The 143,144-nt window shown below is 49.1% G+C and overlaps 1 protein-coding gene and 3 long non-coding RNA genes across 4 annotated transcripts; 1 reads left to right on the forward strand and 3 right to left on the reverse strand.

The window, feature by feature from the left end:
• Positions 1-56,691: 56,691 nt before the first annotated feature.
• On the reverse strand, positions 56,692-62,190 carry LOC125174611 (uncharacterized). Its single transcript, XR_007155474.1, has 3 exons — positions 61,742-62,190; positions 59,228-59,298; positions 56,692-56,970 (listed from the first exon to the last, which is right to left on the reverse strand). It is a non-coding gene; the product is annotated as an uncharacterized LOC125174611 (long non-coding RNA).
• Positions 62,191-62,322: 132 nt separating this feature from the next.
• LOC125174610 (uncharacterized) lies at positions 62,323-68,822 on the reverse strand. The gene is made up of 3 exons (XR_007155473.1): positions 68,591-68,822; positions 65,439-65,575; positions 62,323-62,494 (listed from the first exon to the last, which is right to left on the reverse strand). It is a non-coding gene; the product is annotated as an uncharacterized LOC125174610 (long non-coding RNA).
• Positions 68,823-95,289: 26,467 nt separating this feature from the next.
• Positions 95,290-100,123, reverse strand: LOC125175687 (uncharacterized). The gene is made up of 3 exons (XR_007155929.1): positions 100,061-100,123; positions 96,224-96,289; positions 95,290-95,643 (listed from the first exon to the last, which is right to left on the reverse strand). It is a non-coding gene; the product is annotated as an uncharacterized LOC125175687 (long non-coding RNA).
• A 1,088-nt stretch (positions 100,124-101,211) lies between these two features.
• On the forward strand, positions 101,212-103,780 carry HES1 (hes family bHLH transcription factor 1). The gene is made up of 4 exons (XM_047876466.1): positions 101,212-101,605; positions 101,742-101,837; positions 102,105-102,192; positions 102,862-103,780. The coding sequence occupies exons 1-4, from the start codon at positions 101,498-101,500 to the stop codon at positions 103,410-103,412; spliced, it is 843 nt and encodes a 280-aa protein (XP_047732422.1). The 5' UTR covers positions 101,212-101,497; the 3' UTR covers positions 103,413-103,780.
• Positions 103,781-143,144: the final 39,364 nt, after the last annotated feature.

A 143,144-nucleotide genomic window follows, 5' to 3' on the forward strand; every position in this document is an offset into this window, starting at 1 on the left:
GGGCACTAATCCCCTACCTGGGGCTCCATCGTCCTGACCGAATCACCTCCCAAAGGCCCCACCTTCCGACACCATCGCATTTGGGTGACGATTTCAACCTATGCGTCTGGGGGGACACAAACCTTCAGACCATGAAGTCACACTGGATTAGAGCGGGCCCTCAATCCAACTACTGATGTCTTTGAAGAAGAGGAGACCCAGAGAGGAAAACACCATGTGAGGAGAGACACATAGGAAAGAAGACAAGGAATGACACAGAGGCAGAGAATGGAGGAGGCCGGTGGCCACCCCCAGGAGCTGCAAAAGGCAGGGAAGGATTCTCCTCCAGAGCCTTCAGAGGGAGCGGGCCCTGCCAACACCTTGCGCTCAGACTTCTTTCTGGCCTCCAGAACTGGGAAAGAATAGATCCCTGTTGTTTGAAGCCACCCAGATTGTGGCCATGTGGTGTGGCAGCCCTAGGAAATTGCTCAGCAGGCCCCTTTCTTGGTGATAGAAAATTCATACTCTCCCTAGCCTTCAGATTGATCCGTTCAGCGTGAGAACCCTGGGGGGATGAGCTCAGATCATGGAAAACGGTAACAAACAGCTTTATTTTTGAATCAGATTTCCCTCGGCAGAGCCCATGAGGGGTGCAGTGACAGTGCCCTGCAGGAAGGAAGCCCTTCCCCTGACAGGCGTCCAGTTTCCCAGAGGGGTCTGTCCTCTTCCCACCTTGCATACAGTTCTGCCGAGGCTGACGGAATCCTTGAAGCGGTCTACTAAGGAGGTGCCACATGACCCACGCGGTGCCACCCGGACTGTCTTCTAGGAGTTTTGTCCCAAGCATGGCGATGCTGGAAGGAAGAGTGGCGTCGTTCATCCACTGCTGAGCCCCAAAGGGACTGTCCACCAGGACCTGTGCCTGGACGCCAGGAAGTAATGCAGAGGAGCTCTATTATTCTGTCCTCCGAAGGCTGGCTCTTCTGTTGAGTTGGCCGGAAGCCAGCTTTTATTGCATGCTCCCCAAAACTGCAGTGCAGACGCTAGCCTGCATCCAGCCACCCTAAGCCCCCCTGTCCTCAAAGGGAGAGAGGGCACAGAAAGGAATTCCTGGGAGCGGCTGAGGAAAGGTCACAATTGCCCCCACACACATACACACACTGCTGCAGCTCTTGCAAAAAAGCAGCTAAAAATATAGTCATCATGTTTTTCAAAATGCCTTGGGTACAGATTTTTGACATAAATTTATTTCAGAAATCAATACAGTGCTAGATAGAGGTCTTCTCATCTGAACGACTGCCATGTCTTTCTACCGGATAAAGCACATCACACAACTTGCTGTGTTTCCCTTCTGTCTCCCTGTGCCTTTTGCGTCAGAGTTAAAGCTACTACCCCCATCATAAACACTATGCTAGTGTGTGACTTGATGCATATCCCTTCCCCTTGTCCTTTGTTATTGATCTTCAAAGACTTGTTATAATATCCCTAAACTCTCTCATGGAAATAGATGATACGGAAAAATAAACAAGCACATAGACAAATCAAATGATCTCCACAAATCTCATCAAGTGAGATTCATAAGTGATCTAAATTTAGCTTCCAGAAGCGTTTAACTTATCCTCCAGCCACAGTTTCATTAGGACTGAGGAGAAGACAGATTGGATCGCCAAATAAAATACTCCCCACCCCATCTTCCTGGATGTTGCTGAAGTTTTCGTGTTATCCCCCAACTCTGACACCATTACTTTCAAACACCTGCCTTAGACCCCTGAAATACGTCCTGCCAAGTGTTCAACAGCATTCGCGAGATGAACCAGACAAATTCCTGAACCACCGGTCAGAGATCCCAGAGGCAAAGGGCCATGCCACACCCTCACCTTTCACAGAAACCTGTGGAAAGTATAGGCCATACTGGTCTTGTTTTGTTTTGTTTTCATATTTTTTGACTGCATTGGTTGTGCTCACCTGAAAGAGCTCGCCCGTCAGGAAGGGATTTCGCAGGGTGACCATTTGGCCAGAGAAAAGCCATCTTTGTTTTCCAATCCCCTCTCCTATCCCCAGGGCCTGAAAATAACACCAACACCAACTTCTCTCAAATCTGAGGAGCTATTGTGCGAACCTGAATAAGTCAGTTACTCTTTCTTTGCCTGGGGGAGGAGGAAAAACAAAACAAAACAAAACAAAACAAAACAAAACAAGACACAGACGGGACTCCTCGCATAAACCAGACCGTTGCACTGAAGAGATTAATATTTTCCACAGTCAGATGAAAGATGGTATATAAATGCAAAATGGGTCACTGTACATTATTACATTTCTATTACCCTTGAATTAGTTATAAAGTGACATTTTGACTGTTTCCTCCATGTAATTCTCATAACTCCACCTGTCTGACATTTCCTTCCTCTCCGGGGCCCGTGTAGAACAGGTCCCACTTTGTGGGAGCGAGGCCACCCTGCAGAATTTCAAGAACACATTCCAGGGAAGTCTGTTGCCGAGGCACACACAGGAAATTTCAAACACTCACAGACATCAAGAGGTTAATCGCCCCAGGACTTGATCATTCAAGAACTACCCAAGGAGGAACAGAGAAAGTTCTTCATAAAAAAGAAAAAAAACTCCCAAATCCTTTCACCTCCTTCTAGCCCTCAGGGACAAAAACTCATTGAGTAACCAAATAGACACTTCCCCTCCCCCCACCTGAGTGGGCACTCAGAGAAAAATCGCAAAGATTAAAGGTTTAGCACCCATTGTCCAGAAGAAATGCAGAGAGCAGTGAGAGTACTGGGAGAGGGGAAATACCATGCCAAGAACTGAGATTTATGAACAAGAAAAGAGAGAGAAAGAAAAGACAAAGGTAATGACCTCAAACAAACATAACCTTTACTGCACTGAGGCGAATGGCAGGCAGAATGTTTATGAGGTGGCCGTGCCCGATCCCCGCGCCTGCTTTTTCCTTGGGTCACAGCCAGTAGTTCAAATGGCATCGCATATGAGATCCGACGTATTCTGGCACCTACCTCACTTTAAGATAACTAGTTCAAGCACAGATTTCACTCTATTGCATATTCTTTTGTCTTGGATAAATCCAAGGGGCATTGCCTGACCAAAGTCCTGGAAGGCTCCTGCTATAATAGAGGTGGGGGCCTTGCCCCCTCACCTGGCTCCATGGTATGATGGTTTCATAACAGTGGTGTTAGCGTCCAGCCCTGAAGACAGGCATTAATGGCCTGCCATTTGAAGCCACCGCCTCTCATTTCTCCCTGAAGTATTTCAAATACAAGAGGAAAATGAAAGCATACTCTGAGAGGCTTGCCGCCAAGGCCCTGCGTAAAGTTTTGTACACTTACCCCCCAACCTCCTTCCCACTTACATTCAAGCCCAAACTTTCCCTAAAGCCCTGTGGTTAAACTTAGAAAGTCATGCAGGATTTGTCTCCTACTATTTTATGATATGTCTTTTGTTTTACTCTAAAAACATTTCAAATTTCTTACCACTCAGTGAATTTATATCCCATGAAGATGTACCAGGTCTATTCTTTGGATTAATATATTTCTCTGGATCATCACCCCAAAATGAGAGTGTGTACCCCAGTTGGAGGGGCATGGTCTTAAACAATTGCTTCTGTTAGAGAAGCAGAGGTCCGGACAGTCGTTCTGGAGACACATTTGGGCCAGCTGCCCTATTTTATTTTCAGTTGCCACCAAGAAAGGTCTCTGGTAGATGAGCAATATTCCTCTAACTCAGTGCAAAGGGGGAAGCTTCTCCACTGTGGTGCGCCTGGCTCTCTCTCTGAGTCTCGTGATCATCCCTGGGGAAGCTGGGGAAACATGGTCTGCCCTTGCTCCATCTCTCACACTTTTAAATAAGATAAAAACAGGGGCGCCTGGGTGGTGCAGTCGGTTAAGCGTCCGACTTCAGCCAGGTCACGATCTCGCGGTCCGTGAGTTCGAGCCCCGCGTCGGGCTCTGGGCTGATGGCTCAGAGCCTGGAGCCTGTTTCCGATTCTGTGTCTCCCTCTCTCTCTGCCCCTCCCCCGTTCATGCTCTGTCTCTCTCTGTCCCAAAAAATAAATAAACGTTGAAAAAAAATTTTTTTTAAATAAATAAGATAAAAACAGAGAGGGAGACAAACCATAAGAGACTCTTAACTATGGAGAACAAACGGAGGGTTGCTGGAGGGGAGGTGGGTGGAAGGATGGGCTAAACAGAGGGCACTTGTTGGGGTATTATATGTGAGTGACGAATCACTAAATTCTGCTCCTGAAACCATTATTACCCTATACGTTAACTAACTTGAATTTAAATTTTTTTTTGTTTTTAATGGACTTCTAGGTTCCGCATGGTCTGGTCTCTCCCCAACTCTCAATGCTATCTTCCTCTCGATCGCTACATTCTCTCTTATGTCCTAATGGGCCTGCATTCTAAAAGTAGTACCAGCCATGTTGCCAATTCCCCTACTTCGGTAAGAAGGAAATGGTTCCCTTCTTGTCCATATGAGTCTGAGGCTCTTCTCTAATAATTTGTCCAGGATCCCAACTCATCTAGGACTTGCTGTCCCCGGGGGCCTTCCTGCCACCAGTCCTTACTCTCCTGAGCGGTATGGTGGACCTCCCCAACACCCACTTGACCCTTCCCCCACTTGGTAACAGACATTCAGTCTTGTACAACTCCACTCCTCTCAACCTAACTCTAAGATCTAAATCAATCCTGGTAATCGTCTTCCTCTTGCCACAGTTCAGGAGTGGGCGTATGACTTTGGACCATCCAATCAGACAAAAGCCCAGGACTTTGTCTGATGGTTCGAGGAGAAACAGTCCGCGCTTCCTTTCTTTCTCTGTGGATGGACAAGAAAGCAGGTATCCTGGGGGCTCGTAACAGACACTGTGTAACCAAAAGAGGAGCCCATTTTAGGACGAAGGCACAAAAAGAGAAAGCAAAAGGAACTGGGCTCTTGGTTATATCCCTGAGCCACTGTATTAAAGCAATGTTGAGGCCTACCCTCTAGAATGTTTATCTCCAAGAGCCAGTACGAATCTCCATTATTTAAGGCAGTTTGATTTGGGATACAATATATGAGTTTCCTACCCTCAGGGAGTTTACAGTAGAGTCAAAGAAAGAGAAAATACATCACATAATGAATACTAATGTGGAGGAAGTAGAGTGTTCTGAGAGGCATAGACTTGGGCCGCCTAATCCCAACTTGGAATCCACACTTGGCAGAAGTGACCGTGATCTGATGGGGGGGGGGGGGGGGATACACATTAGGCAGCCAGTGTGAGGGGGGAGAAGAAAGAGAAGACGAAGAATGTGGAGCTCCACACAGAGAGAACCACCTATACAGAGACTCAACGTCAGAAAAACAGTGTTTCCATGCAACCAAAAATGGCCCCATGGTTTGGTCCTGTCTTCAAATCAGCCACCAAGAGAGAGAAAGTAGATGCTTGGAGTAGATCCCGCCATCCCTTTTAAATGACGGGGCCTGATGGCCAGACCCCGGTGCCATCTTCAGCCCAAAGGCATTCTTGCACTGGCGGTTGCAAGTGGGGGCAGCAGGTACCGACCCACAGGGTCTTTGGGAGCCACACACATGGTCTCTCCACACGGCACCACAGACACTGCCAGCATCAGCCCGAAACTTCCCACTGTCACCCTCGTCGTCTACCACCAGCCAGGACCTGCTCATCAAGATACCAGATCAGAAGAAGACTGCTGATATCTGGGAATAGTATATCCTTGTCCTTTGTGGATTCACCTATTTTTAACCCCCGAGTCAGTACTTGTGGTGCTCTGGCAGTCATTTGTGGACACTTGCAGATGGATGAAAAATCTGAGTCCCCTGACACACGTTTCCAGCTTCAGTCCATGCTGGGCCTTCTTGTTTCAGCTCTCCTACTGTAAAGTGCCCTTTTCACAATCTATTTTAGTGCCAGGGTGTGGGTTTTTGTGGGGGGTGGGGGGGTGGGTTGGTTTTTTGGGTTTTTTTTTTTGTTTTTGCATTTTTGTGCCTTTTTTTTCTTCTTCAGTAACTTCACTGTTTAAAATGAACCCTAAGGATAGTGCTGATGTGCTGTCTAGTGTTCCTTTGTGAAAGAAGGCTGTGATGTACCTTGTGGAGCAAACACTATGCAAAATGTTGGAGAGGTTTCACGCAGGCATGAGTTATCGTGCTGTTGGCCATGAGTTCATTGTTAATCAATCAATAATATATTTAAATAAGCTTTATGTTTAAATAATATTTTTTTATTTTGAATATTTTTAAATATTTTAACTAATATATTTAAGTAAGCTTTAAACAGAAACACACATAAAACAAGATTATGTATTGATCAAAATGTCGTGACCAGTGGCTCACAGAAAGCTAACCCTGAATTTCTCCTAGGAGCAGTGGCTCAGTATTTGCTAATTCAGTGTTCACGGCAACTTTTTAGAACATAACTACCACAAATAATGAAAAGAGACTGTATAGGTTTATAGATTGCAAGGACTAGTGGATGTCCCTCTAGCTCAAGCGTTTGTTCCTATAGGAGTTAGTATAACTCCTATTTGCTCTAGCAAATAGACTTCAAATTCCGTAAGGGTTCAAATACAATAGAAGTCTGTTTCTTGTTCATGTATCAGTTTTGAGCTGATGAATGAGTCAATCCAGTGACCCTCCTCCGCTTGAGTCTGCAGAAATCCAGGCTGGATGGACACCACCATTATAATACGGGGCACTCAAGGGGACCTGAGCATTATCCTCATTTGGCCCAAAGGGGAAAAGAACATGTAGGAGGGCTCCTGTAGTGTTTTAATGGGCAGGACCTAAGTGGCACTCATCGTTCCTGCTCACATTCCATTGGCTAGACATCAGTCACATGACCATGCTTGGCTGCAAGGGAGGCTGGGAAATGTAGTCTGGCTGATGACCAGGAAGAAGAAAGCAAAATTTCCTTGACTGCAAGCCAGCTCGGCCAGTTTGTTTTAAGGAGCCGTATGAAGTCATGTTCATACCAAGACTTGTGACTGCCCCAGGAAGATTAATAATTTGCTCTCTCCCCTATAATTCTTCTTTAAATATTTGCTCAAAGTTTATTTTGAGGTGAAGCTACAATCTGTGTGAAGGGAGGGAGGCAGAGAGCTGCACCTTGACCTGAGGAAATCTTGCCCAAATTCTTGCTCTGGTTCCCAAGCCGCCTCCAGATGTGTGGAAGATTCCCGGCCCCTCCTTAGGGCTGCGTGAAAGTGCAGCATTTTCCTAATCCTTGTGGCAGACAGAGCCCTTGGGTGTAATGCAGCCCAAAGGCTGAGGGAAGGCCCTCAGGCCTCTGTGAACAGACACCTCTGGGAGGAGCAAACCCACGCCCTCAGACAGAGGGAGGCCACAGAGGTGCCGGGCTTCCTGGGGAGTGCCCAGACTGGCAGCTCCCAGAGGCAAGTGGTAGGTGAGGCCTGAGCCAGACCCAACTTTACTGTCTGAACCCCTTCCCACCCTGTGAGACCAACTGTGAGGAACCCGAACAAAATGTATGAGAGGCTTTTCAGTAAAGGTGGCCTGGGCGAGATCAGGGAATAGAGGGACCTCACCTCCAGCCCATGTCCTAACAAGGAGGCAGCCTCTCTTCGTGCCTTGGAAGCATTTGTAAGAGATCATGTAGCCACAGGCCACCTATAAGGCCTCCTCACCTTACAGCTCCATACTCTAGCTGAAGTGAAAAGCAACACAGACAGGTGATGGCCCACGAAAAAGCACTACAGACATTGTTTTCCCTCTATTGTATCTCTTCCTGGTTGCCGAAAGAAAGACTCCTGTCCTGTAACAAGCAGCTTCATGGGGTCTGGAAAGAATCCCTAAAAGAAAAACATAACAACAACAACAACAACAACAACAACAACAACAATAATGGTATATTGAATGCCAGACCCTGGTAAACATTTGACACGTGTTGCTGTACTGAATTCTCACAAGGACCTGAGAGGTAGGTGTTCTAATCCACATCCTAATAATGAGGAAACTAAGGCTCTAACGAGCTGAGTAAGTTGCCCATGCATGTGCAGCTAGAGAAAGGTTGAGTCAGGACCTTTTGTCTGATTGCTAAGCCTGTATTCTCTTTTTTTTATATATATAATTTATTTTTTTTAAATTTACATCCAAATTAGTTAGCATATAGTGCAACAATGATTTCAGGAGTAGATTCCTTAGTGCCCCTTACCCATTTAGCCCATCCCCCCACCACAGCCCTTCCAGTAACCCTCCGTTTGTTCTCCGTATTTAAGAGTCTCTTATGTTTTGTCCCCCTCCTTATTTTTATTATTTTTGCTTCCCTTCCCTTATGTTCATCTGTTTTGTATCGTAAAATCCTCACATGAGTGAAGTCATATGATATTTGTCTTTCTCCAACTGGCTAGTTTCGACTAGGCCTGTATTCTTTTTTTTTTTTTTTTTTTTTTTAATTTTTTTTTTTTCAACGTTTATTTATTTTTGGGACAGAGAGAGACAGAGCATGAACGGGCGAGGGGCAGAGAGAGACGGAGACACAGAATCGGAAACAGGCTCCAGGCTCCGAGCCATCAGCCCAGAGCCCGACGCGGGGCTCGAACTCCCAGACCGCGAGATCGTGACCTGGCTGAAGTCGGACGCTTAACCGACTGCGCCACCCAGGCGCCCCTAGGCCTGTATTCTTAACCTCCAAGCTCCATGGATGACAACATTAGTTAGATGGTGGGTGGGGCCAGGAGAATCCCTACCTGCCTACCTTCTTGCACCTGCACCCTTCTCCTCCACAGCTGAGGCCTGTCTCCCTAGAATCAGCCCCATGCTGTCCCCCCTCCCTCCTGTAGAGTTTCCCCATCACCTCTACACATTTAGGCCCCGCCCCCAGCATGAATCCCATCCTGGGGCACCTGGCAGTTCCTGGGCACCCTGTCGGAGTCCACTCACCAGGTGCCTGACCTCCATTGTTGAAAGGGGGTGTCTCCGGAATGCTAGAGGGAGCCTCGGGTGGCAGAGCTGACCATACGAACGTTCTCTTCTCCTTGCTCACTTCCCTTCAGGTGGCTTTTGGAGAGTCTTGGAATTGCACCCATATCTCAGGAAGTACGCCTTCCTCTAACCTCCCCACAGGAGCTCAAGAGGTAGTGTGATCCATCAAATAAACAAAGAAGTTTGTTATTAGGCCAGTGTCAGGCCAGGAGTCTGGCCCATGCTTTTGTCTGGCAGGTTGCCATGAGTGGCTGCTTGAGCAACACAGAGATGTGGCCTTGGCCTTCACCTGTACAAACAGCCCATGTGATAGAGCTGAGTTCTAGACAGGCAGTAAAGAGCTGGGGTTTCTCTTGACCCTACCGTGATCACCCTGCTGTTTGACTTTGGACAACATCCCTCCCTTCTCTGAACCTAGGCTGTCCCCTTTTGCGGGTGGGATAGACCCGAGGGGTTTCCCAGTTTGTAAATTCTCTAAAAGAGCATTTTAATCTGTGGGTCCCTCAGTGACTTTCCATGGGCAGCCATAAATGATGCAGTTGGTAGTTGTCTTGGCCTGTTCTCTCTTTGGGGCAGCCACCATGTGGCCTCATTTCAACTTTTTCCTCCTGTTTGTTTTTTCCGAAAGAAATCCTGTAGATTAGAATGGGCAGGAAGCTAGGAAGATCTTGTCAAGGCTCATCATTTAGAACATGTCCTCTTTACATTCTTTCTAGGTTTTGGGGAGGGGGTGGTTTGCATTGGCCAAGCCTTTTTCCAGGTGTTGCTAAGCCAAGTAAACACTCCTCAGCCTTTCTCCCCAACCAGTTCTTCTTCCAAAGCAGTGGTAGATTTGGCAGAGAAGGGTCAACTGGGTGCCACAGCTGGTTTTCCAGGAGTCTGGGTCATGCCTGGCTTCCCACCTGGGTTGGACTGAGTGACAACGTGGTCAAGATATTTGCCAAAGATCACAGAGCTGGGAGGGATGGCCCTCCCAGAGTGCAGGGATACTAAGAGCAGGACAAAGGGTACTGAGGGGAGTCCTGAGGCAGAAAGCATCCACAAAACCAAGGAGAATGCTTGGGGCTGAGCTTATAGAGTTTCCTCTGAGCCTGACTCTGCCAACAGCTCCCTGGAGAACCTGTCACCACACATCCCACAGTTTCAGTCTCCTCATCTGGGAAACCAGTAAGTCTGGCCATCTGAGGTTGATGGATACTAAATTGACCTAAGTTCCTTTCCAACTGTGGGATTCTCTGCCTACTTTACAATTTAAGGGTCCCAAAATACCTCCATGTCTTTTCCCATTTGCATGCAGTATGGGGGGCACATCGAACCTCAAATGCAGCACCCAGAAATCCCTCCCCTCCCATCCCCACCCCAGCCATGCCTTGAAAAGGAGATAAGGACCTTATGATCCACTTACCTCAAAGGCAACCAAACAATGGCTTCGCAAAGGGAATCCAATGCCTCTAAAGCCACGATATGAGCCTCGCATGGGTGACTTTTATGACTTCTCTTCCTCCTTGGGACCAGAAATCTTTACCTGACCAACATTCAAGCGCCCAAATTTCCAATCTGCCTGGAACAACCCCGGGGAGTCTTAACCTTGGAGAACTACACCCCCCCCCCCCACACACACACACACTCCAGCCTTTACCAGACGGTTCACGGGGAAGGCGGTGGGGTGCAGACATGTTACAGCCTCTACCCTGTGACTTCCTCATCCCCTCTACAGGGAAAGTCATCCCTGCCAGTGTCTAGAAGTCAAAACAAAGCTCCTTTCCATGCGTATTTTCTTCTCAATGGCTTAGACTGTAAAGTCATCAGGAAGCATGGTCTGGTGCTCCAAGCTCCAGACAGACAGCCTGACCTCTGTCCTGGCTCCCTGGTCTGGCCTGGGCCAGACACCGCACCCCCACCACTGTTTTCTCATCTGCAAAACAACCCGGGCCTCCCTAAGCCGGCAATGTCTGTCACTGCAAAACACCGCCCCTCCCTCCTCCAGCAGCAGCCTGTCTCCAGGAGAGGGAATCCATCGTTTCAGAGAAAGGTGTGGAAGAAGAACATAGCAGAGACTAAGAAAAGGGTTCATTGCACGTGGGGGGGCGGGGGACGGGGAGAAGATTTCAGGGACTATCTCTCTATCTTAATCTTCTCCACTCTGCTGGCCCTGGGGTGGAGGGTCTCCCCTCTGGGCTACCCTGCTCTTGGTCTGGTTCCCTTCCTAAAGGAACAGCCTGATGTGCAGATAAACAGAGGGGCCCATTGTAGATGGCTGCTGGGTGTCTCTAGGGATCAGTAACACCTTCCTCAGAAAGGCACTTATGTAGCATTGGCTTCCCTTCCAGCCCCCACCCCTTACCTAACCAGGCTGTTTCCTCTGCCCCCACCCCCACCCTCTCACTGCTGGTCATTCTGCCTCCCTCTCTACTGCTGTCGTGCAGCCTGTCTTCTGCTACTTAGGAGTTCTCTTCTTACACTTGCCTTTAAATAAAACCCTGACCTGACCGTGAAGGAAAACCTGTCTCCCCATCTGTGGCTGGTATGACAAGTTTTTTGGAGCTGAGAAGCATGAGGTCGGGCCTCAGGGTTGCTGCATAATGGACCCCCTCAGTGACCCTCTGCCAGGCCTCCGGTGAGGATTTTCATCTGGTCCTTAATCCACCTCCTGCTGAGACAGCCACACCCCCAACAAGGATGCCTGTGGTAGGTTCGGAATACCTCTGGCTCTCCTACTATCAGATAAGGAAATTTCCCCTGCCCTTCATCACTGAAGCCAGGCAAGGGAGTTCATCCTTAGGGGGAGGAAAGGTGAATAGGAGCCAGGGCAGAGAAGTCCAAGTTTTTGAAAGGGCAGACATCTTTTCTCCCCAAAGTAAACCACTGGACACAGTTTCTATGGGTCCTTGGGTAAAGTCTATGAGAGTGGATCTCAACGCTGGCTGCACATTAGGGTCCAGATGATTAAAGGGGAATCTCTAGGGGTGGGAACCAGACATCGGCTAACTTTGAGAGCCACTGATCTAAAACAGTGCCTCATCTGGTAGCTTGGGAAACACAAGTCAAGAAAGGGGAAGTGACTCGCCCAAAGTTAAATGGCCAGTTGGGACAGAGCCCTGACCTGAGTCAACCTGGGGCTCTTAACTTTAAATTCATATGTCTTCCCAGCATGGTTTTCCCTCTGGTTGCTTTATGAGAAAGGAACTTAATTTCAGGTACACATTAAAATTATCTGGGGAACTTTAAAAATAGATGATAATAGGCCTCCTCCTGAAGTTCTACTTTAATTGCTCTGGAGTATGGCCTGCGTATACATATTTTTTGAGGTTCCTTGAATGGATTTGAATATGTAGTCATGATTAAGAGAAGTCCTGCGTTAAAGGCAAAACTCAGAAAAAGAAAAAGAAAAGAGGAGGGAGAGAGAGAAGGGAAGAAAGTAATGCCACAGAGGTCAAAGAAGGCAAAATGTTCCTCTAGGATAAATCTTGCAATCTGTCCACATAAATGAGGGCTCTCGAAGGAGAAATAGATGTAGATACTTACAAGTGGTACAAATGCTTTCCAAGGGAGGGAACAGTATGAGCAGGGCTGGGACCGGAGACCTCGCTTTTCTAGCAAGTTCCCAAGTGCTGCTGCTGCTGCTGCTGGTCCCTGGGAGACACCTTAAGAACCACTGTGCTAGGGCAAGGCCCAGAGCTAATGCAGGGGCTTCCAGCAAAAGTAGCATGAGACTGTGAGGAGTCCTTGGGCAGTGGGACTGGGGAGGAAAGGGAGGGCAGTTTAGGGAATGATCCGCGGATGAGTGCACTGAACGGGGTGACCAACTGAATGCGGAGAAAATAGAAGCAGAGACCAGGGCGAGTGGATTTTGGAGTCTAAACAACCAAGACAATGATGGTTCGATCCCTGGAGCAGAGGAGACAGGAAGAGGGGGCAGGTGTATGGAGGCCGAGGGGGTGCGGCTGGAAATTCGAACACCGAACCTCTGATTCGAGCGCCCTGCAAGTCCATGACCTCTGATTCAGGGCTAGGGCTTGCCCTGCTCCCCTAAAAGTGAGGGGAGCTTCTGCCCTAAAACTAAAACTCTTCTGCTCCTAGAGGGTGGGGGTTGGGCTGAGCCAGAGAGACCCTCACCCACCCACCCAGAGTTTTGGGCCCCCCTCCCCTTTGGGGGGCTGGAGGAGGGGAAGGCAGGGTTGTATCTCCTCAGGCCAAATCTGGGAGGCAGAGTCATCAAGCTTGTTATGTTACTCACACTAAAACTCATTTTGCTCCAACCCTCACTCTTCCTTTTCCTCTGCCTTCGCCTTCCACAGAATGCGTTCCCTGAAGCCGGGGTCCTAGGTCTTGGCCACACATTAGATTCATCTGGGGAGCTGTAAAATGTCCTTACACCAAGGCTACCTCCCACACCAACTGAAACCGAATCTCTCTCGGGACGCCTGGGTGGCTCAGTCGGTTGAGCATCCGACTTCGGCTCAGGTCATGATCTCACGGTTCATGAGTTCAAGCCCCGCGTCGGGCTCTGTGCTGACAGCTCAGAGCTCAGAGCCGGAAGCCTGCTTCAGATTCTGTCTCTGTCTCTGTCTGCCCCTCCCTTGCTCACGCTCTGTCTCTCTCTCACTCTCAGAAATAAATAAAACGTTAAAAAAAATTAAAATTAAAAAAAAAAATCCCTGGAGTAGGCCCCAGGCATCAGCTCCCTGAGTGATTGAGAAGGGCAACCAGGACTGAGAACTGGGCCCAGCAGGGTGTGCATAGGTAGCCTTCAAATAGCCTATTTATGTAAATGCCATTTCCTCCCTAAGGAAATGGTTTGAATGTGTTGAATATCACCCCTCTTCTCACACATGGAAACTGGTCAAAGGACCGGCTGGCCTTTCTGACCCACAGACTTACAGTGCAAGTTCGGGGCAGAAGCTGTTTACCGTAGCTGTGGTTTATGGAGCTGGAGGCCGTGCCCTTGGAAGGGAGAGGCTTGAACGCCCAAAGTCCAAGCAGGCCTTCACGCGAGGAGGCTGGCCCAAAGCGGAGTGTGGTAGGGAGATGCGTGGGGAGGGATGTGGCAGGGTTCAGAGCCACACTAACAGGGTGGCTCTAAGGACCTGACAAACCCCTGGGGAGGAAGAGTGGGTGAGGGTGATGGGAGGTGTTCTGTATGGATCTGGGCGACCCCCTACAGCTGCCCTCCAGGCACAGGTGATGGTGGGGAAGCCAGGAGGGGGCAGTGTGCCAGGGTCGTCCTTCCTGACTCAGAGTCCCAGAGGCAGACAAGACAAGGAAGCTTGCTGGGGAAGGATTAAGGCTAGGAGCCACTGGGATTTGGGAGTCCTTGAAGCTTGTGCAATTTGGGGTGGGGGAGTGGGGGGAGGCATCTTTAAGAAAAAGAATACCAAATGGAAGGAGCTGGGGCACATGAAGGCCCTGTCAGGGAGCTCTCTAAGGTCCCTGTATGTCCACTCTGGTTCAAATGCTGACATTTTGTGATAGGACATTAACTAAGGGTTTCCTTTCCAAATCTTGTCACGCCTCTCCAAGTTGTGCCTGTGTGGTCATCGGTACTGTGATCTTTGGGACTCCCTAAGACCAGGGAGGCCAGTCATCCATTCTATTTCTCAGGAAACAAAGACATAGAGAGGTATCAGAGGTCATTCACACAACACATCCATGACTGTGCCCCCTACAAGCCAGCTCTGCATGCCATTAACTCCTTCCACAGACTCATACTAAGACCATGACAGGGCATGGTGCTGGGCATGGTAGGCACCACAGTGACCCAGACATGGCCCTGGCTCTAGAAAATGGCAAAACCTTGCCCTCGAGCAGCTCGGTGAGGAGGCCTACTGAGGCAGATCATTACAGCGTGAGGAGCACAGGAGAGAGGGCAAGAGGCACTCGCCTCAGGCAATGAGGGTAGGCTTTCCAGAAGGGCCACAGGAGAAGGGAACTGAGAGAACATGCCAGGGAAATTTCCAGTCAGGGAGAGTCGTTCCTGCACTGTGAACAGTGACAACATTGACTAAGCACCTACTGTGTCCCAGCACTTGGGCTCATCATTACATGTTTTAGGCCAATGAGTCTACACAGCAACCTCACAAGATGGGTCCTATTATCATCCCCATTTTACAGACAATGAAGCTGAGGCCCAGTGAAGTTAGGAGCTTGCTCTCAATTCACAGCTACTTAAGTGGTGGGTCTGAGCTGCAGGGCCAATGTAAGCACAGAACAGTGAGGGGAGAGTTTGGGACATTTGGGGAACTGCAAGAAACTCGGTGTCTCAGGCACAGGAGGCCCAAGGGAAGTCGGCAAGGAAGAAGACTGGGGAGGCCCAAAGGGCAGGATGGGTCCAGAAGGACAGAGAAGAACAAGTAAAGGAGTTTGGGCTGGGCCTAAAGAGGCAGGCTAGATACTGAAGGTCTGTAAGCAAGGGTACAACACGATCAGTCCTAGGCTCTAGAAAGGTTCCTCTGAGTAAGATATGCTTATGGAAGATGGCTTAGAAGCCATTTGATAGGAGCAAGGGATCTCCAATGATGCTACTGCAGAGTCCTGGCAAGTTCATGCAGCATCAGCCAAGGCCGAGGGTTGAGCTCAAAGCTCATTGGGCTCCAAGGACCAGCTTTACCAGCCTGAGGGTGTGGGGCTGGGGAAGAGAGGGAGAGCAGCATTATGCCACAGAAAGTGCTCTGGACTTGGAACCAAGGAGCCACATTCCCACTGGCCACCTTCGTGGACTCAGTCAAATACGTTGACCTCCGTGGGTCACAATTTCCTCATCTGGAAAGCAGGTATAATCACTCTTGCTCTGTCTGATTCACCCTATTTTCGTGAAATTCAAACAACATATGGCATGTGAGAAAATGGTCCAAGTGTCATTGACAGTATGATGAAAGTCTTGAAACGTCTGCACAATTAATTTGACAGCCCAGAAACCAAGGGCTGCACACTTCTGGCCTAAAGTGGTTTCCTTTGCATTTCAACAGGCCTCACAACTCACGTGTGGCCCTTCTTCCTATTTGCACAGGACCCACCAAATCCTCCCCCTTCTTCATAGCATGGCCCGAGCACCACCTCCTCCATGAAGCTTCTCCAAGGCTTTCTTCAGACCCCAAGCTGGAAATACACTCTCTTCCCCTGAAGGAACGCTACTCTGAGTCTTCCAGAGTCTCACTTCTTTCTATGTTTGATTTAGCTGCAGTTGGTTATACAGCTCACCCACCACCCCCAGACTCCCCCCGCCCCAACACCAGCCACTGCAACTTTGTTGAATGATGGACCTACGGGGGACTGTGGCTCCACGCAGAAGTCTGGGAAGGCAGCAGCCTGGACCCACTGAAGCGGCAAGAGGGCCTATGTGGCAGCGTGAGAAGGTCAGAGGGATGGAAGGCTGAAACAGCCTTTTGGATTCGACTCTTCTCCAGGGACAAATAGAAGAGATGGCAGTGAGAATAACCATATTCACCAACAATTGGGAATACTTATTCCCCGACAACTTACTACGTGTTTTACTGAATCGTCTCCTTCAGTCCCCACGGCAAATCCATCCAGCACTAGCACAGGGCCTAGGACGGAGACGGTGCCCAGGAGATGTATGAAAAGACATGACAGCTGAGGAAACTGGACACGGGGAGGTGAAGTGACTTGCCTAAGGTCACACACTTGACAGGCAGCAGAGAGGAGATTCAGGTCCGTCTGGCCTCAAAGAAAAGATGCCAGGCTGTGGGCACTGTGAGGGAAAAGCAGGCGTGCTGAGGGAAGGTGCTCTGCTCTGCATTGGCAGGAGGGGGGTGCAGCCCGAGAATCCAGGAGAGCGCCACCCCCGGCATCGGTCCTGCCTGGCCAGCCTTCCCCAGCCTGAAAAGAGTCAAGTACACGAGTCATGGGTCCCCCCAGAGGAGGGGGGATGGTTTCAGACTCCAAGACCAGCAGAGTCCTACACACAAGGAGTAATGGAGCTTTACTTGCTGTTCCAGACATTTCCTCATCAGCCTTTCTTCTGGAAGGATCTGGGCACTCAGCTATGTTTACACGTGCCCAGCCTGACAGAAGCCCTGTTTATTAAAAAGGATGGAGTGGACTTGGGTGTTCTGGGGTCTGTCCTCGTCTCCCTTGGCTCGGCCGGTTGAGAGAAGATGGGACACGAGACAGAGAGGCCAGGAATGTGCAGCAGAAAACCCACAGCCTTTGCCTGGGAGAGCAGGAGCGAAGCGGATCCTGTCTGACAGATCCCAGACCCCTCCACTGCCCCTGCTGACATTTGATAAATGCTTCCTGTGAAAATGTTTACCCAGGAGGAAATGGATCATGCTTCCCCTTCCTACCACGAGGGTGGGAAGAGGGGCCACACAGGTCCCATAAATTCCACCAGCTGTCCGTGCTCACTGCCTCACCTCCCTGGGTGCCCCGGAGGGGGTGAGACAAAGGTGCCAGACACAGACAGAGCTAAACAGGAGGCAGGTATGCAGCCAGGCGACCACGTCTATGGAAACACATCTATGTCCATTTGTCACTTTTATCTCCTATTTTTCCCTCCATTTCTTTTAAATTAAGTCGCCATCTGTCCTTGTTTCATCCAGAAAGTCCTAAAGGAACCATCAGGAGTTGGCCCCTTTTCATTTTTCCCTGCTTGGAAGGTGATGTGATGGGTGGATCTAGCAACCTGTCACGACGGATCTTAAATCTTGGGAGCAGAGGTGTCCACGGGTCTGGAAAAACCATTTGCTTCCCCAGCAATCAGGGTCCCTTGGTTCCGGTCTCCGTTGTGCCGCTGTCTCTTTGAGAGGCAGCTGGAGGTATTGAGAAGAGGGTGAGATCAGGAGCCGGAGCAGCCCGGTAGGGCCCTGATGTCATCACTTATTCACTCTGTGACCTGGAGCGGCTCCCATGACCCCTGCAAGCCTGGATCCCCTCCCCAGTGACATAGAGATAATGTTACTACCTACAACACAGTTTCCTGGGAAGGTCAAGTAAGGAGACATGTACAAATGCTTTGAAATGGTAGAATAATGCACGGTTATGGGGCTCTTTTAAGCCAAGGGATTTGGCCAAACTGTCCTTCTACAAAATGGGTACAATATGTTGCATTAAATAATAAAAGAAAATTTGGTAATGTATTGAACATACTCAGAACCTCCTTAAGAAATGCAGATTAAGGACCCTAGAATTAAAGGAAGGCAACATTCATATTTTTTCTCCTTTTCCATTGTTATTTTTTCCTCAGTTGCTTTACTGATATCTATGAGGGAATAAAAGAGACATATATTTGAAGAATCTGGTATTAGAATGCTTGTGAGTACTCCGTTCAACACATGCATATAATTTATTGAGTATAAATAAAATATTATGCTTTGGGGGCACCTAGGTGGCTCAGTCAGCTGAACATCCAACTCTCGATTTCAGCTCAGGTCATGATCTCGTGGTTCATGAGTTCGAGCCCCGCGTGGGGCTCTGTGCTGACAGCTCAGAGCCTGCTTGGGATTCACTCCTCTCTCTGCCCCTACTCCACTCATTCTCCCTCCCTCCCTCCCTCCCTCCCTCCCTCTCTCAATAAATAAACATTTAAAAAAACAGATTCTTACAGTGTATTGAATCAGAAACTCTGGGGGACTGGACCCAGAAACCACATGATTTTAACATGTGCCCTAGGTTCTTCAGCATGCTGAAGTTTGAAAGCCATTAATCTGGAAGCCCCATAATGTGCTTACAGAAGAGTCATGCAAACCTTCTCTCTATGTCCTTTAGCAGCCAATCCCTGGAGCCCCCCGAAAGAGGAGGCTTGGCACACAGAAATCTATTAAAGCCCGGGGCACCTGGGTGGCTCAGTCGGTTAGGCGTCCGACTTTGGCACAGATCATGATCTCACAGTTTGTGAGTTCGAGCCCCGCGTCGGGCTCTGTGCTGACAGCTCAGAGCCTGGAGCCTGCTTCAGATTCTGTGTCTCCCTCTCTCTCTCTCTGCCCCTCCCCTGCTCGTGCTCTCTCTCTCTTTCAAAAATAAATAAACATTAAAATATTTTTTAAAAAAAAGAAAGAAATCTATTGGAGCCCAAGTCATGACGCCCCAACTTCCAAGGTTTCACATCTATAGACCTGATTCTGGAAAAGGCAGGTGGGAGATACCAGGTCCAGGGCCAAGTCTTGACATTGAGTTGAGACCACAGCAGAGGTCAGCACCAGCAAGCATGGCTGATGTATGACACTAAAGTAATAAAAAAAAGGCCACCGTGCCCTGAATGGAGGGGGAAGGGGAGAGGCTGCAGGTGACATCAGAGGCCAGGTTTCTAGGCAGCGGACCCGGGCCACAGGAGCAAGGTAGGAGAGAGGCAGTGGAAGGAAGCAAGCAGGTCATTACAGAGTCTTGGGCTGTAAGAGTTCCGATGCCTTGGATATTTCCTTTTCATCAGGATATCGTTTCCTCTGGGTTTCTGGGGACAAATCTTGTGCCTTGGAGACCTTCTGAAAGGATGGATGTGTTCTCAGGTTCCAGGGCAGTCGTGCCTTGTCTATCAGTTAACAGGATCCCATGACTCTCCTACAAGGTACTACAGTCGTGTGAAGAGATGTTGGGTATTCCCACGGGGCTGACCTCCCACTTACTCATCAAGATGACCTAAACGTACAGTATTCCATGGTGACTGTGGCTCTGAGGCACCCTGCAGGGATGTGCTGAGTGTCCGCAAATACATAATCGTTCCAATTCCATTATGTCGTCTGATTCCAGCCTCAGGCCCTGTGAGCAAGACAGGACGGGCTATCATTTCTCAGGTGAGTAAACTGAGGCTCAGAGAGGTTCCAGTAATTTCCAAAGCCACACCGTGTAGAGTTCATAAATGGGACTCTGGGCCTCCTGGCTCAAATTTCCCTCCACTGCAACTTCCTCTGCAAGTTTCCAAGAAACTTGACTTTGGAGACACATCTAGAAACTTTCTCCTCCGCACCTTGAAGATCTATGGAGCTCTTCCTTCTCGTTTTCTGGTTACAAACAACATCCGTATTTAATACTTTGGCAGATGAGTGAGGGTGACCAACCATCTCGATTTCCCCAGGCCTCTTCCAGCAGTGTCTCTGGGGGATTAAGCTGCAGGTGCCCACAGTGATAGCTGGCTGAATGACAGGCGCTTTACTGGTTGCCTTCCTTCCTCTGTGGCCCTGTCCATACCTCCACCTGTGCTCCCTCCTCCTCCCCAATAGGCCGTTTGTTGTCCCAGGGTCTGCTTCTGGCAAAATCCAAACTAAGAGCCTCTTATTTCCTGTGAAATTGGTTAAAATTGTATCCTTTTTAATTTTTTTTTTTTTAAGAGAGAGAGAGAGTGTGCTGGCAAAGGAGGGGCGGGCGGTGGGGGGAGGGAGAGAAAGAGTGAGTCTGAAGCAGGCTTCACGCTCAGCACAGAGCCAGCACAGGGCTCCATGGATCCCACAACCGTGAGATCATGACCTGAGCCGAAATGAAGAGTCAGATGCTTAACCCAATGAGCCACCCCCACCCAGGCACCCCTAAAACTGTATCCTTTTGACTAATGCGAAAACTAAGACGCAAAGAGATTAAATAACTCATCTAAGGTCACATAGCAAGCGAGCGTATGATATATCCCAGGCCTGAGCCCACACACTTTTGACTGTAAGTTCACGCCGGTCCCATCCGGATCCTGGGAGAAGAACAACACAAGCACGCCACTTGATCACGGGGACATGGCACACCCCTACCCCTACACTCACCCCACTCAGGAAACGGGGAACTTTCTCCAAATCAAGGCTGACAAATGGGCCAATGATTTGGTCCCCCTCAGTTCTCACCAGCTTCCTATTCATTTTAAAATGTCCCTCTTCTGGCTCTCCTTGTGAACTAAGGACAGAAATGACAGTGACCAGCCGTGTGAAAATCCCATACTCCACACGTGAAGGTAGGTGCAGACCAACAAATAGGAAGATACCCTTTCTGAATGTAGAGATGCTAGTCGAATGTTGTCTCCACATCGCTTATGCGGATCCACAAAAAAAAAAAAAAAAATGGCTTTTGCAGCCACACTTGCAATTGGTGACAAGTTTTGCACATCATTAGGATGAGGGGAGCATATGCAGCCATTTGTTGGCATAAGCGGGGGTGTGTGGCTGGATGCGGGCGCTTACTGACAACCAAACCAGACCCCGGAAGCTTGCAAGTTCTGCTGTGCCTCGGAGCCGTCCACGAACCCAGGTGAGGTTTTGGCTCCGTGAAGAGGTAACTCGATCCACGTTTTAAGCAAAAGGGAATTCTCATGGTCAGGAGCAGATGGATGAGGTAAATCACATGAAATCGGCCTAAATTTGTCAACAGCCATCAGCAACATTTCTGCCATCGACGTCCAGGATTCTGGTTGTCTATTGCTGTATGTCAAACCATCCTAAAATTCAGTAGATTAAAACTACCATTTCATGAGATCTCATGAGTCATGATTTTTATGGGTCGGGAATTCAGGCGGGGCTTGGCCAAGCCGCTCTGTTCCACATGGCACCAGCCGCAGCTACTCGGAGGCATTCAGCCGGCAGGCGGGCTGCTCTGAAGGGTGTGAGTTAGGTTGACTCGCATGGCAGGCTCGTGGGTGGGTCAGAAGGCTGGGCTCAGCGGGGACTGTGGATCAGAGAGCGAAGTCTCCAGCGCATACGGCGGAAGCTACATGGCTTTTTTATGACCCAGTTTGGGAATCTAGGGGTCACTTCTGCCATCCTCCTTGTCAAAGCAGCCACAGCAGATCGAGGGGAAAGGACTTAGACCCAGCCCGCTCAACGGTCGGTGTGTAAAAGTGCAACATCCAGTTTAGGTTGGAAGCAAAGAAAGGAAGTCAGAGCCTGCAGGCTTTCTCTGACTCCGAGAGTGTAGCTGCAGTCACTTTGCCAGAGGATATGTGACCTGAGTCACAGACAGAGAGGAGACTGGGAAAGGGGAGAACTGGCATGGCTGAAATCTCAGCTCTCCTGATGGTGCTCCCCGCTCTCCTCATCGTGCTCCTGCCAAAATCCCTGCTCTCCTGACAGTGCTCCCTCCTTCTGGCTTTACCCAGCCAGCAAACAGCTCTGCCCCTGGCGCTGCAGTCATGACTAAAGAGCTGAGTGAGGGGTCTCACCTGCTCCAGGACACTGGTCCTCTGGAGCTGAGAAAAAGGCCAGTGGAGAGGATTTGACTGATTTGAGCGAGGTGCAAATCAAGCAGGAGACCGAGGAAGAGGGCCTGGTGTTGCTCACACACGAAGGATCTGTAGCTGAGGTGAGGCTCCATGGGGCCCCGTCAGCAGGGCCGGATGCCTCCCCCCAGGCAAGGCCACCCTGTGGGCTTCGATCCCGGTGCTCCTGTCCAGTCCTGGAGAAGAGAATTGGCACGATCTCTTACACATCTGTGGATCCATGCCTGGCAGGGGTGTGTCCTCAGAAGACGCCAACAGAAAATAACTCATCAATTTAATGCTCGTTTTCCTTCTTCCTTTCTTTGCTTCCTCCCTTCCTTCCTTCCTGCCTGTCTTCCTGCCTTTCTTTCTTTTTGACTTTCTTTCTGTCATTTTCTACCTTAGAGACCTAGAAGTAGACTGCCTGGGGCGGGGGGAGGGAGGGTGGTAATGAAAGGAAGGGAAAGAAAGGGACCTGATGCTGCCAGAAACAAGTTTCGGGCCTTGAACTGTGGCCCAGCCCAGTGACCAGGAGTGGGCTGACCCCACAGAGACACCTCAGCCGTCATCTCTTCACCCGAAATGAATTTGAAATGTTTGACACGGTCCTGAAGGGACTAATTATTTCCTTCCAAATTTGCATGGATTTGAATAAATAGCTGGATGGATGAAATTAACATTACCTGGGAACCCCGTGCTAACACATCCTAGGCGCTTTCATATATACCAATCCACCAGTCCCTACAAAAGCTCCAGGGGACAGGTGCACTCATCCTTCTATTGCCATAGAAGAAATTCTGAATGAGTTTAATGAACACTGAGATTTGACGACTTTGAACCACTGCTGAGGCTTGGGGGGCAGTGCAGGGGGTGCTCTGCAATCCCCATGCTCTCCCTTACGTGGCGTGGACACACAGAAGCAATGCAGGCTCCTCTCTCACCTCCGGTCCGTCAGCAGACAGGTCCCAACTATTCTTTATTCTCAGAGTCCTTCCATCACTCGTCCTGTGTCAGGGTCTTCCTTGTTTTGTCGTTCATCCTTTGTCACCTGGACTATTGTGTCAGTGTCCTGGCCAGTCCCGTCTCAACGCCCTCCAGTCCCTCCTCCATGCCATAACCAGAGAAAGCTGAAACACAGAGCTGAACAGATAAGTCTTTTGCCCGTGAGGTTTCAATCACTCTCACAACTTACAGAATAATTTCCAATCCTGAAGCCAGGTATTCAAAGTGGCTAGAATCTCCTCCTAATCAGCATGTCCTATATTACCTACCACTCTGCCCTTTCACCACTGGTTTGCAAACCAGAGGCTACAAAACTCTGAGCATTGTTTTGGGAGAAGAGAAGAGTTCTAAGTAATATTTTGAAATTTTCTGTCTTTGTGTCAGAGGTGATCTTTTTTTTTTTTTAATGTTTTATTTATTTTTAAGACAGAGAGACCATGAGTGGGGATGGGGCAGAGAGAGAGGGAGACACAGAATCTGAACAGGCTCCAGGCTCTGAGCTGTCAGCACAGAGCCCGATGCGGGGCTCGAACTCATGAACTGTGAGATCATGACCTGAGCCTAAGTCAGACGCTCAACTGACTGAGCCACCCAGGGGCCCCAAGAGGTGATCTTAAGGAAAGAGCGAGAATATCCACCTTCTGATCAATCCTACCTCTCTTTTTTTAATCTCTGCATTATTTACACTTGTGTTGGCAATCTCTGATGTTGGATGGACAAGCCAAGTGACACTTTTCAACTTTTAATGCAGAGTTTCTCAAACAGGGGTCCCAGGGCGCTTGCTCACGGGTCCTCACATTCCTCTCTACATCCCAGCTGTGGATCAGATCACAAATTCCATTTTAGCCATACCCCTATTTCATCACCTCGATTCTCGTTCCCCCTTTGGTTTAGAATGCCTTTCCACATCGTCCACACTCAGCTCCTGCCCACCACTACCCCTAAGCCACATCATGTGTATGACTAGGGACAGCACGGCATAGAGCTCCAGATATAAAGACTCTCCAAGCTAGAATGCACATTGTAGACCACCCAGTTTATTGCACTTCACTTATAGATAGGAAAATCAGGGCCCAGGAAAGAGAAGTAACAAGTCTAGGTCTAGGATGCAGGCCTCCTGACACCATATATGGTGCTCTTTTTTTCACATCTGGCAACATCCTGATCACTTTCTGTAAAGTTTTCTCATCCATTTCTGCATTGAGTCTCTAGAATGGCTGAATGAAGAGCAAATCCTTAGTTGCCCTATAACCACGGTTGATGGAGCCATAAAGCTACAGTAATTACCTAACATGTTCATATGTCTGAAGCACTACAACGGCATATCTCAAGGGAGCTACATGCTGGAAGCATTTAAAGTGTCCAAAGCAGTTTGCATTAGACAATGGAGGCTCCAGTTAACGCCATTCAGATCCATCCACTCTTGAGAAGCCCACAATCATACGCTGATTTACTGAATCTACTATAAAGGCCCCAAATCAATGTTTAAACATTTCTGCAAACCAGGACATTATATAGAGGCAATAAAGCAGTTAGTTCAGCGCTCTGAACTTAGTAAATATTCAATAAATGATCTGAATGAATGGATGCCCCATGGACTCGAACCTAGGACACCTGAGTTCCAGTCTTTCTTCTACTAACGGGTCATAAGGTCTTGGGAAAATCACTTCTCCTCACTAAACCGCTATCTGTTCATCTGTAAAATGGGACATTTGGACCAACTCATCTTCTCTGCAGCAAATCCCTTGCAGCTCTAGAATTCTACAATTTCATGAAAACGCTAAATCCACTTATACTATTGATGTCAAAGAAAAAAGAAGGTGAAACTAGTATTGGTTAAGTGTTCTTATTTTATGCTTCATTGCTTATTTTATGCATTATTATATATGCTTTCCGATCTCTTACATATTTTAATTATCATAACTAACTTTCGAAGCAAATATCAGCATGTTCTGTTTCTACACTTCAGGGAAACTGCAGTTTTATTAACTTGAGAAGACATCAACTTCTAGTCTTGATAGAATTACAACCACTTTAAGACACTGGGAAATAAGCAGTGTAAAACTGTAATTCCCAAGAGAAAAGATCAATGGGCTGAGCCTTAAAGTAACTGGATTTATGCTGGGAGGCAATTTCCATCTGGAAATCACAAGCGTAGTCCAGCAGCCTTGCTAAGCAGGGGAGACAGAGTCCAGAGACTGGAGAAGACTGAGGTGGCTAGGAGTTGAGGATATCAATTCCAGAAAGGAGAAGAGATACACAGAAAAGAACATCATAAATCTGCGGAGATATCCTCTTGAGTCTGCTGCGTATTAGGTCATGGGTGTATAAAGTGAAATTCAAGAAGACCAGGTAAAAGAAATGACCAGAAAATAGTGGTAAGCTGAACAACCCAAAGCTCTCTCAAGGTGTGGAAATGGTTGTGTACCAACCAAAGTGGAGAGTCTGTGGCAACACCTGGGGCATTCAATGGAGAGCCTAGAGGAGTTACACCTGAGTAAAGTGGCTGAACTATTCTTGGAGTGACGGTTACTCTGGACCCTCCATAACAAAGCTTAAAGACAGGGCTCAAAGGGATCAAACTATTTCCTGAATAAATTAACTGCCTGCCAAAACAAAGTCTAACACCTTTAAAAGAAGACAGCAAAGTCCAATGCTTAACAACATAGCTACACAATGTCTACCACATAATAAAAAATTATTAGACATATAAAGAAGCAAGAAAATGTTCACCCATAACCAAGAGAAAAAATAAGTCAATAAAAACAGACCAGTAACTGACAAAGATGATGTATAAGTATTTAAGTGACTAGATAAGACCCAACAAAGAGTGAGTAGAGAATCCAAACTCAAACCCAGGTCTCCTGACACTTTTGCATAGTACTCTTTCCATGCATGTGTTCACCGGTCTCTCTGCATCTGTGGCAATTCCTAAGGTTTTACCATGACAATCCCAAAGCAATTTTCCTATACTTCTGGTCTTCACTCTGGTTAGAACGTCTCAGAAGCTTGCAAAGATAAACACAGATATGAAATCTGTGACGGCCAATCTCTGATCAGGGACCAGCACAGGCCATCCTCATGGACAGATTTCAACAACACTGCAACAGGGCTCTCTTGTCTCTCTCCAGACAATCCTATGACACTCACATTGGAATTCCCCATAGCCACTCCTAGGTCATATCTCTGGCTAAAGGAACTCTACAGTAGGGGCTGTGTGGCTCAAGAGAACGTTGGAAACAGTGTGTGAATGGCGGGAGCCCATACCAGGGAATGAGGCCTCAACTTCACCTCTGAGTTGGCCAAAACTTAAACCAGGAGTAAAGGGGAACACAGAAAGTGTCACAGGCTGCTGTCAGCCTTCAGAAAGGTGCAAGGCCCCCTCACCCCGATGCTGGGATTGCACTCATGGGTGTACTGCCTACGAGTGTTTGTGAGACAATGGTTTGGGGAATACAGACACAGGGTCACCTCCCAGGTTGGGGGTGCAGTTTTCCTCCCTGCAATTTACTACATAGGTTGTTACCAAAGCAAATATCAAAGCCCTGCAATTTGCTAATTACAGGCGGGATCCTGGGCTTGTGGGCCCAATTAACCACTTGTTCCTCATTTTCTCTGTGTGACCCGCCGGCTGCACCCACAATTACCCACTTGTCTTTTAACTCCCCTGAGAGCTGGCTGACTCACCTCCAATTCACTCCCACTATCACCTCCAGATGGCCTTTGGTATCTTTTTGCTTTCCAGGTTCCCCCCACTCACCTATTATCTCTCTCTGCATCAAAGGCAGACGTCTGGTCTCCCCGTGTTGGGACTCTTACGTGATTTCCTGAGCTTGCTCCTTGCCTAGACTTGAGCCTACGAGGCAGGAAGAACTCCTGTTGGTCTGGGCATCTTGCCTAGCTCACCCAAGGAAGCTCAGGACGACGCTTTGGCCACATCCAGCCTCTGCCCCCAGACACAGAAGGAGTAAAGAAAGTTACAGCTTCTCTGGAACCTGCCCACTGCCAAAGCCCTTGCCCACACTCTCCATCAAGGCATCCCTGGATCCCTACCTCATTCGGGGCTGGATCCAGGGACACTCAGTGCCAGTCCTAGGGAAGGAGGTCCCAGTAGCTACCGGCAGTAGTTCTCCAGGGAGACGCAAGTCAGAGAAGGAGAATGACTTTCTCATGACCTTCTGCTTCATTAGGCAGTCTACCTGGCAAGCAAAAATTTCCAGTAAACTTGTTGATGATTTACTATGTCAGTGGTTCCTATCCTTTTTTGTGTGTCACAGGCATTTTTGAAAATCTGATGAAAGTTCTGACCCCTCTCCAGGAAGACAGTTTATATTCATTCATTCATTCATTCATTCATTCAATCATCCACCAAATATGGGGCGCCTACGTGCTGGGTACTGTTGCAGGGATTAAGGAAACATCAGTGAGCAAAAATAGACAAAAATTCTACCCTCATGGAGCTTACATTCTAGCAGGAAAAGATAGGGAATACATAATAAATGCAATAAGTAAGTATACAATTTGCCAGCAAGTGAGTGCTATGGACAAAGAGAAATTCCAACAGGGTAAGAGAGGTATCGGCAGGGAAGAGGTTGCGTTTTTATTATGTTTATGATTTTCTTAAAATGTTTGTTTATTTATTTATTTTGAAAGCAAGAGAAAGCATGTGTGGGAGGGGCAGAGAGAGAGGGAGAGAGAGAATCCCAAGCAGTCTCCTTGGGCACAGAGCCCCGACCTGGGGCTGAAACTCACAAACCGTGAGGTCACGACCTGAGCCGAAATCAAGAGTCAGACATTTAACCGAGTGAGCCCCCCAGGCGCCCCATTGGTTGCATTTTTAACTAGGGTGTTTCAGGTTGTCCTCCTTTAGGAAGTGAAATGTTAGCAAAGAACTGAAGAACCTGAGAGGTTCCACCAGGTGGGTATCTGGAAAAAGAGCGTAGTGGCCAGAGAGAATGCAGGGCAAGGCCAGGTTGGTGCATCTGAGGGAAAGTGAGCCACACAGCATGGCTGGACCAGAGAGAGGGAGAGGGAAGCAGGCGCAGTGGAGGTGAGGTCAGAGAGGCGGGGGAGTGGGGGCAGATATCACATAGGGGGCCTTGTGGGCCCCGAGGACTTCGACTTTTACTCTGAGTTACATCAGGAGCCATTAGTGGGATTTGAGCAAAGGGGTAACATGATCCCACTAAGACTCTAAAATGTCTAGGGCTGTCGTGGGGAACAAATGGTCCAGGTGCGAGATAACGATGGCTTGGACCCATGGTGGCAGTGGAGACCGGGGGAAGGCGGGGTCAAGAGGATTTCCTGGGTATCGGTAGTGTGTGCAAGGAAGGCATGCAGATAGGAGTTCACGTTTTACATACTACAATTCAGCAGTTTACTGGTCCCCTAAATCCATCGGCAGAGGCAGGTGAAGGGCCTCTTATGAAATGATGAAGGGCAGTGGCGACCCCAAGGAGGGAGGGAAAATGGCGACCGAGTGGAGGAGGGCCTTGGCTATCTCCAAAAGTTTCACTTCTTTTAAAGCATGTGTAAGAACATGTTTAAGGCAAACGCGGTGACACATTAACATCTGGCAATCTGAGGGGTGGATACATGAGTGCCCATTATCTTTTCTGCATGTTTAAAATAATGCATAATTTTTAAAAGAACTGCCCATCTCAGGGTTTTCCAGAAAACCTCCTGCTGTCTTTGTCAATGCTGCCAGGGGAAAACAGCACAAGTCATTGTGCTAGTAAATCTGGCTGTGACATCTGGCTGGGCGTCCTTCTCGTCGCCAGCTCACTTTCCTCCCCTTCCTTCTACCAGAGTCAGGGACGAACACAAAAGCCACACCACACCGAATAGAGTCTAGAAGGGGAAGAGGGCAACAGTGACTGGACAGACTGTGGAAGGCTTCCCGGCAGAGGCGGCCTTTCAGGAGAATCCAAGAGAAAGGGTGGCTTGGGACTTGCAGAGAGGAGGGCGTCTTTCCAGCAAGGGGCGGGGGCTGCTTCAGGAAGAGAGGCACAGTGCAGGGCAAATGTAGGACCCAGGCGCCTACTCTCCTATGACCCATTTGAAGGAGAGTAGGCAGATTTCTTCATCCGTGTACCGAGTTAGAGAGAAAAGGTCAAACAGAAGGTGCTTTCAAGAGCCCTGAGGTCACCCCAGTGGAGCCAAGGGGACCCATGGTAGAAGACCTTGGATCCCGGTCTGTGGCAAGCTGAAACGTGCAGATAAGGTGGCTTCAGCCCCCACCCCCACCCCCCCGCCCTCCGCCACCCTGGGGTGTAACACGACTGAGCTGGGCAGTCTGCTTGCTGACCTGGGGGAGCAGGAGACCGGGAAGCCGGCTCTGCGTCAGCCACCTCAGGCCATGGCCCTCAGACAGCAAATTCCTCACAATCTGCAGACCTGTCACTGAGCCTGCGGGAAGGTCCCCTGCTGCCCACATTTTGCAGAAACTTGCCATGTCACAAGTCCTGATGAGGTGCCAAGAGAACAATTTCCCAGGCCACAGTTTTAACAAGACCAGGCTTCTTAATGACTAGTTTTCTCCTAATTAAATAAAAAGAGGGGAGAGAAACCCGTGATTACTCCACCTTAGAACACCACCTTCCATTTATGTGCGTCTCTCTTCAGAGGAGCTCAAAGTGCTTTGTATATTATTGTGTATTTTCCCCTTGTAATATCCTTGAGATTCCTAGGGGGTGGTTATTATCATACTATTTTACAGCTGGGAAAAGGGACGTGGCTGAGGTTAAGCAAAGTGTCCAAGCACCCTCGCCGGCTATGGTCACTAGTTTGAAGCTCTTATGAGAAACTTCTTCATAGTTGAAAATCAAGCCATCCCCTGGCCGATAAACTAGGCTAAAGCAGCACATAAAGAATAGTCATCTACTGCAAACTTTACAATAGTAATTAACACTGTTTAATTCTCACAACAATCCAATAAAACAGATAGTATTATACCAGTCTTACACATGAGGACAATGAGATCCAGAGAGGTCAAGCCAGCTGCCTAGAGCTGCATGAGAATCAGAGTTGCAGTCAAAGCAGAAGCCCATATTTATTAAGCACTTAACCATGTGCCAGACATTTCGCATGCATGAACTCACTTTAATTCTTATAACAACCTTCTGAAGTGGTTATTAGCATATCACCATTTTGCTGATGACAAGACGAAAGCACAGGAAAGTTAAGTGACTTGACCAAGGTCACACAGCAAGTCAGCGGCGGAGCCACAAAGGAACACACAAAAGCGATGCATGTCCCACCACGCTGGCTTGTCCGTCTGAAGAAGTACTGTACTCTGTGGGTTGGCCTGGGAAGGCCCAGGTACAGTCCAGGGGACCCAGGTATAGCCCCAGGACTGCTCTGTGCCCTTATCAAGGTCCTTTGATGGTGGGTGGGGAGGCACCTCCTGTGAGTTGCCCAGTGTCAGGCCCCTCGTTGTATCGATAGGTTCCAGGGGTAGGGGTCATGGGGAAAAGGCGCTTCCTGCCTGACTGAAGGCAAATGTGCTGGGCATAAAGTGGCACCGTAGGGGCTGTTTGCACAAAGGTAGTGGAACCCGCAAGCAAGGGTTAGCCTAGAGAGACATTTAAATCAGTGCAAAGTGAACCTGGCAAAGAATGTGCACAGGGGAGGTGGTGCATTTAGCTCTTTTCCACACCCCCAGAGAAACGAGTTCCCAAATTGTCCAAGAACCTTGGCATTTTCATTGCCCTCTCCCCAGGAGCAACCTCTAATGGGTCATTCCACTCCCCATGCCTCCGTACCAGGAGAGGGATGTCCCGGATGGGGCACAGCTTCTCACTCTTTGACAGTCTGGCCAACCTCGCTATCAATGAACTGGCCTTCCAGACTTCAGAGCAGGAGGCCTGCAAGTGCCTGGCATACTTCCTGGGGCAGTGAAGGTGGGACTGACCCCACTCCCTGACTCTCAGGCGAGGCCCTGGCATGTCCTCTCAAACCTCTGTCTTCTCCTTTCAGACTCACACTCAGTAGCAGACCGACTACGATCCCCACCTCCTGCCACTATCCCCTTCCGGTAAGCCCAACTGCCAGGGAGCCCTCCCTGAGAGTGACAGGACAGCGTTAACCACCCGCCACATGTCCAAAACAGCCAGCACATACACGGTTCCTAGTGAGGCTGGATACATCAGCCCGTTTGTCCCCAGCTCTTTCTGACCAAATCAGAACATTTAGGAAGGTCCTGACTTGCCCTGACTTCCACACTTTCCAGAGCTCCTCGTTGACATTCTAGAAGCAGCATCTCTCAACTGGTGGAACAGTGGTTGTTACTAGCACAGGCCCTGGGGCAATTATTTAAACTCCGGCCCTACCATTTACCAGCTGGGTGACCCTGAGCAAGTTGCTGAACCTCTCTGCGCACCTTCTGCGGTCTGTTATAAAGCAGGGATGGTAAGAATTCCTATTTCACAAGATTCATAGGGTTGTTGTGAGGAATAAATGAATCGCTGCATTAAAATGCTTAGCACAGAGTAAGCAAACAACGTTAGTTACTTTATGTGGCCTCAAACTTCTTCCCGGAAGAGAATCCATCATTTTTCTGGCAACTCGAGCTTTGCACCCCGGGACCTGATGCAGGTGGAGGCAGTTCAGCATTAGGAAAACTTGTCTCAGCTTTGGGGGAGGGAGATCTCGTCCTTGGGGACCCTTGGGGACCCCACAGATACCTGCAGAAAAGGGAAAAAGAAAAGAAAGAGCCAAAGAAACCTCCAGGCTCCGCCCCCCGCCCCTCTCCCCCCTCCCCCAACGCTGACGATGAAGCAGGCTCCCTCGAGTCTTCCCAAGATGCCTTCTCTGTTTTCGCCCCGCCCCCCGGCCCCCGGCCTCCCGCCACCCACGGGAGGTTCCCTTGCAGATGTTCAGACGCTTCAGAAACGTAAAACCAGGGCAGCAAAGCTCGTGAGTTCCCAGAGCGTCTCAGGCACGCGGCATCTTTCCCCACCGGCAGCGCCTTAAATACCAGAGGGCTTGCCAAAGATGGAACTGTTTTGTTGGGAGCTCGGGTTTCTCCCGCCGCGGGGCTGAGCGGTGGCGCAGCTGCTCCGAGGTCACGCCCGAGACACGTCCGCACACGCCCGCCCGGGCGGGGTGGGGGCAGGGCTGGGGGACGCGCGGCGCGGGGGCGCCACCTTCTCCAGGGACCTGCCCAGTCTCTGTCCCCCATCTCCATTTCCCAAGCAAGCAACCGAGGAGCTGGCTTCCCTCTCCCAAGGAAGATATTTAAGTTTTGCAACACAAGAGGGATGCAATGAGAAACAAAAAGACCCTAGGTGAAAAGAAATGCTTCTTTTCAACGCTAATTGTGAGCTTCCTCCCAACCCCCACCCCAATGGTTTTGGAATTCCGTCTGTATTGGATCTGAAGCTATTTTTCAATAAATAGCTGAAAGAGAAGCGCCTAAATTTGCCCTAGGAAACCCGAAGACTCATAACCTTGAAAAGTTAGTCTTCCTGAAGTTAGTATTACTTAAAGTATTTGCATGTGAATGCTTAGAGCCCACTGCCTATGATAAAAATAGAGGCACGGAACCGTTTAACCACCTGTGTTTCCCTTGGGTTGCATATTTTCCGTGGTAAACAAGAAAACACAGATTGGATATCCATTCATTCCTTCATAAGAAGGCTTCAGTTGGGATCTATGTTTTCAATAGATGGAAACCAAAGCCAGCCTTTGCAAGATTACGATATTTCATGCAAAGAACCAAGGTGTTTTTTTTTTTTTTTAACGCAGCTAACAATTGTAATTACCATTTAATTGAGCACATACTATGGCACAAAGCACATGCCCTCATCGGGCTTGGGATAATGTTGGGAAGTAGTCAGTCTTAACTTCTATTTTACAGAGAAGACAGGCTCAGGGGGGAACACGCAACAGCAAATAAGTGATGAAACCTTTAGATGCCTGACGCTCAGGTCCGAGAGCTGCAAAGCTGTGCGGTTTCCACCACTGAAAACCACTTCATGTTTAAATCGTTCTAAGTAAATGGATGGTTAGGCACATACAGAGGCATTGATCTTTTCTCTTCATTTTCAATATAACTTTTAGGGGGAGAGGCACTCAGGGAAAAGCCCTGATTTCTAGAACCGGTTTTTATCTTGCCATCCAACCTTAAATAAGCCCCTGAGCCTCAGTCACCCTCTCTAACATGAGACGTTATCCCTACAGTTCCAGCTAGCTCTGACATCGGAGATTTGTCCTAAATTAAAAGCTCCAGGGGCGCCTGGGTGGCTCCGTCTATTACGCGTCCGACTTCAGCTCAGGTCATGATCTCGAGGTTCATGGGTTCGAGTCCCGAGTTGGGCTCTGTGCTGACAGGTCGGCGGAGCCTGGAGCCTGTTTTGGATTCTGGGTCTCCCTCTCTCTCTCTCTCTGCCCTCCCCCCACTTTCTTTCTCTCTCTCTCTCTCTCTTTCAAAAATAAATAAACATTTAAAAAATCTAAACTTAAAGCTCAGACTCTTCAGCTTGTTATTGGGCTTGGCATGATATTAATCACTACTTTCCTAATTCCCTGGTTTCAATTCCGTAACTCTGGGGTTCTCAGCACTGGCTGCACATTAGAATCTTCTGGAGGAGGCTTTAACAATACAGATGCTCAGGCCACACCCCCAGGGATTCTGATTTAATTGGTCTGAACAGTGGCCCCAGCTTCAGTGTTTTTCTGAGGTTCCCCAGGTGAACGTGTAGCCAGGATTGACTATTGATTGAACCTAATGAAGTACTTCAATTTCATCCATCCCCATTGTGCCTTTATAAATGAACTTGCTGTAACTTGAGTTCTTTTTTATGTTTTTTTTTTCTTTGAAGGTAGAGATAGAAGGGTGTTATAATAACCAGAAGGTTCTAGGTAAATCTGATCTGAAGGAGGGAAGTCTGGATTAGAGGACAGCCTGGAGCCGTCTGAATCCCGAAAGGCCCTAGGCTATTTTATGTACTATTAGTCTCTCATTTGGCATCGATTGCAGAGAGGCCAGCTTCCCCAAGTGTTCCATCTAAATGTGACCCAAAGACATTAGTACCGGGGAAAGTATAAACATTCTTGTAAGTCAAAAAAGATTCACTCTTTCTGATTTCGTAATATACAGAGGAAATCTAGGGAGGTTGTTTCATTAAAAATGATCTGTTACAGCGTGTTCGTTAAGCTTAACCTCCTCTCTTGCTATTTTGCATGAACCTATGAGACCCGCCAGTCCACCACCACACCACATCACACACACACACACATACACACACACACACACACACACACACACACACACGACTGGAAATGTAGTTCTTTCATTCAATCTCTGGTGACATAATATTAGCTGATATGGTGGTCAGAACAGTGATTTCTCCAAACATCTATGGTAGGTCTGACATTCAAACAGGAACATCAGGCAATTCTGCGGACCTTTGACCTTTACCTATTACTTGTAAACAAAGTCAACCATACAAAATGGACACAAGATTCTACTTAATGTAAAAATGCGTGAAATCGCCTTACATGTTAAACTGCTGTGTTTCCCCTTGGCAATAGAAAGATTAACATTTCTGTACAGGGAATGGTTTTGATCTTGCCTTCCAGCTACAGTATTTACATTCCAGTAAAGTTCATCTGGATTAGTTAGTAGTCACATGAATGATTGGGCAGCCCAAGATCATGTTCTTAAATAAAGTTATCATCCAAAGAATGGGGTGGTGGTGGGGCGCTTATACTAACGATCTAAAGATGAAAATCCCAGAAAGAGGCAGAGTTGTTCTCTCATGTGAATTTCTGTCATAAACTCTGGGTCAGAAAAAAATTATTTCAGGACTGGAACAAGGCAGGAACGAACTGATTAAAGCTTATCTAAATGAGGAAACTGAGAACACATCTTGTCAACCCAGATACATTGTCCTGCATGGATGAAAGATGTGTCTGTACTTTAAAAAATCAAAATTAAAAAAAAAAAATTTCACTCTAGGTAAGAGAAAGAGACTTTGAAGTATCAGAGAAGTTGTCACTTCTTGTGTGGACTATAGGGATCAGATCAGAACTGCTGACCTTGACAAAGAAGCTAACAGTTCCCCCTTCCAAATGAGGAAATGCTTTTTCAATCTCTTTTACTTGTAATATGTAGCCTGAGTTTGGGGACACAAGGAGTCTCATAAAGAAAATGTGTTTCATTTCTATCTAATCCAATAAACATTTGTTGAGCTCTTACTTTGTACCAGGCACTGGGGTAGGTATAAAGATCCCAAGATAAGTAAGACTCCATTCCCTTCCTCAAGACACTCGCCATCAGGTGACATTGCTTACAGTGGAAATTCGTGTGAGGTGTTAGTATGACCATGGGTTCACAGCTGATAGATCCAGCTGTTCACAGCTCAAGGCTTCGGGGAGTAACTTCGAACATGCCACCAGCTTTGATCATCAGTTCAGTCCAACACAAGTTCCCTCAGAGCCAATACTGGGCAGGAAGGAGCATATGGGAGCCACCATGGAGGTGCAGAGATGAATGAGTCAGGGTCCCCGCCCTCCAGAGGCTCTCAACCAGGTTTCCAGATAAAAAGGAAAACTAGATGAATAACTTCAGTGATAGCTTACTGGGGGCAGGTAAGTATTGCTTGCTAATTTGTGCTCCCCAAGAGAAACTAGACAGAGGTACCTTTGAAATGCTTTGGAAGAATCATGTTGCTGTTGTTGTTGTTGAAGTTTGTTTACTTTTTGAGAGAGAGAGAGAGAGAGAGAGAGGGCAAGCACAAGCAGGTGAGGGGCAGAGAAAGGGAGGGAAAGAATCCCAAGCAGGCTCCACACTGTCAGTGCATAGTCTGATGCAGGGCTCGAGCCCACAAACTGTGAGATCATGACCTGAGCTGAAATCAAGAGTCGGACGTTTAAGCGACTGAGCCACCCATGTGCCCCTGAAAGAATATTTTAATTTTTTTTAAGTTTATTTATTTTGATAGAAAGAGGGAGAGAGAGAGACAGAGCATTAATGGAAGAGGGGCATACAGAGAGGGAGACACAGAATCCAAAGTAGGCTCCAGGCTCTGAGCTGTCAGCACAGGGCTTGACCTGGGGCTCGAGCCCACAGACGTGAGATCATGACCTGAGCCAAAGTCAGACACTCAACCGACTGAGCCACCCAGGAACCCCCCTGAAAGAATATTTTAAAAGCACAAGACCTTAAAACACTGGAATGACAAATTAGCTTTGCCAACCGTTTAGTTAATGGCTTTCCTTCACCATATTGGGCTGACTTAGAAGTAGATATTAACCAGTAGCTCCTCTGTCTCTGTCACAGACATTTAACTCTCTACAGAGAAGTCTTACGAGCCATCAGTTTGAAATTTAATAGGCTTTTCAGGGAAATCAAAGGGCTGGTACAATTGAATTCAACTAACCACCTCCAGACAAGAGTTGGAGCAAAAAGTGTCACTGAAAGCAATGCTACATCATGCCAGCTGTCCGTGTGGCTCCTACAGCCATTCCCTTTTCTTCCCCAACCACCCCAGCCCCAATGGTGACATCTGTAACTCAGTTCTCCAGGCCCCTGGGCTGTATCCCTGAATCAGACATCCCAGCCAGTACAGTTGGGAGCTGTTCTCTAGTTGGGCCATGACCTTCCCAATTAGTCTGTGACACCCTGACACTAGAGATCACATCTCCTCTCCCCTTCATCCCTCCCCGTCCTCAATCCTACCTTAGGGCTTGTGTAAGACAGGGGCAGAACGTGGCCTGAGAGAGGAAGGGGAAGACTTAAACTTGGACTAGAAGACCTGGAGACCATGCCCAGTACAAACACTGACTAGCTATTGACCCTGGAAAAGTAACTTTTTCTGTCTAGACTCTAGAATCCCCATCTATAAAGTGACCAGGAGGGGCTATAAATTCACTGAGGCCTGTCCCTAATACTCTATGACCATTGTATGACCATGTGTTTTCTAGCAAATACCTAATCTCTCTCTCCCCCTCTCTCTCTCTCTACACACACACACACACACACACACACACACACACACCACCTGCCACCTCACGTTTCATTTCTTAAATAAGACAAACACACAACCTCACACACACAAACCTCAAATCACTGATGTTAGCCTCCCCAGATGAATGTTCCAAAGACTGGCATTTTATCCTAACAATATCAACATGACATTGACCCCAGCTCCCCCTGAATACAAAACACATGTGTCCCCATTCTTCACAGAACAGCCTCACGTACAACCTCACACAGAAGGGTAGAAACTCTACAATAACCCGCCACTGTTGGGCCGGTTGCACAGAAGCGGACTCTACAAGCGTATCAGTACCTAGGACATGGTCTCCACTGCACAGAAGCCATCCGCCCTCTCCCTTACGTGCCGCAGGCATAGCTGCAGATGTGAGTGGGAGGCAGGAAGGGAGCGGCCAAAGTTCAAGCAGAGCAAGGGGAAGAAATGAGGAAAGAGCTGGGAGAGGGGGAGGTGGGGCAGCATTCCTGACAGCGGTGAAAATCCTCCAGGGTTAATCTGCCCTCAGCTCCCAGCGCCTCACGCCTCCTAGGAGTTAGTCCCCTGACCCTCTGCCACTGCCCTGCCCTCTCCTGCTCTCTCCCCTTTTAGCCAGCCCTAAAAAGAATGTCCCTTGCGATCTCTCTCCAGCTGTTTGATCTTTTTAAGTATCTCTCACTTGTCTGTGGCATATGCTCCAGCCGAAAAAATAGATCTCGGGCGTTCAGAATAGGAAAGGGTATTAAATGGCAGAAGACAGCCCCGTGCCAAGGGTGTGGGCAGCCCCAAGATATCTATGATGACCAGATGTCCTGGATTTGCTGGGATGGTCTTAATTTAAAACATTCTAGTCTCTTGTCCCCGTGAGCGCCTTCACACTTGTCAGACCATGTGTCCTCATTTGGGGTTTGGAAAATATAGTTACCACGTGGATACCTGATAATCCGAGCGTCAAACAGACCCAGTGTTGGCGTCATGGGGGTGGAGAGAGGACTGATAATGGAGCCAGAGGGATTTGGGGTCAACCAGCTCTGCCACTTACTATCTGTGTGGCTTTAGGCTGCTTTTATTCTTTCTGAGCCTCAGTTGCTTCATCTAGAACATGGCTAATCTCCCTAGAAGTCAGAGCCGTGGATTTTGACATAACAGAAAAACCTTGCTCATGCACACGTAGTATCTTCCAGGTGTTTCTATCTGTGCAGTCATGTGTTGGTACGTTGGTCTGATTTAAGTGTGCTAGTACTTAAAAAAAATTTTTTTTTAACATTTATTTATTTTCAAGAGACAGAGCATGAGAGGGGGAGGGGCAGAGAGAGAGAGGGAGACACAGACTCTGAAACAGGCTCCGGGCTCTGAGCTGTCAGCACAGAGCCCAACACGGGGCTCGAACCCACCGACTCTGAGATCATGACCTGAGCCGAAGTTGGACGCTCCACCGACTGAGCCACCCGGGCGCCCCAAGTGTGTGCTAGTATTTAAAGCATTCCCTGAAATGCACGGTGCAGGGTGCCATCCCAAACCACTATGATGACAGCAACCGAAATATCCCAACACATAGAAACGCCCTTGTTTCTTGCCGCCCATCATTCCAGACCCGCCTCAACTCCTCAAGATCGGTTCGACTCCACTCTTCACTGCTGAGAGGGGTTTGTGGAGGCTGCACCTGCCCCTGCCAGCTGGGCGGAATCGACCTCACTGCTGCAGGCTCCAGCGACCTCCACCTCTGCTCTCTCCCTCTGGTCACCAGTCGCCACCCAGCATGTGGACACCCCCCCCCCCCGGGCCCTTCTCCCTACCTGGTGCTCCAGTGCCAAGATAGACAATGGAAAGTGTCCCCTGGAGCCAGCCAACCGTATCTGAGCACTGACCTGCTGTTGACCTTAGTCTGGTCACATGGCCTTTCTCAGCCTCTGTGCCCTCAGTGCCCTGGTGAAAACTAGAATGAGGTTTCCTGTATCTCATGCCCACGAGAAGCTTTTAAAGTGTTTACTCCTCCGTTCCCACACCTTCTTCAGCTCCTATTTCCAGGCACACCAAGCACAAACTCAGCCTTCAAAACCCTCCATAATCCGGCCATACCCCAAGCTTCTCAAACTTTCTTCCCACCCAAGCCACATTAGGCTCCTCACTGCTCAATCCCCGCTGCCTCTGCACCTGTGCCCAGGCTCTTCCTTTCACCAGGCATGCCTTCTGTCCACCTATCCAAAGAGGTCTCTTTCTAAAATTTTTTTTTAATGTTTATTTATTTCTGAGACAGAGAGAGACAGAGCATGAGTGATGGAGGGGCAGAGAGAGGGAGACACAGAATCAGAACCAGGCTCCAGGCTCTGAGCTGTCAGCACAGAGCCCGACGCGGGGCTCGAACTCACAAACCATGAGATCACGACCTGAGCCAAAGTTGGTCTCTCAACCAACTGAGCCACCCAGGCGCCCCTAAAGAGGTCTCTTTCTATACTGAGTCACCCTTACCCCAATGCTATAGATTGAATTCTGTCTCCCCCCCGCCCAAAAAAAACCTCCTAGGCTGACATCCGAACTCCCTTAATGTGAACTGTGCTTGGAGATAGGCCTTTTCAGGAAGTAGTTAAGGTTAAATGAGGTTGTAAGGGTAGGGCTCTAATCCCATAGCATTAGCGTCCTTATAAGAAAAGACACTTGAGAGCTGTCTCTCCCTCTCTTTCGCTCTCTCCCCCGCCAGGGCCATATGAGGACACAGGGAGAAGGTAGCTGGCTGTAAGCCAGGAAGAGGGCTCTCACCAAGAGACAAATGAACAATGACCTTGATCTTGGACTTCCCAGCGTCCAGAAAGAACTGTGAGAAAATCAGTGTCTGTCCTTTAAGCCACCCATCTATGGTATTTTGTTATGGCAGCCGCAGCTGACTAATAATACCCACCATCACTGCCCTCTCCTTCCTCAGAGCCTTTATCACTTGTCACCTGCCCCTCACATGATAGCACTAAATTAGCAATACTCTATCTTGCTGACTCAGTAATTTCCCCTATGTGTGCCCACTTTGCTCCTCCAATGAGGAAAAAAGCTCTTTGCAGGGAGGAACGTGAGGGTCTGTACCATCCAAAGGCCCTACAAAAAGCATGGCACACAGGAGATGCTCAAGACGTGCCTAGCTGGTAAAAAGTCATGCGCCGATGGGGAAGGAGCAGTGGTCCCGTGGGGACAGAAGTCTTTTAGGTGCAGCTGTGGGATGCCTGCGTGGCAGTCACCTCACCCAGACATTGACTTCTCTGTGTCCACATTTGGCTTTGTCCCCATGGCCCATGGTAGGGCACTGGAAGGGGCAAGCATGCAAAAGATGATTCACGCTAATACGACAAGGAATTTTCTCCAAGCACCAGGCTAGCTAATGAAGAGACAGATGTATCATATTGAGCAGTCACTGAAAATATTTGTCATTTATGTGCATATTTTTACATGCAGACTGAAAAGTGTCCATGCACTAAATATTTTCTATTTGTATGTATATAATTTATATATCTTATATATATATGTGTGTATATTCCAAAAATATAAAGCACCTGCTGTGTGCCAACCACTCACACTACACAAGTCACTTCAGACCCACTACCAGTTGAACTTACATCCATTCTATGGGGGAGAAAATCGAGCTTTAAAGAGGGTAAGGAAAAAAAGGGGGGGTAAATAACTTGCCCAAGGTCACACACCTGGTCAATGAGATTATGAGCCCGTGATAGACTGCACTTGAAAAGCATTCATTTGCTAGTTTATTCAGCCAACAAAGAACAGATACCATAAGCAGAACCCCCGTAGTCTCTATCCTTAAGAAATTGAAAGAAAGGGGGCACCTGGATGGCTCAGTCGGTTAAGCAACCAACTTCAGCTCAGGTCATGATCTGGTAGTCTGTGGGTTCGAGCCCTGCGTCAGGCTCAGTGCTGGCAGCTCAGAGCCTGGAGCCTGCTTCCAATTCTGTGTCTCCCTCTCTCTCTGCCCCTCCCCTGCTTGCTCTTTGTCTCTCTCTGTCTCTCTCTCTCTCAAGTAATAAACATTAAAAACAAAATTTTTTTAAAGAAACTAAAAAAAAAGGGGGGGGGTAGTGCCTAGCTGGCTCAGTTGGTAAAGCATATGACTCTTGATCTCAGGGTCATGAGTTCAAGCCCCATGTTGGGCATGGAGCCTGCTTAAAAAAAGAAAAGAAAAGAGAAGAGAAGAGAAGAAAAGAAAAGAAAAGAAATTGTAGACCGCAGAAGACATGTAGATCATGAGCTGTACATGCTATGAATACCTTAGAAGGAACAGAAATCAAGTGTTTCAGAAGTTCCAGGGCAGGGGAGAGGGGTTGCACCCTAACCACAGGACAAGACATTGAAGGACAAGTGAAAGGGAGTTGCAGACATGGAAAGATGCCTGTCCAGTGCTGAGATGCATGAAGGTCTCACTAACCAGGGTCACAGGGCTGTAGAGTGGGGCACCCCAGGGAATATGGGCCAAGGTAACAGCTGTAGGACCTCTGGCAGCAGGAGGCTGAGTTGAGGCAAAGCTGCTGGGGTTCCTGGTTTACCACCCTCCCCATGTGCCTCCCTCCCAACTTCTCTAGTTAGGGCAGGGAACTCAATTAGGGGCAACAGGCTAATGAGAAAGGGCATGATGCCTGGGGGGCAGGAGGGGGGGTGTTGGGGGCAGAAGGGGCAATAGACTTGGCTTTTAGAAGTCACTTGGGGCGGGGAGGGGTAGGGGGCCTGGGTGGCTCAGTCAGTTGAGCGTCTGACTTGGCTCAGGTCATGATCTCACAGTTGGTGGTTTAAGGCCCCACTTCTGGCTCTGTGCTGACAGCTCAGAGCCTGGAGCCTGCTTTGGATTCTGTCTCTCTCCCTCTCTGCCCCTCCCCTGCTCGTGCTCTGTCTCTCTTTGTCTCTCAAAAATAAATATATGTCAGAAGTCACTCCGGAGCTACCCAGCAGGGTGACCTTGGAAAGGTCCCCCAGCGAGGCTGGACTTAGAAAGCCTCGGTCCGGGGGATTTCTGGGCCGCACCTGACTCCTGCTTAAACCAGGCGCTGGGCTGGAGCTGTGGATCATCAGAAAGTGAAGGCATGCTGTGCAAGGTGGTGCAGATCACCTGCCTGGCCCAGGAGGAAGCTGTTTCTGGTTTGGGGAAGGTAGGCACAGTGGGGCCTCCCGCTCAGAGCTCGCAGACCACCGGACCCCACCCCTGGGGCGCCTGGTCGGGGACCAGAAAGGTGCGACCGACCGCTGTCAGACACCCGCAGCGGGGAGGGCCTCCCCCCTTCCCCTCAAGCCACAGCCGCCCCGCCTGCTCCCCAGGCCCTCCTGGGAGTGAGGTCTGCATCTAGAAGTCTGCTGGCTGGCTGCAAGGCTAGCCTGGTGGGGCCGAAAGAGACTGGAGCGTTCGCCACTCCGGGAGCGGGGGGTGGGAAGGCCCTCCCGGGGCGCTCCCGGGGCCCGGGGGCAGGCGGCTGGGAAACGCCGGCGGGGCCTGGGCGGCGGGCGGCTCCTGTTTCCCGCTCGGCCCGGGCGGGCGCGGGGCAGCTGCTGGGAGGTGAGCGGAGCAGCGTTTTCCCACAGTCCGGGGCGGTGACACATGGCGCTCGCGCATTCCACAGCCGCCGCCGCGCCAGGCCTGGCCGCGAGTCAAGGCAGCGACGAGCCGCCGCCCGCAGGTTCCGACTCCCACCCGCCGCGGCTCCTTCCCCGGGGCGGCGGGCGTCCGGGCACCCGGCGTGGACGCCGTGCAAGCCGGCGTGGTTGGCCCCGACGCTCAAGGCCCGCGGAACAGCGACGCAAGGAAGGAACGCTAAGGGGGCATCTCCGGGCACGCACACGGGCTGACCCCCACTCTCTCGTCCAGGCTCCAGAAGACCGAGAGGAAAAGGGGAGGGGGTGATGGGCACCCCGGGTTCAGCACGGGGGAAAATGGGACTGGGGAGGAGGAGCTCGCTGAGGGCAGCGCTGCTCTTGCCTCTAGATGCGGAGGGGGACTGCCAGAGGCATGTGGGGGTGGGGGGCCCTCTCCCTCCAGTCGGTCCTGCACCCCTGAGTCTGTAAGGTGGGGGCTGCCAGTCTCTGCCCAGAAGAACCCCCTCCCACAATCCCCTATTTATTGATGGGCTAAGGAAGCCTTGATCAGCCCACTCTGGTGACCCTGGCAGAGATGCAAAAAAAGACAAGTAAAAAGTGCCTCAAAAACGGGTCCTCAGAACCTGGGGTGGACCTTGGTTTCTGTGGGATGGTGGGCACGCCTGTATTCTGCTTCCCTTGGGCTTCTGTGTGGACCCCCACAGCCCCTCCAATTCTATCAGCTCCAGAACTGTGTCTCGCTGCTTAAGTCAGATACAGTGCTGAAGCCGGAGATCACAGGGAGCTTTCAAGCACCCAGAAACCCACAGAGCAAGGAAGCCACCAAGCATTCTCCACAGAAGCTGCCCAAACCCTAGGGGACAGGAACTGTTCTGGGAACTTCACTATTTCCAGAGCTGCCTTAGGTACGTTTCCTTTCATTCCAACAGCAACCCTGTGGGAGGGCTGGTTATTGCCCCCTGGTTTATACCTAAAGAAATAGGGAGTTAAAGAGCTGAAGTCACTTGCCTATGGTCACGTAGCTATAAATGTGCTTGATCCCAGGTTTGTCCAACCACCAGCCCAGTGCTTTGTTAACTGCGCCTCAGAGATTAGATGCAGTTCAGATTAGAGTCCATGCACACACCTGCTCCCCCACCTACACACACACACACACACACACACACACACACGAGAACACAGAGCTGCCCAACCTTAACCTTTTCCCAGCAGAATCACACTTGATCCTCGTGAATCCTTATTGAGGATTCTCAGTAGCTCTAACTTTGATAGAACCTGGTAGAATTTTTCAAACTCACTTTTGTTCTGTGAAATAAACTACCCCCAGTATATTCTTGACCATTACAAGGTAACCAAAGGACAAAGAGGTCAACCATGAAGATTCACAAGGTCCTGAGTTCTTTCAAGTTAATTCACTCAATCAATTAGCATTCACTGGGAGCCTACTATGGGCCAGATCCCCAGCAGGGTGCTGAGGAAAATGAGAGAGGGGTTGAGGAGCAGAAGAGAAGGAGAAAGAGAAGGTACAAACGAGAACACAATCCAGAAGACCCACGGTCCCCACTGAGGCCTCCCGATCAGGTTAGGTTGGAAAGACCCTTAAAGAGACAGTTACATCATAGCACGATCAGAGACGTATGAACTAAGTACAGTGTCGAGAATGATGCTAGTGGAAGTCTAGAAAAGGCTCCCTAAAGAGGTGACCTTTATGTTGGATGAAGAATGAGTGGTTCTCCAGACAGAGGCAACAGGGAAGGCCACTCCAGGCAGAGGAAACACGACAGGAGAGCTCAGAGAGGTCACAGAAAATATGAGCCATAAATAAAACATTGATAAACTGTATAATATCAAAGTTTTAAGTGTCTGCTCATAAAAAATTATATCCTGAAGAAAATAAACAGGCAAACCACAGACGAGGAGAAAATATTCTCCAAACATAAATCTGACAGAGGGCTTAAAATGCAGAATATATAAGGAACTCCTGCCACTCAATAATAAAAAGACAAACAATACAACTTTTTTTAAATGACCAAAGGCTACACAGACACATTACGGAAGACCCACAAATGACCACAATGAACACATGTGAAAGCCCTCAACATCATCAGCCACCTGGAAAATGCAAATTAAAACTACAATGAAGGGGGTGCCCCTGGGTGGCTCAGTCGGTTAAAGGCCCAACTTCAGCTCAGGTCATAATCTCATGGTTCATGCGTTCAAGCCCCACATTCAGCTCACTGCTGTCAGCACAGAGCCCCCTTCAAACCCTCTGTCCTCCTCTCTCTTTGCCTCTCCCCTGCTCATTCTCTCTTTGTCTGTCTCAACATAAATAAATAAAAACCTAAAAGAAAATCCAAAAACACAAAAACTACAATGAGGTCTCACCACACACCTACCAGAAGGGCTTAATGTAAAACCTGACACCATCAGATCTCGGAGAGGATGTGGAACAATTAATTGGAACCCTCATACATCACTGGCAGAAATACTAACTGGTACAGCCACTTTGAAAAAACTGCTGGGTTTCTTAAAAAGTTAAACATACATCTACCCAGTGGTAAACTGGTAAATGTTTAACGACTGGCTCCCCAGAAGAAAAACAAGCCCGATTTATGGCATTTGCCGATCTCGCTGCTATGAATACTGCCTCCGGGACCGATTGCAGGTTGTCAATATGATACGACTGAAACAACGTTGGGAAGAAATGAGCCCTTGCTAGTGGGTCCCAGTCCACTGCAACACACCAGCCCATCCTTCCTGGGACCTAGTGGCTCTGCTCACCAGGATTCACCTAAGAGAAATGAAAACACAAGTCTTCAAAAAGTCTCATACATGAATGGTTGCAACAGTTTTTTTCATTAATGTTTATTTCGGGAGACAGAGCGTGAGCAGGGGAGGGGCAGAGAGAGAAAGAGGGAGGGAGACACAGAATCGGAAGCAGGCTCCAGGCTCCGAGCTGTCAGCACAGAGCCTGATGCGGGGCTCCAACCCACGAACCGTGAGATTGTGACCTGAGCCGAAGTCAGGACGCCCAACCGACTGAGTCACCCAGGCGCCCCAGCTTTTTTCATTGTAGGCCAAAATTGGAAACGACCCAGATGTTTGTCACAAGAGAACAGATAGATAAGCTACACTACCTTCGTATAATGGAATACTGCTGATGGATAAAAACGAATGATCTTCTGAGACATGCGACCGTATGGATGAATCTCGAAAATACAATGCTGTGTGAAAGAAGACAAATATGAGAAGAACATTCTGTACGATTGCATTTATGTGAAATTCCAGAATAGTCAAAACCGAACAATGCCCATAGAAATCAGACCACTGTCGCTGGAGGAGGCGGGGATTAACTGGGAAGGACCCCGAGCCAACTTTCAGTGGGGACAGAAATGTTCTGGGCCTTGATGTGCATTGGTCAAAACAGAACACTTGAGATCTGAGCATGTCACTGTTTGTAGATTATACGAAGAGAAAAAGGCACCACAGCTAAAAAGTCTGGGTTTCTTCACTTGAACGCTCAAGGTATCTTAGGAGCTGAGGACCACAGTCCAGCAAGAGGGGTCTGAGGCAGCTGGCTCAGCACATGGGCGTCAGGGAGGAAACTGTATTTCTCCTATTTTCGTTTAGCAAAACCAACAAAGCATTATTTGCTTTGCCTCCCACTTTGGTCACTAGGTCCCCTGGCCACAGGGCAGACTATGTACTGGGCAGCCACAGGGCACTGAGGTCGGCTGGCCTCGTCATCCCCTCGGCCTGGCCCCATCATCTTTCCTCTGCCCCAGCGCTCCCTCCCACATTTTTGAAGACTCCATTTAAGGAACTTGAATGTTATTTTGCTTCCCAATTGTCTTTTATTAAAAAAACAAAAACAAAAACCCTCCTCTTTATTTTCCTCTGACCTTCCCTAGCTCCTTTCCAGAAACTTCCATCCCTCTTCTACTCAAACTCGGTTATAGAGATATATGCTAATTATTTAATAGCCCAGGGCTGTCAGGAATCCCTGTGTCCAAGAGTTCTACAATAACCAAAGCACAGAAATGGCTAAGTAATTTGTGTGTTGAGTTTGGAACACGGCTCTGCCACTGCTTAACTTGCTGTGTGATCATGGGAACATTACTCAAACTCTCTGGTCTCCGTTTTCTTATTTGAAAGATAGGGGAGTTAACGCCTACCCCAGTGGGTACAGCAGCGATAAAATGAGATACTTTGTGAAAGAGCCAGCACATTTGGGGACTTAAAGTTTGGGGTTTCCTTCTTTTTTCGTATTTCACTGTAATTAATCCTTAACTACAAACATTTTAATGATACTGTTTTAAAGAGATTGTGCAACTCTCCCGAGTCATGCACCTAACGAGGAGCAGAGGCGGGAGTCCAGCCCAGGTCTCTGCTCCTCTTCCAGCCCTCAATGCACACGGTGCTTCTGGGCTGCAGAACCTTCTGGCTCAGGGCACAGCAGTGGACTCCACCCATTCGACCTTCCATGTCTGCAGTTTCAGAAAAATAGCATAAGAGGGCCAGGTGCAGGAAGGTGGAAAGGCTCTTGTCTCACACAAAAACAGTGAAATTCCTTTCACACCCTCCTACCTCCCACTCCTTAATGAGTCTCTTATGAGCGTAAAGTCTCCTTGACTTTTCAAAGTTTTATAAAGAGTTCCTTGTAGAACTCTTAGAAAATGAATGTGAGGCACTTGTAAAACTTCACACAATACACATGGTTTCCTTTTGCCTTTCTATATTTTATTCACACACCCTTTCCCATAACAAAACTCACTGGTCAGTGCCTAGTATCTCCCCACCCCTCCCACCTTCCTTAACTTCCTTCTGTCCCGCTCTCTCTACTGTAAAACGGGCTCATTCCAAAGTCCTCTTTAATTGCCTTGATGCCCAGAGTTAATGTTTCTTCAATCTTCTTGCTCATTTGACTTTCCTTCTGGCCTAGTCATTGTGCCCCAAGACAAGTACAGTATTTTCCTATCTCCATGCCTTTGCTCACACATCTTTCTTCACACTTTGCCCATCCTTCCAAACTCAGCTCAAATGCCAGCTCTCCGTGAAGCCTTCGCTGATGTCCTCTGCTCGAAGGGATGTCTCCCTTCATCCGAGCCCCACAACGCGTTTCCAAATCTCCTTGTTAATAACACTCGTCCCTGTGTCCCATGTAGCATGTGGATGAGTGAGATGGACAGACGGGCAGACGGGTGAGTTGGTGGGTAGATGGATATATGGATGCATGGATGCATGGAATATGTATGAATTTTTGAGTGGAGAGACAAACAGCAGGCCGGCAGCATTTCCCAGAGCTTTGGGACGTGGTCATATCTGGACGTCTGCATTGCATTAGTATATTTTCTGACTCAGTGGTCATTCAACAGCTTCTGTGTCTTGTCTACCTACCCACAATCTAGTTCTGATCTCAGGAAAACACATTGGGAATATTCAATTCAGACTGAACCCCAAGTCTTATGCAGTCAATATTTGCAGATGACAAAGGCCCAGATATATTTTAATGTGTCCCTAACCTGAAGCCTGACGAGTTTTTACTGGCATTCTAAAGTGGCTGTCAATACATGTCTTGTTCCTGCTTTTTGGGCTGCAGCTGAATCTTTGGGCCCCACGGCAACCAGTGCAACTGCTCATTTTTCAGATGAGGAAACTAAGGTTTCCTCAAGGGAACATGGCTTGCACAAGATCAGATGTAAAGTAAGACCAAAAGTCTGACTTGACTCCCAGCCTCTCACTCCATTCTTTATACCTTACAAGCTAAAGCCAGTGGGCTGGCTTATCTGTTCTAGGTATGTTTCAAACCTTGATAAAAAGCATGAAGATTTGGAAAGAAAATCCAAGACTTCTCTAAAGAGTTGTAAGATTTCTCACTATGGACTCTTTCTGTGTTTAACACCATTGGATTTGGGGCCTTAGCTTTCCAAAGTTCCGTTTGTACGATGAAAAGAAAAATGCTATGCCCCTGACTGCTTCCTAAGAGCTGCGGAGGATTCCAGATTCATGTTTGCGCAGGTCGCTCCAATGACAAGGAAAATGAAGGTTTGGAGACCTGCATGCTGTAGGCTCTGACTTTTCTTAGTCAAATGTCTCACATCCATTAGGACATGGCAGCATTTTGAAGACCTCCTCTGTTATCAGTCCAGTGAGTGACCATTTCTCTGCTCTGGGAATATAATCCCTTTCCATAGGTTTTACTGAAGAACAAAGTATTCAGGTAAGCCTCTGTGCACCACTCATTTTTCTGAGTTATCTAGAGAAGGCTCTGGCTTCTCTAATCCCCCAAAAGAAGCTGACAACCCTTTCCAGGAATTTCTAAAACTTTGATCCAAAGTTTCCAGAAACACCAACGGTTCCACTTTGGTATTTATGATATGATTTCTTGGTGACCGTGACTCAAAGCCTCAGCTCCCCTCCTTTAAAACACACTACTATCTGCCTCAAAACTCTGCACGAAGCGCAAAGGGCACAAACTGCTCTGTGCCTCATAAATATAGCCAGTGACTACACGTGGGCATGAACATTTCTCTTTAGTTGTCATTTTCTCCCGGACAGCCCAGAGATAAGAGGAAGAAAGTGGGAGAGGAGCCAGAGAACGGGAGCATCAGGAGAGGGTGTTGCTGCGGGAAGCTGACCCCCTCCCCAAGCGCGCAAGCAGCAATTATCACTGGTCAGCCAACCCGAAACGCGTCCTGCCTTTACGAATTTTCAATCAATACCCCAAATGCCAGAAGTTTCTTTTCAAATTAAAAAAAAAAAAAAAAAGTGAGGAAGGAAGAAAGGAAGAACTCCAAACAGTGGACAAAAACCAGGCGCCATGGCCCCCACTCCAGCTTGTGAAACGGCGACAATGGTGAGAAACCAATGCCCAGAAGCACAAGGCGGCTTTCAGACACCTCTTGACCTTGTCACTTCCTGGGTAATTAAGAGGCACTACAGTTCCGTGTCACTGTCAGGGGCTGAATGTATATCGATAGATAGATATATATGTTCTTAAAAAGATTCTTTTTCTACAGCCTTGGTCAGGATCCCGCCAAAGAAAAGGGGGGAAAGAAAGGCATTTTGTCCAGAGTGCAGTGAAAGGAAGCATGAAAGCAGAAAACCTAAATTTTTCAGCACAGTCTGCTCCTGACATGGGAAAATGGCGCAGACAAGAATAGATGGCTTGTTCGCTGTTGTTTTTTCCCTTCCTTCCCTTGACAGAGTATCTCTGTGAATGTGCCGCAGGCGGCAGGGCCCTCGTCCGGCTCTGCGTTCTTCTTCGGGTACCTTAAAGGCAATAATGTAAACCCTGAGTTCTCCAAGATAGGCTGCATCCCTGCTTTCTTTCTTTGGGCCTCAGTTGCCACAAATGAGGGAGACCGGATTAAACCCTCTTCGGGGCCTTTTCCGGGGCTGACATTTGCCGAGACTGTGAGAAATGGTTTCTGTCTTCTGACCCTGCCAAGGATACAGAGGAACACAGAATTCTGGGAGAGCAGGCATGGGCCTCTCCCCATATGCCTGTCAAACACCAGCTACGGAGGCCACTCAGAACCTTAGGGAATCTTGCGGCGAAGACCCCTCGAGAAGGTTGGCCCAACCCACCGGAGAGCAAAGCCCTAAAGACACTTTGCCAGCTCTGAGTCTGATGGTTCTTCGGCACGTCTGTGCTCTTTCCCAGTGGCTCTGGTCTGGGGGGCCCCACCGAGAGGGCTGGTGACAGTCTGCTCCGTCATTGGACACAGGTGGAATCTCCATCGTGGACCGTCAGCTCCCGGGCCCTCGGCCCTCACGGATTATCTCTGGATCCCTCTCAGCACCGAGCCCGGTGCTCAGCATGTGGGAGGTGCTCTGTGGATGTATTAAGCCAACATCTGGATTCAAAGACACAGGGGAAGCAGGAAGCGTGTTGATGTTGGATGCAGAGCAGTGAATCACTTCCGCGTAAAACCGAGGTTTTTATTTCAGCAAAACTGGTCACTTCGCCAAATTCTAGGCAGCTGGTTTTATGGCCGGAGGACAAGAATCTGTGTCTGTCATCTCTCTATGCCCACTACTAACAGTGACCAGGTATACAAGCCACTACACTTTGAGGGATGTTGCAGGCGAATGATGTGGCCCACGGAGGCTTTCGTCTTTGGTGTCCCTTGGCATGGGGTTTGGCTATATCGTGACTGCCCTGGTGTCAGTGGGGTCCTGCAGTGAGTGACATTCTCTGCATGCTGTCCTGATGGCATTACACAAGCATGGGCTCCCAGCCAGCCGAAAAATACCCTGGAAGTTGCATTGGCTGCCCCACCAAAGATGTCCCCTTTTCTTCCTGGAATATCGAAAGTATGCACGTAGTAGTAAATGTAAAAGGAATTACATTTACCCAGAAGAAAAGTACAATACAATGTACTATGGTAATAATATGTTACGATATAATTCAGATGAAGCTTGTCTAGACGATCTCTCCAACTCATCAGGTAGGTGCTGTGTTTTATTTTATTTTTTTTTAATTTTTTTTTCAACGTTTATTTATTTTGGGGACAGAGAGAGACAGAGCATGAACGGGGGAGGGGCAGAGAGAGAGGGAGACACAGAATCGGAAACAGGCTCCAGGTTCTGAGCCATCAGCCCAGAGCCCGACGCGGGGCTCGAACTCACGGACCGCGAGATCGTGACCTGGCTGAAGTCAGATGCTTAACCGACTGCCCCACCCAGGCGCCCCGAGGTGCTGTGTTTTAAAGCGTTCTGGCTGAAATGGAGAAAAGCGGGCCCTCAGACAACTGGTTGCCTTCACAACCCCACCTGAGGGGAGGGCACCAGGTCAAGTGTGATCTGTCCCAAGCAAGGGCAGCCTCTCCCCAGGTACCAAAAGATCATTATCACTTTCGCTACGTGGGATCTCGGCTATGTTTTCCCCTGGCCAGCCTAAAGCCCTTTGCATTTGTTCTGACAGAGGTTTGAGAGGCAAGATGGACAATATCACCAGCCCAGGGAGAGCGGGGCACAGAAAGGCCAAGCTGATGAAACACGTAACAGTGAAGGTGGGGCTGGGCCTGCAGGGTATTACCGTCAACACTAACAGCTCGAGTCCTCAAAAAATTATGTGAGGATGGGGCGCCTGGGTGGCGCAGTCGGTTAAGCGTCCGACTTCAGCCAGGTCACGATCTTGCGGTCTGTGAGTTCGAGCCCCGCGTTGGGCTCTGGGCTGATGGCTCAGAGCCTGGAGCCTGTTTCCGATTCTGTGTCTCCCTCTTTCTCTGCCCCTCCCCCGTTCATGCTCTGTCTCTCTCTGTCCCCAAAATAAATAAACGTTGAAAAAAAAAATTAAAAAAAAAAAATTATGTGAGGAGACACCAAAGAGAGGGGGTCATTTAAGAAGACCAGACGTAGCTAACTCTTTAAAAAATAAAACGCTAAGAACAAATGGCAAGAAAGCAACTTTCTGTACCAAAGCTATCCAACAGAACATTTGGGGCTGATGGGACCGTTCTATTCTGCGCTGCCCAATGTGGTAGCAGCTCGCCACACGAGGTTAGCACCCACGTGAAATGTGGATGATGTGACTGAAAAACTGAAATTAAAATTGTATTGCCTCTGGGGCGCCTGGGTGGCTCAGTGGGTTAAGTGTCCGACTTCGGGTCAGATCATGATCTCACAGTCCGTGGGCTTGAGCCCCGCGTCAGGTTCTGTGCTGACAGCTGAAAGCCTACAGCCCGCTTCGGATTCTGTGTCTCCCTCTCTCTCTGCCCCTCCCCTGCTCATGCTCTGTCTCTTTCTCTCTCAAAAATAAATACACATGAAAAAAATTTAAATAGTGAAAATAAATTGCACTGCATTTAATTAACTGAAACAAATGTAAATGCGTATGTGTCTGGCAGTTACCATTTGGACATTTGGACAGCACAACTCTACACTCACATGCATCATCTGAAAACATGACAAAACTTCAAGTTCTTGGGGACTTGTAAAGCCTCGAAAGGCCTGAATAAGACAATAAACAAACCAACCAACAGGAGGAAGAGGCTTCTCAGCTGTCACTTGGTGTCCACATGGGACTGTATCTTCTAAGCCGAGGCGGGCGGGCCAGAGTTGGTGACGGAGCTGCCCTGAGCCCGCAGGCGGTGGCACGCCCGCCCCCGGACACCTCTGCCCCCTTTCCGCAGCCCCCAGCCATCCTGGCGATGATGACAAGACACAGGTCGTCTGGGGGCAGCAGCAAGTCCATCAGTCCGGAAGCTCCCAGAGGGCAGGGACTGGGTCTTGGCCACCAGTGAATACCTCTCTCCAGCTCCCCAGGCCCGTAACACGGCTGGCACTCAGAAGAGAGTTGTTTTGAACAGAATTCTCAATATTTGTTACAGAGGTTGTCACGATTACAGGATGGGCTGTGGACTGAATGTTTGTGTCCCCACATAAATCATACGTCGAAACTCTAATCCCCACTGTGATGGTACTCGAAGGTGGGGCCTTTGAGAGGTTAAGTAGGTTTAAATGAGGTCATGAGGGTAGAGCCCCCATGATAGGATTGGTACCCTTATAAGGAGGACATCTCTCTCTGCCATGTGAGGACACAGCCTTCAAATCAAGAGGAGGGTTCCCGACGGACAGCGATCTGGATTTGCTGGCACCTTGATCTTGGTCTTCCCAGCCCTGAAGACTGTGAGAAATAGATGTTTATGGTTTAAGCCACCCGGTCAATGGCATTTTTTTATCGCAGCCCAAGGAGGGGCTGAGACGGGGTTTGGGGGGAAAGCAGCTTTTGGCATCAGTTTTTTCATAGGCACTCATTAAAAATAAAAACAAAACCAACCAGACCAAAAGAAAGATTACCAGGCCCCTCCCATGGGAACTATGAAGCCAAGAAAGAAGATTCCCTGCTCTAGAAAGGACCCTGCCAATGAGACATGACCAAGCACAGGAGTAATTATGACCCCAGGCATAAAGCCACTGGTTTCATCTGAGCCACACTGATGGAGACTTTGGGCCCCACCAAGACAAGAGGGATACATTACTGCCAAAATGGGGGAGGGGAGCAGAAGGGGGCAGCTTCCTGGAAAAAGTGGTATCCGGGCCAGGTGTAGAGGGTTATAGCAGATGTGCTTGTGCAGGAGACTGGGATGGGAGCATAGAACAGAGGCTACAAGGCGGGGTGGGGGGGGGGGGACCCTAGAGACTAGTCTAGCCCTTTGTGCAGCAGTGCTATGCAGGGAGGCCCGAAACTCTGCTCTGGCAAGGTAAGGGGTCCCCTTGGAGCTCTGGCTAAAAACCGTAAGGAACTGGAGTATTTGGAATTTCTAGCTGCTAGGCTCACTACCGCTGAAATGGATCCCCACCCCAAGCCCCACCTCTTTCGCAACCAGAGAGGGTGGACAGCTGAACAACCAGTGTGGCCTCCCAAGTGGCCGTGGGAAGGGGCTGGGTTGTCTGCTGCCCCCACTCTCTTCCTCCTGCTGTGAAATCCGCATCAGCTGGAGATGCCCAAGAGATCCGTTTCCATCTGTTCTGGGCATGGTTGGTAGGAAAGCCGCAGATCCAAGAGGCAGCTTGGCCTATCAGCATGACAGAGGCAGCCTCCGGTGGGGGTAGGGAAGGAGCCCACTGCAGAGACATGCTCAGCCAGCCCTGGGAACAGCTGCCCAGCCGTGGGGCCGGGAGGCTCCCAGCTTCCCAGCCGCCCACAAATCCCCCATTTTGTAGCCTGCTTGCTAAGGGTGTCAGTAAGTTCATCAGAAGCACATCTGCCCGGAATGATAGCAACCGTGGGCACGTTCTAAGGGAAGCCCACGAGAGTTAGGGGACTCGGGTGACCACACCAGCAGGGCCTGTGGTATCCCCAAGAGCCTGGAAACGACCCCTGCAGATTTCATCCGTCTCTAACTGGACCAGGAAGTATCCTCAGCCAAGACCCTAGGCAGGCTCGTCTACAGCTGTGCTGCTCTCGGCATGTCCCAGGGTGCCCTACCACCCGCTACTCTGGCCCTCGAGAGCCCCTCGCGGCTCTGTGAGGCTGGGCGGGGGACATACTTCTGAGCAAATACTAGATGAACAGCTGTTCTGTTCAGCATATGGTCTCAGCAGTTTCCTCCAAAGGCAGGGCTGGAAACAAAAGTTCCCATCCAGGTATTCATTCTGGCAATGATCCCAGGGGGCAGGAGTGAGATCCAGTTGAGAGGGAAACAAGGAAGAAGGGAGACATACAAGGATGCATTCCTGAGGAGGCTTCCACCCGGCACCCTTCCTGGGGAACTCCTGAAAAGCCTTGTGGAAAGCATCTCAGAACTGCCCACCCAAGCACTGAAAGGGGAAAGCACTTATCGCTACGTTCCTGGGCCCCCGCGGTCACGGGCAGTCCCGTGCGGTTCCAGGATACACACTGGTAAATGTCAATGCTACAGAGCAGACAGTCCCGGGACAGGGAGTGAGAGGTTCGTGAGGCGGCCCAGAGGGAAGTGCAGTCAGAGCATCTCCACGACAGTGCTCAAAGCCTGTGGCACCTGCGGGCTGCACTAGAGCCGGAGCAAGAGCAGGTTTCCAGAAAGCCTGGGAGAGTTACGTCTGCCTCCACCATGTCTGTCCCTGAGTCCAAGGCACAGGCTAAACCCTCCTGAGGCCTGCTCCTGGCTAAGATGCTGTATTAGTTTCCAATTCTCTGATGGCACTGGCGCTCAGAAGTCTGACATGGGTCTCACTGGGTGAAAATCAGGGTTTTGACGAGGTTGTGTCCTTTCTGGAAGCTCTAGAAAACCATCTGTTTTCTTGCTTTTTCCAGCTTCTAGACCGGGGGGTGGGGTGGGGTGGGGTCTGTTGGTCCCTTGGTCTTGGTCTGTGGTCCCTTCCTCCATCCTCAAAGCCAGCAGTGGCCAAGCAAGTTTTCCTCACATCACATCACATCATATCACTCTGACACAGTCTCCCTTGCCTCCCTCTTCCCCATTGAAAGGACCCCTATGGGGAGCCTGGGTGGCTCAGTCGGTTGGGCATCCGACTTCAGCTCAGGTCATGATCTCACGGTCTGTGGGTTCGAGCCCTGCGTCGGCTCTGTGCTGACAGCTCAGAGCCTGGAGCCTGCTTCGGATTCTGTGTCTCCCTCTCTCTCTGACCCTCTCCCATTCATCCTCTATCTCTCTGTGTCTCAAAAATAAATAAACATTAAAAAAAAAAAAGGATCCCTGTGATTACACTGGGGGCCCCTTGGATAAGCCAAGACAATTTCCCCATCTCAAGGTCAGTTGATGAGCAACCTTAATTCCACCTGCAACCTTAATTCCCCTTCACATGTAACATAGCATATCCACAGATTCCAGAGATGAGGTGGTGAATGCCTTTGAGGGACCATTTTCCCACCTACCCCAGATACTATTTCATCTGTTCCTGAAAAGAAGTGTCCAGGGCACTTCTGCAGTTAATTGGGGTGGTCCACAATTAACTGGTTAATCTGTCTGGTCCACAGAACCAGAAAGGAAGAACCTGCCTGTCCCGAGGCTGCCCCTGTGACCCCCACATTTTGCCGGCACAGCCGCCTACTTTGCCAACGACAACTAAACCCAACAAAGTCAGGAGAGAGATGACCCAGAGGCCCCAAGGTGATCCAGACATCATAGAAAGGGCCTAAACTTCACAGACAGATGGACTCAACTCTGATCCCAACCTAGGAAAGACTGCTCAACCTTTCCAAGCTTCCAGATCCCAGAGCAGGGCCAAAGTCCCAGGGGACTGTCAGGATTGGAGATCACTTTTCCAATCTCTACAAAATAGCTGTTGAAGAATTACTATTCTTCAGACCAGCTCTCTCTAGGCCCTAGGGCTCTACCAGGGACAAGACCAAGTCCTGACCCCCATCAAGCTTACGTTACACCCTAGACGATGCCTGGAACATAGTAGTTGCTCGATAAATTGAAGGCATCATTAGGGCTTTCAAGGCAGTAATTCTCAAAGAAGTAACTCTACTCTTTAGTTATTTACTGATTTATAACATACAAAATATAAGCATAACCATTCCCTCATTTGATTCTCAAAACAACCCAGAGAGGTAGATAGCAGGCCACTCCATGGTTCTTCCTGCGGCCTTGGTGAGACTTGTACCCAATCCAAGCACCCCCATCCATGCAGAGCGGGTTACCCCTGCCCTGTTTCCATAATTTCATTAGGCAAAAGGCCAGGAGAAGGAGAAACTGAAGCCTAAAAGACTTAGAATCGTTCTCTAGAGCTCCGGATGCAATAAAATATCTTAAAGCCATTTTCTCACCTGCTGTAAATGGTTGAACCATATTTGGGGGGTGGGGTGGGGAATGTTTGCACCTCTCTTCATGCATTCGGCCCAGGCTGCCTTGCACTAACATGCATGTTTTCTTGTCTCTCTCTCCCACAGAGCTGTGAACTCATCACCTAGGGGTGGCAAGGTCTCAATGAAGGGCTTTGCAATTATTTAGTAGCCCAGAGGAAGCATTTGCTCAGTCTGCCCCCTCTCCCATCCCCCAGGTCTCAGCAGAAGCCTCAGGTGACGACTGCATGTATGACCGATTTCTATGTCTCTATGTTACACTCGGGTTGTCAGGCACGAGCTTCCGCTCCTGGAGGGAGCACGCAGGCTAGCCTCCCACGGGCAGAGCAAAGGCAAGGATGTTCCTGAGCCTGCATCTAGCTTCGCTCTGTATCCTCACCCCCAGTTCCTGAAAGGTAAGCTTCCCCCCAACAGAACGTGAGGGCGCCAGAAGGGATAGTCTGCAGCACAGGGCATAGAATGGTTGTCCCTTGTCTTTGGCTGATCTGGCGCGTGCCTCTGCCTCCGCTGCCTGCCCTTTCCCACACTCTGCTTGCTCCCTCCTTCAGTTGTCAGATCTCCCAGGCTCAGCAGGCAGTCTGCCATAATTCTCAAGAATAAAGAAAACATTTTAGGGTTTGACAAGCCCAACATTTGCATGTCTGTTTTCAGAGAAATACCCATCTGGGGGGATTAAGCCTTTTTTTTTTTTCCTCCCTCCCCATCCGACCCAAAGTATGAAAACATTCTTGACATAGTTGCCTGAAAAAGGATTTCTAAAGAGAAAAATACCTCCCATACCCTGTGATTTCAGTGACTTGGTGTGAAAAGCACCCGAAAGAAAGGGGATGAAGTGGAGAACAGAAAGGAAAAAAAAATCTCTTTAGTCAAATAGCTTGTTAATCTTAAAGTAGGCAATGCATTAGCTTCCCTCTCTAGTCTCAGGAAATACACATGTTGGTGTGTATTTCATCCCCAAGCAGCACCTCTTCACCGAGGAGCAGGGCCTGTGCACCCATAGGCCCAGGGCACCAATACTATGGGGGAAAGGCAGAAACCCAAGGCCCAGAGTCCAGAGCCACTGAGCAGAAGGGGGGGGGGGGGGGGGCAGAGAGCACTTTTTGGGGTATGCACCTCCCTCTTGGGGAGGTTCTCATCTTAAAGCAAATTTGTGGGTGAGATTCCTAGAAAAAGGCCAAGTAGGGCGACTCATCCTAAATCATTAAAGATTTTAGCTGAAGATGATTTGCACAAAATCCAACTGCACTCAATCAGGTCGGGAAGCCAGTGAACTTCTGATGTGATGAACTTGGCTGCCATTGCCCCGAGGAAGGCAGAGTTGTGCCCAAGAAAGTGATGGAGGACTGAGCAGCTGGCTGGTCCAGGTAATGTACAAAAGGCAACTTTAAGGTTTTGGAGGTGAAGGGAACGTGACATTGCCCAAGATAAGAACCACCCACCCATCCATTCATTCAACAACGGAACGTCTGCATTGGGCACAGCACTGGTTAAATGTTGATGCCTTTCAACCTCAAGAGGGCACATGGGCTCATGAAGCCCTGGAAAGGAAATATGTTGGGAAGAAAGGAAAATTTAGAGAACCCCCCCCCCCATCCCAATGAGTTGATTGCCTGTGGAAGCGCCAGGGCAAGTGTCCCAATACAAACCCCAGAGACAGGGCCCAGCACATGTTGCTGGAGACAGGTGGCCCAACACACACACAGGATGCTCAGAGATTTCCTGTGGCCTGAGTTCCAAATGGCACAGGCTGAGGTGGCACATCTCGTGTGCCAGTCAGGAGAGCAGTTTCTAAATGAAGACCAAGAAGAGAGACCAGCAGGAAAGGACCCCCCCCTTCTCCAAGGAGTCGGGGAGCTCCGAGGGAGTGCTCAACCTGGTGGAGGAGGAGAGGAGGGGGACCCATGCCAGGACACAATGTCCAGAGTGGAGGAGCTCTGGTCAAGATTTGGGGGACAGGGCCAGGTGAGGCCAGGGCGTGAGGCCCCATGGGGACATAGGCTGGGCAGTAATGGTCCAGGCGTGCCCTCGGGGGCCACCACAAAGGGTGGTTGCCTAACCACCACTAGAAAACAGAGGGCTGGGTGATCCGGCCTGCAAAGGGTCAGTGAAGAAAGAAAGGGAGTGGAGTGAGGTAGGGTGGGCTGTGAAGCCAGATGCCTTGCTTTAGAGGAGAAGTATTCCCTCCAGTCCCCAGAAATCCTAGAATCTGCAGCAAGCTGCCTAAGATAAGTAGGGTGAGAAGCCAGGAGGCCGTCCGTCTGGGATGCATAGCAAAAAGAACACTCCCCACCACCACGTCATGCCTTCTCCCAGGAATAGATTAATTTCAAAACTTTTTCCTAGGTACACAGTATATCATACCAAATGATGTATCCAGCCATCCTGCCTCAGATTCCACTCTGGGATTTCTCCATGAGCATTTGGCTTTCCCGCTGCAGGATGGAAGAGGAGGTTGGAGAGGTTTGCTTACAGGGACAACAACCCAGGGACACGTACTCTAGGAGACACTGGAGCCTGGCGTCTGGGTAGGACATCTGACCCTCTTCGGCCCCCCCTTAAAAGAAAGCATGGAGACCCAAAGGCATTTGAGCAGAGGGCAGAGAGGCTAAAGCCCCCTTCACACCCAGCCCATCCATCTCGCTGCCACCCCAGCCCCTACTCAGCCACCCAGTTCTTCTCAGTGCTGAACTGATTAGTCATTCATAACGCTTAAGTCATTAATTGAGGAAGGAAGCCACGCTACGGGCCTTGAATCACACTGGATCCAGGGGAGAGCAAGGCCAAACTTGCCTGACTGGGTTCGATATTGCATTACTGAGATCAGCGCAGCAAGGGAGAGGTTCACAGGTTACCGAGCCCCGAGGAGCCCACCCACAGCCGCAGCCTTGGCTGACCCTCGATGGGGAGCTCTGCTGCTTCTGGGGTGTGGGGAGACTCAAGGGTACAGAGACAGGTTGGAAGGACACCAGATCGGCCCAGTGTCCCCCTTGACAGATGGTGAAACTGAGGCCCAAGGAGGCAGGCACTGGCTGCAAGTCAAATAGCAAATGTAATATAGATGGGATAGAACTCTCATATCTCAGTCCTGTGGCCCCAGCAATTTCCACCGCACCAGACTACTCCTAGGCAATCGTAATATTAAGGCTTGGATGGTAAGGGGCGATGTGAATGGCAAAATAACAAAATAACAAAAACAACCCAGTGTCCATCAGTAGGCAAGTAGCTTTAAAAAATGAAATGGGGGTGCCTGGGTGGCTCAGTCAGTTGAGCTTCCGACGTTGTCTCAGGTCATGATCTCATGGCTCGTGGGTTCGAGCCCTGCGTTGGGCTCTGTGCTGACAGCTCAGAGCCTGGAGCCTGCTTCGGATTCTGTCTCTGTCTCTCTCTGCCCCTCCTCTGCTCGTGCTCTCTCTCTCTCTCTCTCTCAAAAATAAACATTAATTTTTTTTTTTTAATGAGATGTAGGTTAAGTAAAATGAAATGTGAATCAGCCATATAGAAATATTGGCATGACTCTCTACGTTCTGGTATGGATCGATGTCCCTGATAGAGTTTTATAAGCAAGGGAGTACGACCTAGTGCCTATAGTATGCTGCCATTTTGGAAGAAGGGAAGCACACACACATACACACACACACACATACCTGTGTGTGCTCTTGCCTTTGCATAAACCACCTCAAGGATACATGGAAAACTGACAGCAGTGGTTGTGTCTGGGAGAAGCCCTCAGAGGCAGAGTATAGAGAACAAGAGGGGACGGGCTTACTTTTTACTCTTCTTTCTTACAACTCGGATTATCTACTATTGGCCTGTGTGATCAAACTGAAATCTAAAACACGCACCTCGCCCGAGGCTCAGAGTCAGCAATCCTGACTAGCTACAGTGGTACTAGTCTCGGAACATATAAGCATGTAAGCTGAAAAGACAATGGACTGCTGACCAGAAAAATGAGTGAATGAAACAAAATGTTGTCTGAACCCCAAGGTAGTAATTAGATATATGGCGTCACATGTTGGACGAGACAAGGAACATATCACAGTACTTAAGAGCCAGAAGAAAGTATCAAGATTATGATGGGCAGCCTCTCATTGGGCAGAGTGGTGGGAGTCTGAGAACCCGGGTTCGAGTCGTTGGTCACCTAAAATCTCAGAAACCTCAGTTTCCTCATCTGCAAAATGGGAATGGGAATATCTCCTTCCTGGAATTTTCGTGCCGATCAAACGGGATCGTGGATGGGAAAGAACTTGGCAATGTGTAATGTATAGAACGGGCTGGGGGACTATGGCGAGCCCTGTCCCCCTGTACCCCTCCTCTCCACCTGCAGATCTGAATGCTTTCCCCAGCCTCAGGCACTTTCAGCACCTCAGTGCCCAGTGCCTCAGTTTCTACGCGCTCAGGAAAAGCTCTAAAGGAGTCTCCTTGGGGCGTCTTCTACCCTCTCCCCTTAGGCAACAAAGGCCGCAGACACAATTTGCCTGAGGTCACAAAGGGACAGCCCCAGGAAGAGAATGGCTTCATTCCTTCACATCTTAAAAGATTTCATTCTTTGTAAGTGGTCTGCTCACACGTAGAGAACTTGAGAGGAGTCACACATCTTGAGCTGAATCAGCGACCTCCTCATTATTTACCCACCAGCCTCCCCCGGGATTGAGTGACATTTCAGGGACAGCAAAGCTCTTAGGAAAAGTGCCCTCGCATGTGGCCACAGGAAGCAAATCCCCCTCCAGCTCCCCCCACTCCAGGATGAGGGAACAGGGGCTGTCGGAGCCGGATCTGGTGGGCACACGGTGAGAAGCGAACCCCTGGGTTAGGACCAAGGCTGTGGAGAAGCCAGAAGGAAAGAAGCACGCATCACAAAACCTCCCCCACAGCTACCTGGAAAAGGGGCTCCAGGCACCTCTGGTATCCTCTTCCCACCTGCCAAGGAGCTGCCGTCCACACCATCGGTCGAGCCTCGGGGAAGCCCAAACATGGTTCCCGTCTTGTGGATGGTGAAACTGAGGCTCAGAGAGAAGAAGAGAACCTCTGTCTAGGTTTACAGCCAAAGTCTCCCCCCTCCGTTCCAGCTGTTTCCATCTATCCCTGTGGAGAATGGTGCTTGGAAAGAATGGGACACCCATCACTTGGGATGCAAATAGTTGTTGTCTGAAAGGAAGAAGAAAGCAGGGCAGTGCTGTGGAGACATGAGGACCCGCACGGAAACACATTTGCTCGTTCAGGGCCACCGATCAGGTGCTATTTCTGGCTACTAATTATGCACAGGGGCCAGCAGAGGCCCGATTTCTGTGGCTGGCTGCACGCTGCGCCCTGGCGCTTACACCCACTCCTAATTTTCACGGCTTCGCCCCGCCCGCCCCCACCTACTGTATTTCCCCCTCCTTCGTCACCACCGCAGACTCCTTCCCCAGGCACGGGCCGGGCTCACCGCTCCTACCACCTGGGCATGTCTGTGCAAGGAAGGAGCTTTCTAGAGTCCTCCCATCTTGCATGAATGTGCTCGCTTGTTCATTAATTCATCAAATACGCACCAAACACTGATAGGCCGGACACCCCACCAGAATCCTTGCATGAGTCCACGTAATCACGCAGACTTTGGGATGTCTTTCGTAGACAGCCAGAGAGAAAACGCTGTTGCAAAAAAAAAAAAAAAAAAAAAAAAAAAAGCTACAACGCGATTATAACAGGATAACAGGAAAAAGCTTGAGTTTTTGTTAATGCATTATTATTTATTAATTATGTTCCTCTGTCTTAAATCTTCCCTCGGTCACCAGAGTGGGATCAATAAATGGCAACATTTTCCCATCTGATGATTTTAAATGAGATTACAAAGACATGGAGTTTTAATTTCACATGCATTAGTTTCTGGGTCTTGGGTCTCTTTTTTTCCCCCCCCTCAAAGCAGATAAATGAGGTTCTAAACTTAGGATAATAAGGCTTAACAGTGAGGCGCTTTTTAAAAAGTGAATCATTTCTCAGTTCTCCTTTGCTAATCTCTCTTGGTAACATTAATTATGAGTTTGTGCAGCGTGCCCCAAGGCGAGCTCGGCTTTCCCAGGACAATTAAAGTTACTTAATTATTAAAAACTGTGTGTGCTGCTTCCCAGAGAGAAAGAGGCAGCCGGGCCCGGCTCCCAGAGCCCCCCACAGGAGTGACCGGACACTCTGTGGGAACTCGGCTCCTTTCCCTCACCATTGTAATTCTTTCAATATAATCTATGAAAACCCCCTCGCTGACCCCTGATAGCAGTAGGACATGTCGCCCCACACCCTGAAAATGGCTAGAAGGGGAGAAGGAGGGGTGCCGCGGCCCAGCTGCATTCGCAGCAGACATTCCCAAGAGTGCTACTAATTTGTAACAGCCTTTTTGTTCTGGACGGGGCTTTGGTTGTGGTACTGGGTCTGCCACCGACACCCCAGGGAGACTTGGGGCAAGGTCACTCCTGCAATTCTGAGGTTTGGATTCATAGTCCCAGGCACCCTTCGATCTCTAGGGGGCCTCCAGGTCCTGATTCTTTGATGAGGCTAACACTTAACCTGGAAAAGGAAACTCCCATTTTTCATTCCACTTCCTATTCTCGTTCATTCATTCATTCATTCATTCACTCAGCAAGCATCTGCCCTGCACTAGGCGCTGTTTTAGCTCAGGGATAGAGAAGAGAGGCACCATTCTCAAATCCTGCCCACCATCTTGCGCACAGAAGGAAATGGAGACTGAGAAGGGAGGAGGCTGGTTCTGGGGCTCCCCAGAAAGTCACACCGAGGCAGGCGAGAACCCAGTCCTCCTGACCCCTGCCCCGGGGAGCTTTCAACACCCTGCTGCCAGCCATCTGCTTCCACTCCTTAGCTCCCTCCCCTTCTGATCTATTTAGCTCCTTCCCACCCCCAGCCCCCTCCCGGGGCTCCAAGTCTCCAAGGAAGCATAGCCCCTTAGAAACATCCTGGCCACCTATAAATGTGAGCCATCTATATAATTTTACATACACTAGTAGCCACATTGTTAAAAAAAAAAACCACTTAACCAAGATAATTTTTAAAAATCATATTTTAGACTTGTGATAAATATAGACATGTATTTACTGATAAGATATTTGACACTTTATTTTTTTTCCTCTTTCTTTTAAATTTTTTTTTCAACGTTTTTTATTTATTTTTGGGACAGAGAGAGACAGAGCATGAACGGAGGAGGGGCAGAGAGAGAGGGAGACACAGAATCGGAAACAGGCTCCAGGCTCCGAGCCATCAGCCCAGAGCCTGACGCGGGGCTCGAACTCACGGACCGCGAGATCGTGACCGGGCTGAAGTCGGACGCTTAACCGACTGCGCCACCCAGGCGCCCCAGACACTTTAAAAAAATTAAATCTTCAAAATTCACTGAGGATTTGACAGTTACAGTACATCCCAGTCTGGCTAGCCATGTTTCAAATGCCCAAGAGCCACCTGTGGCCAGTGGTTACTAGCCTGAGCAAGCAGCACAGGAGTAGGTTCCTCTCACCTGTAACTTTCCATCAGTCCTCAATACTCAGTACAATCCAGGAAGAAAAGTGTGCGATTCATGCACACGGCATGACAGGGGAAGTCTGGAGCACGGGGTCCCCAGGACACCGACCCCGCGGAACACGACATAACCGAGAAAGTAAAATGCACATCATTAAGTGCAAAGAGCAAGATAGAAACAGTGTATGTGGAATTCTGCCCCTGCAGGGCACCTGCATATCTCCTTGTATGTGCATCAACTATCTCTAGAAGGATTCCTAAGAACCAAAACCTTCCCAAAGGAGAACTGGATGGATGGAGGACGGGGCGCAAGGGGGACGTTCGCCGCCCGTGTGCCCACACTTTTGGATTCTGAAATATGTGGATGCGTGACCCATCAAAACCTAAACTCAGAACTCTTCAGTTAGCGGGCACACTGTGGGCACAGGAGGCCTGCCAGCACGACGCTTGCTCCCAGTCCCCAGGGCAGTGCACCAGCAGGGGAGCAAATACAGGTCTCTGCTGTCCCTGCTGCTCCACAATAGGAAGAGGGAGGCTTGGCAGAGGCCCAGGGCAGGAAGACATGATATCAAGTGACTTTAAAGGGCTCTTTTGTTTCCGGAAAGGCAGCGGTTTCCCCTCTGCATCCCTGCCCCCCTCTCGGAGCCTGCTGTCTCTGGGATCCCTCCACCACCTGCTACCAGAGCATCATTTCTCCCCCCCCCGGAAGAGCCTCTGGGCTTGAGGTGGGGAGGGGAGGGAGGCACTGGCTGGGAAGGAGCGTCATCCTGTCTTCCCAAAGGATGTCATTCATTCCCAGATGTCATTTCCAGAGGCATGATGCCACCCTGCCAGCTGCCCTGTAAATCCTGGCATATGACACAGAGCAATGGAACAAGAGAGCAGAGCCTGAGCATGGTCGCACCTGTGCGTGTGTCCACCTGTGCACATCCGGGGCTGCGCTCTGACACTCACTCACGCACTCATTCGGCCTTTTAACAAATACTAGCTGGGCATCTACTATATCCCAGTCTCTGTGCTAGAGCCTTGGGATCCGGCAGGGACAAGGCACATGAGGTCCTCTCCTCAAGGAGCTTACCGTCAAGCAGCAGAAACAGGCATCAAATTGAAAATAATTCACTCGTAACTCTTGTGATAAGTACATGAAATCGGGGTTCACGGTCTAGTCTGGGAGGGCAGGGAAGGCTCACTCGAGAACTGGCACTTAAGTCGAGTCTAAAAAATAAATAAATCCAGAGGTGATGTCACAGGTGAGCCTTACGTGGATAGGGGCCCCACTATCAACTTGCTATGTCTTTGAATAAACCACCTCCCCTTTTCAAAGATGTTTTTATTTGAAAATAAATTTAAAACTTCAAAATATTGTCAAAATAGTCAAAACCACCTGTATGTTTTTAGCCAGGTGATTCACTATTAACATTTTATCCCATTTGCTTTATCAGTTGTTTCTTCTCTCCCTCTCTCTTTCCATCTCTCTCTCTCCCCCCCTCTGGCCCTCCTCTCCCTCTCTTTCTTTCTCAACCATGTGACGGTACCTAACACACACTTTTGGTCCTTTAGGACCAAACACTTTGGGAGCCCACTCCCTTTCTGAGCTCAGCATGGGAAGATGGTCCCCTGTCCCCTCTCCTCCCAGGGCGTCACAGGGAACGAACCCGTGAAAGCCTGCACGAGCAAATCTCGGGCACATGGAATAAAAATCATTACTATCCATTTGCTGAGCACCTCTTGGGACTTAGAAATGAGATTTAAAATGACTTCCCAGAGAGATGCCCAACGTCTCAATTCCTCCAGAAGACAGCCTGCTCTTTAGCCAGCCCTGGAGGTTGGGATGGGGGCACGCGAGGGGAGGCGGGCAGCAGCGTCTGTCCACAGACCCTCTTCTCGGCCGGGTAGGCCTGAGCCCTGGGGAGGACATTTCTGGCTGACCAGCTCTCCCCACAGCTGAGGAGAAGCATCTCAAGGCAACAGACAACGCTCGCCCACCCCCGGGGGAAAGCCTCCTTCTCCATGATGAAATGGAACAGAGCCAGCCCAGAAACCCTCTCCTGGCCGGTCAGCCCGGCATTCAGGAGCACAATAGCGTTGGTCCTCTCAGCGGGTTTGGAGAGCCATTCCCTTAATGAGAACGATAAATTCACAAGAAAAGGCTGGTTGCCAAGCGCAAGGAAGGAAAGTGCTGCCTGGGCCTCACCGGCCCCAGGGGACCACCCCTCCGAGCGTGGGACCTGCAGAATCAACAACCGGACAGGGACGGGACCCTGACTACTGAGTCATACGTCTGGGCTCAGAGCCTGGCACCGTGTACTTTTCAAAGCTTCCCAGGTAACCATCTGTCAGTTTAGCAACCGCTGGCCTAGCTACCCTCAGATCCTTCCAGGGCCGAGGCACCCCCTCCCCCCCATGGTGGGGCTGGGCAGGACCCCGAGCCGGCTGAAGGGCACACTTCGGCGGAGAAACTTCAGGCCCTGTGCTGGCGGCCCCTGCATCTGGGAAGGAAGCGGGTGCAAGGACGTCGTGCAGCGTCTCTCATCCTTGGTTTACCCAATCGTCTCTGATACAGGCCCCGTTCTACAAGCTCTCCCCGAGTGGGCGGCGAGAGGCAGAAGAAAATCAGTGAAGCAGCCAAGTTCTGCTCTGGCTGCCCTGATGAAAGCTGGCTGCTGGCGTGGGCCGCTCGCTGGAGCACAGCTGTGGGCAAGGCCAGGTGCGGTGGGGCGGCCTCTGGGTGAGCCAGCTGCCCGGCTCCTGACTCATTCAGCCCTCTCAGCAGCAGGCCCTGGCCTCCCCCTCTGGCTGCCCTGCAAGCTTCTCCCCTCTGCGTCCGCCCCTCCCCCAAATACCCTCTTCCCGCCCCCCCCCCCCCCGCCCCCTCCCCGCCCCCTCCCCTGCTCTGTATGGCCAGCTTATTTTCTTTTACTCTAGTTACCCACACCCCTCAACGGGGTCACCCTGCCCCACCCTGGGGGCTTCTTGAATTTCTAGGCAAACACTGGGACCCTGGGGCCCTGCAACCTTATCCCTCCCATCATTAAACACTGAGACTCCCCGGGGCCAAAAACTGTGTCAGAGTGGGCCCCCACCTCCCCGTCCCCAGCACTCAGCACTGCCCTCGGCAGAGAGCAGGCACTCAGGACACGAGGGAGGGAGGAAGGAAGGAAGGAAGGCTGCAATAAATCTGCAATAAAATCCGGTTCTTAATTGACCCACCGCATCAGACCTCTCCCCAGGGCCTGTTCCAGGAAGGTTCTTTAGTCGAACCCAGTTCGGAGTGACTTCCTCTCCCGTTCCCAGTATTCCGGGACTTCTCTTGTGCGGGGACAGTGAGAAAGAGGATGAGGCTGGGGACTAAATGGATTTTGCAAAGATTCACCAGATGTGGGAAGCCAGCCACACAGCCCGCAGAAGGGACAACTGACGGGGAAGAATAGGCATCTCTGAATGTCCAAATCTGGCCAATTCTTCAAGACCTGGAGGCAAAAGCCACCTCCTCAATGAAGGTTTCCTGGATTTCTCCAACCAGAAGTGATCCCTCCCTCCTCTAAAACTGCACGGCACATCTTTCACGGACCCTCTGCAGTTTTCCATCTTGTGAGACAAGCATTATTACACACGTGACAACCATTGTATCACACGTGGTGATATAAAGGAACCAGTCAAGGCTTTGCAGTCAGGCTGCCCCAAGTTCAAATGCCACATCTCCCTCTTACTAGCCGTGCAAATGTGAAGGAGGAGCTTAACCCTTCTTATCCTCGGTTTCTTCGTCTATGAAATCAGAATAATAACTATGTGCCCTTTAGGACTTTCTTTTTCCTGCCTGCGTGGGGAGGCAATGTCACGTATGCAGCACCACATGAACCTCCCACAGTCTGCCTCCTCTAACAGGGCGATGACGGGAGTTGGGGTCCTCAGGTCAGGTGTTTGCCACAAGGAGATCGCATCTGGAGACTTCCCGTAAAGGGACCCTTGAGCATTCCTCAAGCTTCCTCACCACCCGCAAGGCACACCCCATCTGGGAGAAAAGCCTGAGGAAAGGGATCACGTGGAATTCATCTGTTTTCCAGTCCTGGAAACTCAGGGGCCGTTGCAGGGGGCTGCTTCGCACAGCCAGGAATGACCTAGTTGAGGCTACACAGACCTCAACCCAGAATGCGGCCGAGACCTGACGTGGGCCGCCCCTGTCAGGTGCATGGGGCTGCGTCGCCTACCAAGTACTTTCACATCCAGTACCTGCTGTGGTCCAGATAGCAACGCGATGAAGCTGCCTACGCTGGAATCGTTATCGTCCTCATTTTACAAAAAAAGAAACTGAGGCTCAGAGCAGAGAGAGAAACGTTTCCTCTCTACAGCATTCAGAGGAGGAAGATTCAGACGTTGATGTCAGGAACTTGCTCAGGTGTTGTTTTTTTTTTTTTTCCCTCTGCTTTCTGAAGGGGGCCTGAGAGCTCCTTTGATGGCTTCACGTCACTTTAAGGACCTCCTTTTTCCTCCTGCTGATTTGCACTCGTGATGAAACAGGCATATGGCGTGTTCACTCAAAAACTCCTCAAAGACTGCTCCTCCCCAGCTATAACAAAACAAAAAATAAAAGAAATAGAGAGGGAAGGAGGAAATGCCACCCCGGAAGCCAACACAGCACCCAGAAGAGGGAGGAGGCTTCTTCAGCGGCACCCAGCTGCCGGCCCCACTGACAGGGGCAGCGGGTGCACCAGGGGCCGTAAGAGTCGTGCCACGGGTGTTTGATCGGAGTTACTTTTGAGTGGGTTCAAGACGAGAGCAGGGAACTGGCAGGGGTCAAACCCAGAAGGGCAGGGCAACCGGAGCTGGGAGAGCAAGTGCCAGGTCAGGCAGAGTGAGAGTGGGTGTCGAGAATGAGTCCAGGAAACTTGAGGGCGGCGGGGCTCCCTCTTCTGTGGTGTCTGTGTGGGTCTGAGGGCAGGTGTGGTGGCCACAGGGGCCCTGCAGGGTGGGGCGTTCCTGGCTGCAGTTTCCTTTTCTGGCTGCTGCAGGGCTGACGCTGGGTTCCTTTGCTTGCCCCGGCTGACACTGAAATGGCTTTCGTGAACCGAAAGCCCTCCGAGTCTCCATCTCTAGACCAGTGGGACCTGGGTCACACCCAGTGGCGAGCAAACCAGCAAGCACAGCAGCTGTCTCTGCACTGTGTCCTCTGCTCCCCCTCCCCCCAGTCCAGCAAGAAGGGCAGGTACTGATGGGGAAACTGAGGCGGGAAGCGGTAAATTACTTTCCCGTATCACAATTCCTACGTGGAGGAGTCCAGATTTGAATTTGCCTGGCTGCAAATCTCAGGCAAATTCTCCGCATGGTGCTGCTTCCCAAGCTTATGGCGAGGCTCCACCCATAGCAACAGCCCCCTAGGGTTGTCCTCTTACAAAGTTGGCCGCCTATGTGTCAACGGAGAACTAAAAGGGACCAGTGGTATGGGACACTTCTATCATCTCTTTCCTTTGCCCAAAGAGAATAAACACTAATACCGAGGGCAGTGGGGCAGAAAGCCATTTGCCCAAATGTCCTTGCCAGAGACAAACAGATAAACCTTTTTGCAAGCTTGGTTATATATTAACTCAGCACCCAAGGGCGCTGTCCCATACAAGCAAGACGGTGTCCCTGCCTTTACCTCTGAGCTGAGCAAGAGGAGCCCCAGCATCCAGCCACTCTCCCGCCATACTGAGGAGCCCCCAGAGCCCCTAGCGCTGGGGTCCGTCCCCCTCCATCATGGAGTCGCATTCGGGCGACGCAGACGCACACAGCCAGTCCGGACGAGCAAAGAGAGTCAAGCCTCATGTCAAAGCTGAGAGTCTCCTGACCCAGGAGAGCTCAGTCCACACCCTGTACCTGCTCTGCTCTGTGCCTACTTCTGCACGCACCCATACGGCGTCACCCACTCACTTCTGGTCTCACCCACCGTGAGCAGGCAGAGCCCAGCGGCATCGTTGGCTGCTTCGGGTGAGAGCCGCCTCTTCCGTATGTACCAGAGTCTCTGCTATCTCTACTCTGTCATCCGCTGGCGGCTGAGAGCCACATATGTCATCCTGAGCCCGTGACTGCTGTTGCTGTGGACGCAGTGGGGTGGCAGCAGGGGAGCAGGGCGGTGATACGTGTCACTGGTGCTGCAGGAGGGCTTTGGCCATTTCCTAAACTGCTGACATCTCAATTCTCAGCATAGGTGCCAGCTTGCCCTCCCAACTGGGTCATAAAAAGAAAAGGCATATATCTGGAAGCCTACTTCCGTTCCTTAACTAATCCTCCACTACTCCACGTGATGTTAAAATCTTAAGATGTAGGGGCCCCTGGGTGGCTCAGTAGGTTAAGCGACCGACTTCAACTCAGGTCATGATCTCATGGTTCGTGAGTTCGAGCCCCGCATTGGGCTCTGCTCTGACAGTGCAGAGCCTGCTTGGGACGCTCAATCTCTCTCTGTCTCTCTCTCCATCTCGAAATAAATAAAACTTACAAAACAAAAAGATTTTAAAATCTTCAGAAGTAGAATATGGGTGTTGGCAGTAAGCCATCACCTCTTAGAGCAAGTGAGGAATAAAAAGAAAAACAAATAAACAGACAAAAAAAAAAAAAAAACCCAGAATGATGTCTTCCTCTTAGGCAGTTAACAGTGTAGGCCGGACAATAACTTTCAGGCTGATAACCCCAACACAGGACTGGAACCTAAAATAAACCAGACAATGGGCCCCAAAGAAACCAAACAGGCAGCAAGACTCCCCCCACACCCCCACCCCGTCCATACTTACCAGTCAAGTCATGGGACCCTCTGCAAATACACTCTCACTCTGGTCACTCTCACTAGACCTCAAGACTAAAGGCCACCCCCAATCCCCCCTGCTCTTTCATATCTCAAAGCCTCCATCTAGAAGGACCCTCTCCTCCTTCACCTGGTTCATGCCTACCTAACCTTCATGCTACCCCCTCTGCGAAGCCTCTCCTAACCCACCCAACAATCATAATAGACTGTTGCCCACTCTTACCCTCTCCTGTATTGAGCATTAGCTATTTGATAGGACTCGTCACATTTTGTTGTAGTTATTGCTCGTAAAATTCAGGCTTGTAGGGGGTGCCTGGGTGGCTCAGTCGGTGAAGCGTCTAACTCTTGATTTCGGCTCAGGTCACGATCTCACGGGTTTGTGAGTTTGAGCCCCGCGCTGGGCTCTGTGCTGACAGCACAGAACCTGCTTGGGATCCTCTCTCCTTCTCCCTCTGCCCCTCTCCCACTTGTGCGCGTGCGCTCTCTCAAAGTAAGTAAGTAAAATTTAAAAAATCAGATTTTGAGAATACTTCAAATTGTTCTCAAACAGGAATGATATTGTACAAACCCCAAACCCACCTTATAGTAAGTAGCTTCTCAGCAAATGTTTACTGAATGGACCCGTGAGTGACCAGATAAAATACCTTTATAATTACAAACTTCAGGTGACTCTTGAACAACGCAGGGTTTAGGGGCACTGACCCCCCCCTCAAAGTTGAAAATCTGAGTATAATTTTTGATTCCCCAAAATCTTAACTACTAATACCCTACTGTTGACCAGAAGCCTTATGGGCAACATAGTCGATGTATCGATGTTTTGTATGTTATATGTGTTACATACTGTATTCTTACAATAAAGCAAGCTGAAGGAAAGAAAATGTTATTAAGAAAGGAGGAAGAGAAAATACATTGACAGTGCAACACTGTATATTTACTTAAAAAAAATCTGCGTGTAAGTGGATTCAAACCTGTGTTGTTCCAGAGTCCACTGTATTTCTTTATGTGATCTCCCAGCACCCGTCATATAGGAAAGAACAAATGTCATCATCCCCATTTTGTAGATGAGGGCAAGGCCACAAGGTTCACTCTTGTCTAGTCGCTCAACTAATGCTTATTGTATGCAAGCTTCGGTCTAGAGCTGAGCTTCTCAAACTTTTTTTTTTATGATTATTTTTTTAACATTTACTCATTTTTGAGACACAGAGAAAGACAGAGAATGAGCATGGGAGGGGCAGAGAAAGGGGGAGACACAGATTCCGGAGCAGACTCCAGGCTCTGGGCTGTCAGCACAGAGCCCGACGTGGGGTTCGAACCCATGAACCACGAGATCATGACCTGAGCTGAAGTGGGGCATTTAACCCACTGAGCCATCCAGGCGCCCCTGAGCTTATCAAACTTTAATGTGCACTCGAATTTCCTGGGGAGTTTGGTAAAAAATGCAGATTTGGATTCAGCCTGGCTGGGGTGAAGCCTAAAATTCTGCATTTCTAGCAGGCTCCCAGGTCACGGCCATGCCCTTAGTGCCGGAGACTCACTTGAGTCTCGCCTACCTGACAGGGTGGCTGAGAGAAAAAAAAAAAAAAAAAAAAAAATCCAGTTAGCTTGAGTACGTAGCCGGAACCAGTCTGCTTTAAAATGTTAGGAAGGAGAAAGGATAGAAAGCATCATGCCCATTTTTTAGAGAGGGAAACCGAGGGTCAGAGAGCCTGCATGACGCCTCCAAGCCCTCATCCCACCCTCGGATGCCAGCTCAGTGCGGCCTGGACTGGGGCCCACTGCGCTGCATGCTGGGAAGCGTCAGAGATGAAGGTGCCAGGTCCCACCCTCAGGAAGACGACAGGGGAGATGCACGTGTACGGGGAACTATAACACAAAGTCGACCGAGACAAGAGCCAGAAGTCCAGGGGCGGGTGAACACGTGCCAGCCACATCTTACCCCCAAAACGTGCCACATCTTTGTTTTCTGCCCACAGCCCAATTAGACTGCAGATGGGGGTCTTCTTCCATCGACCCAATCCCTTTAAAAGAGAGAGAGAGAGAGAGAGAGAGAGAAACAACAAAAAAAACAGTGGCTTTAGGATTTTTCTTTTAAGCCCTGAACCTCTTCAGTGGAAAGTGCTGCCCTTCCGACCTGTTGATGTAATTGCCATAATTGAAGATTCCAGGCCCCCATGTGGGTGGACAGGGCCCCATTCATCCATCGGGTCAGCGAAGTGTAAACCTGCTGAGTCCTTCAGATGCCCCGGCCCTCAGCCTCCCCCTCCCACCCCCCTTCAGCCCTGCAGGCTGGGCTCCCCGCGACGCCAGGCAGCCAGGCCCAGGCTGGTCCCTCTCTCGCTCTGGGAACGGTGCCTAATTAAGGGGTCTGTTCTCATCTCCATGGGGCCCGACTTAAGGCCTCCTGACAGTAATGAGAGCCACACGTGTGGGGGTGGGGGACAGAAAGGCCAGCCCCCCTGCTGTCTTAGCACCCTATTAAACAGCAAGTCACACGCACGCACGCACGTACATTGCAATTCTGCAGTAAATCACCATCATATCTTTACAGCCGCTCCAATTCTGAAAGAGGAAGGAACCAAAGGGAAGAAAAAACTTGCCCAAGGGCACACAGTGACGCTGGACTCAGGTGTCCTGTTGCACCTCGAAGCACAGACTTCCCCTTAGAGGGTGGGGCTCTCCACTGCAGCCCCCGGGGAGCAGATCTGAGGGAGGAGGGGCGGGAGACAGACTCCCAACCCGATATTCTGGAGAAGCCAGTTTCAGAGGGCTGGCCACCTCAGAGCAGAAAGGAGCAGTTCGCTGGGGCTGGGGCTGTTGGGGCTCCGAAACAACCTTTGATCAGACGACAAAGGCAACCTCAGAGTGGGACATTCACTGCCGCAGGTGGATCCATGCCTAATCCTGGTCCTTGTGGTGTGAAAAGGAGCCAGCCTTGGTAGTCCCCTCTGGCGTTCTTTGTGTCCCTGTCTAACCTCCCCCCCTTCCCCTCCCCCACACCCTCCCTCCCCGCCTCCTCTCCCACCTGAGACAGGGAGCACCTGAACAAGCTTCTCTGCCACCGCTTCCTCCGGTCTCCCCAACAGAGGGACTTTGCACAGCACCCAGAGCATAGTTGGTTCTCAGTAAACATTCATTAGCTATAATAAAAGTCAAGTCGATGTCTGCTCCAACTCTAAATCATGTTAGCGCATGGTTTTAATCACAGCTTTGCTTAGAGATGGGGTCCTGAGGTGACATACAACAGAAATGCCGAAAATCACATGCGCCAAACATCAGAGATACTGGCTCATTAATAAAGACAGTGAATGAAAGGGACAGAATAGTTCCGTTGTGTCTAATTCCAACTCCAGGGCCCAGTGGTGAATCCCAAGAAGGAAGTCAACAACATCCTGGGTACTAACAATAAATCGGGAGACCCAAGGTTCTTCCAGAAGCCACCTCACAGCCTCTCTACTCCCATATTCCTCCTTTCTACCTCCCAAGCCCCTGTGCACACCAGTTATAGACTGGTGGATCCTACCACTTGTATCGTATGACACTCCTGCTCAAAAGCCTTCAGTGGCTCCCTATTTCCTCTGCATGAAATCTTCACTGGACCTCCTCAGTCTGGCTCAGCCTTAATTCAACACCATAATTTTCCATTGCTCTCTAGAGTACTTCTTCCCTTTTAGTTGGATTGGTCCCCTCACGCAGCCCAGAGTGTGGGGGACAGAGGGTGGGGTGAAGACGAAACTTAGAGCCAGAAGACACGTATGTCCCAGATCTACCATTGGAACTCTCTAAGCCTAGTTTCCCATGGGCAAAATGGGGATGATAATATCCACTCACGGGCTTGGTGGGAGGATTAAGGGGTATAATTGATGTTAAAGTACTTTACAAACTGTAAAGGGCTAAAGGAATGGCAATTGTTCATATCTAGTCATGATTATTCGTGCCTTCAACACCGCCTGTGATCTCACAACTCTTACACCCAAACCCAACTCGAGCCCTGCCACCTGTAGAGAAATCTTGATAACTTGAGTTGCTGCTGACCCTAGCTTTTAAGCCCTTGCCCACAAAGTGTCTTTTTTTTTTTTTAACATTTTTTAATGTTTATTTATTTTAGAGGGAGAGAGAATGAGCAGGGGGAGAGCAGAGAGAGGGAGACACAGGATCCAAAGCCCACGTCAGGCTCTGAGCTGGCTTGAACCCGCGAACCGTGAGATCATGACCTGAGCTGAAGTCAGACGCCCAACCGATTGAGCCACCCAGGCTCCCCAAAGTGTCTTGATTTGATCACGATTTCTTACACACGTTAGCCTTAGAACTCCAAGCTGGTGGTTATTTACTTGTATGTAATATAATACAGAAATTTAGGTTGCTTACAGTTAAAAAACAAACACACTTACAATAGCAAAGCTCAAGAAACAAATGGAGGGAAAATTCAGAAAGATCCCTGGGGGAAGAAAGGGACAATTATGTTAGACATCCAGGTTAGCTGGCTACTGCAGTTAAGCACCCCAGGGGTAAACCTTGTTTTCTCTCCTCCTCCTTTCTATGGAGGAGGGACTTGTACACTGCAGCCCACACAAAGGGAGGGTTGGAGCGGAACCTTCCCGTCTCTCTTCCCCTGGGGAAGAGAGTAACTAATGAGATTGGTGAGGACCACCAGGAGGTAGCCACAGAATCGGGGGCACAGTGATGCAGTCCCTGCCTTTTGCTCCTTGGTCTCATCGCAGCAGAACAGGCTCCTGTTCTCTGCCCCCTCCCAGATTTTCTGTCGTTGGCCACCCGCACAGGGATTCACCCCTCACTGCCCACCACCACCACTGCCACCAAGCAGGCCGGTCGCCCTTCTCCTGTTGATACCACTCTCCCGGCTTTCTAGCGACAAGCCCACCATCTTTCCTTATAGCAGCTTAACTACGCGGACTCGGGGTCTGCTTGGCAGAATATGCAAGCCCCAAAGTCTGGTGCAGGGAAGAGGGAGGGGGTCCCACTCACTCCCCGATATAGGGGTTAAAAGAGAACCTGCAGTTTGAAAGCTTACCTCCTCATCAGTTACGCTGATACTTGATGTGCATTTGGCTAGTGGTCCCGGAGCCCGCTCTCCAGCTCCCCGAAAGAGGGGAAGAGATGGCTTTGGAGGGCTTTACTTCCCGCAAGCACAGATGTGAACTCTGAGCTCTTGAGAGCTAAGGTATCATCATTTGATTAAAAAAAAGAAAAATGGAAACAAGGCTGAAGTGAAAAGAGTTAATATATCCTGATACAAGGGACCTTGCGTAGCCCAGTGGTTGGAGTTCTCAATGATGGTTTAGCAGGTGATGCAAAAAGCACCTTTTTTGTTTTGTAATGACACATAAGAAAAGCTAAAGTCACGTCTGACTTAGAGTTCAAAGTGAAGGAATGAAACTAACGTAATTCAAACCTATTTCTTTGTGTTGACTCTATCAGATACAAGGATGGGGTTGAATTCATTCTCAATCACGTTTTGGGCAAGAGACAAATAGCACATAATTTAGAATTAAACTCACTTATTCCCACATACTATGGAAATGAAAACTGGCATGACCCTTCGATAAACAATTTGGCAATAAGTATTGAGAGTCTTAATAATGTTCTTCTCCCTATAACTAGCAAGTCTACTTTGGGGAATTTATCTTCAGGAAAATAAGTGTTTAAAAAGTTATATGCTCAGGGATGCCTGGGTGGCTCAGTCAGTTAAGCATCTGGCTCTTGATTTTGGCTCAGGTCGGGATCGCGCGGTTCGTGAGTTCAAGCCCCATGTCTGGCACTGTGCTGACAGTGCAGAGCCTGCTTAGGATTCTCTCTCCCTCACTTTCTGCCCCTCCCCTGCTTGTTCTCTGTCTCTCAAAATAAATAAGAATAGGGGTGCCTGGGTGGCTCAGTTGGTTGAGTGTCCGACTTTGGCTCAGGTCACCATCTCTCAGGGACAGTCAGGGGAACTCTCTCCACACTCCCCTATAATCCACCGTTGACTCGGTTCTCTTGCCATACAGATCAGGGATGCCATGAGGCCAGGGGCTGCATTGTTCTCTTTCACCCAAAGCTCCTACAACTCACGCAGTGCCATGGAAGGGACTCCACAGATTTCTGTTGAAGAATTAAGTGGATGGACAGGGAACCCAGCGTTCAGCTGAGATCCCCACCAGCAGTGATTACTCACTGAGACAAATGGCACATTACGCGTAGTGGTGTTCAGCCTGCCCCTTCACTGCCCTTTCTCCTGGTTTTTATGGAGAGCTAAGGAGAGCCGTCGTGAACCGGTGGGGCTCTCTCTCCTGGGCTAAAGATTACCCGGACACTTAAGCGAGAGCCCTAACAGGTGCTCCACAAAAGGAGCCCCAGAAGGGAGTGTCAGTCCTCCTCAAGCAGGCAGCCCAGCAACAGGCAACAGAAACTGTTCACCCCAGCGGTCCCCTCGGAATGGTCGTGTGCCTTCCGATCTCCTTATACAAACAGTGTCCTCAGGAAAGACAGGGAGAGAAATCGAAAAAAGGCAGATGTTCAAACATTTTGAGACAAAATCGGTTATGGTACACTGAGACTCTCTCCTTGCATGTTGCAAAAAGACGTCACAGGCTGTCCTTTGGTCAACGCTAGGTCTCAGTTATGAATGAATTTACAAGTACATGGAGCTCTGGGCTTCTCTCCCAACGCCAGACTTACTGGCTTGTACATACCCCGGCTCCAGATCTCACAGGAGCCATCCTGTTTGATGTACTAGTCCGATACATCCTAGAGCAGACATTCTCCAACTTAGTACCTAAAAATCGACGTGCAGATTCCGGGGACCCATTGCAGAGACTCTGGCTCCATAGGTCTGGGGCGAGAGTCTGGAATCTGCATGTTAGCAAACTCCTCCAGATAATTCTGATGTCCAGCCCCCCTTCTGCAGGCCACTGGCTGATCTCTCTTCTTCTCCAGAACTTTCTCAGCCCCCTGGACAGACATCTCCTCAGGCACAAGTCACACACCGGCATCACTGAACTATGCATGACACTGTCTTTATTTCCCCAACACATCACACCATGCATGGCCTATAACTGACACTCGTCTGTCGAATCAATGAATGAATAAGTGGATGCATGAGTGAACAAACTCATGAATGGAACATCGCCGCAGAATAATTGCCTCCCCTTCAGTTTCCCCCAGTTCTTCCACCTCTTGGAGATCATCCCTGGTTCTCCTCCTCTTTGTGGTCATCTCTCAGAGACATTGCCTGGGAAGCCAGGGGCAGTGTTGAAAAGTGGTTCCACAGAGACAACCTAAGGGAGGTCCCCTGGTCATCCACTGAAACGCAGCAAAAACTGTTTTCCACACCAAAGATGCGAGGAGCAAAGATACCCATAGTGTTGCTGCTATGGTACCTATGCTGGAAAAATGGCACCAGAACCTTCCCTTTCCTGCAGGAAAGCCCGGGCCAGCCAAGTCAGATGTGGGGAAGGGGTGGGGGGTGGGAGGTGGTGGGGCGGGCTTCTCCACACCTACTAGGGCTGGAAACCCAGGTTGGGAGGTTAATGGTGAATTTTGAATTAAAATACAAAACGCTGTGCATTCCTTCTATTCACATCTTTGGTTCTTAAGGCTGGAAAAAAAAGACACCACCCCCCCCCTCGCCCATGCAAGACTGCCCTAGGCTTAATCAGAACCTTAAGCTGCCAACATTCACCTGAGCACAGTGACAATAATCAGGTTAGGTGTGACGTAGGTTAGGTGTGATATAGGTTAGTGTGATGTAGGTGGGGCTTGGGATGAGGGTGTCCCTGACAGATGCCAGCCCACACCAGGGGATCCGCTGGGGCTGTGAGGTCATTTGGCCCCACAGGTGGGCAGCTCTGTTTTCTTAGCCCTGACATTCAATGCCCTGCCAGTTAAAAGTGAGGGGGGGGGGGTCCTGTAGATTCCTGAATCTCCTCAGGAGGCACCCGAGGAGAAGCCAGAACTGGCAACCTGCGCCCAGGAAGATGGTCAACGAAACAAAATTCAAGGAAAACATGCAGAGGCAAGTGGTATCATTTCTGCGGAGGAGTGAACAAGTGACTCCCCATCCAGACAGCCCTGCCTGGAGAGGAAAGTGAAACTCATCCCCAGACCAAACTAGTGTTCAAGTTCTCACGTCGAGCCGAAGCAGCCATTTCTCAGCAAATGTGCCTTCGAAAAGATGACGGCTGGGGGTGGAGCTTTTCGGTTTGTTTGGAGGGAAGCCATTTGCTTTTTTGATCTGTTTATTTGACAGCCCCGTATACGCACACATATGACCCAATATGCAAAGCCTTTAGAGCTTTAAATACACGAAGTATTTTGATAAGAGACTGTAATTAATTCTTCAAAACAGTAAATGCAAGCCACACCTATTTTCCTGTGAACACTTCATAGAGGGCAAAGGAAAAAGAGGCCATAGATTTTCCTTTTAAGCATGATATGGGGGGGGGGGGGTAGGGTGATGTTATTCATTTTCTGGGGCTGCCATAACAAAGGACCACAAACTGGTCGCTTAAGACAACAGACATTTATTGTCTGGAGGCAGAAAGTCTGAACTCCAGGAGCCAGCAGAGTCCTGCTCTCTCTGAAACCTATAGGGGAGAACCCTGGCTTGCCTCTCCCAGCTTCCGGAGCTCGCTTGGCACTCCTTAGCATTCCTGGCTTCTACGCGCATCATTTCCATCTCTGCCTCCATTGTCACGTGGCTGTCTTCTCCCTGCACATCTGTGTGTCTTCTCCTCTTCTTACAAGGCCACCAGTCACACTGGATGAAGGGCCCTCCCCACCCCATCCAGCACGAGCTCCTTTTGGCTAATGACACCTGCAACAACCCTTCACAAACCTCTAACAACCCCTATTTCCAAATAAAGTCACATTCTGAAGTAGCGGGGGTTAGGACTTCAACATCTTTTTTAAGGGGACACAGTGTGACCCATAACACGGGCTGTCCCCCGAGAGCTGTCACCAGCTCAGCGCCTCCAAGGAGCACACAGAGCTCACAGCGGCCGCATAGCTCCGGTCAGTCCTGGGAAGGCCCTCACTGCGGGGACATCTGTGATTCCTCCCGAGGAGGGGGACGAGCCATTCGTCCATCAGTCCTTTTAGCAAATAGTTACAAGACACCTACTAAGTGTCCTACACATGCTGGCTACGGTTGAGAGACATACGACAAGGCCCCCCATTCCCGGGAAAGAATATTAGAAGTAAGGCACAGTGTAGTATTGTGATATTTTATTCAACTATCTCCAGCCCACTCCACTGCAGTGTAAGCAGTTTGAGGGCCGGGTACCCTGTCCCAGGCAACCTTTGCAACAGGCCCCACACGCTCATAATTATTTGTGGAATTGGCTTGCGAGGAGCCTTCGGAAAGAGGGAAACAAGGATACAAGTAGTTGACACATAACGTGCTACAAGGTAGAAGAGACAGAGTCCAAAAGTTAGGGAGGCATACGGGAAGAATCATAAGATTCTAGTGCTGGACAGGGTTTTCGAACGCCTCCAAGTTGGTGGTTTCCAAGCTGAAACACAAAAAGCGACGGAACGCTTTCTTTGAACAAAATCGTGTGAGGACGCGAAACGAATGAACAAGCGAAAGCCAAGTCGTTCTGGTAGAAGGATCAGAGGGCTTGCCAAAGCCCCTCCAGCTCGGCATCCCCCGCCCACGTTCAGACTCTTTACTCCGTGGGGAGGAGACTCCTCCGAAGGCATTGGTTGAAAACCATTAGACTGCTGATGGGGAAAATGAAGCCCGAGAGGCAGCGATGGCTGCCATCTTGAGGGACATACACCATGAGTCTACAAGAGGCAGGACTAGAACCCGGATTCTTCTCCGACTCCGAGGACAAAGCTTTCTGTACTGTCTCGTGTTCTTAGCGTAGAGTAGACCACAAGATGAACTTTCACGCTCTGATCTCTGTTCTCATCCAGACAGACCCTCCTTCCCGACAGCCTCCCCCTGTCCCCACACTGCATTTTTTTGGCAGGGACAAAACCAGAGCCAGCTTCTGGGCATGTGCTCTGACTCTCTTCCCCCGGAGGCAGGGGAAGGGGCTCAAAGTACTTGGGACTCTCCTCACTCCCAACACGGTCCTTCTCTCCCTCCTTGCAGGAGAAAAAAATCAAGGTTCACAAGACACAAATGGGGAGAAATTTCTTCACAAGTTTGCTCTGAACTCAGCTTCTTCTGTTCCACATAATTGACAGAGACAGGGAATTGGAAAGCTGTGTAGACTTCCACAAGGGTATTTCCCACCCAGTTTGGGACCACTTAGAAATCCACACCTGAAGAACAACCCTAGGAGAACCTTCCCATGAAGTAGATTCTCCTCATGAGGTGTCCCGTCCACGTCTGAAGCCAGCTTGGCCTCCATCGACTCACGTGACTCCAGAGACTCACCACAACCCTCAAGGAGGTGGCCTCCAGAGTCACCTTTCTGCCAGTCAAAGGAAGGACAGTAGTTGACTCTCCAGAGACGGTGCCTCTAGAACTGAGTGCTAACGAACCTCGATGTGTGAACTCAAGACTGCTAAGTCCAAGTCTTGACTCTCCCACTTCCTACCAAGTGACTTGCGACCAACCTCTTGATTACTTTTGAACCTGTTTGACCTCTGGGAACTGGGGGTTTACTCCACATTTGCTCAACAAACCCTGAATGAGCACCTGCCAGGGGCCAGGTGTGGTATAGACCTGTGGTAAACTTTGCCCCCACCCCCTACTTCTTCACAGGCTGTGGGGAGGAACACACCGGTAGGAATTGAACGTGGCCGGTCAGTGGTGGTAATACGAACATGTTGCCTCTACTTTAAGACTCCCGTGAAGTGGGAGGCATGTATTATTTCCTCTGCACGTCCTTTCCTCTTCCACACCTCATTCTCTCATTTTCCGCCCCTAAAATGTGATGGGATCCCGGGTTTTCCCGTGATTGATTTTCCACCACACCACCCATTTTGAAGGCTGAGTTGGCACCCGAAAAACGACAATTCATGCCCATCAGCATTCTTCAATTTTCCTCAAAAAGCAGTGAAGGTACTTTCCCTTACTCGCGGCATATCTGCCGCAGAGCCAGGCACATAGTAGATGCTCAGTCAACACGCTGAACCGATGTATGAATGGGAAATCTGGCCTCCCAAGATGGGACTTGGTAAAATTAGAAGTAAGAGGAAAAAGTTCTTCGTAATGTCTGTTTTACCCGATAGTCGCCCAAAGGACCAGGATCCTAACACCCTCCTGGCTCCCATGAGTGACCCGAGGTGGCCCTCTCTTCCCTTTTCTGGCATGAAAACCCTGCAGGCGAGTAGATGCTGTGTGTTACCCAGCAGCCGGGTCCAACGCCAGCCTTCTGACATCTCCCCGTTACACCAGTTACACAAAAGGGTGTGGGCGATGCGGGTGTCCCCCACCACCCTCACGCCAACAGCCCGGGCCAAAGGCAATATGTTCACTCAGCCTTCCTCCCCCTGCCTTTTTTCTGTTAAGCTTCTTCTAGTGATAAAAGCTGAAGAAAATTGGAATTGGCAGCTCTGTGGTCTTCACTCAATAGGAAAAGTACTAGAGATCATGTGAACTACACTTTTCAAAACTGAAAAAAAAAATCTAATCTTGCCTCAATAAAAATGACATCATGTCACTATAATCGGCGGGGGGGCTGGGGGGCTGGGGGGGGGGGAGACTTGAAGGTTGCTGGCAGAGGCCCAGCAGAGTTCAGGGGTTCTGTTGGCTGCGCTGAATTCCCACGGGAAAGGTAGCTGAGAACACTGCTTCTCAGGTGAGCCTCTGAGGCACAGGAGGAGGGAGGATGATCGATAAAGCCCCCCGAAACCTCACTGTCATCACTCACGTTGCTGTAAGCACCGCTCCCACCCGCCTTTCTTCCTAATGTAGCTTTGGGCCCTGCTCCTCCCCTCGGGCTGGCTGACTTTTCTGGAGAGACAACAGCCAACCTGGGAAATCCCAGTGACAACAAATGTCCCTGGGAGGGCACAGACCCAGAGCCCCACATGATAGGGCTGAATGCCCCAATGCCACTTGAGTGTGGAGTCTTTGCAAACTCCACTTTGGGGGGTCTGAACCAAAGACAAGAAGAAAAATGGCAGGGGAGCTGACCCTGCCGCACGGGAGCTGCTTCAACCCTCGGAAGTGCGTTGCTGGGGGCTGGGTTTCACCATGCCTCAGTTTACCTTCCATCGGTCATTACTTTTGGCTACCAGCCACGGACTGTTCATTAGCAATGCCCGGATTGGTATGTAAGGGATGAGTAAGAGTGGCTGCCCCTGGGGGCACCGGGGTGGCTCAGTCAGTTAAGTGCCCGACTTCAGCTCAGGTCATGATCTCATGGTTCATGAGTTCGAGCCCTGCGTCGGGCTCTGTGCTGACAGCTCAGAGCCTGGAGCCTGCTTTGGATTCTGTGTCTTCCCTTCCCCTCTCGTGCTCTCTCTCTCTCTCTCTCAAACATAAATAAACATTAAAAAAAAAAAAAGAGTGACTGCCCCTGGGACAGGGCTTGGGGTGTGGGGGTCACAGATGGAAGGGTTACTTTTCACGCTCTACCGTTTTGTACTGCTAGAAGTTTTTAACCATATGCATTTAAAAAAAATTTTTTTTCAACGTTTATTTATTTTTTGGGACAGAGAGAGACAGAGCATGAACGGGGGAGGGGCAGAGAGAGAGGGAGACACAGAATCGGAAGCAGGCTCCAGGCTCTGAGCCATCAGCCCAGAGCCTGACGCGGGGCTCGAACTCACGGACCACGAGATCGTGACCTGGCTGAAGTCGGACGCTTAACTGACTGCGCCACCCAGGCACCCCCCATATGCATTTTTTAAAACATTTATTCATTTTTGAGAGACAGAGAGAAACAGAGCACGAGTAGGGGACGGGCAGAGAGAGAGGGAGATACAGAATCCGAAGCAGGTTCCAGGCTCTGAGCTGTCAGCACAGAGCCCGACGCGGGGCTCGAACTCACGAATCAGGAGATCATGACCTGAGCCACAGTCGGACACTTAACCATCTGAGCCACCCAGGTGCCCCACCATATGCATTTTTTAAAGTTAAGCCAATCCGGGCGCTTGGGTGGTTCAGTCGGTTAAGCGTCCAACTTCGGCTCAGGTCATGATCTCACCGTCTGTGAGTTGGAGCCCCGCGTCAGGCTCTGGGCTGATGGCTCAGAGCCTGGAGTCTGCTTCCAATTCTGTGTCTCCCTCTCTCTCTGCCCCTCCCCCATTCATGCTCTGTCTCTCTCTGTCTCAAAAAAAAATAAACATTAAAACATTTTTTTAAATAAAAAAAAATAATAAAGTTAAGTCAATCAATAGATAAAGAGAAACTCCTTAGCAGCAAATGAACCCTCAGGGATGTCTACCTCTCCCTGCACCCTTCACCTGACTTGCCAAACTATTTTTTACAGCACCCCATCTTGGGGACAGAGTGGCCCGGTCTGAAGAAACTTGGAATTTCAATTGTACTTGAAGGGTTAGGTAGAGGGAGAGGCAGAAACATTTTTTTTTTTTTAATTTGAGAGAGAGAAGGAGAGAAAGAGAGAGAGAGAGGAGGGGAGGGGCAGAGGGAGAGAAAGAGAGAGTCCCAAGCCGGCTCCGTGCTCATCTCGGACCCTGGGATCATGACCTGAGCCAAAAATCACGAGTCCGATGCTCAACCGACTGAGCCACCCAGGTGCCCCATACATTATTTTTATACTAAAAGAAATATGAATATGTGTGGAGTATAACGCAACAGGTACTTACATGATTAATGGGAGACGGAATAGTTTCGTTCGTAAGGTACACCATATACCACCCAAACCAGCTACAGACTGATGAAGCCCTTGGTGCCAGTGCTTGTGTTTAAGGGGCGCCAAGGCCCGGGTGCACTTATGGCGTCTGTCTCCAGGGGCTGCACGTGGGAAGCAGGTCTGGCTAGTGTCCCGGATGAAGGGGGGGGGGGTGTTCAGAGGGCAGGGGCGGGGGTTCACAGGGCAGGGCGGGGGGTGGCAGAGCTGAATCCGTGGAAGGATTGATTGGCAAGGATCTTGACTGGCAGATGGCGCTGAGAGGGTGGTGGTGGACTGGCCCTGGGGCAGAGAGAGCTGTGGGGCAGGGAGACGGAAGGGGGACCCGGATGACAGAAGGCTCCTATGAGAGGCCGCAGAGCCTAGACTCAGGGTGCCAGACCGTACTTCTCAAACTTGTACCTGAAGCCCCACTTCAAGGCCCAGGGGGTTAGGGGGGAAGGCGGGGGGTGGGAGAGGATACCCACCCCGGGGGGTTCTGGAGGTCGCCTGACGCTGTTGGGCACAAGGGAGCCTCTTCTTTGCAGTGGTAGTTCTACCTTCAAACTATATCCAAAATGCAGCCGCCTGCTGGATAGAAGTCAGAGTTTCCTACCCGTGGTCCCCTTGCCTCCACCCTTGCCTACCACAGGGCAGCCAAAGCGATCCTTCAGTTACACGAAGCACATTCTGTGACCCCTCTGCTCAAAACCTCGCAATGGCTCCTGTCTCCCTCGGAGCGACAGCCAGGCCATTGGAACGGCCTCAAGTCCTCAGCATCGGGCCTGCCAATCTCTGCTTCCTCTCCCCTCTCTCCCCTTTGCATTTTGCTCACTTTGCACCAGCAAACCAGAGCACATTGGCTAGGTGTGGTCCTGCCCCAGAGCCTTTGCACTTGCTGTTTCTTCTCTTTAGAAAGCTTCCCCCAGAGAGTCACAAGCTGGCTCCCTCCCCTGCTTCAAGTCCCCCCTCTAAGGCCTTCCCTTAGAGGAAGACCGTGCAATTTCAACCTGCTGCTCCCAGTACTTCCCCGCCCCCCTTCCCTACTTGATTTTTCACCTATTAATATACTTGTCACCTATTAATATATTATCTAACCCACTCAATTTATTTTGCTTGTCTATTTCTCTAAGACGTAGGCTCCAAAAGAGTATGGATTTTTTTTTACTGATTATTTATTATTTTCAGGGATAGAGAGGGGGGAGGGGGAGGGGCACAAAGAGAGGGAGGGAGAGAATCCCAAGCAGGCTCCCTGCTGTCAGCACAGACTCCAACACGGGGCTTGAACCATGAGATCATGACCTGAGCTGAAATCAATAGCTGAAATCAAATCACTTGACCAACTGAGCCACCCAGGTGCCCCAAGAGTATGGATTTCTTATTTCTGCTTTATTACAGTATAACATCATGCAATTCCTCCTTAAAGAGCATTCCAATTAATAAATGTAGAAAGAATGAGGGAAATCACAAATCACTATTAGATTACTACAGCAATAATTGCCACAGGCAAGACCCTTTGATAGATTCTAAATCTGCTGGGCAGAAGCATTAGCAGAAACAGCATATTTGCGGAATCTTGAAATGTTACCCCCAAAACATGTGGAGAATAGAGAGGGGGAAATTGTAATGTTACAGTGGGTAATCCTGGCAGAAACCATCTTAATCTCGTAATCATGGTCAACAGCGGCAGGGAAATAGAGCAATGTCATGCAGCCCCCCGCCCCGCTGTCCTGGGAAGGGCACACCATCTCTGAGACCTTCTCCCCACAAAAGACAGCTCCCTGACATAATCGTGAGATAACATCAGACAGAGCCCATGGGCTGGGTGCTCATCCCAGCATCAGGAAAACAAGGAAAGACTTCAGAACTGTCACGGAGGGAAGAAAACATAAGGACACCAGACAATTCAATGCGCGTGGAATCCTGGATGCGATCCTGGGAAAAAAAGAAAAAACTAACAGGAAAAAATACTGAGATGAAGTCTGTAGTTTACAACATTGTACCACGATCATCTGCTTAGTTTTGATAATCGCTCCATGGCGATAGAAGATGGTTAACAGACGGGAAGCTGGTTAAAGGGTATAAGAGAGCTTTCCTACTATTGATGCAGCTCTTCTGTAAGTCTGAAATTATCTCGGGGCGCCTGGGTGGCTCAGCGGGTAAGGGTCCGACTCTTGGTTTCAGCTCAGGTCATGATCTCATGGTTCATGAGTTCGAGCCCCTGCGTTGGGCTCTGTGCTGACAGCTGCGGAGCCTGCTTGGGATTCTCTCTCTCCCTCTCTCTCTGCCCCTTCCTGGCTCGCTCTCTAGCTCTCTCTCTCTCTCAAAATAAATGACTAAACACGTAAAAAATAAAATAAAATCATTTCAAAATTAAAAAAAATTTAAAGGGTCATCAGGGGCAAATTTAACAGTCTGTTTTCACTGGACACTAGATTTGGGGGCAGAAAGAAGGGAGGAAGGAAGGAAGGAAGGAAGAAAATAAGGGGGAAAGTTGCCTCAACCCTATCAGTAAGTGAAAAAAAAAATGTATAAAACTCAAAAGCGCCCTCTTGGTCATTCTACACCATCTTTATTCTGTGAAAGAAAAGAGTGGGCCCCACACAGGGTATCAAAGACTATTACCTCCAGTTTTTGCTCAAAGAACTCAGCATATTTGGGTGTTTTTTTTTCAATCTCCCCCTTTCATTTATTGTCTCAGGGTAAACACTTGTGATTCATAAATGCCTTGAGAGTGAATCAGTATTCTCCTGTTCAAACCAGCAGAGGCCACATCAAACAATAGCCCACAAGGTGTTATTAATCATTAAATAGGCACATAGGAGAACATTCAGGCTAGGGACCCAATTTTCTTTTCTTTCTTGAATTTTTTTAAGGAAATAACAAACAGCAAACCTTGACTTTGAGCTATTCAGAAAAAAAGTTTTGTGTGCTTTTGTTTTGTTTTGTTGTTGTTTTCCATAAAAGAACACGGTCAAATTCAAGACCAAAGGGGCGAGTGTTTGGGGTGGGAAAAAGCTCCTTCCTTTGGGGTCTTCCTTCTGCCATTAAACAATAGCCTGGATTTCAGATTACAGCACTTGCTTTCTTTGCATTCACATGTCCAAGGGAGATGGATGTTCTCGGCCATGCTTGGCAGGTGCAAAGTCCCCTGGTCGCATCGCCATATTAGCACACAACCTAGTGCAAACCAGAAGGTGGGGAAGCTCCAGGCCCATCTGCTCTATGAGAGAAGAAACAAGTCCCATCAAACATACCTTAAGCAACCATCCAACCATTGTGGGGCTTCCCTCTGTCCCTCCCTTCTCCTATATACACTAAGGTTCAACAGTGGCCTCATTGGTAGATCGAAGGCATCACCTTCCATAGGCATAGAAGTGCTAAAACATTAGTGAGTTAAAAATAATATTTCTTCTGGGTGACTCAGTCATTTGAGCATCCGACTCTTGATTTTGGCTGGGGTCATGATCTCGCGGTTCATGGGATCGAGCCCCGCATCTGGCTCCGTGCTGGTGGTGCAGGGTGTGCTTGGGATTCTCTTTCCCCCTCCTCTCCCTCTGTCCCTCCTCTGCTCATGCGCGTGTTCTCTCTCACAAAATAAATAAACTTAAAAAAAAAATTTTTTTTAATTAAAAAATTAAAAAAAAAATTTTTATGTTGATTCATTTTTGAAAGACAGAGAGAGACAGAGCACAAGCAGGGGTGGGGCGGAGAAAGAGGGGGACACAGAACCTGAAGCAGGCTCCAGGCTCTGAGCTGTCAGCACAGAGCCCGACGCGGGGCTCGAACTCAACAACCACAAGATCGTGACCTGAGCCGAAGCCGGATGCTCAACCGACTGAGCCACCCAGGCGCCCCTTAATTAAAAAAAATTTTGGGGGCGCCTGGGTGGCGCAGTCGGTTGAGCATAGGACTTCAGCCAGGTCACGATCTCGCGGTCCGTGAGTTCGAGCCCCGCGTCGAGCTCTGGGCTGATGGCTCGGAGCCTGGAGCCTGTTTCCGATTCTGTGTCTCCCTCTCTCTCTGCCCCTCCCCCGTTCATGCTCTGTCTCTCTCTGTCCCCCCAAAAATAAATAAACATTGAAAAAAAAATTAAAAAATAAATAAATAAATAAAAATAAAAAATTAAAAAAAAAAAAATTTTTAAAGGAGTCCCTGGGTGGCTCAGTCGGTTGAGCGTCCGACTTCGGCTCGGGTCATGATCTCGCAGTACTGAGTTCAAGTCCGACATCAGGCTCACTGCTGTCAGCACAAAGCCCACTTCTGATCCTCTGGTGCTCTCTCTCTCAAAAAAAAAAAAAACAAAAAAAAAACCAGACATACTAAACAAACATAATAAAATAAAATTTTTTTTAAATAAAATTTCTTCTTAGGAAGCATCTCTGATAAAAAGACAGCTGAAGAGACAGATAAACAATGGAGCATGTGTCACCACAGAACTAGGATGGCCACGAGTCCCGGGTTATGCCAGGCGTCCTGCCATGACTGTTACCAGCACGACCTTTCACTCTCAAAAGTGACCCAGTCGGGACCATAGACTCTAAGGTCTTCTACAAGAACCCACTGGAGCAGGCCTCAGACATGCATCTTGCCACCAACTGTAACGCATGTAAGTGTGACTGGATCCGGGGAGGGCCTGCCCACGTCTGCTCCTATGGACGAAGTGTCCCTTCTAGCCCTTCCCGTTCCTGCCTGGAGGGCAGGGGCTGGGGCCAGCCGGGCCTGAGGAAGAGGGGGGAGCCCACACATCCTGTATGCCAGGCCCACACTGATGCCCTTACCTGCCTCCAGAACTCTCCCTTCTGTGGGCCTGAGGCTCAGTTCACTAATGCAAAGCAGACCTACCCAAAAGTCTACAGCCCATAGAGCCATAACCATAGTACACGGGTGATAGAGACCCACTTCCCTGGCAAAGGAGAAGGAGCCAGATAGTTCTTTCAGGTTTCTCCTGGTTCCACAGCCTGTGATTCATAAAAGACTGGCTGAAGCCTTTGGCTTTGTCAAATACGCATGGACCCATTTACGACAGTGGTGGTCCATCCATTTCTTTGAAATCTTAACACCTTGTGAATTTTTGCAGAGAAAGGAGGCTACCTATCTTATATGCCAAAGATACGTAGAGAGCAGTGACAAAACAGCTGAAAACTTACACTGTATTTGTAATACGTCAGGCACTGTTCTAGGCACGTTATATACCTTGTCCTCACAACAATCCTATAAGCACTGGCGATCTCCCCATTTAACCGGTAAGTAAATTGAGGTACAGAATAGCTATGGCACGTAGCTAGAAAGTGAACAAGCTGGAACACGAACCCAGGCAGCCGGGCTCCAGAGCCTTTGCTTCGTAACCAACACTGCTATAGTTTTCCCTGAACATATAGAGAGATATGCGTTCCACATTCCTAACAGAAATCATCACCAGGGCAGTCGAGTCTCAGCTGTAAAACACTTGAAGTTCACAGAGGAAGCTGCTATTTAAATATAAGAGGCCATTTCACCCTCAACTTTATAGCCCCCTTTATCAATACCATCAGCATCGTAAAACAACAGGTGTGTTGGGGTGCTCTATAAAGACTGGTGTTTTTGTGCACCGTATTTATACTTTGTAACCCAGTGTGTCTGCGCACAGTCACTCCATCTTTCTGGGTCACCCAGAATCTTCCACGAGGGGCTGGCGTGAACAGACCATGAGGGCCGGAGAAGAGGTCAGCAGCGGTCCCTCCTCGGGACAGTTTGTGGCCTCCTGGGTGGGACAGCCCACCAGACTCTGCTTGCCCAGGTGGCTTCCCTCTCATTTTCTTTCCCAGTTTTCCAGGAGGAACAGTGATCTCCCCCCCCCCCCCCCGCTCCCCCACCCCCCAGCCTCTTCCCCCTTTCTATCTGCTGCCCGGTGGTGGAACCTGCCTGCCTGAATCTTACTGATTAACTATACATCGATTTGGCAGACCGTGATTACAGTAGAATGGTTTGGGAGCTCGGTATCTCACTTCTTCCCACGCACCTTACCCTGGGAATTGCTTTGTACTTTCATATTGCCATGTGGTGGTGTGCCTTTAATCACCATCAATAAAGATAGGCCTGGGAAAGTACGGACAGCCGCAGAGTCCCCGAAATCCACCTGACTGCAACAGAGTAGAGCCGTCTGTGGGGGACAGCCTGGCTGTCTGGGGGTGGCCGATGGGACTGGTCAAAATAAACCCACCCCTTTGATCCAGCGACCGAGGAAAATTTGGAAAACTATGCTGACCCTCTGAGGGTTCCACTGAATGGCCAGGAAAACCTGTGTTCCTAAGTCAGAGTTCATTCGTGCACTTACTCTCCAAATATTTGAGGGTGCCAGACGCCATAAGGAGGTTCATAGCTTATTATTTTTTTCAATCAGAGAAGCAATCGACACGGAGAATGTGGGAAGCGAAGGGGAAATTTTTATGACAGAAACCTGGGTTCTCACCACGCGGCGCAGATGACCAGCATTTGAGTAGCAGCAGAGATGGAAGTCAACGGTCAAAACAGGCGTGGAGGGGCGCCTGGGTGGCGCAGTTGGTTAAGCGTCCGACTTCAGCCAGGTCACGATCTCTCGGTCCGGGAGTTCGAGCCCCGCATCAGGCTCTGGGCTGATGGCTCAGGGCCTGGAGCCTGTTTCCGATTCTGTGTCTCCCTCTCTCTCTGCCCCTCCCCCGTTCATGCTCTGTCTCTCTCTGTCCCAAAAATAAATAAACGTTGAAAAAAAAAAAAAAACACAGGCGTGGAGTTGCGCCCGACACATGGGAGGTGCTCAAAAAAAGTCACAGAACTGAATTAAGTTAAACGGGCAACTGGGAACTGGACGGTTTGCATCCTTGACCCAGCTGCCTCACCACCATCAACACACATGGCAAGACCAGCGAGGTAAAGGCCACAGCGGGGGGTGTGTCTGATGCACGTACAGCCTGACAACCTCCTCCAGAAGCTGACAACGCTCTGGGACTTTATCAAGAGCCCTCCGAGGGCCAGCCTGCCACACACCAGCGTGTTCCAACAGAGCTGGCCTTCCCCGCCTCCTGCCAGATTTCAGTCAAGGCTGGCCTGTGGAAGTCCACTCCTGCAAAAGGAGAGGTTCCTTTTCCCCATCCCACAAGTGCCTCGCACAGGGCGGGGCTGAGGGGACCCCCAAATGTGCCGCATCATGTGGGTGCTTGCCCACGGTGGTCAGGGCGATGGAGGTGAACACTTGGTCCTTCCTTGGTCCTTCCCCTGGCGCTAGAAGGATTCAAGGAGCTTGCCTCCCCCTTAGTTCTGATCTACCCAGCCACCTCTTCTCTGGGACCGCCACCCTCAGACTAACCACAGAGCAGGATGCAGTCTCCCCATGGCCCTCGTTCCCTGCCATCACCCCCAAACAATCCCGCTGCTTCTTCCAGCCTGTGGGATTTTATGGTGCTGCTCAGCGATACAGACAGCACAGAACAAACTAGCTCCTGAGGAAAAGCGATGCGGGTAGCAGGGGTCCACAGGGCCCTCACTCACAGGCCCTGTTTCCCTCTCGGAAGGCACTGGATGCTGAACTAACAAGAAGCTTCAGCCTCAGCCCCGGGGGAGGCCATGGTCGTTGCTTTTGCTGCATCCTTTCCAGAACCTGCTCAGTCATCTTCTCCCTAAGTGGGATTCCTTCCCCTCCCTTCTCCCCGTACCCCCTCCCCCAGCTTCCCACCATAAGAAAGGACACTTCCTCCATGCTTCCCCCACATACGTGTCTTCTGGATTACTGATATTCTATACCAAGTTGACAGACATCTTTCTTCTCCCTTCTGTTCCATTTTCTGGAAATTTTATTTTTGCCCATGGCTGAGAAAGAAAAGTTGGTTCTCCCCCGGCTGCTATGCTCTCTGCCCTGCCTTGTATCTCTAGAGGCACTTTTTTTTTTAATTTTTTTTTAAACCGTTGATGTATTTTTGAGAGACAGAGAGAGAGCATGAGCGGGGAAGGGACAGAGAGGGAGACAGAGAATCGGAAGCAGGCTCCAGGCTCTGAGCTGTCAGCACAGAGCCCAAAGCGGGGCTTGCACCCATGAGCCGTGAGATCACGACCTGAGCTGAAGTCGGAGGTTTACCCAACTGAGACACCCAGACACCCCTAGAGGTACTATTTTCTAGAAAGCTTGCATATCCTATATCCTGTGCCCCTTAGAGCCCATGACCTAGCCAAATGTCTCCTGCACTGACTGCTTGAATTTTCTCTTCCTCCCTGGGCCTCCTATCAAAATCATGCTAGTCTAGATCATAAACCATATATGAAGACAAATTGCTGTAATGGACTAGACAGTACCCTGTCAACTTTCAAGTAACTGTCAGGCAAGGGACAGTTACCTCCAGCTCTGGGGACAAGACGTGAAGGCCCCCAACCATGCTGGAAACCACCAGTCTTAAGCTACAGCCGTGGCAGCTGCCTAAACCATTTTCTCGTTCCCTAAGCCTGATCTCTAAAAGGAAAATGTATATTTCACGTGCAAATGCCATCTATCAGCCACTTGGAAAACCCACGATTTTTCTCACCTTTCCCTCTGCTAAGTGTGACGTCAGCCAGCCGTTCAATGTCTCCCTGCTCCAACATCACCACAATATTCCTAGCATCACATCTTCTCTGGTCCGGATAAAAGCCCAGTGTTGACGAAGCACAGATTCAGGGGTTAGACATATCCTCCCCTGCCCCCCATCTTCCTTTTAGGGTGCAAATAAGGGGACAAGGTTGGCAATGAGAAGAAAAGAGCAATGGTGTGTGGCTGGGCTTGGCTGAGTGAGAGACAAGAGGACTATTCTGTGACCCCTGCACGGGGCCTCCTGTCTCCTGGAACTCAGATCCTTGGAAATCAGGATCCTTTCTCTTCCAGAGGTTGTGGTGGGGGGGGGGGGGGGGGTAGTTGCATCCAAGAAAGCATCCCAGTGCAGCAATCCTGGGATTTACCCACGCTCTGTGCTGGGCACAGCCTGTCATACTACCAAAAATCACTCACCACCCATGGTCGGATTCTCGATTAGAAAATCCATCTTGGGTGGTAATGCTGTAGATTTGCTGTAGATGACCTTTCAAAACGTTCTTATAGAGATAGAGTGAGGCAGGTTTCTGGGTGGGTGGGCAGAAAATCTGAGCCTAATTCTGGCTTTGCTATTTCCTCTTGGGGAGGCGTTGAACCTTGGACAAGTCACTTCTTCTTGGGCTCCATTATACCACCTCTTGGGTCCCTTCCCTTGCCTCCCCCAGCCCTTTTCCTACAAGCGGCGGGGGCGGGGGGGGGGGAGATGATTTGAGGATAATAATGATGGAGATTTTAATTAAAAACATGTTGCATACATTCATACTGTATCACTTTCAGGAGCTAAGTTTTACCTACATGGTTTTCCTGGCTAGCTGAGTTTTTTGTTGCTGTTGTTTATCTTTTGAGCAATTGGATCCGAAGTCACAATTTGAGCAGCTATCAGCAAGCCAAACAATGCAGGTCCTGGGTTTAAAGGGGCCAGGCTTCACCCCGCCTTCCTGAGCCTTCCAGAGACCCCCTCGGGCACCAGCCCTGGTGCAGTTCTGAGCCTTTAACTGCAAGTTAACATCCCTGTGGCCCCTGGGGAATGCGCTCTTTCGCTCTTTCGCTCTTTCGTCTCTGGGCTTGCAGGTCGCCTCACCACAGCCCTGCTCACGGGGCAAAGGTGAGCGGCGGCGTTTAGAGCCTTCCCAGCTCACTGCTGCTACTGGGGCTGCTGCTGCTGAGGTGGCTGGAGCCAAATGTGGGAGTGGAGCCATTCTGGAGCGCCCTGCCCCCACCCCATTGGAAAAGGCTTTCTTGGCAACCATCCTTTTTCAGGGCCCATTGGAAAAGTGCACATTCTCACTGGCTCACTCAAGTTTTTCCAAGGCGGGTGGGGGGCAGAGAGCATTACAGGCTGCTATTAGCCAATGTCCAAAGCTTCCGTTTTCCGCCTCCACCTCCTTTGCAGTTCGAGGTCCCAGCCCGGCTGGAGACCGACCCGGCAGTTTTGTTCAGAAGTAGCAACTTATTTTTATCAAAGATGGAATGCAGACGCAGTTGTTTCTAATGCCTCTTCATGGCAACCAGGACTCTTGTTCCAAGCATTCCTGAATCATCTTCTCTTAAAAAACACTTGGCTTTCTTGCCTGTCCCTCTCTCCACGCAAAAATTGGGGGCAGAGCAGCACTAGCGTCTCAGAATTTAAAAAAAAAAAAAAAAAAGGTTCTGGAAATTCAAAGCACTTTATTAATGTGTCTATTTTTTTTTCTTCAAAACCTTCTGAATGTTTATTTTTGAGAGACAGAGAGAGAGAGAGAGACAGAGCATGAGCGGGAGGAGGGGCAGAGAAAGGGAGACACAGAATCCGAAGCAGGCTCCAGGACTGAGCTGTCGGCACAGCCAGACATGGGGCTCGAACCCATGAACCAAGAGATCATGAGTCAAAGTCAGACACCCAACCCGCTGAGCCACCCAGGTGCCCCTAATCACTTTAAATCCAGGCTTTGGTGGTTGGTGATCACAACTCCATAACCCCCACCCCAGATTTCCCATGGACCGCAGCACTGTGGTGTGGTAAAGGCTTCTGAGTCAGCTTCTGGCCCCCACTCTGGTCATACGTTGCTGTAGGCCCTTAAGCCAGTCCCATGCCCTCTCTGGGCTTAGGTACAGACTTGTAAGTGGAGATTGTCTAGATCAGTTTCCTCCGCCTTTCAGGGTCACGAGAAGCTCTGAAATTTTGCTGGAAGCTATGGACCCTCCCCTGAGGAAGAAATCATGCACTCATTCATTGATCCATTCATTCAAAAAAGTATATATTAAGCTACTGCCAAAGGTGCATGTAGGCTTCATTCGGAATTCCATTTCGGGCATTGTTTTAGGTTCAGCTTAGGGGGTTCTTCTTAAGGTAAGAAATCCTGGTTGTGAATTTTGCCGTGATGGGCATATATGGACGCTTATCTAGTAGAAGGACCACACAATAATGATTCTAGTAAAGGATCATGAAACTGCCCGTCAGGCAGATGCCAGAACACGCAGGCAGCGAGGCAGTCATCAGGCAGGTGATCCCTGGCTTCCCTCCCGCCCCTCCCCACCAGGCACGCGTGCCGGCAAACACGCGTGCACCGCCGCACAATCGGCGGGGAATGTGCTGTTTCTGGGACGCAGACCGCAGGGAGCTGGCTGCAGCTCCAGAGAGACAACAAACATCTCTTCTATCCTGGGCTTTATTTTTCTCACGGTCTCTGAAAAGCCTGCGATCAGGTGATATGTGTGGGACTGTTCCCTGTACAGGTGCGGAGCAGGTACTGAGGGGAGGAGAAATCCGCCCCGTGTGTACTTACTCAAGGCTCTTTCAATAGCTCTCCCAGGATAGCTCTTGGCAGGGCAGCTACCTCGGCTCTGGCAGGCTGCAGGGAATCCGAGTGTGAGAAAGTCAGTCAAGCGGAGGAAAACGAAGGGGGGGGGGGGGGAAGCTTCAAGTCCTCAGGCAAAATACCTTTTTTCTTCTCTCACTCTCTGTGTTTTCTGTAGCTTTAAGCCAAACCTACAAACCAGGCTGCTACCTAGGGACAAAGGGGAGTCTCACTGGAGGCGCAGTTATTTGTTTTATGGTTTAGAGCAAACAGGTGATGTAGTAAGACAGAAAATCACCCTTCGTGGGCCAGAAAGGGGAAGGGGGATAAACAGAGTGGCCCCTGGTTGTATTTATCCGACATGATACAGTGGGAAAGATTCCTTGTGTTTTTCTGGTCTCACAGTGGGATCAAAGCAGTGACCTCTGTTGATGAACAGGGTTCAATTTTCCCTTTGCTTTGGGGAGGGGGGGGGGGTTGGAGAGGAGGACTGAAATATAAAGGCTGTTCTATCTAAGAGGAGGCTTCCAATTCCAAAAGTCTTTTCTTGAGTTTAGGAGCTTAGGTCCCTATTTGAGAAGGGCTGGAAAGAGTGTCAACTTGGCCCTATTTTCCCTGCCCCAAATCAGGATACTGAAAAATAACATGTAGGTACATTTGCAAAGAAACTTTCTTCTTGAATCATGAGGGTGGAGGGCCAGAGATTTCATGGGTTGGTTTTTTTTGTTTGTTTGGCCCAGAGACAAATTCACGGCAAATTTCTAGTTGCTTGACTGACCCCTCTGTCTCTCAAAAAATGTGAGTGTGTGTGTGTGTGTGTGTGTGTGTGTGTGTGTGTGTGTGTGTTTAAGTTATTTGCTCATCCTACCAGTCTAAGCACTCCTAAAGTGGCAATAAAAGAGTTGCTGATTAACTATTTAACCCATGAGGCTGCTTCAGGCCCTGCAGTGAGACCTTAACTTGACTATATTCAACATTCTCCACGCACCTTCAGGGTGCCAAATCCAGAGGAGAGGACAGTCGGGGACAAAAAAGACTCTTAGGCTAGAAGGGACAGGGGGTGGTTTACCCAGCTAGTTAATGAGGGCCCAATGTCAATGTCATAACAGCACTTGGTGGAGGAAGTCACTGGCTCTCACAGATTTGGGGGGAACCTGGAAAGGGTTAACATGCTTCCCTGGGAAGGGTTTAGTTCCTTGGAAGAATCTGGGTCAGAGTATTTATGCAGTTTTTAAAAGTCAGATGCTGAGTAGAGCATTTTAAGGAGCCTGCGAAGTCTGCGTGGCAGAAAGGAGGGGAACTTCACAGGCTCCTCACCTTTCACCAAGAGCACTGCAAATACCCGGGAAAACTCCACTTTTTTCCCAAAGCAACAGACAATTTTCTGTCATCACCACCTTTCCATCTGCTTAAAATAAGAAAGGAAAGTCCTGTCCCATTGGGCCAGGTTGCAGGTCAACAAAGGAGACATTGTTCACCCGTTTCTTCAGAACATGATAGGGCACAGCCCACTCTGCAGTGTGGCAAGAAAACACACAAAAATCCCAGAGAGTCGCCTGAGGGGCAAGAGTGAGTAAACCAAGCCTGCAATGAGGTAAAGGCTTGGCTGCAGACTTGAGGGTTGTCCTGGAAGATGGAAATGAGGCTTGGAAGATAGATTCAGTCAGAGTCACAATGACTCTTTAGTTGGACTCCAGGTCGCGGGGGAACATTGCATGAAAGGGTAGGCAGGTTTCTGCTGAACCTGGATCACTGGACACTGTACAGTCAATGCCCAGGTGAGCTGGTTCTAGGCAGGTGCTTCCAGGTGAGTGTCAGTCTACACCTGTCACTTAGGAACCTCCTTTACCAGCCTGAACCTCCTCACTGGGCTCTCTGCCTCTAATCCACTCTCCACACTCTTCCTAGAGCCATCATCCTAAAGGAGAATCTTGATGTCTCTTCTCCATTCAACAGCGTTTCATAGCTGTCCAATGTCTAAAGATAAGGCTAAAGTCCTTTAGCAAGATATTTAAGGGTCTTGTGACTTGGCCTCAAGCCTCCTCCTTCAGTCCCTTCTTATAATCCTGCCTGTCAGACACCCTGGACTCCAGACCATGATGCCCAAATAAGGACTTCATGTTCCAGAGTGTAGGCCTTTCATGCCATGGGTACTTCCATCCTCCCCAGCGCCATGACTCACATTTCCAGTGCCCCAATCCTCCCTGTTTTCCAAGATACAAAGCACAGGCCATTTCCTCCAGGAAGCTTTCCAGGATGCCCCCAACTTATTAATAATTTAACTATCCTAAACCTCCACAGCATTTTACTTCTATTGAGACACATAAATGTCTCTCTCGAACCTACCAGAGAAAGAGCCTGGGAAACAGAGGTCAGCTGCACCTAATGAGTATCTCCAGGCGGCAGACTTCCTGACGGTAATAAACATTTTGTTCATCCCTGTATCCCCGGGTTGGCCAGCAACACTGTTGCCCATATAGGTGTGGTTTAGTGTTTCCTTCAGGGTCTGATCTCTCAGGCCATCATCTAAGCCCGAAGAGAAAGGAATATAAGAGGCACGCCTGGCCATCAGTCAGAAAATCAGGGTCCGTCTGCCTCCAGTTGACTGTAAACTCCTTACAGACTGCCACTGTGTCTCTCATCCTGGTAATCCCAGGGTTTAACACGGTGTCTGGCACAGAGCGCGCGCCACAGAATGAAAGAACTGAGAGGGGCTCGCCCAAGGTCACCCCGAGTCAGGAACCGCTGATTCTCATCCGGACGAGATCTGGTGGAACCGTTTACACCATTATCTCAGTGGGGAGCTCGGAGGAAGGAAGGAATGAAGTGTCTGAGAAATGTGTGCCAGGCCCCTGGCGGCCTCCAAGCCTGCAGAAGGGCTGGGAGGGCGGAGAGAGCGCGACATCAAACAAGATGCTGGGCTCCCGGGCTGCCCCGAGCTTCCCGAGCAGCGCGCCGAGCTCCCGGGCGGCGGGAAGGGTGGAGGGGGTGGGGGCGCGGGGGCCCGCGCCCCGCGCGGGCGGGCGGGCGGGACGGCGGGAGGCGGCAGTGGCGGCGGCCGGCCGGGGCAGTGCGCGTCGCCCGCCCCGCGCGGCAAATCCCCCAGGGAGGCCGCCGCCAGAGCCCTGGCGCTCCCGGCCCGGCGCCCGCCACGTGGCACCCGGCGGCGGCGGCGGCGGCTCCTCCCGGCGCGCGGCCCGGCCAGCCGGCAGCACGCAGCCGCCCGCGCCGCCCGCCTCCTCCCGGCCGCCCGCCGGCGGCCTCCCGGGCGCAGCGAGGGGGAGCTGCCCGGCCGCCCTGGACCCAGGGAAGGGGCGGGCGGCGCGAAGCCGCTTTAACCGCAGCCGCCGAGCGGAGGCAGGAGGCTGACCCGGCCGCTTCCTAAGTGCGGTCAGGCATCTCGTGACCGCGGCGGGCGCCGGGGGCCCCGCGGGGGAAGGGAGGGAGGGCCGGGGCAAGGAGCAAACAAGAATGCCCCCACTCCTCCCCCGGGCTGTTGCTAGCGAGGCCTTCGGCGGAGTTAAAACCCCAAGCCCGAAATCAGGGGTGGAGTGGGGGGTTGGAATAATTCCCCACTATCCACCCCGGGGCGTGCGCTCCCCGCCCGGAAGGGCTGACCTTGGCCGGGGAAAGGCGGGGGGCGGTGGTAAGCGCCGGGGCTCGGCTCCCAGCCCGCCGCCCCCTCGGATTCCTGGCGCGGCGGGGGCCGGAGGAGGGGGCCCCCGGACACACACACACACCCCACACGCAGCGCGCGCCAATGAGCCCCGGCCAGGCGCAGGGGGCGGGGTTTTCCCAGGCTCGAGCACAGCAGCTGCTATTTACCTTCTTGGCTTCTCCCGGGGACCGAGAACCAGCCCCCGCGCTCCGCCGCCCGCCACCGCCCCCCGCCTCCCTGCCCCCGGGGCGCGCGCACACACACTCACACACGCACGCACACACACATCCTCCCGGCCCGGCCGCAGCCGCGGCGGCAATAAAACATCCTGGCACGTGCTCCGGCTCCAGGCGCGCCCTCGCCGGCCGGCTGATGTCAAACTGCATCTCGGCTGGTGTAGCTCTTAAAGGGCCCGCGCGCGCCGGGTGGCGAGGCTGCCCCGGCCGCCCGCGGGCGAGAAGGAGGGGAGAAGCTGCCGCCCGGCCCGCCACCTCAACGTGCTGAGAGTCTGTGGGTGGAAAGGAAAAGGGTGGCGAGGGCGCGCGCGCGTCCCTGAGGCCTTGCCATCAAAGCCCCCTTGTTCATCTTTCATTTGAAATTCCATTTCCTTTCTGCCCAGTTGGAAATTATTCTGATTGTTTCCTGGGGAAGCGCGGGATCCAAGGCCCCAACTGCAGAAGAGGAATGAGGGGCGGGGGTGGGGTGGGGGATTAAAAAAAGAACACCTTGCTCTGAGAAATCGCAAGTGTAAGGTAGGCATTTTTTTCCTTATTCTGCATGCGAAAGGTTTTTTTTTTTTTTGTGGGGTGTTTTTTTTTTTTCCCTTTTTCTGCATGATCGATTTTCATTATCTTCCTTACCCCAATGTATAGAGTCTGAGCGGGAAATCACTTAGATGTATCGGTAACTCACGCCCTTGCACAGTTCTCCTCTTTTATCCCTGTCCTTCTAAATCTTTTTTTAGAATATATTTCAAATGAACTTATTAGTATCAAAGCAGCTCTGTTACACACGTGAAAGGAAATAAAGAGCAAAGACGCTGGCCCCAAAAGAAATAAACTAGACTGGAGCAAAACCTGCGGAAAAATCCCCTGTAAAGCAAAGCCCAGCAGGGAGAATAGCAAAGGGTTAAAATCCTTTTGATTGACGTTGTAGCCTCCGGTGCCCCGGGCTCAGGCGCGCGCCATTGGCCGCCAGGCACAAGGCCTGGCGGCCAATGGGGGGGCGCGGTCCACGAGCGGTGCCGCGTGTCTCCTCCTCCCATTGGCTGAAAGTTACTGTGGGAAAGAAAGTTTGGGAAGTTTCACACGAGCCGTTCGCGTGCAGTCCCAGCTATATATAGAGGCCGCCAGGGCCTGGGGATCACACAGGATCCGGAGCTGGTGCAGATAACAGTGGAATCCCCCGTCTACCTCTCTCCTTGGTCCTGGAATAGCGCTACCGGTCACCAAGTAGCCATAAGATATTATAATAAACCCTCAGCACTTGCTCAGTAGTTTTGTGAAAGTCTCCAGTGAAAGGGACATAAACAAAACAATTTTTTGTGTGAAGGACTCCAAAAATAAAATTCTCTAGGGATTAAAAAAAAAAAAAAGCAACAGAAAATGCCAGCAGATATAATGGAGAAAAATTCCTCGTCCCCGGTGGCTGCTACCCCAGCCAGTGTCAACACGACACCGGATAAACCAAAGACAGCATCTGAGCACAGAAAGGTAAGGGCAGTACCACTATCTCTCTGCAGCCCTAAGAAATTAAGTCGGGGTTGGGGGGCTCCTTTCTTCCTTTAAACTCCGGGGTGAAATGGCAGATCCCATGGGAACTCAGGGCTCTATTTTTATTTCTTTCCAGTCATCCAAGCCTATCATGGAGAAAAGACGACGAGCAAGAATAAATGAAAGTCTGAGCCAGCTGAAAACACTGATTTTGGATGCTCTTAAGAAAGATGTAAGTGGGCAATGCTGCTTTTTTTTTTTTTTAAATTAAAACAAAATACTATTTCTTAGATACTCAACGTGAAACCCCCTCGCTGACGGGATCGTCCTCGCTGGCACTGCATTCCCTGAGGCGGGAGGGCCGGGCCCCTCCCGGGTCTAGGGATGTCGGCGCCGGGGCCGGGGGGCGGAGGGGGGGAGGTGGTGTGTGGGAAGGAACCACAGCACACCGAGGCGGCTGGCGGGGCTCTCACTTCACTGCCTTGCCTCTTCTGTGCAGAGCTCGCGACATTCCAAGCTGGAGAAGGCGGACATTCTGGAAATGACAGTGAAGCACCTCCGGAACCTGCAGCGGGCGCAGATGACGGGTGAGGGCGGCTTGCCGCGAGTCCCCCTCTGCGGGCGTCCCTTTCGCCCCGCGGTGATTTCTTCCAGACTTCCGCCGTGGTTGTGAGAGGCATTCAGCTACATTTTACTGCCTTGGCTCACTCTTGCGTTCCCACGGTCTGGGGCTTATTTATAGCCACAACTCCAAGTTGTTACTGTTCCGGAAAGGGAGGGAGGGAGGTTGTAGCGGCGAGGGTGGCGGGCGGCTTGGCTTGGCAGTGGGGGAAGCTGGTGCCGACGAAAAGACTCAGAACCGTGGCGGGTGTGGGGGTCATCTGGTTTAGCACTCCCCGCTTTCCTATTACAGAAGGGGAAATGAGGCCCGGTTGGCGGGGCCGGGGGTGGGGGGGGGGGAGGTGGTGGTGGAGGGCATTGCCCAAGGTCACATCGCGCGCACGGAGGATAGGGGGAAGATGTGAGGCTGTATGGGTTAAAATGGAGCGACCAGGAATGGAGAGGCACCGCCTCGGTTTCGGTCGCCAAGCTGGTGTGGAGAGGTGGACGATTTTTCTAAACAACCTCCCTCTAGCCGGGGGCAGTTCCGCGGGCGGGTGGTCAGGGAGGAGCACCGCGGGGACCTCCCAGGGCGGAGGCGGTGGCCTCGGGGCCAGGGCCATTGGGTGACCCGTCTGTCTCCTTCTGGCCCGCAGCCGCGCTAAGCACAGACCCGAGCGTGCTGGGGAAGTACCGCGCCGGCTTCAGCGAGTGCATGAACGAAGTGACCCGCTTCCTGTCCACGTGCGAGGGCGTTAACACTGAGGTGCGCACCCGGTTGCTCGGCCACCTGGCCAACTGCATGACCCAGATCAACGCCATGACCTACCCCGGGCAGCCGCACCCCGCCTTGCAGGCGCCGCCGCCGCCCCCGCCGGGACCCGGCGGCCCGCAGCACGCGCCGTTCGCGCCGCCACCGCCGCTCGTGCCCATCCCCGGGGGCGCGGCGCCCCCTCCCGGCGGCGCGCCCTGCAAGCTGGGCAGCCCGGCCGGAGAGGCGGCTAAGGTGTTCGGCGGCTTCCAGGTGGTGCCGGCTCCGGACGGCCAGTTTGCCTTCCTCATCCCCAACGGGGCCTTCGCTCACAGCGGCCCCGTCATCCCAGTCTACACCAGCAGCAGTGGGACCTCCGTGGGCCCGAACGCAGTGTCGCCTTCCAGCGGCCCCTCGCTCACGGCAGACTCCATGTGGAGGCCGTGGCGGAACTGAGGGGCTCAGGTCACCCCTCCACCTAAACTCCCAACCCACCTCTCTTCCCTCGGGATACACAACAGGAACTTGGACACTGGGAGAGAAGAGGACTTTTGTGATTAAGTGGTTACTTTGGTTTTTTTTAATTTCTAAAAAGTTACTTTTTGTAGAGAGCTGTATTAAGTGACTGACCATGCACTATATTTGTATATATTTTATATGTTCATATTGGATTGCGCCTTTGTATTATAAAAGTTCAGATGACATTTCGTTTTTTACACGAGATTTCTTTTTTATGTGATGCCAAAGATGTTTGAAAATGCTCTTAAAATATCTTCCTTTTGGGAAGTTTATTTGAGAAAATAAAAGAAAAAAGCGTGAAGACTTTTATGTCTTAGAACTGATTATTTCAGAATATGTGTAAAAAAAAAGGTTCTTGGCAGAATTTGGATTACAAGCAACCTGAGAATTCAGTCATTGGCCCTTTTGTTTTTAAAAGAACATTTTTAACAATCCATCAAGCCTTTACCAACCCTCCACGAACTAAATTCCACTAAATTTGCAAGAACTCCTCTATTATGGCTACTCTAATCAATTTGTGGTCAATCTCCTCAAGGATTTCAGAATTTTTTTAGTTGCAGTTCAGTCCCGGTTCTCACACTAGCTCCTCTAAAGAAGATAGAACCAGACTGAAGTCATGAAGTTAATCAGTCGAGTAATGTGTGCCCCCAGCACCTTGAGAGAGACCCCTGCAGCACTACTATCCTGGGAAACACATGGACACCCAATGTAAATGGATGCAGCCTCAGCCTTCTAGTGTTGGAGCCTGTTTAATTAGGCGATACTTAGGTGCAGCTACACATTCCCTTGTACCAGCCTCTAAAAGTTTGAAATGCCTCTCTGCACCCTCTTCAAGCAAGCTGAGAAGGTCAACAGATTCCTTCTGCCAAGGGACAGCTAGTTAGACTCCCAAGTGGAGCCCAAGTCCAGATGATTAACACCAGACATATGTTTTTGATAAGTTTCTGTGCTTGGCTCTAATAGAGAAAGCATGTGGAGGCCGCTCTGGCAGGCACACAGGCCATCTTCCCTTTAATACAAACAGCAAGCGACCCCTTCGCTTGGTCATGCCCCATTTCCAGGCAAGATGTGGGCTCCAGATAGAAGCAAAAGGGTTGTCTCGGGTTTCAGCTCACATAACCCTCCTTAACAAGTCCTAACTCAAAGCGGACAGCTTTAAACTGTGCCAGGATCTGCAGGGAATTTCTTCCAAATCCCATCACAAAGGCTTGTCAGATTTTGTCAGATTTGGCCAGGTGTTTGACTGCATCCAGGTGTTGGGGAAATGAAAACCACGAGCCCTGCGAGACCAGACACATCAGCCGCGCTGTGGGTCTGGCGGGCGCGCCCTCCTCCCCCACTGCCGGCCAGTCCTCCCGGCCCGGCCCCTCCCGCGGGCCTCCCCTCATGCCCCTTCTTTCAGAACTGCTTCTGGGAGGAGAAGGATGAGGCGGGAGAAATCAATCTTTGAAGCCTTCCTAACAAAGATAAAGCCAACGATTTTCTGTCTTGTTTCAAAAGCTTTACCTCTCCCCCGCCTTGCTCCGGCCTTTCCCACAGGCCAGTGTGGAGAGCCGCTCTATCACAGGAATGATCTAGCAGACAGCAGTTTTCCACCCAAATACCTTCGATCCAGCTTCGGACCCACAGGGAAAGTTTTCAAAGATAGTTCGTAAAATTTGGCTCCTACTTGCCTCCTTATGTGAAAGGTATCCGACACCCACCCCCCAGAATACACACACATACACACACTCCTCTTTACCATACCATTTTCCCATGATTTTCCTCTTGCTTAAACACAAACATAATAACAATTGCTCTATGAAGACACTCAACACAAGCCTAAATGCTTCATTTGGCAAATCTGTCCGGCCCCACTAGAAGTCCTTAACTGTCCTGACATAAATAATGGAGACATCAGGGTCTCATTTTTACAAAAAAACATTTATATTCTTTAAAAAGTCACACACACACACGTGCAATCTCTACACCAACTTAAAACTAAACCTGTCTTTCCCTGTGCTGAAGGGGAACGACTGAAATAAATGAATTTTTATTAATATCAAAAATGCAAAGATCTTGGAGGTGGGAATTAACAAATTTAAGGAAAAGCAGTAAATAATTGTTCATTTGATAATTTGATAGTCTTGTTTCCTGGATTTGGGGAACTCAGATGAGGCATTTGTTCCTGTACAATACGGGCAGAAGGGGGACACCCAGGCCTCTATGGGAATTTCAGGCTCCTCTGGCAGCTACACAACTAAATTGACTGTGTCACTTTGGATGAGTCATTTCCCTTATCTGGGACATTTCCAAGTCCAGTGAGTGGGTTTATTTCCAAGACCTTGTGCCCTCCCGCACCCAGGTTGTTTCTGGAGTAAGTAGTTTGGGGATTAGGGAGAATGAAGCTTCAAAGACGATTGCAATCTTGCTCACCCCCCACCGTCCTACCCGGATCCCTGGGGCCTGGCCTAGTTTACGGCCTGAGACACACCCAGCAGCCCCTCTCTGCGGCCCCGGGCAGTGCCGATGGCTCCCGGAGATAAGGCCCAGCTCCAAGCTCCACGTCCGGATGCGGGCCGCCGGCCTCCGCCGCAGTGCGATTATCGTCTCAATGGAGACCCTCCAGGGTCCCGGCCCCCCGCGGTCTCTGGCAGCATCCGGAGCGGGAAAGGCGCTGAACTGGAAGGGGAGCTCTCCCGGTCAAGACGCGAGCCTTCTCTAGAGAATAAACGCGACTCCGAGGCGCGCCCCCTTCTCGCGCCCCATTTCACCCCCACGTGTTTCTGGAGCGGGGACCCAGGGGTTAAACTGGACCCCCTCATCGTCACCACCGTCCCGGGAAACCTGTCATTAAAGTCAATTAACTTTTCCCACACCCCTTGGCCGGTAACAACCCGCTGCTAGCTTCCTCCTCGGCTCCTAAGTGCAACCAGATGGGCCGCCGAGCTGCCCCCGCCGCGCGCCCGCCGGGGCGGCCCGGGGGTTCCAGGGAGGCCGCCGGGGCCCGCGGCCCGGGCGGGAGCAGGCCAGGGCGGCCACGCCGGGCCAGCCCCGGCGGCCCTGCGGCCAAGGTGGTTTGCTTAGCAGGCCTGGCTGCTTTCTGGCAGGAAATGAATAGCTCCCAGATGAGCTCAGGCAACCTGAGAGGTCGTGAGAACGGCGCGAACCCCCGCCTGTGCAGCCGGCAACCTGCCAGGCCGCGGGGGGAGCGGGCGGCGGCGGCGGCGGCGGGAGGCCGGGAGGCCCGGCGGGCGGGCGGGCGGGCGCGCGGGCGGGCGGCGGCAGGGGGAGAGGGAGGAGGGAGCCGCTGACACACGAGCCCGCGCCCGCTCCCGCTGACAGGCAGGCAGCCGCCCGCGCCCGGCCGCCTCCCCCGCTTCCCCCGCCCCAGGCCCCAGCGCCTCCCAAGCAGCAGGCCTTAGCCGCAGAAATGCGGCCGCCCGGCCCCGCCAGGGCCTGGGGGTGGGGCGGCCTGCCAGTGTTTTTCCAGTTCCCCCGGTAGCTCCGGGCCGCATTTAGAAGACGGGGAAACTGGGCCGAGGCCAGTGTCAGGGCACCAGAGGCCCTCGCGGCCTGCCGAGCACTGCCAAGCGTCAGGCCAAGCCAGGGCAGGAGTGGGCAGGGAGGGGGGGAGGGGGGCGGAAGGGGGAAGGGCATCTCAGCCCACACCGGCGTCCCAAAAAAGAAGGAGCCACCAGACAGGGACTCTAGACTCGTAAAAAAAATATATCTCATTTCTAAAAACCCTGAGCACCTACTAAGTGTCTAGCAGGCCCGAGGCAAGCGCTACAAAGATAGGACTAATCCCCACACAGCCCCTGCCCTCTGAGAACTCTGGTTTAGCTAGGAAGATAGACAAACATTCAAGTGACTCATCCCGGGGATGATGAGGTAAGTGCCAAAAATGAACTTTAAACAAAGGGCACCTAAGAACAGAGAGATTAATTCTGATTTGAGAGGAAACCAGGTAAGTTTTGCAGGGAGTTGGCACTTGCAGCAGAGAGGTGAAAGATGAGCTCAACGGGAAGAAAAAGGAGGAATAGGAAGGTGAAAGAAAAGGCAGAGATAGGTAAATATTTAGGTCCAGTTTGGGGAAATTTCAGGAAGGATGCCATGGTTGCCCTATTTCAATTTGCAAATATATAAATTGGCTTAGAGGTCAAAAAAAAAAAAAAAAAAAAGAGGACCAAGCTGTCTGCTTTAGTCCTTGGTTTATTGCAGAATAGCCTGGGGGTTAAGTGCACATGATCTGGCTTCAGATTGCTTAGGTTGTAAGTCCAAGGCAGATTAACTTCTCTGAGCATCCTCTGTAACAGGGGGCTCATGGGGTAGTATTTCGTAGGGTGGTGAGGATAAAATAAGTATAAATGCATGTAAAGCATTGAGAATGGTGCTTGGCACTGAGGCCTCCGTGCACGTCAGCTAGTAAGATTCCTGAGCAACCATAGTGAGGCAAGGGTGTTCGCCAAACTAGCAAGCGAAGCCTGGACTTTGCCCAGTGATTTCAGGGACTGCTTTTAATTACACCAGGCCCCAGGTGAAAGGACCACTGCCTCTTCCTTAGTTTCCAAATTTCATGTACTCATTCAATAATTACTGAGCCAGGCACTATGGGAATAAAGGGAGAAGAAAGGCGTGATCTCTACAGTTATAAAGCTCTCAGTCTGGTAGGCGAGACAAACCAGTAAAAAAAAAAATGAATAATAATAATAATAATTGCTCTGTGTTAAGTGCCATCAAAGTGGGGTAGTATGCACTGGTGGTTCAAAAGAAGGGTACATGTCTTAGCAGGTACATTGTTGGTCCTCCAAATTAGAATTAATCTGTGAATTTTTGTGACCACAGACATTGCCGGGACAGTAGATAACTATCAGATTCCACCTAAGAAAAGTGATTGTCAAATGGTTAATTTCAAGATTAATCATTTTATGATACTAATATCTTCTGAATGAGCACAATCACCTTGATGTGGTCAAGGAACTGGTTCCAAAGTGGCCCTTACCCGTGAAATGCTGAGCATGTCCCCTTGAGTCTCTGGGCTTCGGTTTCCTCCCTGATAAGGTGAGAAGGTTAGACCGGAAGTCTCTAAGATCCTTCTCAACTCCCCGGTCTGTGCTTCTCTTTCCTCAGCATTTTGACACACGCTCTGTGGCTGTAAGAACCTTTATCAGGCATATTTCAAAACTTTTGACCAAGGCGTGGGACGATTTTATAACCAAGTATTTTCATCTGCAGTTAAAGACATGGAAGCAAACTCAAATAGACGCGCATTGTATTTCCACTGTTGTAAGCAAGTGGGCCACACGTTAGTTTCTGGAGACCGGCCATGGGATCGAGAGTCGCATTCACTGCGTGGCACATCAGAGGAAGACTGCATCTGACAGGATTTGCTCACATACCTGCTCCTAAGACCCCATCCTTTACTGTAATATCTTGTCATCTTCCTGGGAAAACAGAGTAACAAGAATGAAAAATACCACCACATTCCCTCTTGATCCTAAAAACTCGCTTCCCATCCTTCTCACTTGCCCACTTCTTTTCTGGGGGAAAAAATAAAAAGAATGTGATCTGTTGTTTATCAGGACTCCTTCCATTTAGGAAACATAGTTCCCTAACTGGCTAGAATTTTTCCACTAGTACATTTACTGAATTAAATAAACTTACTGAATTAGTCTCGTTAAACATGAATGTCAGTCTGAATTAGTGAAAAGTCTGAATTTTAAATATCCAATAGGGAGAGCAGTAAACTTTGCAAATCCTTGTAGTGAGTCTGAATTCATAGTTTACAAAAGCACTTGCTCTCCTAAAACTAATGCATTAAAGTCATTTAAAGAATGTATTCTCCCAAACAGGTTAAACATGAATCTTGCAAAATTATACTATAGTTGAGCCTTGAACAACTCAGGCTTGAACTGAGCAGATCCACTTATATGTGGATTTTTTTTTTTTAATAAATACAGTAGAGTACTATAAATGTATTTTGTTTCTTATGATTTTCTTAATAGCATTTTTTTTCTCTACTTTACCATAGGAATACAGTATATAATACACATAACAAACAAATATGTGTTAAGCAATGGTTTATGTTATGACTAAGGCTTCTGGTCAACACTAGGCTATTAGTATTAATAGTTAAGCTTCCAGAAGGCAAAAGTTATATGCAGATTTTAGAATGGGGGGTGCTACCACTCCGGCATTGTTTAAGGGTAAACTATATAAATCTTTCTTTATAGTAAGAAAAAGAGCTAGGATTGCAACCCAAGTAAGTACTTGTAGACTAAATTAATAATAAGGCTTTACTGTAGCTACTCTATGTCTGGATATGCTTCCAGTCATAATTTGCCTTTAGTCAAGCAGAGATCAATGCATTTTCCCCTTTAAAATTGCAAGTATCACTTAATGACAGCAATGTTATTTACGGAATACTATTTGTAACTTACTATTTTATTATTCACAAAGGTGATCTGATTTCATGTTAATTTTCCTTGTTTAGTCACCCAGGTGAGACATGACATTTGTAAGTCCTGCTTACAGAAAACTCCAGCCTAGTGAAAAACTCCTGGGGTCCACAAATGCCAGCATCCAAATTGTTATGTTTCCTCCTACATAGTTTCTCTTCTCTCAGCTTTTCCCCCTTAGCTATAAAGTCTATCCTTATGGCATCAAAATGTGTAACAGGAATACGATTCTTTAACAGGGGCAGGGGAGGGCAAAGACAATGTCAAATTAGTTTCAGAAGCAACTGCCACGTATGACATTGAGGAGTAAAAGTTAAATGGAAAAGTGCTGAAGGCATTTCTTCATTTTAGTGAATGCCAACAGATAGACGGGCTCAGGGATGGGATACAAAATGTAAAGGAAGGCTTCCCACATACCAGGTTTGTGAAGAAGAAATACTCTTCAACACTCAAAGTTATTCTTTCCTGTGTTCTGTTCCATAATTAGGGCCCCTATGATTATTTTTATACAAATAAAGTCTTGCAGAATCAAACAGCTATTTCCCTTAAAACTCTGCATAACAAAGTAATTGTGGACTTGGCCATAATGCCTTGCAGAGGAGAACAAGCCTCTAAAAAACTCTGAAACTAGGGGCACCTGGGTGCCTCAGTTGATTAAGCGGCCGACTCCTGGTTTTAGCTGGGCCCATGATCTCATGGTTCGTGAGATCGGGCCCTGCATCCAGCCCCATGCGGAGCTCTGAGCTAAGATCATGGAGCCTGCTTGGGATTTTCTCTCTCTCTCTCTCTCTCTCTCAATAAATAAATAAACATGAAAAAAATACTGAAGTCTCATTTGTGTTATCTTTGTTTTCTTGTTTGGGGTAGGGGTAGGGGCAAGATGGGTTGCTCAGGTTGGAGGGGCAGTATGATACATGGTCCTCTAGAGAACTCTGAAACTACTTTAGTGTGATGTCTTTGAGATTTCATGGTAAGTTCAAAACAGAAGGTATCCACACAAAGAAGAGATGTTTTGAAACAGTTCAATGCCGGGAGCCTTTCAAAAAGGCTAACAATGTTTTCTTGCCACAGGACTCCCTTATCAAAGACCTAAGGCCATAGCCATATTTACACATGCACATTGGTTTAAAAAGAGAAGTTGGATTTCAAAACAATCCATTTGATAGCCATCCAATCTAGCAATCACTTTCTAACCCGATGGTGGGCTGAATTCAACTTACTTTTTAAAAGCCAGCTTTTTATGTTTAGCACACAGCCTCTGGCGTGGCTCCAGACCCCAGCTTTGTGCTTTCCCTGCTTTGCTGGGACCCCCCACCCCCCCCCAGCCTCTCCAATGTACTCCCTGGAAATCTGTTCTGTTTGCAGTAAATGCCCCTCTACCTGCAGTCTGGGTGTGAACCCGCTCGTTGCCTGGTTCTGCCTTTCTTTTGAGCCTGCTGGATTAATGACTCTTCATTTTCCCCACCCAGGGTGCCTGGGCAGGAGGGGGGGTTGGTGAGGAGTGTGCACTCCTGGGCTGGGGAGCGGGGTCCCCAAAGTCAGGGTTTGTACCTGGGCGGGGAGCACGAATGATCCCATGGGCTGTGAGTGAGGACACAATCTCTGACTCCCTAGACCCTTGGCAAACCACGTTTCCTCCTTCGGGTAGAAGTCTGTCCTTGGTGGCATCCAGCTCTCTTTAATCTCCGTCCCTCCTCCTCTCTACTGACTTCTTCCCTCAAGCTTGCCTTCACCTGGCTGGTCCTCCCTCCTTTCTCAGGGACCGGCTCTGATGCTTCCCTCCCCGCTTCGTGGAAGATGATGGTCCACAAAACTATCTGCTTTTATTCCTGACTTTTCTTTTTTTTTTTAATATCATGCTTGGTACACTATGGCAACTCTTTCTATTTATTTATTTTTGATTTTTTTCAAATATTTATTTTTGAGAGGGGGGTGAGGGGGGAGAAGGAGGGAGACAGAGGATCTGATGTGCTGACAGTGGAGAACCCCTTGTGGTTCTCCAGCTCGGGAACTGTGGAATCATGACCTGAGCCAAAGTCGGACACTTAACCTTAACCAACTGAGCCACCCAGGTGCCCCTTACTCCTGACTTTCAACCTCCCTTGCCCTTTTTACTTTTTTTTTTCCTCAGCATACCAGCACATTTATTTTTCCACAGTTAGAGCCAACTTCAAGCTTAAACCTCTCTCCACCTGCCACTTCTCTCTCCCTTCTCACCACGGACCCCCGAAACCTCCCTCATGGTCTCAGCTGTCTTGCTCCTCTCAGGGCCACCTTTCTCAGACAGACTTTTATGTCCCCCTCTCCACAGAATGCTCCAGCGGGGGCAACTCAGTGAACGTTTCTGTCTTTTCCTCTGCCCAACAGTTTGTGAGGTTTTGACCGGGTACAGACTCCATCCATCCTTGAAACTCCCTCCTTTCTTAGCTCCTGGGGCACCTCTTCCTCCTGACTTCTTCCAACCCATCTGGCAACTTCTCAGCACCCATCATTGCATTCTTTCCTTCCACCTGCCCCATGAAGGTCTCAGGCCCTGACAATTCTATCCATGTCCTGCTTCTCCTGTGGCTCAGCCACCCATGGCAGTGATTAGCATCTGCATGAAAACCATCAGATCTGCTGTCTCCGATCCAGATTTCTTTCCTGAGCTCCAAACCATCGACCCCACTGCCTACTGGACGTCTCCCCATGGAAGTCAGTATGTCTCAAACCCTGTGCCTGGGAGATGCCCAACCCTGTCTCCCCAGGCTCAATGTGACTTCCATTGTCCCACCCACCTATCTCCTCCCTGAGCATCAGGGGTCACCAGGAACTTCCCCTCAGGCCTCCCTGTCTTGGGAATTTCAACCCCCATTGTCAACGCTTTTGTGCAGGAGTTAGGGGGCTTTTGCTTTCCCCTCATCCAGACTGATCTCCTTGCCCTCAGTCACACCCGCCTCCAACCCATCAGCCATACCCCGTCATACAGCCAAGCAACCACATCTCTGTGAGAAAACTTCCAAAGGCTTCCTATTGCCTCCACAACTGAGAAACTTGTGTGATTTACTCCCAGGCAACTCACCTGCCTGAGTCTCTCTAGGAAAGCTGCATCCCGCCCACGCACCACTCGCATGCGAATCAGCTTTAGTGCCTCAAGCTCTCCATGCTCTCTCTGCCTTCTATCCCTTCACACACACTGTCCTGTGCTGGGAGTGTCCCACCTCCACTTCTCCATCTAGGGACCTCCTACCCCATGTGTCCTGCAAGACTTTGCTCAATTCACCTGCTTCTAGAAGGTCATCCAGATGCCTCTAGTTCCTGGCCCTGACCCCTCTGGCGCTGTCCTGGGACCTCTCACACAGCACTGATGATACTGGATTATAGTGTCTGTTTCTCTGTCTCCCCAGCCCAGACTGGGCACATTTTGGAGGCAGAAACAACATATATTTCTGTACTCCCAGCCTGTGGCACAGTGCCTACCATACGGAAGACATCCAGAAAGCTATATGCTAGCATAGTAAGACGCAGGATATGAATACAAATAAAAACCAACGTTTGAACAATACTTCAAGGTTCGCAAAGTGTTTTCAGAAACACCTTCTCATTTGATCCCCAAAGCAAGTAAGACTGGTCATGTTAACCTGATAGCAAATGTGGATAATTAGTCTCAAAGATAGTGGTTGGTCTGGCTAAGGAGGCAGCTAGAAAGTAACAGAGGTGGGTCTCTGGAACCCACATCTTCTGGCTAGAGGGCCATACTTGTCTCATTCTCTGCAGCAATGGACAGGACTGAGCCCCACTGTCTAAAGCCTGTCTCTGTGGTTGCATGAGTACCCCTTCCCTGCCAGCTTCCAAGGGAAGCCTAAACTCAATCTCCACGGTGCCTGAACTTTTGCTACATGTGTAACCAGAACCAATTTGGAGCAGCTGGAAATCGGTTCTCCTCACTCCTGCTTTGCTGCCTTAATACGCATAACTAAAATCTCTCAGAGCTTGAGAACTGGAGGTCCCTTCCTTCCTCTGGTCTCCCAAGTGTCAGAGAATTAATGCAATTGAAGGCAAGTTTTTGTAAACATAAAACTTAATGATTCTCAGCACAAATGAACTACCAGGAATTTTTCAGAATCAAAAATTCTGGGGGCACCTGGGTGGCTCAGTCGGTTAAGCATCCAACTCTTGGTTTCCACTCAGGTCATGATCTCACCGGGTTTGTGAGTTCGAGCCATGTGTCTGGCCCTGTGCTGACAGCGAGGTGCAGCTGCTTGGGATTCTCTCTCCCTCTCTCTGCCTCTCGTTCGCCCATGTGTGTGTGTGTGTGTGTGTGTGTGTGTGTGTCTGTGTCTGTGTGTCTCTCTCTCTCTGCCCCTCGCTCACCCATGTGTGTATGTGTGTATCTTTCAAAATAAATAAATAAACTTTTTAAAAAACTCCATAGGGGGAATTGGAAAGTAAATCCCAAACTTTAAGAAGTAAGGAGAGCATCAAATTTTGAAGATCGAATTTGTGTGGCTGGTTTGAAAACGAGCTATGCTTTAATAGGTGAATGAGTCACACTGTGACCCAGAGAAACCAGTGGGGGAGAAGCACAGAAGGGCGTAACAAGTGATTCCAAAGTGCCAGCTACGGCTGAGGCCACCCCCAGAAAAGTCCCCGATTCAAAACAGTTGTTTGCTACAAGATCGATCCGGGTGCCTGTAAGCAGAACGTCCCCAAGAAGCAGTTGCTGCCTTTCTAGATATAATATGTTTGGGCTTTTCTTTCCCATGTGTGGCCGCCGGTGTTCTGCATTCAGTTTTGTGGTAGACTAAAATGAGCACGTATTACCAGAGGGGCTTCTTTAGAGGAGACGCTGGCGTCCATTCAGGTTGCCTGGAGCTCCAGACACAGCACCTGCCGTGAGCGGCATCCCACACCAGTGCGGTGCACTGGCCCACAAAGCAGCTCCCAGTTGGGACTGGCTTAGTCAGTCATTCATCGGGCATTACTGCACTGCCTCCTCTGTGTCAGGCACTGTTCCAGGCACCAGGGTTTCTGCAAGGAACAAGATAGGCGAGGTCACGCCACATAGTCCCTTCCTTTGATGAGAAGACAATAAAAAAATAAATAAATAAATAAATAAATAAATAAATAAATAAAGGAGAGATTGTCAGCTCACGGTAGATACTAAGAGGAAAGCTAAAATAGGATGCAGTGCCCAAAGGAGACCAAAGTGGGGCTAGGGTCTAATTCAGAATGGATAATCAGGGAAGGCGTCACTTAAGAGGTGACCCCCGAAGCCCTGAAGGCCAGTCAAATAAAAAGCCCGACCCGATTTCGTGGGCCTAGTCAGGGAAGACAGAAGATGTTACTCTGGCCGGCCTGGGCAAGGTCTATAAATGGCTGATCACGGCGCCCAGAGCCACAAATAGGGCAAGGGCCAGGCTGCCCCCACCTTGCACCCCGAGGCAGCCTTTGTCTTTGCTTGTCTTCCCTTTGTCCTTGCCTCCCACCACCCCCCTCCCTCCTTTTCCTACCTCCAGGCACAGCCTCGGACCCCAGCACACCTGCTTGCCCTACCAGGGGTCCACCAACACCTGCCCAGTTCCCAGGACACTGTTAATACCTGCTAATATCTGGTTTGATGAGTGACAAGAGACCCAGGAAAGGCCGTGACTGAGTCACTTCTCCCAGTGGGATCCCTTTGTAAAGGACTGGGAAGTCTTCTCTGTAACTCTGTGAATAAGTCGCACAAAGCTACCCATTCCTTAACAGGTTCCCCAGTGCACCCACGGCACCCACTCACAGAACTAGGCTGGGAGGGGAACACACTGCCATTGTCAGAGTGGCTGTGTTAGGGAAGGAGAATGTGGGTGGGTTTTTTTTCCCTTTCCCCATTTTCCAAACACTCTGTAAAGTGGTTATGCCACTTTGATAGCTGAAACGTTCATATTTTTAGACAACAGCTTAGAGAAAACATTTTTCTTTTCTGAATGCCGGCTATCCTAGTAATTGGAACAGTTCAGCTCAGCATTTAGTTATTATCTTCCTGAGTCCTGAGTGTCTTTGTTGGGTCTCTCAGTGCTAGACTGTCACACAGAGAATATCGGGTGCTTTTCTCTGCATCCCTCTGCTGAGATCAGCCCAGGGCCCACCTGGCAAGTGGTGCTGCTCAGAAAACATTGCTGGGCCCCTTTGGTCATGCAACAGGATTGAGTGAGCCCCGGGGCTTCAGCCTGAGGACTGAGGAGAAGGCTCCCCACCTTCTCAGCCCTGCCTGACCGGTGTCGGGGTCTGTGCTGACAGCTCAGAGCCTGGAGTCTGCTTCGGGTTCTGTGTCTCCTCCTCTCTCTGCTCCTCCCCAGCTCACCCTCTGTCTCTCTCTCTCTCTCTCAAAAATAAGTAAACATTAAAAAAAATTTTTTTTTTTTTTAAAGACTACACATAGAGAGAGAGGTCCTGCCCTCCCAGCATCCTAGCTGAGGCCAGCCTCCCAGCCATCACCACCAAGGCACCACACGTTCGAGGGCGCCATCTTGGATGTTGCAGCTGGTGGAGTCCCAAGAGCCCTGCCACATGGCCAACAGTATGTGGAACAGAAGAGCTGCCCAGCTGAGCCCAGTCACCTCACACGATGATGGGAGATAGAGAATGTTGTTCTCTTAAGCCTATAAAGCTGGCCCCAAGTAAAATGAACCCAATCTATTGATACGACAAAGCTGAATTCATTGCTTCTTGTAGTAAGAGGGAACACCTACCAAAGCTTTGTCCCACCAAGGGGGGAGGTAAGATCAGAATTTATTGAAAACTGGGAGCCTGGTTTCAGGCAGTCTGTCTGTGTGGAGGTGTAATTGGGATTGGGCAAGGATCACCACGTGACAATCCAAAATTGGTGGAAACAGCAAAGCAAGGATTTCCAGCCAAGCAACTCAGAAAATCTCAGGGCACAGACCATCTGTCGATATCTCCCATTGAAGAGTTGATGGGACGTTCCTTTGATGAACAGATGAACCATTTCCCTGGGCACAAGACTCTTGGAGAAATACAGTCATACGAATGAAGCAGGGGAAAACTAAAGTTCTGCTAACGAAGGCAGAGAAATAGCATGAAGTCAGGTTAAGACAGACAATAAGATGTGGTTTATGTTCTCAGTGTCCAGGCTGGCCAGTGTCAGTTCTCAAGCCACTCAATTTGGGGGTGGTTTTTACACGGCAAATAACAATCGAGACAACTCCCCAACCCCTCCTCCTCTGAATGTTTCTGTATTTCTCATCATCAATATTTATGGCACACGCGTCATGTCCGAGGAACAGCCCTAGACACTGGAGATACAAAGGAGAATAAGACAGGGTCCCTGTTTTCTCGGAGCTTAAATAGTAGTCAGGAAGAGATAGAAAAACATTCAACAAAACAGTTAGCAAGGTCATTCCCATACAGATGAAGGGCTCTGAGGAAAATAGAAGGGCAAGGAGATCGAGGGCTGCTTCAGGAAGGAGGTAAAGAGGTTTCAGAAACAGCGGTCAAAAGAAGCTCTCTTGAGAAGGTGGCATCTGAGCTGGATGACGTGTGAAGGGTCAAAGGATCCAACAGGTCAAGGGCTCGGGAGAGAACGTTACAGGCAGGGGCACGGTCAGGACCAGGTCCTCGAGGCAGGGAAGAGACTGGCGTGTTGGGAGACCAGAAAGGTCGGCGTGCCCGAAGCGTGCAGAGCAAAGGGAGTGTGCCCCACATTGAGGCCAGAAAGGCTGGCAGAGGTCAGATCGCATAGGGCCTTGAGGATCACAGTGAGGAATCTGGATCTGAATCGAAGTCTAATGGGAAACCACTGGAGCGGCACTGCCCGAGAGAGATTGAACACCAGCCACGTGGGCAATTTTAAATTTTCTAGTAGCCACATTGTTCTTTTAAATTATGTATTCAGAGAGAGAGAGAGTGAGAGCAAGTGGGAGAAGGGGCTGAGAGAGGGACAGAGAGAATCCTGAGCAGGCTCCCCACTGTCAGCACTGAGTCTGATGCAGGGCTCAAACTCAAGTGAGATCGTGATCTGAGTCAAAATCAAGAGAGGGACGCTTAATCGACTGAGCCACCCAGGCGCTCCCAGTGGCCACATTACTTACAAAAAAGAAAATGGGGAGCCTGGGTGGCTCAGTCAGTGAAACATCTGACTTCAGCTCAGGTCATGATCTCACAGTTTGTGAGTTCGAGCCCGCGTCGGGCTCTGTGCTGACTGCTCAGACCTGGAGCCTACTTTGGATTCTGTCTCCTTCTCTCTCTGACCCTCCCCACTTGTGCTCTCTCTGTCTCTCAAAAATAAATAAATGAAAAAAAAATTTTTTTAAGTGGAATTAATTTTAATATTTTATTTAACCCTATAATATACCCCAAATATTATTCCAACATGTAATCCACATGCAAAATTATTAATGGGATATTTTATGTTCTCTTTTGATACTTGGTCTTTGAAATAGGTATACGTGTTATACTGAGAGCACATCTCAATTCAGACTAACCGCATTTCAAGTGCTCAGTAGACACAGGGGGCCAGTGGCTGCCATTCTGGCCAGAGTAGCACTTGAGGATCTAATAGTCCTCCCAGATATCCAGGCTCAGAACTGTCTTTTATTTCTCCTTTCCTGTCACACCTGCCTGCCATCACCATCCACCAAGAGCTCAGATAATTCTATTGAAATCCCGCCATAGCTATCCCGTCATCTTTACCCTAGCTAGAGAGTCTTTCCTCTTTTGCACATCAGCCATTGCTACATTCTCTGAACTGGGCTTTACTTCCAACTGAACCCAACTCCCACCTTCTCCCCTCTCCCCCTCGGAATCTTCCATAGCCTTCACTGCCCATGAAGTTCAAACTCCTTCGAAGGGGCCTACAAGACCCCTCAAAAAGACCCCACCCCTCGTTTTAGCCTGCTTTCCCACCACGCCCTTTATATGACACAGTTAAAACCCGGCTCGGTCCACTTCAATGCATTTTGCTACAGTAACTTAGGAAAGTTATGTTATTTTATTTCCCAAATTATCCCTAACCACCGTGGAACAATGACAGTCAAACGTTGAAAGTATTCAGGATTTGGTTCTATCTGTTATTTTCCTTTAATAGTAATTTTCCTCTCTGTACGACATTTTGTATTTTTTTTTCTGATTTGAGGGTTTTTATTTTGTAAGGGTTTCTTTATTTTTTTTTTCTTTCAAAGGTAATTTCAGTGACCTGCCACATTTGGATATGAGTTGCCTGTGTGTTGCTTAATTTCTTGTTCGTTCTTGTCCCACAAGCCAACCCTTAGCAAAACTGCAAATGTGGCAAATGTGGCTAATCAGGCATCGCATGATGTGTGTGTGCGTGTGCGTGTGCGTGTGTGTGTGTGTGTGTGTGTGTAAATCTTTAGGCTAAAGTATACTTAATTGTATTTTGAGCAACCTATGACATCAGTTGAAGTTACAAAAAACACTATGGGCTATAACAAGTCCAGGCTGGGAATCTCTAAACTCCTCCTTGACTTTGGTTATGACCTTATAAGAGCATCTTAGCTGCCATCTTTGAAGTGTGGTTGAAAGCCATTCCTCGTGTTTTTCTTTCTGCCTTTGATTGAAACGTTTAAGTAACTGAATATGTATTTTTGCAGACCCCAGTCCAAAAGAGCCATCAAAACAAAATCCACATGATGTCTCCATGCCAGTGCCTGTCACCCAGCTGCTCTTGACTGCGTGTGGATGGGAGATATTAACTCCAGAATTAGACCGGAACTGAGTCATGCATTGTTATTGGAGGAAGCTTGTGCTTGCGTGTCTGGAAATTCGTATTAAAAGGCAAGGGGCTCACCAGCCTATTCCAGCTGTCGTCCCTGATGCCTAAGACTTACCTACTAACTTGATCTGGTTTGATTTTAATTGGGTTTAGGAGCCTCCTTCAGTCCTTTGACTATATCTGAGTATAAATGCAGGTCTAATAGCAAACACCTTTGCTTCTCTTACAGGCACACAAAGTCACTTCTCCTTGCCACACCACAGGCTTCAGGGCTTGGCTGAGAAAACCCACAACCAAAGGTCAGAAAGCTCATGGCTCCCCAGGCTGCCTGGAGTTCTGGTCTCCATCCTTTTCTGCCTGCCCCCAACACTCAACTCTGACTGAGCCCCTACTATGTGCTGCCATCGTGGAGAAACACATGAATGAGACACTGGCCTCTCAGTCTCTGGGAAGGTTAGGTGTAAGTAAAGAGTTTCTTCTAAGGGGCCCCCTGAGGTGATTCATGCAAAACACGTGCTTCTTTTTTTAAAAGGCTGGGGATTCCAGGCAGGTTGGGAGGTAGAGCAGCTGGTGAAGTAGAGAAGAGGTTACAAGAGGCTCCGGGGCTGAAGATAATTTCAAAAGAGAGGGCAGAGAAAGGCCAGGTCTGACTGGTTCCATGTGCTAATGAGTCATAGCCATCAGTCAATGTCATCCAGGAAAAGCTGCCTCTTCCAATCCCCTGGATGAGGACAGGTGGAGCCAGAAGAACCTGACCCGGAGATGGTCCCTGCTCCAACTCATGATGACCTTGGCAATGTCACTTGCCTTCCTTTAACTGTTTCTTTATCTGTAATTTGGGAGCATCGGACCATATGGTCCTAGGGATCCTCCAGCTTTGAGACCAGAATCCCCTGAATTGCTATCCCAATACGCCTGCTGCCACATGGGGGTCAGTATGGGCAGACCCTGTGAACTGTGGAATATTTATGTCAGCGTCCCAGTTAGATGGGTATGATTCGTGAGTTGCAAGTGTACTTTATCTGCCCCAGAACACAGAACCCCCTTCAACTCTCACCCCTCCACCCTGGTTCCCAGGCTCGGCCCACTCTCGATTTCTGCTTCTTCCAGCTCTTTCTACGCCCCTCTCTATCCGGTTCATGTTTTAATCATTCATTCATTCATTCATTCAGCAAATGTGTTTAGCACCTATCATGTACTGGGCACTAGATCGGGCACCACATCTATGCCAAGCTGTCTATAGCGGAAAAGGAGGGAAGACAGGGAGAGCGTCCAGAACACTGGGCTCTCCTGTGCCATCAGACTGGTCCCAAGAAGCTGATGTTGGGCTCTCGAGTTCTGGGGAGGGCCCTGTCCACTGTGTCGGGCCCTGCTGAAGCAGCCTCCGTTTTCTGTATTGTCGCCAGATGTCTGGAAGGGAGGATGAGGGCAGTCACCGCACACGGGGTCCCAGCACACTTCAGACCCAGCATTCCAGACTGCTCTCCCCTCACATCACAACCCCTCAGTGCACAAGAATTCGCTTCCCCTTTCTCTCCAGTTTAAGCTGTTTCAATCCCTTTGGCTTCCTTGCACTCTGCTCTATTTGGGTGTGTTGATGGGCCCACAGAGGAGGCAAGTGACCCCCCAAAAGTGGAAGGGCATGTGTGGTCATGACAAGCAAGTGAGTAGGAGGCCTTGGCCCATCAGAAGACTGAAGTGACAGAAAGAAACTGCATTGGCTTGGCGGTGAGAGAAGGCCCAGGGCTTGCTGGAGGGAGGCCCCTGGCACAGCCTGAGGCTTGCTGAGTAATCTGGGTTTCAGGGTTCAGGTTACCTGACAGCAGCTGGCATTTCTCGGCCACCTCCAAGTCACTTTCTTGGAGCCACAGGGAGGCTCTTTATTTGCTTGGAACTGGGAGAGCCTGTTACGGAATCTAACAGAGGCTCAGAGCTGGAGTAGCTACCTCAAGGGAGATTGGGCAAGCTCCCCGGGCCACGGCCAGGGCAGGCAAACCTGGGCCTCTGCTGGGGTGCAGGCCCTCCCACTGTCCCCGGCCTGCCCTGGAGACTGACACTCCTGTGGTGAGAGCTGTCGCCTTTCCTTTCTGGCCTTTGGGAGGCCACACCTTACCCTCATTCTTCTCTGTCCCAAGAGCGGTCAAATCTGGAATTTAGGAGGTGGTGAGGGCAGGAAGGAGGGGAGTCCTGAATAAGGAACCCAGAGCAGCCCAAAGTTGTCACACCTCCCAATGCAAGAAGAAAGAATGCTCCGAGCTGAGGTGGGGAGGTCTGTTTCAAGGCAGAAATGAATTGGGGTGGCAAAGCGGGGTTTACACCTTTACAGAATTGTCAGGGCAAACCGAATCTTTCCTCCCTCTCCACAGCTCGATCAGGACTCAGCCTGAGGGGCACCAGATCTCAGCTCCTCTCCCTCCCCTCTGCCTCCTTCCTCTCTCCACCCCCTCCCCTCCCCCTCCCCCTCTCCCCCCTCTCCCTCTCCACCTCCCTCTTCTTTTGCTTCAGGGCTTTGCATTATCATTTGCTGAGCTCCCCAGGACCTGGTATTTACTTCAGCCCCAGCTGCAAACCTTCTCTCTCACTCCAGGAATTGCATAAATAAACCACTGAGAACAGAGCCCTCCTCACCACAAACAGCACACGGGCTTCTGCTGGGCTTCTGCTCCGCCTCTGAGGCTTTGGACCAGCTCCTGGGAGGGGCTCCTGCCCGGTGACAGGTACCCACACAGCCTGCCTGTCCCCTACAGGCAACCCTGGGGACCCCCTCGCCTCCCACGTGAATGGGCAGGGCTTGGTAGGGTCAGAGTCACCCCTCCCCCCCCTCCGGTCTGAGCTGGGTCCGAAGCAAGGCTTCCCTCTGGGGGGGGGGGGGGGACCAAACACACAACTCAGTGACCTTGAGAAAGTTATTTTAGCCTCCACAGACTTCCCTTTCCCTGCTTTAAAATAGATCAGAGATTTATGCTTCTTAATTCACAAAGGAGCCGCATGGAAAAAAAGACTGATTTGTTCTGAAATGTTCTGGTTTCCTGAGAAGAACCCAGGGTTCCAGCCGGCACAGATACACGTGTACGCACATGCATGACGCACAGATCGGTCCACACGCTCCGGCTACATGGGTTCATGGATTGGGCTATAATGCCCCGCGACAGGGATATCATTGCATGCACTGCTGGGGCCCCTGCAACGTTGTGCTTGGAATAAAGTTAATGTTCGATAAATACTGACTACATGAATGCACTTGACAAATGTTCCCTGCATCCCTTCCTTGTGCCAGGCAATGTGCTCAGAGTGTAGGGAGAGCCTTGGCTCTTGAGGGGCTCACAGTCCAAGAGGGAGACACGCACGTAAATAAACACAGCCCGTAGCGAGTGTTAATGGGAGACAGGACGGAAGAGAACACAGGGCACAGTGAGGCTCAGGAGAGAGAGAGTTCAGCCCTGCCCTGTGTGGGGAAGGAGGACAGGGGAGTGGAAGTTCTGAGCGTGGAAAAGAGGGGCGTTCATCAGTCAGACAAGACAGAGGTTCCCTCTTCCAACAGAGGGAAACATGTTCAAAAGCACTGAGCCCTGAAATAGCATGGCAGAGTCAGGCCACCAAGAATTATCCCTAGGGCAGGACCACAGGAGGATAGGAGATGAGCAGGGGAGGGGAGAGGCCAGATAAAGAAGGCTGGATCCCATAGGTCATCATGTCCCAATATTTTCCAGTGATTCCTATACTCAACTTAAGCATCCATCGTAGACCAATAAAGGTAGTAGTCTTACTTTTTCTCTGCTGATTGAGAAACTATATAAGCACGATGGACTTACAAACCCCCCGCGGTAACTCTAAGACCCCCTCCTCAATGCCTGGTTCCACACCGTGGCCCATATGTTGGAAAGCATTACTTAGGGGGTCCACATTACTTCTCATCCAGATTGGCTCATTCTGGAGAGTGAATGGGGTCACTATGAATAATTGCACCAAAGGCACAAGGAAGAACTAGAACTATTTGGGGCCAACCAGGATGCATGGTCGCGTCGGCTAACGATGTTGGGCTGCCGTTGAAGGGTTCTTTGAGTAAACGGTGTGATCGGTGGTATTCTATTGGAATTGAGTTACTCTCCCACTCTTACTTTTTACAGAACAGTGGGAGGAAGAGGAGAGGCATGGTTCAGATGGTCTTGGAGGCCCTTTCCAGCTTTGGCATTCTATAAATCTGTGTTCGGTAGGCATTTGAACAGTGAGAAGGGTTGGATAAAATGTAACCTCAAGGAAGTTTTGGGGGTGGCCTGCAATTCAACCTAAACCGTGAAGATCATACCAATATCCTGTGTTTTCAGTTGAAACCCAATGAAAGTGCCCAAGAAAAACACTCCCAAGGAAACTCCACTCATTCACCCATCCAGGAAGGGAAAGGCAATGCCCATGAAAACATTCCACTGAAATTAAAGCCCTACTGCCAGGCAGCCTCTCCCACAAGTCCTAACCCTCCCGTCCCCTCTTCCTCCTCCTCCGGCCTCTAGTGCCCGGCAGGTAAGATATGATTGGATCTGTAGCAGGATGTGAGCTTGAAGTGGTTCAGTTGCTGCCATTGGTTCAACTCCAGTGACAATCCCATCTCTCTTAAAAACCCTCTCTCTGAAAACGCACACACACACAGAAAAACAAAAAAACTTCACAGGTCCTCATCACCTAGAAAATTAAGCACAGACTCTTCAACCTCCATTTCAAAGCCCTTTACAATCTGAAGACAACCCATTTTTCAGCTGTGTCTCCCATTGTATTCTTTACACGCCTTTCTCACAACCTAGTTGGAATTCTTGCTCAATGTACTTCATATTATTCTCTCTAGGTGCTACCTCAGGTTCCATCTGCTCCCTACTTATCAAATTTCTACCGATAAATTTCATCTCTTCCATGAAGCTTATCCTCCCTCCTCCCTCGCTTCCTGTTTTTCAAGTTCTTTATTTTTTTTTATTTTTTTTTTAACGTTTATTTATTTTTGGGACAGAGAGAGACAGAGCATGAACAGGGAGGGGCAGAGAGAGAGGAGGAGACACAGAATCCGACACAGTCTCCAGGCTCTGAGCCATCAGCACAGAGCCCGACGCGGGGCTCGAACTCATGGACCTCAAGATCATGACCTGAGCCGAAGCTGGACGCTTAACTGACTGAGCCACCCAGGCGCCCCATCAAGTTCTTTAAATACTTCTCTTCCAAGATACTTTGTACTGTACTTCTAAATAAAGGCGTAATTACCGAGTATCTCTCTCTGAATCCTCTCTCATAAGGAGCTGATGGCGAGTGTGGTTTAAAGAAGTTTAGACCCTCGTCTGTATGTACCCCTACTAGGCTAGTTCTGGCCAATTTAGAAACGCAAAGAAGCTTGAATAGCCAAAACGCTTTTGAAAAAGAACAAAGTTGGAGATGTATACACCATCTTATTTCAACATCTATCTAAAAGCCACAGTAATCAAGACAGCATAATATTGGTATATCAATGAGCAAACTGTCCAATGGAACAGTACAGAGAATCAAGAAGTGGACCCCGCATACATTCAATCGATTTTTGACAGAGAGGCAGAAACAATTGGATACACAATGCAAAAAAAAAAAAAAAAAAAAAAAGAACTTCAATCTATACCTTACAACATATTCAAGACATAACCTGTGATAGATCTTAGGCCTAAATATAGAACAAAAACTACAAAATTTCTTAAAGAAACAGAGGAAAGGAGTGCCTGTGTGGCTCAGTCAGTTAAGCGTCTGACTCTAGGTTTCTGCTCAGGTCATGATCTCACAGCTTTGTGGATTCGAGCCCCACATTGGGCTCTGTGCTGGCAGCTCGAAGCCTACCTGGGAAACTCTGTCTCCCTCTCCCTCTCTCTCTACCCTTCCCCCACTCATGCTGTCTCTATCTCTCTCAAAATAAATAAAACTGGGGCGCCTGGGTGGCGCAGTCGGTTAAGCGTCCGACTTCAGTCAGGTCACGATCTCGCGGTCCGTGAGTTCGAGTCCCGTGTCAGGCTCTGGGCTGATGGCTCAGAGCCTGGAGCCTGTTTCCGATTCTGTGTCTCCCTCTCTCTCTGCCCCTTCCCCATTCATGCTCTGTCTCTCTCTGTCCCAAAAATAAATAAAAAACGTTGAAAAAAAATTTTTAAAAATAAAAAAATAAAAAATAAATAAATAAATAAATAAATAAAACTTAAAAAAAAAAAAAGGAAAAGAAACGTAGGAGAAAATCCTGTGACCCAAGGTTCTGCCAATGTTTCTTAGACACAACACCAAAAGCACAGAGCTTTACAAAAAATTAGTAAATTATATTTTACCAAAATTAAGAACTTATCTTCAAAAGACACTCCTTTGAGAAAAAAAGAAAACCCAATGTGGAGAAAATATTTGCAGATCCCAGATCCGATAAGAGAATTGTATCCAAATTATATTTAAGAACTTTAAAAAAAATTTTTTTTTTCAACGTTTATTTATTTTTGGGACAGAGAGACAGAGCATGAACGGGGGATGGGCAGAGAGAGAGGGAGACACAGAATCGGAAACAGGCTCCAGGCTCTGAGCCATCAGCCCAGAGCCTGACGCGGGGCTCGAACTCACGGACCGCGAGATCGTGACCTGGCTGAAGTCGGACGCTTAACCGACTGCGCCACCCAGGCGCCCCATATTTAAGAACTTTTAAAACTCAATAATAGGAAAACAAACGAGCCAATTACAAAATGGGCAAAAGATTTAAATGGACACTGCATCCAAGAAGAACACAGATGGCAAAAACACACAAAAAGATACGTGTCGTCTGTCCTTAGAGAAATGCAAATTAAAATCACAATGAGATAGGATGTACTCATGAGGCACCCAAGAAACGTAGTCTAAAACAAAGAAAAACCCTAACTGGCCATGATGTGGACCAACCAGAACTGTCACACGTCACTGGTGGGAATGTAAGACAGCAAGCCATTTTGGAAAAGTTAAACATAAACCTAACATAGGATCAAGCCAGTCCACTCCCAGGCATTTACCCAAAGACTTTTAAGTAAGCATTCAAGGCAGCTTCATTTGGGATCGCGCACAACTGCAAACAATAAAAATGTCTATCAATACGTGAACGGATAGGGGCGCCTGGGTGGCTTGGTCGGTTAAGCGTCTGACTTCAGCTCAGGTCACTATCTCATGGTCCGTGAGTTCGAGCCCCACGTCGGGCTCTGTGTTGACAGCTCAGAGCCTGGAGCCTGTTTCAGATTCTGTGTCTCCCTCTCTCTCTGCTCCTCCCCTGTTCATGCTCTGTCTCTCTCTGTCTCAAAAATAAATAAACGTTAAAAAAAAATTAAAAAAAAAATACGTGAACGGATAAACACATTGCAGTATATCCATACAATAGACTGCTACTTAGCAATAAAATGGAATAAATTATTGATATATACAACAACAGGGGCGCACTTCAAAATAATGACGCTGAGTGAAAGAAGTCAGAACACAGAGAGTGAGTCCTTTATGATTGTCCTCCTATGACCTTCTACACGATGCAAACTAATCTGCAGTGACATAAGGCGAATCATCAGCTGCCTAGAGATGGGGGCGAGGGGTAGATAGGGCGCCAAGGGCTGAGCAGAATCGCAAAGGGAGATGAGGAAACTTTGGCAGGTGATGGATATATTCACTCTCATGATTGCGGGGATGGTTTCATGGGTGCATGCATATGGCAAAACACCAAACTACACATTTTAAATGTATGCAGTTTGTTTTATGGCACGTATGCCTCAATAAAGCTGCATTTTCAAAACCGGACATTGTCATCTAGGAGCCTGGAATCATGGTCTCACTGAAGAGATGCCATTCAAACAAGAGCAGGGATTTAATTTGTTTATTTCGCTTCAACATTGTCTAGACCAGCATTATCCACAGTCACTCAACACCTGGCCTAACAGACTGCCCACATATTGCTGTCCCCACTAAGTGCTGACACCTGCAGTTTGATCTTCTGGGTGGGAAGAGGGTAAATACCTGAGTCTGAAATCTTGACCTAACACCAGTTACTTCTGAACCACAGGGCCCTCTAGAATAGGACTGAAGGGACTTAAAACTAGAAAGGCCATCAAACCCCTTTGGGGTTTTCTGGCCACCTCTCCCCTGCAGCAGAGGAATCCCCTCCACTTTGGAGTAACCACCATCTAGTCTCTGCCAATGTCTCCTGGGATGGGAAACTTCCACTGTTCACTGCCTAGAAAGCAACTGGCTAAATTCCAACGGGAAGGAACCAGAGTAGGACAAGAGAGACTGAAAGAGCCATCCCTGAAACCCGCCATGAACCACATCGTCTTTCAATGTTGTTTTTTACATTTTTTTAATGTTTACTTATTTTTGAGAAAGAGAGAAGGAGAGGGAGAGAGAGAGAGAGATGGAGCCCGAGTGGGGGAGGGGCAGAGAGCGAGGGAGACAGAATCTGAAGCAGGCTCCAGGCTCTGAGCTGTCAGCACAGAGCGCCATGTGGGGTTCACACCCACAGACCTCGAGATCGTGACCTGAGCCCAAGTGAGACCCTTAACTGACTGAGCCACGCAGGTGCCCAGAGAAATCTTAAATTTAGGAAGAAATCAATGCTTCCAGTAGACAAATGCATTTTCTTCGGCTTACAATGGAAGACAAATAGGAAGGAGAGATAGGTAGATTTGTTAAATAAAAGTTGAGTTATCAACAAATTCTTAAAAATAAAAAAAATAATAATAATTTTCATTTCTGACTCAATGGACTGTTTCTTTCTTTTTTAAGATTTTTAAGTAATCTCTACACCCCATGTGGGGCTCAAACTCATGACCCTGAGATCAAGAGTCGCACACTCTACCACCTGAGCCAGCCAGGCATCCCTCAATGGGCTATTTCTTTTTGGTTGGAGTGGTTTTTATGACGGCTCTTTGAGCCCATCTCTTAACGTTTCATTACCTTTGCTTCCCCATTTTGTGCATTTAGAATCAAGAGCCTGGACCTTCCTTCCTCCTGATCAGCAATAAGGCTCGTAAGATCTTTGGGTTTTGGAGACAGAAAAAAGCCCATGTAGAAAGACCAGGACTGCCTCATTTCTATTTCTCCTTGACACCTTTTCATGCTTGGTGATTTCGGCTACTTCTCTGGAGGGAATAATCTCTTAAGCTCTCCATCTAATCTGTGCTCAGACAGGAGTTTAAACTCTCTCCCATTCGAAGTTTATCAGACAGATCTACAGAGACTTTTCCGGGAGGATGTTTACAAAGGACTTTTAGTGTTGCCAAGAAAAGAAAGAAGGGAAAAGATAGGGTTTCTGAAGGGCAGTTTCAGAGGCTGGGAGATTTAAACATAAAAGAACCTTTCTTTCCTTTACTAACAGGTTGTCCAAAGGCCGGTGGTGGGCAAAACAGTTTGCAACAGGGGCAAATGGCTTCCCTGTAGGAGAGTGTCCCTTGTAATCACTGAGACCAGCGGAGTTCGCTCTTAGAGACTTGCTCTCTTCTATTGCAGAGTTGGAATTGTTCCAGATTTGAAAGCCTATAGTTCTATTTGCCCCCCTTCCTCTGCCTCCTTTATAATCACTTCATTTCTCCGGGAGGTCTTCTTAAAAGGTGATGTCTTGCTTAGTGACAGCGTCATATCTACGTGACTGTGTAGCACTAACCACGTTAAGGATAAATTCCTCTCCTTTGGGGAGGGGGAAATTCTAGAGCATGCTAATTGCCCCATTTAATAAATCATGCGACACAGGCACAGAGCATTTGAGTATGTCTTCAGTAAAACAGAGTTACTCAGAGATTGTGTACCTGTTCAGGTATTTGCAACTTTGCAAGTTCCCATTGTAGAAATCTGAATGCATTTGGCTTAAGTTTAGATTCGTATGTGAGAAAATTTTTCCTGGATTCCAACATTCACTAATACGTAGTTAGGTGTGGAGAGCAACTTCCTTTAATGTGTCACTTGAGAGGCCCTATTTTTATTATTTCCAGAAAAACAAACACTTCTGCCGCCAATCTTGGGAAACAGTTTTCCTCTCTGATAAGAAGGACTTCATGTTATCCTGGTAAAACCTAGGTTTTCATCATTATAATCAAGCAGGAGTGAATTGGGCACAATTGGAGTTCATTTTAATGAACCAGCTCCATTTTTTGAATTGTTAATCTCCATTCCTTTCATTTTTAGGCAAGACTAACACGAAATGGATTTCAACAGTGAGCTTCCCCACCCCTTTCGATGAGCTATTACACGTCCAGTGTCTATAGTAGAGAAGGAAATGAATTTATCCCATTTGTCGTGAAGCTGAAGTGTTCAGTTGTAGGGGAAAAAAAAATCCTTCTTATTCATGGCAACATCTTTGGGTGGTGAAAAAGAAAGTCTAAGAGAGAGGTGCTAGAGGGCATCTAGTGCAAAGTGAGCCCAGGGAGAGCTGTGTGTCTGGACGGAGGGGAAGACGGTTGGCATTCAGCAGGACATTTCCACACAACCTCGATAAACAGGGAAATCAGAATATTAGGTGCAAACCTCTGGCCCTCGAGTCACGTAACATATCAACACGAAGAAAAGTTAGGAACCAAATTTTACCTTTTTTTCTGGAGCTTCTGTTAACACACACACACACACACACACACACACACACACATTTTCTACAGTCTTTATTTTTTGAGCAGCTTTAGGATCACAGTATTTTTTTGTTTTAAGGAGAAAAAACCTAAGTCTCAACTCATTGCCAAGAAAGACCTCCAAGGACAAAGAGTAGAAATGAGATTATTGAGAATTAAGCAAAAACCCTAGAACAGACTATATCTGTCCAAGTTACGTCCACCCACCACTGGGTGGTGATGCGATTGAAACCTTCTTCTCAGGTACACTGCCCCAGAATATCTCCCCATTCTCCCCCGGCCACTGGTATCAACAGACTTGGAAGTGTGTGTGTGTGTGTGTGTGTGTGTGTGTGTGTGGCTTTTGAATCAATAGAATGTTGTCCTGATTGAATGTGATCTGTAGCCATCATGACAGAGGGGATTTTTCTTCCCTTTCAATCAACAGCTTTCCATCTAGAGGACACAAAAGTGGCCTAGAAAGAGGTCACCACGGGGCAGGCAGCCTGCACGATGGTCCTGAGCTCGTTTTATGACACCAGAAGATAAGCATAGTCAGCCCAAGGGAATGAAATGGAAGTGTCCCAATCAAATTTTAATCAGGCACGTAAGTCCACTCCACGGTCACACAGAAAATCCAAAGCCTGTTGCCTGTTGTAAACAATCAACGCCTCTGAGCTACAAGTTTCATAGGATTTTTGCCTACCAAGGTGCTACTTTTTTTTTTTTAATTTTATTTTTAAGTGATCTCTATGCCCAACGTGGGGCTTGAACTCACAGCCCTGGGATCAAGAGTCTCACGCTTCCCTGACTGAGCCTGCCAGGAGCTCCATTGTGCCACTTCTATTAAAGAATTCACAATTTCTCATTTTTCATGAATCAAAGCTACTAACAATAACAACTAACTTTTTTTAAATTTTTTTAACGTTTATTTATTATTGAGAGACAGAGAGAGACAGAGCACAAGCAGGGGCGGGGCAGAGGGAGGGGGAGAGACAGAATCCAAAGCAGGCTCCAGGCTCTGAGCTGTCAGCACAGAGCTGGACGTGGGGCTCAAACTCATAAACTGTGAGATCATGACCTGAGCGGAAGTCGGAAGCTCAACCGACTGAGCCACCCAGGAGCCCCGATAACAGCTAACTTTAATGGAGGACTTACTATGGACCAACTGCAACAACCCTGTGATGTGGGTATCATTACTATTCTTATTTTACAGACGAGGACATAGGGGTTCAGAGAGATCAGGTAGCTCCAGCAAAGTCATTCTGCTAGGAAGTGGATGAGCACAGGCTTGACCCAAGATCTGTCTTCTGTCAAAGCTCAGGTGATTCATCACAATACCATTTGGTCCAGCAGAGCTTCTGGTTTGCATGAGGTAGTCCCTGGTGTAACCACATAGCTAAAAAACAAAAGAGGGGGTGGGTGTCTCGATGAGACTGCAAGCCAGATCTGGGCAAATGCAGAATTCCCATTAAAGCTCTTTGAAATATTGAAAATTGTTCACAGACTTCCTCTCATCTTCCACATCGTTAACACCTTTCAGTATCCCTACAAACCTGCAAGCTCAGAGATAGGTAATCACTTGCTAAAGTCCCATCCCTCATCTAAGAGACAGTCTGACTTTCAGCGGGGCTGTGCAATGCATATACGTGTAAGGCTCCCAGCCCCCCTTCACCAAGGGAGACCCCGGGAAGGGAGAAATAGTACATGGGCTTAAACAAGATATTCTCATTATTTTCCTTTGCAAAATTGCTTCCTGGCATCCTATCCCTCACTGCCCAAGAAGCAGAGCTTTCAGCCTTAACCAAAAAATGGTGGAAAGATTCTATTTATTTAAAAAAAATTTTTTTTAATCTTTATATTTGAGAGACAGAGAGACAGAGCACGAGCAGGGGAGGGGCAGAGAGAGAGGGAGACACAGAATCCGAAGCAGGCTCCAGGCTCTGAACTGTCAGCACAAAGCCCGACGTGGGGCTCGAACTCACAGACTGTGAGATCATGACCTGAGCTGAAGTCGGACACTCAACCGACTGAGCCACCCAGGCGTCCTGTATTTATTTTTTTTAAATAAGTCCTTCAGCCGTATGATATTGTGACCTCGTGTCTCTAAGATGTTGGAGATACCACATGTTGACTGCTTCTGGACATTTTGAAACAATCTGAGATCTAAACCTACAGGCCAAGGAATACAAAGAGAGACCCGGGCCATCAATCATGCACAGACACCCCGAAGTGTGCTTCCTCCTACTTCAGAGGTGGGAGTGGAGCTGGGGCAGAAGAATGTGAACCTTCAAGTAGATCTTACTGGGTCCTAAAATAGGAATTAATATCGAAAGATCTTTCAGACAAGCCGCATCAATGTGGAAAATAATACGAACCCGGCTTCTCCTTCAGGTGAAGCCGCCTCGGAGCTCATGTTTCTGTTGACTGTTAGCTGCTGGGAGCCTGGCCGGAAACTATTCATCCCTGTGTCCCCGCAGCGCCTAATATACAACTTGGCACACTGGAGTACTATGGAAATATTGGCTTTATTACTAAAAATAAAGTCTAGAACCTCCAGGGTGGACACTGGAAGGAGACTGGCCAGGGGAAGGATGGGGGTTTGGGGTAGGCAGCTCCAGGGACCCTCCTACCATATTTAGGATTCGCCTTCTCTTTAGAGGGTTTTATGTCCATTACTCCTACTTCCACGGTGGTCTCAGGGAAGGGCTGGACTTCCCCTAACACGTTGGCCCCAACCATCTTTCCAGGTGAGGTCTGGAGCCTGCCCAAGGGAGGCTAGAGCCTTCAAAAAAGACTCTGCCAAGGGAATAGGAAACCACAGGAGGGAGGTAACTGAGAGATCCAGTGAGATTTGAGAACCTGGCTTTAAAACACGGCTTCACACATCAGCAGCCTGCAGTTCACTGTGGGCCCCTCGCCCTGCCTCTGTGCGGCAGAGAATACATTTCACCGCGTCCCACGATAAGGCTGCCTGAAGCCTTCAGAATTCTCCACGTCCACTGCCCAAAGGCCTTCCACACAAGTGATTTGGAAATTCTACAAGTGAAGTTAGATCTGTATTTTTATAATATAGTTAGAAAAATTCTAAACCAGGGGCGCCTGGGTGGCTCAGTCGGTTAAGCATCCGACTTCGGCCTGGGTCATGATCTCAGCTGCAGGTGAGTTCAAGTTCAAGTTCAGCTGCAGGTGGTGGACTCTGTGCTGACAGCTCAGAGCCTGGAGCCTGCTTCCGATTCTGTGTCTCCCCCTCTCTCTGCCCCTGCCCCATTCATGCTCTCTCTCTCTCTCTCTCTCAAAAATAAATAAACATTAAAAGATTGTTGTAACCAAAACAAGAAATAATATACATGCTATTGCAGAAATTACACTACTTAAACACATCACCAACCACTAAGAGAAAGTTAGGGTCAACCTCAGAACAAAAAGTTTGCTATCGCCGTGTACTTGAGGAGTGTCCCCTGATGGCATGGGCCACCCTCAGAAAAAAAGCTCCTATTTGCAGCCAGGAAATGATGCAACAAAATACATTAGAGACGTTTAGCAGACACCAAAGCTGGTAAGCCAGCAACTGTCACCCGTATTCTCTCATCTCAAAATTTTGCATTAGTCAAAACGGGCAACCTCTTGTTGAGTTTGCAATAAATGTCATAAATGTGACCATACAAAATAAATTTATGCCGGCCAGGTACAGCTTTTCTGTGTTTTATATACTGTGTTCTTCGGTACATTTCATCTGGTAAAAGGACTTTTGTGTCTCTGAAAGTTTGAAAGCCCCTCCCTAGATCATTAAAGGGAGGTAGAGCCTTTTCTCCAGTTCCCCAGGACCCCATTTGTATTCTCTGTTCCCCAGGACCCCGAGACCTCCCCACAGACTTGTCCTTATTCCTGCAGGACTAAATAGGAAAACCAGGTCTCAAGTCGATGCACCCAGAAAGCATGTGAGCTGAGGTTGTTGGGAGGAGGCTCTTGGCTACACCCTGGGATGAACTGAGGGAGGGGCACTCATCAGAAATGCGGTAAGGGATCATTTTCTTACACACGACAGCCCAGTGATGCTGAGATGACTATACAACAGCCTTGCACATGAGTGCCAAAGGTCCTTCGGAGGGACCTAAACCCACCCCACATTTACTTATGAGGAAACTGAGGTCCAGAGAGTGAAGTGACTTACCCAAGGTCACACCATGCTTGCTCCCCTCATGCTGTGTCCCTTCTTCCTTCCACCGTGGCCCTCCTTCTCACTTACAGCGATGATCAGTTTCTGAGGTGAGAGGGTTAACCTTCGTTCTGAAAAGACGTTAGTCGTGATTTATATTTTTTAATGTGGCTAATGGTAGAAATAAAATGATAATGAGAGAGCAACACACGCTTTCAAAGTGACTGTTCGCCAAAGCGAACATTAAGCCTGATTTGATCACACCCATTAGAGATTTCAGCCGAACATTACAGGGATGTTTCTGGTGATTCTGTCTGATGGATGTGACAGGGTCAGCTGCTAGGGATAAAGAACCATCACTGAAATGCCCAGCTAGACAAGATTTTTATCAATTATAGGTACAAGAGAATTTGAAATGTTATGTGTAAATCAAACTATTTCTAAAATGAAGCAGTTATTTTTAAAAATTCACTTGTATAATATAAGCAGTTTTACCTTTATTGGCCTTTTTCATAAGTAAAAAGATATTTGGGGAGGATAGATTCTATTTATTGTTTCAGATGTTGGATTTTATAATGTGAGACACCTATATGGAGAGCTTTAAGTCTAGAAGTTACCTTAGAGGCTGTAAGGTTCACTCTCTTCATTTTCCAAACGAGGCAGCTGTGGTCCAGAGAGAGGAAGTGACTGTCTCAAGGTCACATAGCAATCGCCATCAGAGCCAGAACTATGAAAACGCCTCCAGATCCAGGTCAAGGCATGTCATTTGATTAAAAGCCCTCAGAGCTCTCTGCCCTGTGAGTTGCAGAAACAAGATTACAGTAATGAAAATACAACAGAGCACAGTCTACTTCCTTTATAAGTCCTTTATTTTGCCTTTAAAAATATAATATTGTTACTTACTCAATTTCAAAAAAAATTTTAAATAACATACAATAAGACAATTGCTTATTAAAACAGATTAAAATGAAAGAGAGAAAGAGAGAAAGAAAGAAAGAAAAAGAAAGAAAAGAAAGAAAGAAAAGAGGGAAGGAGGGAGGAAGGAAAGAGGGAGGGAGGGAAGGAGGGAGGAAAAAAGAAAAGAAGGGAGGAAGTCAGGCAGACAAGCAGAAATAAGAATGCCTGTGGGGGCGCCTGGGTGGCTCAGTGGGTTAAGTATCCGACTCTTGATTTCAGCTCAGGTCATGATCTCATGGTTCTTGAGTTTGAGCCCCGCATCAGGCTCCATGATGATGGTGAGGAGCCTGGTTAGGATTCTCTCTCCTCCCTCTATCTCTGCCCCTGTACTGCTCTCTCTCTCTCTCTCTCTCTCTCTCAAAATAAATAAATAAATAAACAACAACAAAAAAGAACGTGTGTATGATTCATACGCACGTGTTCTCTGTGTGAGGGGGAGGGGTGATCGAGGAATACGTATTTTGACTGAAATCAAAGCCTCCAGTAAGATATTTAGATCTGTGTTTCCTACTAATAAAATTTTTATTTGTTTATTTATTTCCAAAAATCCTTCAACAGAGGCATAACTACAGATTCTCCCCTTCTTGCCTCTAATCCTGTCCCTCCTTCCTACGGAGCAACACTGTAGCACTCCGGGGCCGCAAGACTCTTTAGCCACCACCATGCCCAACCCTCCCCCTGACGAGGACAACCGGGACCCCAGAGAGGGAGTAAATTGTCACAGGAATGGCAGAGGATGCTGGAGACACCCTGGACGCTTCATGTCTGAGTTTCAGCCATGTTAATGATTAAAAAAAATTTGTTTTTAAATTTGTTTTTACAAATACCCCAGTTGCATAGCAACGGACGTCATCCCTGAATTTCTTTCGCCACCTCCCTGAGAACCTTGAGCCTGATGGTCGCAGAGTTTTTGTTTCCATGGTATTTTATTAGGCATAGTATCTTTTCATGCCTGGCATGCCCCATGGTACCCAGCTTATCCCTGGGAGGCAAAGGGCAGAACGGGAAACTGGGCTTCAGAGAGTCAGATGGGGCCAAGGTCACCCGGCCAGGCAGTGCTGGTAGATCAGCTTCTGACTGTGAATCAGGCTCCTGAAGGCAAGTGCACTTTCCTCTCTGTGTTGTGCCCCCAACCCCCTTCCCCACCGAGAGGTAGCAGACAGTGCCATCTCTTATAAGCTTTAAACATCTAACATAGGGGATTTAAGTGAAATGGTTGTTTTAAAGGGATATACATACGTATATATATATCAAGGTAAAAGATTCAAAGGCTTCATGTTTGAAGTTTAGCAGAACACTGATGGCTACCTCAACAGATGACCTACAAACTTCACAGTCACCCAGGGGCTCCCGGGAGTTAGGTTAACACTGTTATGATTCAGGGGAATTACGAGAAACTTCAAAATGGGATTCATGGGCTCTGGATGAGGCAAGAACTAAGAGAGACAGATGTAGGAAGAAGTCAAGCAATTGTCAAGCACGGGCTGGGGAAGGTTACCTCTGTGGTCAGGATCCCACCTCTGAGCCTGGGGCTTATCGTTTAAAATAATAATAAATAATCTGGAAGCATCTTGGTTCAATTTGAGTATGAAAAGCCAGTGTCCACAGGCAGCTGCCGGGCTAGGTGTTCACCCTGCTGGGGCATTCGTGGAGACATTGTCGGAGACAAGAATAACTCGAAGCAGAGACATCCCAGCTGGGGCATCGCCCCCACCTACCCCCCTCCATCTGAATTTGCAGTCCTGGCGGTTAGAAAAAGTGTCTCCATCTTGTAAACACAGCAAATTTGATCTGGAAGTCATTGAGAAAACATAAACTTGGAGCCTCATGCGGTCATGTTTACGCTGCTCCAGCCCCGGTGAAAGATGAGCCGCTTATGGAAGGATCGGGTTTTTTTCAAAGGCGCTTTTTTTTTTTTTTTACAAATGAAAATCCCAAGAAGTACACATTCCTGGGAAGACCAGAGTCCCGACGGAGAGACCACAAATGCGCGAACAAGTGTTGGTTACGCAGGTAACGGATATGATGTCACACTTAACTTGGGTTGTCTCCTGAAATTGCAGAAGTTGCTTTTCCCAAAAGTCAATTGCTTTTGAAGCGGAAATTCACAGTACTGGAACAGCTTCTAAACTATATCCTCAGTTAAGAATATGATTTCGTGACTATTTCATGCTTCTCAAACCCATTCCAACTTTGCAGGAACACAGACCAGGAATTTAGCCCGGCTCCCTTCATTTAATGAGTACATAAATGGAGGCACAGATTGGAAGTGACTTACTTAAGGTCGCAGAGCTTGTTAGTGCCAGAAGTAAACACAGGACAATGATTTCCTGATAATGATTTCCTGATGTTTACTGGTTCTTTCAGAACGTGTCGCTTCCAGATGCTGCCATGTACCTAACATTCTTGTCCGAGGGCGGTTCTGATATTGTGTTCTAAAGGGAGCAGGTAATGGGTATTATTCCATGACCGCGGCATGAAAGAAATGCCACATGATTGTTCTACAAATAAATTAATTCTGATTAGGAGAAGCCATTTCAAAGGGTTGGTAGAGAAATGCACCAAGTCAGTCATGAGTGAATGGGGCTCATCCTGGAAGTAGTAACAGCACCACCCTCCCCGGGAGACATGGAGGGGCCCCAGATGCCCAAATGGAGCAGCCGTAAGAGCCTCTGGTTGTTGATGTCCTTGCACTTCAGAGTCTACACAGGTCGACATCTCTCCTGCTCCTGGGCCTCGGCCTCTGCAGAAGATGTGGGTTCCTGGGCTCATTGAGGCTCCGCCTCCACTCCGGGGCCCGGGGAAGGAAGAGAGTAAAGGCCTGGAACCCAAGCCACCTCTCTGCTAAGTTGAGAGGACCTCTCCAGCCACTTCCCCCCACCCCAAATCCCAATTCTCTTTCTTCTGTTCTTGCTCCCCAGCCTCTCAGGCTGCTTCCGTCCCAGGTTAACACCATCTTCTCCGAAGTCAGGCCAGAAAAGCAGAGAGAATTCTCTTTTTCAACCCTATGCCCAAGGAATCCTGAAACAAGGAAAACCCAAAGACCTCTCTACCTAGAGCAAGAGAGGGAAAGATACAATAAGAGCAAATTCCAGACAGATATCTCAGTAAATTTTCCTGCCAGTGATATATGCCAACTTTTCCATGCAGAATTCAGAGCCCTTTATAATGGAGCCACGATGCACTTGTACAACACAAGCCCATCTACAGGGCACTGGCAGACCCACCGGTTCATGTGACCCTCAAATACTAAGGTAAGTCTCGCTGTCCCATTTTACAGATGAGGAGACTAAGACTTAGTGAAATGATATTTGCAGTTCTTTTGTTCTGGTCTTGAGAAGAGGGTGGCAAGCCATGCATGATGTCAAATACCCTCTGAACTTGGGCCAAACTCTCAGTAAGCCAGCATTTGTTAATACGGCTCCATGATAAATTTCCTCCTCGGGTTTTAAACAGCTGGATGAACTTGGGTGAAACAAACAAACGCGACTTTCGACATTCTTCTGCCCTGAGCTCCATTGTTTTTGTTCACTCAACTTCAAGGTTAGGGGAAAAAAAAAAAAAGACCAAAGATCATAAACAATCCCCCTACTTTTGTTCCTCCTCGGCGTTTGAAGGTTTTGGAAAGAAATTCACTGAATGATGAAAAGAATTGTGTAAATTCCCTAGGGTTAGTCTAGGTCTCTGTGCCCTGGTGCCAAGACTCGTGAGACTGTGTCCTCAATCTCTGTGTCCACACCCCGGCCTGATCTGCACCTTCAACGGGGTTGGGGCATTGACTGGTGTCAACTTCGTCATCTCCCTGGAGACACAGACTACAAACCTGAAAGAGCTTCCTCAGTCATTGCTATGGTCTGAATGTGTCCCCCAAAAATGCCTATGTCGAAGCCCTAACCCCCAAGGTCAGGATATCAGGCGGTGGGGCCTTTGGGAGTGCGGAGGTTGTAAGGGTACAGCCTTCACGAATGGGATTCGTGCTCTTATAAAAAGGACTCCCGAGAGCTCCCTCACCCCTTCTGCCATGTGAGGACACAGTGGCCTGCTATAAACCAGGAAGTAAGCCCTTATCAGACACCCCATCTTGGACTTCCAGCCCCCGGAACCATAAGGAAGAAATTTCTATTGTTTACAAGCCATCCACTCTGTGGTATTTTGTTATAGCAACCAAACTAAGCCAGTCATTCAGTGCCTCTGGTTACCCAGCAAGCATTTACTGAGCGAGCGCTATGTGCCGGGCATTGTTTTGGCTGTGGGGACTTAGTCACAAACAGATCAAAGCCCCTGCCCTCATGGAGCTCCTGTTCTGGCAGAGGGAGAGCAGAACAGATGGCAAATAGAAAAAAATAAATATTATCCCAGGTGATGGTAGCGATAGGAAGAAAATACAGTTGATCCTTGAATAACTCAGGGGTTAGGGGCACAGTCAAAAATCTGCATATCTGACTCCCCCAAAACATAACTACTAATGGCCTTAGTACTTTGGCTGACCCAAAGCCAACTGTAGACAGCATAGTTGACTAACACACATTTGGTGTGTTACATGTATTATATACTGCCTTCTTACAATAAAGTAAGCTAGAGGAAAGAACGTGTTAAGGAAATCATAAGGAAGAGAAAGTATTTTCAGCACTGCACTGTATTTATTTTTTAAAAATCTGTGGGGGCGCCTGGTTGGCTCAGTTGGTTGAGCATCCCACTTTGGCTCAGGCCATGATGTCGCAGTTTGTGAGCTCGAGCCCTGCATTGGGCTCTCTGCTGTCAGCACAGAGCCCGCTTTGGGTCGTCTGTCCCCTTCTCTCTGCCCCTCCCCCACTCTCTCTCTCTCTCAAAATAAATAAACAAACCTTTAAAAAATATGCACGTAAGTGGACCCACACAGTTCAAACCTGTGGTGTTCAAGAGTCATCTGTACAGCAGAGTATAGGGGATCTTCTACAGAATGGTGTCATCCAGAGTGCCTCGGGACACTTATTGTAAGGACTCAGAACCCCTTTTACTGCTGTCTGATTCGACTTACTAGGTCTGTGAACAGCAGAAACATGCAATAATCAGCACGGATGTCCCCTGAAAGCTGTGAAAGGCTGTGCCCATTCACGAAAGCCCCACAACAGAGGCCACGATACCCAGTACGGTAGCCACGAAAAAGAACAAGATTAACTTCTACTTGTAATGAAATCGGAAGCTCTTCAGAACGCATCCTTAGGTGAAACGAGCAAGTTGCAGAACAACACGCAGGAGATGATCCCACTTAAGTAAGAAACCTACTAGCTGGTATATTCCAAGTGTACCAGTGCATGCACGTCGATTCTGGAAGGATACACCCAAACTATTGACAGAGGTGTCATCTGAGAGCGGGTCACGGTGGGTACGATCGTGGTTAGGGGAGGGGTAAAAGAAGAGTGGAGCTTGTGCTTTTAACTCTAAATTTATGTTTTGTTTGACCTTTTTAAAATTAAAAAATAATCCATATATTGTGTAGATTTCAAGAAGTTAACAGGGGCGCCTGGATGGCTCAGTCAGTTGAGCATCCTACGTTGGCTCAGGTCACGATCTCACAGTTCGTGAGTTCGAGACCCACATCAGGCTCATTGCTGTCAGTGCACAGCCCACTTTGGATCCTCTCTCCCTCTCTCTCTGCCCCTCCCCCACTCCCTCTCACAAAATAAATAAACAAACCTTTAAAAAATGTGTGCATAAGTAGACCCACACAGTTCAAACCTGTGTTGTTCAAGAGTCAACTTGATCCTCCTCAACTTGATCAACTTTGGATCCTCTGTCCCCCTCTCACTGCCCCTACATCCTTTGCTCTCTCTCTCTCAAAAATAAATAAACATTTTTTTTTTTAAAGTTAACCAGAAAGCAATATTACCCGGGTAGGCCATGGCTGTCCTCTGACTAAAGTCTCAACTCTAGCATCCCTCTAGGATGTGACCTTGCTCAACTCACTAACATTTGCCCCCGGGCCACCATGTTCGGGTGTATAGGCTGTACACTGCACAACACAAAGGAGAATCATTCACACAGTGCCCTCGTGACTGTGAAACGTGGAACTCATCCTCTCCAGGAATTCTCTTCCCCACCTCCAACCCCAGGCCATCACACGTTCCGTATTCACCATTTCCAGGATATGAGATTTCCTTTTGTGCCCTTTATATGCTCAGGTCCCTTTCTTAGGAAAGTGTCTCTTTACCCTCTCCATCCACAATCTCTTATTCTTTCAAGACCTAGTTCAAATATCTCTGTTCTTCAAAGGTCATTCTGACTCGCCAGCAGAATCTGTGCCTTTGTTTTGTCCCTAACGCTATGACCTCTCTTATCATATTGGTTTGTCATTTCCCCAGTAAACAGCCTGGGGACAAAAACTGAATATCATATTCATTCAGATTTCCTCAGAGTTGATTGCATGAACGATGGATGATGGAATGAAGAAAAAACAGTGACAACCCCAGGACGTTCGTTTTTAGATGGATCGTCCAACATTTTTCAAAGCGTTTCAATTCGTTTCAGTTTCAGTTTGTTTTCTCCACCTGTTCTGCAAAGCATATCGCTTAAAAGGTTAATTCTGAATTTTAAAAAAAAGGTTCAATGGGTGAATTTCAGGGAAATTCGTATTACAGGTAAAGAATTCCTTTATCTAGTCCTTCTCCGGGACTTTCATATGCTGATAATCATTTTGAATCCCCAAGGAGGGAAAATAGAAAACCAGTCTTATTTTGACCATGAATCTGCTTTTTCACAAATACCTGTGGGCTCAAGAGATCTATTGTTATGTTTCCTCTATATCTGTGTTCCAACGCCCTAACCAAGAAACAGGGGAGGTTGGTTGAAATAGTTGCTGTTTCGTGTGTTTAAGAAGCAACAGAAGGAAAAGACGGAGGGAAGGCTGAGGCAAAATACAAGAGGACCTTTAGTGTTAAGCTAATGGATGCTATTTGGTGGGCAGTGGGCAGACACCAGAAGACGTCAAATAGAGTCTGCATTTTGGAAAGTCACGCTGGAATCACTAGAGAGAAAAGAATTGGTAGGGGCAAGGGTAGTTGAATCAAGCGAGGGGGCCATCGCTGTAGTCGAGGCTAGCAATGATGGCGGCCTCAGTGAAATGATGGTAGTGGAATTGAGAAACAGAGACACAGAGAGATAAGGAGGCAGAGACAGAGACAGAGACAGAGAGACAGAGATAGAAAGATGTGGAAGTTAAAAAAAAGAGACAGACAAAGACCTTCAGAGGAAGTTACACGTGGAAATAGCGGAACTTAGGACTTGGTCACAAATTAAGTTGTCCTGGGTGATGTGAGAGGAGCTCAGGCAAAGCTCAGACCGGGGTGCAAAACGGAAGCAGGTGTCAAAAAACTCAGGATAAATATTTTAATGCAGTATGTTTTTAAGTTTATTTACTTTTGTTTTTAGTAATCCCTACACCCACGTGGGGCTCGGTCTCAACCAAGAGATTAAGAGTCACATGCTTTTCCGACCGAGCCAGTCAGGCGCCCATTAATGCAATATTTTTATTTTTTGTTTTCTTATTTTTTAAGTGTATTTATTTATTTTGAGAGAGAGAGAGAGAGAGAGAGAGAGAGAGAGCAGGAAGGGGCAGAAGGAGAGAATCCCAAGCAGGCTCCCCACTGGCAGCACAGAGCCCAATGCGGGGCTCGAACCCACGAAGCCGTGAGATCATGACCTGAGCCGAAACCAAAAGTTGGATGCTTAACCGACTGAGCCACCCAGGTGCCCCCGCAATGTTTTTAACAATAAATAGTAATGTAAAACATTCATGATATATAAAATATTAAATTTTTAAATAAAGACAGGATGTATTACTGATTTCTTACT

The sequence above is a fragment of the Prionailurus viverrinus genome, chromosome C2, assembly GCF_022837055.1.
Source record: "Prionailurus viverrinus isolate Anna chromosome C2, UM_Priviv_1.0, whole genome shotgun sequence".
Taxonomy (NCBI): Eukaryota; Metazoa; Chordata; class Mammalia; order Carnivora; family Felidae; genus Prionailurus; species Prionailurus viverrinus.

Excerpts from the sequence above, each read along its gene's own strand:
- HES1 (XM_047876466.1), top strand. The coding sequence starts at position 101,498 with ATGCCAGCAGATATAATGGAGAAAAATTCCTCGTCCCCGGTGGCTGCT. Across the intron at positions 101,606-101,741 it reads CAGCATCTGAGCACAGAAAG|TCATCCAAGCCTATCATGGA; the intron begins GTAAGGGCAGTA and ends ATTTCTTTCCAG. Across the intron at positions 102,193-102,861 it reads GCAGCGGGCGCAGATGACGG|CCGCGCTAAGCACAGACCCG; the intron begins GTGAGGGCGGCT and ends TCTGGCCCGCAG.